At 42.2% G+C, this 122,086-nt stretch overlaps 1 long non-coding RNA gene across 1 annotated transcript; it reads right to left on the bottom strand.

Moving 5' to 3' along the window:
• Positions 1-2,545: 2,545 nt before the first annotated feature.
• LOC122816882 lies at positions 2,546-113,894 on the bottom strand. The gene is made up of 4 exons (XR_006367115.1): positions 113,824-113,894; positions 86,559-86,774; positions 10,820-10,949; positions 2,546-4,932 (listed from the first exon to the last, which is right to left on the bottom strand). It is a non-coding gene; the product is annotated as an uncharacterized LOC122816882 (long non-coding RNA).
• Positions 113,895-122,086: the final 8,192 nt, after the last annotated feature.

Genomic DNA, 122,086 nt, shown 5'->3' with positions numbered 1-122,086 from the left:
TAACTCACGAAGAAACAAAAGTCCCAGAAAAACCTCTCTCCTCTGCTGAATGTGCAAGTGAGTATGCCCAGAAACTTATTAGTATGCATGCAAGCCAACAGTCACTAAAACTGTGCAAGCATAATCCAGCCCAAAGCCAGCAGATGTCCCAGGTAAGCCTGGTCAGCCCTGCTATGAGAGCAGTGTTAGACCAACAGAAGAACAACCTCTAGAGCTCCCTAGAAACAGAAATCAAGGACTGCCACTACCACAGCTTAAAAACATACAAGATGTCACAAAGTATCTTCTCAGCAAAGAAATGATTAACTCAGATTTCATCAAGTTTGATGACTGTCCAGAAAACTAAAGGGCACGGAAGTCCTCCTTTCTGAGTGCAACCTTAAATTTATCAGCTGCACTAATGCTGGATGTAATGATAAAATGGCTGCATAAGGAGTCAGCAGAGCAAGCAGAAAACATGCAAAGAGTACACTTTTTTAACCCTTTGGCAGGACTCAATATGGCATGGCAGAGACTGGAAGAAAGGTACAGCTCACCTGAGGCATTTGAAGGTGCTCTACTGAAAAAGCTTGAAGTCTTCCCCAAGTTGAGCAATAAAGATAATATAAAACTACAACAACTGGGCGATCTTCTAGAAATAGAGTGTGCTAAAGAGGAAGGTTATTGCCAGGACTTTCATATTTAGACACTGCACATAGTACTAATCCAATAGTGGAGAAACTACCATACACCTTGCAACAAAAGTGGACATCTGTCGGAGCTAAATACAAAGAGGCAAACAGAGTAGCTTTCCCCCTTTCTGTGTGTTTTCTACGTTTGTTCAGCAGCAAGCAAAGATCAGGAGTGACCCCAGCTTTGCCTTTATCAGCAACAGTAATCAGAGTTCCAGACCTCACAGTAAGACCAGTCTCTTCACAAATAAAACAACTGTACCTTCAAAGGCCACAAACTGTCAAGACAGCAGTGACGTGAACACCACATAAAGTCCTGACAGACGATGCCCAATTTACCGAAAGCCTCATCTTCTGAAAAAGTGCAAAGGGTTTAGAGGTAAGCCTACTGAAGACAGAATGTCTTTTCTTAAACAAAATAGCATCTGATTCAAGTGTTGCAAATCTACTAAGCATACAGCTAAAGACTGTAAAATATCAGTTGATTGCTCTGAATGTGGCAGTGAGAAACACACAGTGGCGTTACACCCTGAGCCCACCTCCACAACCAACAGAGACTGTAGAAGGCAGGAAAGGTCACAGCAGGGAGCAACAAGATGACTCACCTTCTTCAGTAAGGTTTACATGCATTGAAATCTGTGGTCAAGGTAAAAATCCATGGTCATGTTCTAAAATCTGCTTAGTGACTCTGTATCCCACTGGGAAAAAGAGACAAAGCAGTAAAGAGGTATGCAGTTCTTGATCAGTACAGCAACAGATCACTTGCTAAAGTTTATATGAGGCCAGTCTCGGACATTACAGTTCTTGTTTCTGAAAATGATTTAAAAAATGTTATTCTGCATAGCAGTATTAAGTGTAGTGGCATACCGTAATATATCAGGCAGGGAGTATTCTGCCCTTCATAGGATATTCGGGCAGTTTATATTATAGTTGTGTAGTTTCAGCATTTATTGATCTGTTGCTGTCACCTAGTGGCCTCTTATTTTATAACAGTTAGAATAACTTGTTTAGAGCATTATAGCAACTCTCAGGAAGTGATGTAACTCAGTCAGGAAGCAGCTTCTTTTTACTTCTAGCCCTTATGGAGTGCAGATCTGACCGTCTTTCCTCAGGAGAAGGGGCCCTTCTGCAGAACTGGTGCTGGACACCCAACCCTACTTTGGGGGGGAGGGGGGGCATAGGCACAGGGATCTTAGACTAATATCTGTACTTCTGAAATGTTTAGTCATAACTATAAATGTATAAAACATTTCACAGAAAAAAATATTCTACTGCTAACAAGAAATTCATACTTGTCAAAGGTCTACTGAATAGCCCTGAAGTTGGATCTATCCCATGGAGCTGGATTACACTACTCTGATTAAAAGATGCTATCTCCATTACACCTAGCAACTCTACTGATATTACTTAGGAAGAAACATGGGGTGACTGGCTAGGTTTAAAATGACCCACAAGAGCAGTTAGCCTAGTACTAATCTATGAATCTATAAGGATGATAGTGAGCATAAGTCACATAATGCATTGTCTTCTAATAAACTCAAGCTAAGTAGTGAATTTATAAAACAGACCACGTCAGCCATGAAACTTGAGTTCTTCCATGGAATTAGTTATTTTATGAAATTATGTCCCAGGAATCAACCTGTACTTTTTAATACATTGCTATCTAAAAGAAAGCCTCAGAGTTCTGTCCCATGATCTAGATGGGTAACCTTAGTGGGCAAACGGGGAGGCCAACACCTCTGCAAGGTGTGAGGTGGTGGGACTGACATATGTTAGTGCTAACACAGTATATGCAGTCATGGCTGTAGAGATTTGTGTGTGGTATTTTAACTCTGGCAAGATGCTTGACATTTGTAGCAGGTTGTCAGTTTTTGAGCAGTAGTAGCAGTTTTTTTTTTTTTTTTGTCCTCAGCTTTGAGAAGACAGGAAGGGATTTTTTTTCCCTCTTAACTTTTCCTTACTGTTCAATTTAGAGTTCAGTGGGCAGTTAGACAGGGGAACTGAATGAAGGTACCGGATAATCTATTATAGTTCTGCTACGATTTACATTTCTCTTTTGAGATGTAGCCTAAAAGGTAACCATTGATAACATGGGAAACTGTACCCTATGATTCAGATCCTTCTCTGACTGTAATAAAATGCATCACTGCAAGTTTTAGCAGTGGAACTCTAAACTCAAATTTACAAAGTTCTGCCCAGGGAACGGACCTTTGCTTTCAATGGAATATAGCTAAAACACAACCAACACAGTGGGATTTCTGCCCGAGATTCAAAAGATATTCTGTGCAGTACAGCCCAAAGCTATCAATCATACCATAAACCACCGTCATTTCAGCTTATGAAACTCTGCTCAGTGACTTTGCTTTCAACAAAATGGAGTCTAAACGCAGCTATCAAATGTGGGAATTTCTGCCTAGGGATTTTAAAGCTACTGTCTGCAGTACAGCCCAAAGTTATCAATTAAACTTGTCACTTCAGCAGAGTCTAAAGCTAAAAATCAAGTATATGCATTCACTGCTGGCAACCAAACTGCATTCTCACTCTACTGCAAGTGGATGCAAACCAGCAAACATACTATAATGGGACATGAACCTTCCTCTTACAGCAGTACAACCTAACGACAGACACTAAACAAGAGCTGTCTAGAACCTTCCTCTTACAGCAGCACAACCTAATGACAGTCGCTAAACAAGAGCTGTCTGTATGAACTACCACATTCACACTCACAGGCATGCAATCCAAATCAAACTACCAAAAATTTCTGTATTAGGATTCAGTCCTTACTCTCCATATTGCAGTAAACAAGGTAAGCCAAATGCAGTCATGTACCACAGCTTAAAAGCCATTGTCCCCACTGTGATATGAAATTAGTTACTTAACACAGTGACACAGTCAAATTCAAAATGCCAAGTGTAATCATTAAGTCAGTATTACCAAACTAGGCTTTAATTCCTAATCTCTCAATGCAGAGCTCTTGGGGGTCACAGCCCTGTAGCTTTCAGAGCAGTGCATGTACATCCAACACAGAATCCATTATAGCTACTGTAACTCATCAAGCACTTCATATGAAACTCGTTTAATGAATTCTCATTAAAGTACTCAGAATGCAGCCCTCTCCCAGGGACTTAAGACATCATATTGACACTACAATCCTTCACTATCAGTGCATTAGTGTGTGCGCCTCTCTGATTTAAATTACTGAATTCATGTGCCGCTGCATTACAGAAGGCAAACCATCACTTAAGCTGAATCTTTGGACTGCAGCTTAGGCATTGCTTGCAACATACAGTACAGCTGTTAGCTTCAAGACATTACCCCAGTCTTGCTTTTCTAACGCATCAAGGTCAGTGTGCGCAATAAGAGATGGCAATAACAGCTGAGTGAGTAAACAATGGTAACTAACACACAGAGTACCGCCAACATCAACTCTTCCCTGCTTTCACTTAACTGCATTTAACCCTCCCATAAATTCAGTAAGACTATGAGCAAAAAGTAACATAACTAAAGTGCAAATGTCAAGTACTCCAAAACACAATAACAACTGCAATTAAACACCAAGTCCCTTTGGTTATGCTTCAATTAGCAGCAGAAATACCAGTCTCACTGCACCCCACTCAAAAAAAAAAAAAAAAAGCAGCTCCCACCCCCACACAAAAAAAAAAAAAAAAAGAAAGCTCCCACCCCCAACAGCTAACAAAAACAAACAGATAAATGAAACAAAATATACCAAAGCACTTAAAAGGGAATGAAGAATTCTTATGAATAACAGGAACTGAACAAGTCAAAGCAATTATGGACAACCAGCAGAGCTGACAGCCGCTGTAGTTTGAAGAATGTAACCAATCTGTCAAAGTGCTTAAACCCACGTCTTCATTTCTGCAGCTGGATTCCAAAAGACCGGTCATCTCTTCCTCAGCAGACAATTCAGAAGAAAAACTCTACAGCAAAAACACTTTCAAAAAAGGTTGAACTGATCGTCTCTGTCCATCTCACTTCTGTTCAGACAATCAGTGAAGGTTTCAGCAGTCTTGTTAAGGAAATGGTGGGGGAGGCAAGTGGCTCTAGGCAGGATGTGTCAGTAGTGAAGGGTCAATGGGAAACAGGAAACAGATGCTGTGGAAGGCCCAGGCCAAACAAAGCTGCATGGCATTCTGTACAGTTACAGTAAAGTGTCACACATCGTAGTTTGGCAGGAAGGTGTAAGTTATGCCACTGCCAGATGGTGGACCATTGCAGGGAAACAGCCAGCAAATTATAGTTCCTAGTGAAGAAGAAAAAAAAAGATTATCTGCTATAGTCTTCTCAGTGGATACTATCAAACAGCATCGATCTGTAAAACAGGTCACACAAAATAAATCAAATTCACCACCAATGAAATTTAAAGTAAGTATCTACACAAAGTAGTTATGCTAGTGTAAAACCAGTTGCTGCAGAAAGTACAGAGCTACTAAAAGCACTACATAAACAGGGAAATCAATGGAGATGACAGAACAGTGAAAACTGAAGGAAAATTCTTAATTTCCTTGTCTTGCCACCTCATAAAACACAGGAAATTACAGGTATTAAACATAAGCCTCCACTGTGGAGCCAAGGGGCATCATCTTGCAAAAACTAATTCAGATTACATTATAATGACTACTGGAATCTCAAAGCTGCTCAAAATGAAGACATTCACAGTAGGAGTCACTGCAGGCAATGCTACAACAAAAAAGATGACAGAACCCACAGCTATTTGCAATCTCAAGAATCTCTGTATGTAATGCTGCAGACTAACTGAAGAGAGTGTAGTTCCAGATTGCCTCCTATCAGCAGTTTAGTAGGATAGCATAATGGTGTATGAGCATCAATCATGACAGCTCTCACTCCAGTTCTGACTTCACAAAGCCTAAATCACTGCAACCAGGCTTTCAACAGCACATCCATAAAGAGATGTTAACCACTTACACAATCCTTGCAAAAAAACACTGCAAGGTGGTTTGTAAATGCACCAATTATTGCAGTCCCACCTGGGGTAAAGATATCCCCCAAAACTGTAGAAGATGTGGCCTCCCTGCTTAAAATGCAGCCATGCATGGCTCTGCTTTACCTTTCTGAAACCAATACTGTTGACCTATTCAGACAGCCACAAATGTTACTTCTACTAAAGAAACCATCACTGTCAAACTGTGCTTGTTGGACTATTTCGGTTTAGGGACACAACCTTATTTTAAAACCTGTCCTGTGCTGTGCTGTTGGGATACCCTCAGCTTTCTCTACTCCCCCCTCTAACCTGTGTAAGCTTCTGTTTTAGTGCTGGAGTTTGCCCCAGTGTGTACTTTCTCATTCAGCACTCCATCCCCATTCTCTCTCTCTCTCTCTCTAGTTTTTTCCTGCATTCTGATTTTACTCTCATCTTAATCTGACGATCATTGACAGGAATCTATTCTGTGTGCGTGAGAAATGCATGACTACCAGTTGTTTGGGAGGCAGTACGCTGCGGTCACAGCCACCCCCCACTACTACTGCCTTAATACCCTCTTCTCCCATTCCATTTCATTCTCCTCTAACTTTGTTGAAGGAGCAGCGCACACCATTACCACAAAAACCTATCATTATGACAAATACTGCCACACTAAAGATCTCCCTTCCTCTGTAAGAGCAACCAAAACCTTCCACCCAAACCTTAGTAGCCCGGCAATTTGATCAGCTTTCTATCACAAGTCACATCTAAAGTAGAACCACCCAGTCCTACACTACCAAATACTTCTTACAGTCACTTCTTGCCTACAAGACTGACAGATTCTTTATTCACTCAAAACATCATGACAAAATACAGCATAACCCTGTCTCTGTAATTGCTATATTAACTGTACCACCCATCACACCAAGCCCCTCAACCTGTCAACATCCTATCCAGATACCCATAAATCCATCACTTACATCTGTAACTGTCCAGTGCAAACACCCTCCACCACTGTTCCTCAAGCCCACTACATCCTCATCAGCCACACTCTGCCAGCACAACTATCCTACTATAACTCCCAATAAAAAAGTCCACTAACACCCTCTTATTTCACAGCTTCCTCAAAGTCTCCATCTGCCCCTCTCCTACTATAAACACCTTCCTTCACCGAGTCAACAATGAACTCAATCCAAGCCCCACTCAGCCCTTGTAAACCTAGCCAATGTCTAAAATCTCAAAAACACTCCACATATCAAAAATTGGTTCTCTAAATGCAGACATGCTCAGCAAAATAAGAACATATACAAGCCTTCTGTGTTATACAAGCCACAGATATCCTCTCAACTTTAGACTCTTGGGTTAAACATGATACCTCTAACCACAAAACAGACTTTCTCCTAGTTACACATGCTTTTCAATGTTATCCCTGAACAAGGATGACGAGTGTGGGGATGCTTCCTCGAAGATCTTAACATTTACTCATATTCCCAAAATCCTCAAAGGACAATCATGATCCCAGATGTCCTTCCATGAACACTAGCAACAAACAGCCCTAACAGCTGCCTGCTCCCTTCCCGCCTTAATATCTTCTCTAACCTTCACCACAACATAGTGAACTACCCCACAAACCAGACCAACCTTCTCATTCAGAAAGATTTTAATAGTAACCTCCTGAACCCACAAACTCAGATATATGGGATATCACTTCCAAAAAAGGCCTCACACAACTAGCCAAAGAACACAGCAGACCTAATTGTAGCACTAGCAACCAATCACTCCTTGACATAGTCCTAACAAACAACTACTAGTCTCAAATCTAACCATTCACCTGCCCACCATCAGTGGTCACTACAGAACCTCCTCTGTATCTTACACTACAATGCTTAACTACTCATCCCCATCCATCCAAAATCTCAAACATTAACAACCTCAGAAATGAGCTCTCACAAACCATCTGGCCCCCATACCTAACTGAATACGACTCCTGCCTTGGCAGCTCCCTCACCAATCATTTACTAGCTCTCCAGAATATATACTTTCTGAAAATCTTCAGACATACTCCATCTAAATCAATGACTTTCCTAAGAAATGAAGGTTATATATAGACTCAGAGACAAAATGAAAACTCTGTAAAGCAGCTCCAACTCCAGAATCAGGATACATTTCATGCAGCTTCGAGATCTCAAAAAAAAAAAAAAAAAAAAAAAGTCACCAAGAGGCACAAAGCCAAATTCTTCAGAGACTCGCAATCTACTCTCCTACTAAAGAAATATTACTGGAGTATGGTTACCAATGTAGTGGGATATGGCCCAGCTAATAACTCCCTGCTTAATGGAATCATTTCCATTGCCTCCACATGTTCATAGGTTCACAGAAGGTTACTATGCTAACAGCCCTAGAGCCCTAACAAGGCCAGCCACATTTATCCTGAATTGCCCCAACTGTCAGTGGTTAGGTGAGTGAAGTTTGCAAAGATAAGGGTCTATGGTAAATACCAACTACCGCTGTCCATGAGGGACATGGGCACCACCTCAGGAGTGAATTTGCAGTTACCCATTTATTGATCTAGGTTGCCTCTACAGAGGATTAGGGAGGGATTGTGTTTCATGTGAATTGTAAGCTTGTTCCAGACAAGTGGCAGTCTCTGAGAGATGTATCTATCTCTCCAGCATGACCTGTTCATGTTAGAGGCTAGGTTAAGATCCCTGGAGCAAGTGACACTTCTACAGTTTAATTTATGAATAGGTAGCATTTCCATCAGGGCTGGGTCACAGACTACCCTGTAAGCCAGGCACAGGTCACCCCTTAGCAACCTGTAGGAGACAGAATACAGTAACAGGGCTTTCAGTCTTTCTGTGTAAGACTTGTTTCGTGTACCCTGCAATTTCTTGGTGAGAAACCTCTGTGGTCGTTCCAGTTGCTGCAGGTGTCTGGTGAGGTACATGCAAAAGGGAGCATTGTACTCAATTACTGGTCTGATGAAGACACAATATAATGGAATTATAAAATCCTTAGATCTACATGCAATGCATTTACTTATGAGATGTTTCACATAAAATGATTTGCTTACTACTACTATGGATATGTGATAGTCACTTCCCCCTAAAACTTTCTAAAAGAACTCATCACTCCCCACTATCACAACCATCAATTCCAGCACACATAACATAGCTCCCTCCCTGAAACTACAGATCCTACAATTTTAATTCAAAAGAATTTAGTGCAAAGATGCAGTCACCATGTTAAATGGAATTCCACCCGATGCCCAAATGGGCGGGGTGCCAGTGGTCTTCATCCTTAGCTCATCTCCCTATGCCAAGAGTACCTCATCCACCCTCTCACCCCCTGTTTAATATTTGCCTAACCGACTGTATCATGACACCCCAGTGGAGAACAAATTGTCAAGCCTATTCTAAAATCATCCAAATCACCTCAGGCAAATGACTTCTGCCCAATCTCCATTCTTCTCAACCTTGGCAAAATATCTGAAAAGCTGATCTGCATCCATCTCAGAGTAACTTCATAAAGACACACTCCTTTTTCTTTAAAAAGAACTAATCTGTCAGAAGTACTATGACTACTCTGCACACCTTTAGAGATGACAGACTTACTAACATGAAAAAAGGTAAACTTAACAGAAGCCCTCTTTGTAGGCCTAACTAAAATGTTTGACACAATGGAATGGCAGCTACTGTAAAATATCTCTACAGGAATTGTCTCTACAGCATTGAAATGGGTTGAATCATTCCTTTAGCAAAGGCAATTTAAAGTTCTCACATAGACCCTCAGCCTCCCCATTGACCACTATCCTAAGAGTACCACAAGAGTCAGTTCTCTCACTTATACTCTTCTCATGATCTATCAATAAACTTCCCTCAGACCTGAAGATGATATGGTCATATACAGATCCAATTCTGTTCACTCAATGAAGAAAATTGAGCTGGAAACAGACCAATACACCCTGACTGGCTACTTACCCAGAGAACAATTCAATATAAAAAGAAATCCAAAGCCCTGCTCTTTTGCTACCCAATAAAGGCTGGCAAAGGTGCCCAGCAAGTGGACCATTATCCACGCCAATCAAGAGACAACAGAAACTATTCAGCATTATATACACTTATGCCAGACACCAATCTAAACCTACAAAAGCACGTATGATAAACTAAGGCCAACATAAATACACTGCTCTTCTGGTCAAATAAAATATCTTACTTCTTTTCTCCTGAAGGAAGAGCTGCCATTCATAAAAGGGTCCTTTACCCTAACTGGAATATGGTCTACCCAGCAAAGCCACTGCATCAAAAGAGAATCTCTAGAAACCACATACATCATCTTCTGCAGATTTACTACCCCGGGCCTAGAAAAGGACCACCACTGCTTCATGCTTTATTAGCCAAATGGTCACCTTTGGAAATGAGAACCATTTTACATGCAGCAGGCCTGGTCTCAAACTCACTAACCTTACTGCAGAATAGAATACATGGCAAAATCACCCACTACCACCTTAGATCCTTTCCAGCACATACTTTCTCCCTTCAGACCCCTCACTCAATACAACAATCTACCCAGCACGCCTTCTTCATTCTTCTCTATAAAATCTGAGCTAACATAATTTCATATATAAAATCTATTACATTGTTTCCTAAACTGTACTCAAAACTAAAATCCTTTTTATTTAATCAAGCAAAACACAGGTGTTTCTTTAATAGTGGGGAGACATACAGCCAAACAGACATCCCCCTCCACAGTATACATTCTGTTTTTATGTATTATACTGTAACTATAACAGTTTAAAAACTACATTCTGTCAGTATTACATATACTAGGACTACTGTGTGTAAGTGTAATTGTTTAAAATGTGTGTTCTGACAATGACATCATTATACTGTGGCTGCTGTGTATAATTGATCTGACTGGAAACTAAGTATCCCCAGACCGAGCTAAAAAATGGTACAGTAGGATTAGTGCTCTAAGCCAGTCAAGAAAAACAAAATAAAAAAAATTTCCAACCAGCAGAAAATTCATATATGCAACTAAACTGTTCAGAACCAACATATTCTAATCTAAATTCTTCCACCGCACATACCAGTGTAGATAATGTACAGTCAGACACTAAAGGGATAACACCTACTACAATCAAAGTCAATGTGCACAACTGTATGTGAACAGCAGCAGGCTATGGTCTCCCCCAGCAGGGATGCAATACCTCTTCCAAAGATTTCTCTCAGTAATGCCATCTTTGGTTTACGAGTGCGAGACACCTCACGCTGATAGTCCTTCAGCAATTTACTTCTCTTCTGCTCAATCGGCGTCTCATCTGTGATAATTGAGACAATCTGGTATATAAAAAAACAGGACAGAAGATTACATTTACAGCCCATTCAGCTTACAGATACTACGCATGCTCCACAAATAAAATGCCGTTTACTATGAAAAGGAATGCAAGAACAAGGCACCCAGCAATTATCTGCAGGACACACTGTACACAAGCTCTGGATGGCTGGTGCAGAAGCTAGTAATTTTTGATACATAGCAGTTTCACAAAAACATGACTAAATAGTAAACACCCCTTCTGGACACTAGTACCATACAGACACTACTCAAGACCAAGGTTTTTCCAATAAAAGATCAATGAACAGCAAGCATCTGTACAAACTGCAAAGAAACATTCTAGTCCTAGTAAGAGAGTGGCTGTTGACACCCAATAACACAAAGCCATTATTCAAGACTTAACTTTCTCACAATGACATCACTAAACAGCTACTGCCAGCACCTGTGCAAACTGTGAGGAAATATGTAATGGAGTGATTATTGATAAGCACTGACCATAAGGCACCCTGCAATTATTTAGCTCTACATATTCTGGGTCAAGCATCACTGCATACTAGGGCTATTAGTATGGCAAAGGTTGTAACCCTACCCCTCCTTGTTAGGAGTTGCTATTGATCCTTCCAATCCTGCACATTATCAATATGTCGATGTCGTCAATGGTCAGGTGAACGAACCAGAACATTCTGATTAAAGTATACTCCCTTAGGTTATTACCACCTAGGTAAACTACCATACATGCTTTGTAGTCTTCAAAGCGGCTACACATATGACCATTCTTTTAACTATGTGAAGCAAGACGGTTATCCTGTCTATCACATTTTCTACACAAACTACTGCAGATTGTCAAACAAAGATGAGTTTGCATCTGCATTCTTTGCAGTGCCATCTGCAGACACTGAAGAAGGCTGGACTTAGGGCTAAAACGTACAGTTGTGTAAGGAAACGTACCATAACAGCAGATGTTTGCATGACTGCTGCTGCAGCAGTCTAAGCTATATGGGTTATACTATGCAAGGGTATAACAGCTAGACAGCTTCCAAAGCTTCAGGGCACATTTTATGCACTCAAACTGTTAGCTTGAGCTGCGCTGACTAAAAAGACATGTTTGGGTGCCAGGCCACTCAGAGCTTTCATCCCAACAGAGACAGGGAGGCTGAGCCCTGAAAGGGCAATGCCAGGAACTACAAAAAAAATAAACAATGCTAGGAACAACAAAAAATAAAAGTCCACACCCTGGCAAAAAACACATCAAGAAACAATGAGGATGGAGGTGCTGCAGCAGTGATTATACGAACATCTACTGTTACGGTAAGTTTGCTTACACAACTATACTATGTTCTTCATATTGATCACTGCTGCAGTAACCTAAGTTGTATGTGTAGATTACCACTGCTTACAAACTTTGGGAGGTCGATGGCAAACAGTCCAACAGTCCCTGGAGAATGATCTTTTGGGCAAATACTGATGTAGACCTAGAGAAGCAATCAAGCTAATGTTTTGTAGAAATATGTATAAAGGATGAAGTTACTGCTTCTAGTATACTTCTAGAATCAGACTCTTTCCAAAAAGAAACAGAAGAAGCCAAAGCCCTGGTTGAGTGGGCCTTGACCCTGCCTGGAATGATTTTGCTTTGAGTATAACAAAAGGTAATAGCCTTACACAACCACTTGGAAATAGCCTGCACTGACACAGGCTGCTCCTTCTTGCCATCACATGAAATTAATTGAGCCAAAAATTTGATAGTTCTCTCAAGACAGCACTAGAGTTGTCTGTGGACATCCAAAGCATAGAGTATCCTTTCTCCCTTATTTATAGGTTTAAGAAAGAAAACAGGGAAATTAATAGCTTGGCTTAAAGTAAACCCGGATACCACTTTAGGCATAAAAAGAGGATTAGTTCTCAAAGAAACCTTGTCTCTGTGGAAAATAAGGTAGTTTACTCACCATAAGATCTTGCAACTCAGATACCCTTCTTGCAGAAGACAGAGCAATCAGTAAAGCTGTTTTCCATGTTAAGAACCCAAAGTCAGCCAGGTTAGCTGGATCAACTGGAGCAACTATTAGCTTCTCTCCAAAGACAGGCCACTGATTTTCTAGGAGGCTTCTTATGCAAAACCCATTTCAAAAACATTTTAACATAAGAATGCATTAAAACAGGAGGATCCATGGGTACAATTGCTAAAATGGCTGATAAATGAAAATTGATGGAGGAGTAAGAGAGGCCCATAGGATAGTAACTCATACAAATATTGTAAAACCAGAGAACAACTAGCCCTTAATGGGTGTCTGTAACACCAACTATAAAGCCTTTTCCATTTGCTAATATATGATTTTCTCGTAGCAGGATGTTTTGTCTCCAGTAGTACCTGCTACATATCTTCAGTAAACAGGTGCCTAAGGGGAATTAAGACCCTATCATTCAGGCAGTCAACTGAAATTGTTTGTGGTCGGGGTGTATCAAACACCCCTGATCTTGTGTGAGGAGATCCAGTCTGTGAGGAAGCTTTCCATAACTGCCCCTGGCCATTTTCAAAACAAGGAAGACCCAACTATTGTCAGGGCCAGAAAGAAGTCACCAGAATGATCTTGGGGGATTCCTTTGGAATCTTCAGAAATAGCCTGGATATCAGTGGAAAAGCATACAGGAAAATTCCTGTACAAAGAAAAGAAATGGCATCTGTCTTCCAGGTCTTCTTGCATGGAGTCTTGGAGCAGAATGTTGTCAGCTGATTGTTCAGAGAGGAGGCAGACAAGTCTACCTGAGGAACTATCCAAAGATGGATCAAATCTTGAAGACCCCATGATCTAGTTTCAATCTGTGCGAGTCTAATTCTGTCCTGCTCAGCTTGTATGCCACACAATTTTGATGCCTGTAGGGTGAGGTTGTGCATGGAAGTTACATCTCAAGCTAACATGGCTAGCCTGTAAAGCAGGTATTGCCCTGGCTCCCCCTTGCTTGTTGTTGAACCACATGACTGTGTGGTACTGTCAATAACAATCTGAAGCAGTCCCAGGGACCAACGATGATTCAGAGAGTTGAATGCCTTGATCAGGGCAAGCATCTCTTTTATATTTATGTGCCTGCATATGTCCTTGGTGACACACACAACTTGCACTTTTATCCCTCCTGAAACTGATCCCCAAGCAAAGACTGAGGTGCCTTTGGAGGATGACTGCTTTGGAACAGAGAGGGAGAGATAAGGGGAGACTGGGAATTAAGGACACTTGCTGTCTAAACCAAACAATTTCCTTTGTGATGAACCTGAGTACTAGGATTTTAGAAGACAAGGGATGCTTGTGCTGAAACCAAAAAGACTTCAGATAGCATTGTATCCTTCTCATGTGGAGTCTTGCCAGGGGTATCATGAGAATCACAGATGCCATAAGACCCAAAACCTTGCGGTATCCCCTTATAGTGGACTGATGTCTGAGTGGAAAACCTTAGAAATAAATCTAGATATAGAGCTATTTTTTCCTGTGGAAGAAAAACTCTTTGAACTGAAATGTCTAGCTGACACCCCAGGGACACAATGCTGCATGAAGGAGTCAAAAAAAGCCTTGAATTTGCTCTTGAAATCCCAGCTTGTCTAAGAGCTCTCTCACCTAAGTGACATTGCCACGGTGGTAGGGAGGTTCCTTAGAAAGTCGTTCTGACTTGTTGGACTGTCCTTGGTTTTGGTGGGTTCCTGAATTATTTTTGGAACCCCCTTGTCATTTCTTCTTGAAAGTCTGTTTGCCTGCATTTTGTTGAGACTTTTTTTTTTTTTTTTGCCAAAATTGGATGAGGGGGTTAGGGAATCCCTTAGAAAATTTGGAAAAGGAGGTCTGAAAATTCTTAGAGACTCCCTGTATCAACTTACCCCTCTCATCATACTGTTTGGTCATCTTTGCAGCAGTGGAGCCAAAAACTAAATCAATCTTCAAAGGAAATGTTAAGATCTAATTTTTATCATTGGGATACCAAAGCTTTACTTTCCTGAAGTCATACATCCAATGCATGACATCATCTCATATGCATAGGGGTATGTAGATGGACGTAATAGCATGGGTCCTTAAACCATCTCCAAGCCAGCTGCCTGACGACTACTAAAAGAGGGTGACTGGTCAGCAAGGAGTGGTATAGCTTGAACAGATAAGCAAGCTCACCCATTTCCATGTAGCAGAGTAGTAGTAGAAGAAAAAGAAGCCTGAAGTAAGCCAGAGAAGAGGGGGGAGAGAGGACGTGAAGGAATACTGCAAAAATGATCAGTGAGATATAGTACAGTTGTGTACACATCATAAATGTAGATGTTGAAGTGTACTCACTCTTGCAGTCCTGACTTGTGGATTTTCTGCCGTGTAAGCCCATGGCATGTCCGGCTACCAAAGTAAAAATCTCCCTCCCCTCCTTAGGCTGGTGGACGTCCTATCCAATGTCAGTACGCATGGGTATATAGAGAGCCAGCCGACACCATATCAGTTTTTTCTTGCCCCCTAGAAGGTGGGAGCCCCAGGATGAACAATAAGCAAGGATCCATGACAGAAACTAGGCCAAGTAGGGGGAATACCGGGGGGGGGGGGGGTCCACTGTCTTGGGAAGAAGATCGAAGCAGACTGCTATTGTATGCAAAGGGGGAAGGAGGGAGGGAAAGAAGACTGCAACAGTGAATACTCTAGAACATCTGCATTTATGGTAAGTGTATAAAACTGCACTACTTTCTTCATGTTTCACTGTTGCAGTCCTGACTTGTGAGATGATTCCCAAATCCGAGATGGAGTGGAAGGAGGATTATGTAGAGCAGAGGTTGCCCTGCAGGACGACAGTGGTGAATCCTGCTCTAGACCTGGAAAAGGCTGATAAGTGGTAGTGTTTGGTAAATGTATGCACAGATGACCAGGTAGCAGCTCCAAAATTTCTTTGGTAGGGACTCCCTTTAGGAAGGCAGCACAGATAGCAGTGGCCCTAGTAGATTGAGTCCTGACAGCTTCAGGTGGCTTTTTAACTTGATAGCTGTAGCAAAATGAAATGCACTGGGAGATCCACTTGGCAGTAGTCAGTTTGGAAACTGGCTTCCCATTCAGAGGCAGTGGCAAAGGACATAAAGAGTTGCTCTGATTTTCTGAAAGATTTAGTTCTGTCAAGATAGTAGTGGAACTGTCTATACACATTCTCTCCCCCCTGGTTCTGAGGATTGGGAAAGAAGGTGGGCAGGTGTATGGCTTGATTCAAGGATGTCTGTGACCACCTTGGGCATAAAAGATGGGTTAGTCCTGAGGGATACTCTGTCTGGGTGTAATATGAGAAAGGTTCCACTGCCATGAGAGCTTGCAACTCACAGATCCTCCTAGCTGAAGTTATAACCAATAAATGGGCAGTCTTCCAAGTTAAAAATTTTAGGTCAGCAGAAGCTGCAGGTTCAAAGGGGGATAGGGTCATTTTTTCCAGAACAAACTGAGGTCCCATGGAGGTGTAGGTTACCTCCTGTGAGGTCTGATGTGGATCACTCCCCTAAGAAATTGTTTCAGCAGGAGGAATGAAAAGATAGGCGGAAGAACAGAGATGTGAGCTGAAATGGCAGAGGTGTGAATTCTTATGTAAGCAAAGATAGGCATATGTCAACCAAGGTAGACAGGTAATCTAAAATGGCAGAGATATTTATGAGATGTTCAGAGATTTTACGATCTGCCTAGACACGGTTTCCTATTCTTTGCGATTCTTTACTCTTCCCTGGACATTTACCTCTGTAGCTACTTACTGTATCATTTCTTGTATCCACTCTGTGTTCTGATAATCCTTCCATCCCTCTCCGACTAATATCCTCTACTCTTTCCCAGTTTGTCTCCATTTCTCCTAAAACTGGACTATTCACTTTCTGCTCACACACTTTTTTTTAATCTTTTTTTGCAGTTTGCTCGGGCCATCCACAACCCCCGGTTCTGAAGCAAAGTTTCTGCAAAAGCTCAAATCAGCCCTTGGAAATCTCAGCTTACTTTTATATACAAGCCTTCCTTTACAATTAATCATTAGGTGAATGTCACTGAATTGTTTCAACAATTTTCTCCTACTTATCATTGTTGAGGTGAGCACAGCTGCATGGCATCAAGTCGGCCACTAGGTGGCAACATACTCTAATTGTAAAAGATTCCTATTCCCTCTGTATGCAAAGAGGTTAGCTCCAGAATCTAAGATCAAAACTATTCCAAATCAAAACTTTAGTTCAGTCCCAAATCCCTTAGCTCTACTCATCCTTAAAGAGCTTGCTAGCAACATTTGCTTTCTGCAAGATTAAAAGCTCTGACATAGTGCATTGTCTTACTTACATTTCCTGGCTCCTGGTTGTTTTTTTAGGACTCCCTCCTACTGGGGCTTGTTCTGCCTGCTCCGTTCACCCTTCGGGCTCACTCCGCTCCCCTATTCTGCCCCCATATCCCACCCGACCCCAGTGCTTCTACTCTCATTCACTAGGCTGATACTCCCTCACTCTAGCCATCCAATTAGACGGACTTCCTGTAATCCTGGTTACACCTCCTAGACCTACAACATGCTCATGGCTTCGCCTATCTCTTCTTACTACACTCATATTACTGTCTCACCTCACTCCTTATCACCACAACAAATTCCAGACACCCACATTTCACCATACCACTAACCCACCTTACCATACTACTCCGTGTACATATCCTCACCATCTCTCCTACACTTGTCAATATTACTAGCCTCCAAGATTTTCCATGTAATATAATACTTACTAAAGATGGTCACTACAACCCTCAGTTATTCAAAAATGAGCCTATCAAACAACTGAAATTACTTAACAACATTGCCACTAGGCTACTGCTTAGTGGTGACATCCACCCAAACCCTGGACCACTTACAGATAACACCAGCTCTCCTAGTCACTGTAGTCTCAACCCCCATACACATCCAATTCTAAACAGAAAAAAATAAGATCTATTGCTAATGAACATTATTACAAGTATAGCCAACAAATTAGACATCCTCCATGCCACTTTAGCCACATACTCCCCAGACATAGTCAACCACTGAAACATGGCTAAAACCAGGTACAAAAGATGATGAAATACTACCCCCAGGTTACTCCATACTACGGGTGGATAGACTCAACAAAAGAGTAGGTGGAGTTGCTATCCTCTTTAAAGACCAGCTCACTAACTTTCTTTGACTGAAAAACCTCACAACTCGACAGTGCAGAAATCATCTATACCACACTAACTATAAATTCAAGAAAAACACAATATAATTGGCTAGTATATCCCACCTGGAAATAATGCCTCAACTATAGAACATTTATTGCACTAGGCAAGTAGTAGCTTTAGTCAGAAAACATTCATACTGGGTGATTTTAATTTAGACTGGCTTGCATGTGATACAAATCACTCCATCTATCACATAAACTTGCATGGTTTTACACAAACAAGTCAAAAACCTAGCCGAATAGATGAGGCTAGATATTACAAAATAACTCTTCTCACTCATTCCAATCAGGTTGCCTTCCTGATGGTCTGAGCAACCACCTACCCACATTTCTTATATGACAACACATATTACCACCAAAACCTACTATGTTTAAACAACTTAGAAATGCACATAACTTTAATCTTGACAACTTTCTAGCTGACCTATAAAGGTGTAGTTGGACTCTACTCAAATACCTTGACCTAGATGACACAGTGAACCAATTTAATAAATCCTTTTTAGATATACTAAATGCACATGCCCCTGTTAGAACCATTAGAGTAAAATCACCTATGCCCCCTAGCTAAGCAGAGATACTGGGGCCCTTCTAAAATCCAGAGATAAAGCCCAGAGATAAAGCCTGGGAACTATGGTGCAAGACTTAACACAGTAAACAGTATCAGGAACTTAGAAATAAGGCAAAAAAAAAAAAAACAGGATAAAATAAATTTCTATCATAACATTAAAACACATACCACAAAAACTCCAGCCTGCAATAAACTCCATCCTTCACCCAGGAAGATCTACTACACTAACCGCAAACATCTACAATTCTGACAGCATAGCTACAATTTTTAAAGAACATTTTACTGAATCTATAATTGCCCTTTCCAAGTAGCAAACCTCTGCTCCTGATACCAAACCAGCCAAGTCGACAACTAGCAATGCATCCTTCTTTTTCTCCCCAGTTGCTACAGCCACTATTAAAACAACTACTCCAGAAACTAAATCCTACTACACTTGCCATATAGAACTTATCCAGGGAATACCTCAAAATTGCAGCTGAATCTATAAGCCTTCCCAGTATCAATCCTTATAAATACATCCATTCTCGAAAACAAGGAAGGCGGACCTTCCACAGAACTGAAACTATCGTCCAATTTGCTATTCTTTCACCTCTTTCTAAACTACTCAAAAGGTGTATTCATCTCCAGGTCATGAAATTCTTACCAATAACTAACCTTCTCTCAAACACTCAGCATGGGTTTCGCCCATCACATAGTAACACTACTACTCTTTTATCCTACACTAATACTGTAAACTATCACAGGAACAATTTGTATCTGCCATCTTTCTAGACCTATCAAAAGCTTTTGATATGGTCTCCAATTCCAAACTAATAGATGTACTAACTGAACTATCCTTCTGCCACTGCTTGGTTTAATAACTATTTATCTGGCTGCCAACAATCGGTTCTATAGCAAGGTGACCCTATCTCCACACCTTCATTTATCCATTGGTGCCCCCAAGGATCTATCTTGGGCCCTCTCCCTCTTTACTAATAATCTACACACAGCTATTCCACATGACTCTATAATACAATATGCAGATGATTCAATACTTATCTGTGTTGCCACTTCTCTATCAGCTCTTCATTCTCAAACACAGGAATCTTTCACTTCTGTTGAAACATGGTTATCCAATGCCCATTTAATCCTGAGCCCAAACAAAACTATATTATTACTCTTCCAATCCAACAAGACATCTATCTCCTGCCCGCCATTTAACATAATAGCCAAAGACAATACTGTCATCTCCCGGAAAACCCATACAAAGCTTCTTGGAATGGAAATAGACAATAACCTAAAATTTGACTTAAATGTCTCCCTAACAATAAAAAAGTACATAAGAAACGTGGACGTCTATATAGACACAAAAGGTTCCGGATCACAATGGCCAAAATTACATTAGCACAACCATCTGCTCTGCACGCTACTATATGATGCTCCAATTTTAACTAATCTAAGCTAGAAGCGTGTTATAATAAAACTGCTAAGTTTGCATCAGTCTGCTCATATAGAACACATCATTGTACAGCTTTAAGGATACTAGACTGGCTTGAAATTCCCAACATTATTCTTTACAACCAACTCTCTCTCTAACTCACAAAATCGCAACACAACCAATCAGAATCCCTGCACTACAAAATCTCATCCTTCCTTACAGTTCCAGCAGACCACTTCTCTCTAACAATAAGAACTTACTCAGTGTCTCCAAAGCCAACAACACTCCAGCTAGGGTTGCCACCTTTTGTTGTGGCTAAAACCGGAGTAAAGCCACACCCCTCGCATCATCAGTAACCCTACCCACCTCACCTCCCTCTCCCAACCATAACCCGGCCATTGTGTGACATCACAATGACATCACATGGTGGGGAACACCCTCTTTTTCCATTCCTGCTGCCTGCTTTCGGCTTATTTACTATGCTTTTCTGTAAAAAAGCATAGTAAATCAGCTGATTTACAAACTCAGATGTCCAGATAGTCCAGAAAAAAAACAGAGGAGTGGCAACCCTAACTGCAGCAGAATCCATTTTCCAGCAATATAGCTCATATATGGAACTCACTTCCTAATTCCATTCTCTCAATCTCATCCACTAACCACTTTAAGCCATCACTTAAAGCTCATCTAAAAAATAACTGGCTATGTTCCTGTACTAACCCCTCGTGAATGCTCTGCTACATTACAGTATACCCTAACCATATCCAACTTCTTCTCCCTTGTTTAATCTTTTATTCCTACCAGTCTGATCTTTTATTCCTACCAGTCTGTCTTAACCTTATATCTTGACACAAGTCACACTTTACAAATAGTACTAGCCAAGTTCAAAGCCTAAGTTTTGTTGTCATGATGTAACAAATTTGTATTTTCTTATTTATACTTCATTTTTACTTTATACTTTGATTATTGTAATTTGTGCATTAAAATTTACTGTTACTCATGGAGCTTTTCTCCCCAGACCTCTGCTGAAAAAGGACCTGTGTCCAGTTGGACTTTCCTAGTAAACAAATGTTAAATAAAATAATAAATAAATAAAATAATGTTGGCTGAATTAGAATTGAGGCCTTTCTGCTGCCACCATATACAGAATTGCTTCCACTTGTCTGAGTAAGATTTCCTAGTACTAGTACTCCTGGCCTCTGAGAATGTCTTGAACTTGTTTGCTTAGGGCATGCTCAGAGGTGGATGCTGGGGGATTATCCAGACAGAGTCAGAGAGTCTGCAAATTGGGAAGCACAAACCTCCACTTGTCCTGAGTCAGAAGGTAGACTCTCTGAGGTAACTGCCACAGACTTTCATTGGTTAAACTTAGTAGCCGAGAATACAAATGCTGCCTAGGCCAGTCTGGGGCTATCAGAATGACTTTTGGGCCCTCTTCACTGATTTTTAGGAGGATCCAAGGAAAGAACAGATGGGGGAAGGAATAAAGGTAAAGGTGGGTCCAAAGGAAGGAGAAATTATCTTTCTTCCAGGTTGTGAGCAGTTTGCTCTTGGAACAGAATCTTTTTAGTTGAGCATTTTCTTTGGTGGCAAAGAGCTATCTGTGGGGTTCCCCATTTCTGGACTGTGCTGAGAAACGTTTCCCGATGCAGATGCCATTTATGGGGATCCAGCAAGTTCCTGTTAAGGTGATCTGCTACTGTGTTTTGAACCCCTCGAAGGTACTGTGCCATGAGGTGCAACCCTAGAGTGTGAGCTGTCTCCCAGATCTGCATAGCTAGTAGACAGAGGCTAAGAGTGAGTGCCTCCTTGTCTGTGGTGTTTTGACTAGCAGGATCCCTGGTTTCTATTTTTTTAAAGCTACTAGGCCCTTTTGAACTGCCATCAGTTCTTGCCAGCTCATGTGTTTGTCTTTGACCTGAATTTCCCATTTGCCTTGGGACTGAAAGTGTTGGAAATGAGCCCCCCAGACTGTCTCTGAAGCATATGTGGTTAAAGTTTGATCCTGAGGGGTGAACTGAAGGAAGTCTCAGGTTTTGGGCACAAGCCTGTGCCCACCAAGCAAATTCCTCCTTGAGACAAGGGATTAGCTGAAATTCAGTTGCCAGGGATGGTGAGTGCTGGCACTACAGATTCTGGAGGTACCACTGGAGTTTCCTCATGTGTAGCCTGGCCAGAGGAACCATGAGGATACAAGATGCCATGTACCTAATGCTCTGATAAATTCCATGGCTGACAGGCATTGTCTCTGTATAATGTTTTGGAAGTACTGAGTCAAAGTAGACCTTTTCTGGAAGAAGAAAGGCCTTTTGAAGGGAAGAATCCAGAACAGCCACCAGGAAAACTATTCTGGTGGCTGGGTCTGTGTTGGATTTGTACAGATTTATGGTGAACCCCAAGGAGGTGAGGAGGTTCTGAGTAAAGGCCAGATCCCTAAGGGGCTTTGACAGACTTGTGGCTTGAATAAGGCAGTCATCTAGATAAGGATAAATTTGGACCCCTCTTGTTTTGCAGAAGGAGATCACATGGACTAAGCACTTTGTGAAAACCCTGGGAGCAGTAGACAAGCCAAAAGCAGTGTAGAGAATTGAAAGTAACTAGTACCTCCTCTGAAACATGGAAAGCTTTTGTACGATTCCTCGATAGGAATGTGGAAGTCAGCATTTTAGATCCAGGGTGACCATTAAATTCTGAGGAGCTATCACGGGTAGAAACTTTTGAAGAGTCAAGATTTTGAATTTTGGTACCAGCAGGGACAGATTGAGGGTGGACAGGTCTAAAATAGGGCACCAAGAGCCTTCCTTTCTGGGAACCAAAAATAGCCTGGAGTAAAATCCCTTTCCTTTTTGGAGTTCTGGGACTGGTTCCACTGAGCCATGTGAACACAGATTGACAATTTGAGAGAGGGGCTTTTCTTTGATCATGTGGAATATCTGGGAAACCTAAATATCTTAATGGTTCTTTGAAAGTCAGCCTGTAATGATTTATGATAATATTCAGAACACACTTGCCTGAAGTGATGAGGCACCAATTGTCTTTGAACAGGGAAAACCTTCCTACTATCTTTTTGGGAGAAGCAAAATCCTGTAGACGTCACCACAGCAGAGAATGAGCAAGTTCCACTTGATTAAGAAGAAAATGAGCTTTTATTGATAAAACAAATAAAATATGATGAGCGCTTTCAGCATAAACTGCCTTCTTCAGATCTGAAGGCATCTGTCCTCCAGGCTGTGGGACAAGGGACCCTGGTGCAGAATTGGGGTAGCTGATGGTTAGTGATGCAGAGAGGTCTATACGAGCAGTACCCCACAGATGGGTGACTGCCTGGAAAACCTGCCTGATTACTGTCCATTCATGGGAGTTCTCCAAGGAGCAGCTTAAGCAGTCTACCAGCACACTGTCCTGTGAAGGAATGTATGTGGCTGTTAGGGTGACGTCCACTTGGGTGTCTAAGTTCCATGCCTGCTGTGCTAACCTGCACAAGTAAGACCTGGTGTCTTCCTGTTTATGTACCACATAACTGTGGTGGTGTCAGTGTATACTAGGAGTGGTCCAGGTTTCCAAAGGTGGGAGAAAGCCTGGACTGCTTGCAAAACAGGGACTGAGGTTGCCACCTGCCCTGCACCTGGTGTGATCATAATCATGCCCCCCCCCCCATCACATTGGCATCTATGCGAACTTCAAGAGGTGGTAGTATAAAAGGAAGTCTTGGGTTGAAACTGATCTGTTCCTTCCACCAAAGTAGCCCTTTTTTGAGACAAAGGGGAGGGGAATCAAGGTATCCAACGGGTGAGTGTGGGGACCACAGGGACTTCTTATGAGAAAAATCCAGTGGTATCTGAAGTCTGGGACAGGAGACGCAAAGGAATGGTTGCTGCCATGAAATCTAGTTCTTCACATCTCTCTTGCTAAGCAATGTGTTGCAGAGGTGAGAGCTACGAACAATTTGGACAAACAATGTTCTCCTGGGGAGGAAGGCATGTCCAGTCTGTCACCCAAGTAAACCAGCTCTTGTGTAGGAATCATGTGACATTTGTCACAGTTTATAGTGAAACTCAGACCTGACTAGATTTGGACAGTGAAGTGCAGATACTGAAGGAGGACTCTTGGAGAGCGAGCTTGGATCAGGAGGTCATCCAAATAGGGGGAAATCTAAATTCCCTAAGTGTGGCACAATGCCACACTTTGTGAACACCCTTAGTACCGTGGAAAGACCAAATGGGAGAGAAGTAAATTAAAAATGCAAGCATCCAGAGAAAGACCAGAGGAATTTCCTGCAAGAGGGATGAATGGGTATGTGCAAGTGGGCATCCATCAGATCTAGGGACACTAGAAAAGCCTGGGGAAGTATGAAAGATGGGAAGAGAGTGTATTTTGAAAGTTGGTACTTTCAAGAAAGTGTTTATAAGAGAAAGGTCTATGATGGGTCTCCACTGTCTTTCTTTCCTTCACAGCAGAAAAATTCTGGAGTAGAATCCTTTTCCTATGAAGTTCTTTGGGACTTATTTGATGGTGCCCTGATTCACGAGGTCCTGAGTGATGGGGGCAAGAAAAGACGGTTGTGAGGAGGATGTGGTATGCTTTTCAGAGAGAATATTTTCCCAGGACATAGCATAACCCTCCCTGATGATGGAGGATACCCATCTGTGTGTGGGAATAGCTTCCCACTAGGCTTGGGAGAGTGACAGTGTTTTGGAAAGAAGAGTTATGTCTCTAGGAAAGGGAAGAGGGTGCTGCAAAGGTAGTCACAGATTTCTATTTCCAAAGGAAGGCCTCCCAGATGGGGAAAAAAACTTCTCCAAAGCTGATTACAACTTCCTGAGGGAAGGTATAAACAGCTTCACAGCCCCCTCCCCCTCCACAGGAGCTGGCACATATGTCTAAACCTAGAACAAAGTACTATACGAGCAGTTATATAGCTGCATGGAATCAGGAAAATCCTCCTCCTTCTGGTGGATGTCTGCAATAAACAAACTTTAGCAAAAAGAAACAAAATGCTGTTCAGGCCCAAGAAGGAGCAGGTGTCTAACTGGAAGCAATCTCTCCTTAGCCTGAACAAGCAAATAAGAGCATTAGTGAAAGCCTCCAAAACAAAAGACCAAACTGGTCATATCTACTAAAGACAATCATAAGGCCTTCTTCACACGTCCGCAATCTCAAAGGAAGCATTCGGATCTGCTCAGAACTGGTGGTCAAGGACACCACATACACAAACGCCTAGATAAAGCCAACCTGCTGGCAGATGAGTTCAGTGAAAACTTCATCCCTCTGTCCCCACCATCAGTAAATCAGGACATCCCCAACACCTGTCCCCCTCTCCTTATCTCTAGGGAGCAAGTCCTCACTGCCCTCTCAAAGGTACAAAATACAGCTTCCATGGTACCCGATAACATCCCAGGCTGCATCCTACATAAACTCAGGCAGGAATTTGCAACACCATCAGGCACCCTATTCAACCAAAGCCTGAGTACCAGCTTCGTCCTAGCCAAGTGGAGGACAGCTACTGTCGTCCCTTTGCACAAAGGTGGAGCGTCCAGTGATCCAGGAAATTACACACCCATCAGCCTAACTAGCCAGATCTGCAAGACCATGGAACAAATTATCATGGACCTCATTAACAAGGACATTGGCAACCTCCAAACACTCGATCCCACACAGTTTGGTTTCATCAAGGGGAGGTCATGCATGTTAAATATGGTCGATGTCTTTGAGACAGTCACCAAAGCCATGGACAAGGAGAAGACTGCACACCGTTTACCTTGACCTGGCCAAAGCCTTCAATAATATTTCCCACTCTGGTATAACAGATAAACTCTCTCAACTACGCATCAATCCATATGTTACCAGATGGGTAGCAAACTGGCTCACTGGTAGAACCCACATAGTCAAAATAGGGGAAGCCACCTCAAGCAGGAGACCCTTAACAAGCGGTGTACCCCAATGATCGGCTTTGGGGCCTCTGTTGTTTGGGATATACTTCTCTGAGGTGCAGGCCAAAACCAGTTGGCTATGGCTGACCAAGTTATCAGACGACTGCAAGCTGGGCGCTGTCATCAATCCCCTAGTGATGTGGACATCCTCCAAGAGGGTCTCACCCAAATAAATGACTAGTGCCAGAAACATGGCCTCAAACTGAATGCCAAAAAAATGCATCATCATCCCCTTTATGGAGAGTGACATCCCCACAAATTATCACATTAATAACAAGGTCCTAAGCATGCAATCAGTCGTGAGGGACTTGGGCACCCAGGATGATAGCAAACTGACTTTTGTCCACCATATTCCCTCCGTTGCACGGAAAGCTTTCTACATGGCCCACCTCATTAGTAAGGATATTTCATCCAGGGACAAGGAGGTCATAACATCCCTGTATTCTTCATTTGTAAGACCCATTATAGAGTACAACGCCCCTTTCGGCATATACCTCATAAAAGCACATGCAGCAGCTGGAGAAACCACAGAGGTTCCTCACCAGGACACTCCAGGGCCTCAAACATCTACCCTACACAGAAAAGATAAAAGCCCTGTCCCTCTACTCAGTCTCATACAGACTCCTCAGAGGTGACCTCTGTCTGGCATACAAAGCAATTTCAAACCCTGCCTTGATGGGACTGCTGCATATCCACAAGTCAAGCTCCACTCCTCGTGTAACCCACATGCGCGACCTCAACCTGGTCTGTGACATCAACACGACTTGGCAAGACAGATGTGTGTCCCAGAGGCTCCCCCTTCTGTGGAATAGACTACCTTTCCATGTCAAGCAGAGTACCTCATTAAACCTTTTTAAGCGCAACCTGGATAACTGGATGGGGAACAGAAAATACATCCCTGGAATTCCACCTGTGTCCCTGCTAGACAGGGGCATTGGGTGCTAACTTGTCGGAACATGAGCTAAATTCTTGGTTAGGCTCGTAAGGGCCTCAGGGCCAATAGCCTAGTAGCTTCCTATGATCCTAGGAGAATAAGAAATTGAGCTTTCATCTTGAGTCTGAATAAGAAATCTGATGAAATAACCCTGCATCTGTCCCTTCATCTTCCTATTCAGATTTAGAATCTTAATCTCTTCAGGAAAAGAGGTGTCCTCCTTTCTTTTATCAGAAACTGTTTTATATGATGGATCAACAGTCTGAATTAAACCTTGAGCCAGACCCAGTAAATTGTTCCTGTCCAGGGAAATTTGAAGTGTACATAACATTTAGTTTTGTTTCTTTCCGACAAGAAAAATGGGGCCTACAGTGTTATTGGCTGCAGCAGGTTCCCCAGGGAAGGGCAAAACATTCACAAAAACAGTGGGTCTCCCTTGCCCACTGAGGGACCCCAAAAGCCACAGAGGACAAAGTTAACCCCCATTCTTTAGTGGCCCTAAGTGCTACACAAGAAGGAGCAGGGATAAAATATGAGTGGTCTGAGATGCAACTAATGGCCGCAGCACAATCACCCACCTGTGGCTAAGGCAAACTGCTACCCAGCTGTGGTGGCAAAGGCTGTTTACCGATTTTTTTTCTTTCTTTGGCTGGAAGAAGCTACAACTGTAGGACTGACAGTCTGTTCCAAAAATTAGGCTGAAAACGGTGCCTTTTTCCTTCAGAAAGCAAGCAGGAAAAGTTGGTAAAAATTTAAAGTCTTTAAAAATTGATTATTTAAGCATAAAAAGGGAAACTAGCTAGGCTTAAAACAGCCTGTAAGAGGTGACCTAGCCTAGTACTTATCTATGAACCTATAAGAAGTCACAGCTTAACTGGAATGTGCTTTCTCCTGGCCAGGAAGGGGTTTCCCATTAGGGGAATAAAAGTAAACAGCTAAATAAAACTTGATAGAGCTCTCAGAATGCATGTGAGGCAGCTGGGAACCTAGCTTTGAGCAATGTTCTACAATTACCATGAATGATGCCACAACATGAACAAAGGATAACGAACTTCAACAACTAGCATCATTCAAACGAGGTATGACATATATTAGCGTGAAAAGAGCTGGTAGACCATTCTAACTACTTTGGCAGGAATAACATACACCTTTCCATTCCAAGGCTTCTATATATTGGCCAAAGTGTTGCGCACACACACACTTTTCCCTGGAAAACACTGACATATGCATCATCATAGAGACCTAGTTCAACACCAGTGAAAGAACTCCATCAGTGCAGCTATCACACCAGCCATGCTGTAGGTATATCACTTCAGTTTCTCTTTCCTGACATGCCTCCAGTGTGTGCTTCCTTAATCTAACACAAAAGTTTTCCAACAAACATTGTACGGCTGATGTGAACAGCAATCTGGGTAAAATAATACACTACTAATAAAATAAATACAATAAAATAACACTGATTCACTCAAACATATGCAGCTCAACTGCTGGTGACCAAATGGACATCAAAACTATTCATTTCAAATACAATGCCGGTCTTTTACTTACCATGAAGTAGTGCACGTTCTATATATTTTCCTACCAAGGACACTGCCTCTCCTCAACTGTTCCACATTGCTGCCACCAAATGCTTCAGATCTGGACACACAATACATCTGCCAACATACTCATTATTGAAAGTGAATATATATGCTTTAAACATACAAAGTTGACATAACTGTGACTTTGTGCATCTTGCTTCAACACCCCTGTTAACTGTATGTGGTAATTTCACCACAGTTATGCTTACTTCTGGACTTGTAGTGAAAGTTCCACTGAGGTAGCAGACATGAAAACATCAATCCCTTTTTCTACACAGCTACTGCAAATACACTGTTCTACATTTAGTTGTGGAGGGGATTATAAAGACATTAAGTAGTGCGTACCAAGGTGAGCAAATCATCAATACTTCCATCTTGACCATCCACTTTAGCTCTATGCATGGCAATACAATGGGTATAAACTATGCAGTCTGCATTGGTGCTGGCCAAATCGGACTTTCACAGGTTATAAGCAACCACAGGTAATACAGATCAGATTTATCATTCTGGCCATGCCATAATTTCTATGGTTCCATTGTAACTGCTCTTGTGCAATCTGCACTCTTATTCTATGCAAACTGTTCGTGAATTATTTTTCTTACTGTGGCCATGCATACTTCACGTCTGGGTTGTGTGTGCACATGGTCTACTATAGTTTTTTTTTTTTTTAATCATGCAGCAGGTACTATCCATGGACTTCCTTGTTGCGTTCCATGCAACCTTCTCTTCCACCCCCCAAGTACATACAATTTCTCATGTTCACCCAGCATTAAACATCTTCAGCATCTGCACCACTACTACATTATTTGCTTAATACCACTGCATGAAAACAATTCAGTATTCATTAGCAAATTCCTTGTGACATGCATCCCGACTTGGAATGAAGCCAATTTTCAGTGGAGGCCCAGGGAGAAATGCTCCAGTTGCATGTCTTTGCAACGTGCAAGGAAACCGGAGTACCCGGAGAAAGCCCACACAAACGCAGGAGGACATGCAGACTGAAGGTACTCTAGCCAAGAATCGAACTGGAGAACCGCTTGCTGTAATGCGACAACATTACTGCTGCACCACTGCGCCGTCCAACTTGCTGAAATCAGCTATCCTCACTGTTTGACATAATAAACCAATTTACTTTTTTTGGGAAAAAAAAAACCAGCCATACAAATATGCTTGACTGCAGTTCACATTTGCCACATGTGAACCACTTCTGGAGGATACAGCAGTTCATTCTCAATGACCACTAATGTTTGTGCAATATCATTTTTATTGTACAGCTCAAAACACAAGAAAAACTAACTACACAAGAAAGATTTGCTACACAATATACAATTAAAAAAATACATTTGTCAAATGACATGACACTAGCACTACTCAGCAGTCCTTTGATGTAGAAATCCTGTATATTGCTCTACTGCATCAAGGTAATTGTCACGAATATGCCAAAGACGGCAACCAGCAACACCTCTCTGTACTCTGTTCCAAGTAGCCCACAATGAAAGACAGTTCACTGCAAATAGGCTGAATCGTGACAGCAACGATTTTTGTCAGTGTCCTCTGGAATTCCAAAAATTGCTCACCTGTATGCATCTGTAACATGCAATAGAGACTGATGCAGCTCTACTACAAATCTCCTGTTAAAAAAAAATAATAAAACATTAACATTTCTTTGAAGCTCAGCCAGTAAAAATTCCCAACTTGAAGCTGCTGATCCTACAAACTGTATGCCATACACAATTATTTAATACACCTCACAGTAAAGGAAATACATACTGTGACACAGATCACAGTACAGGGAACAGATACCTTGCTGTCTCCATAAAATTTCCTTACGTAGCTTTCTACACATTTTCTAAATTCAGAACCAACATCAACAGTTTTCCTACTGCTGTAAACTAGCCATTTCCAAACTGCAAACAATGCTAGGCTTTCTGTTATATTGTCACTTGTTGGGTACCATTCCTCACCCCAACAAGAGCATCCCCCCCCCCCATTTAGCTGTCTATGGAATATGCATTTACAACACTTCGAATACAAAGCAATGCATTTTGGCTTCTTCCATTAGGGGCCGCCACAGCAGATCACCAGCCTTTAGATTGAATGGCAGTGGAGATTTTACTGTGTTGAGTTGCCAGCCCAGCTCCCAAGCTTCACAAAAGGCACAGAGACACACACACACACACTCGAAACCTACCTGCATATCTTTAAACCACACTCGACCACAGGGAGGACCATTCAGACTCCGCAGAGAAGGTGCTCCAGCCAAGAATCGAACTGGAAAACCTCTTGCTGTGAGGCGACAATGTTAACAGCTGCACCATCGTAGCAACACTTTAAATACCACCAAGGATAAATATGTAAAGTACTTTGCTATGCAGGGCCAACCCTATAATTTGTCAATTTTATCTGTAGGTCAACACACAGCACCTCAACCAATACATGCATACACTAATACAACACTATGCGCATTGTTAAAATTATCTGTTTCATAGCACCAAACCACTGCCTTTTTATAATCACATATTTACAGTTGCACATGTCATCCCTGCTACACAGTGGAGTTGACGTTTACGGCTACTGCAACACTGTGATCCCATGATGACAGAAGTTTCATAGCACAATAACCTCTTTATCAGTAGCCACAGGACTTACTGAGGACCGTCTACTACAGTAGATGGCAATAGTCAATTTTATCCCAAACATTTACCCCCCTAAAACCTCAAAAAACTGGATGCTACATACAAAAAACAAGCTTTTTTTTTTGTTGTACCACACCCCATGTGCCAAGTCACCACCATCAAAGAAAATCAGTGATGATGAAAGGTGAACTTCCACAAAGCAGCACAAAATAGTCTAATCACTTGTTCTTAATTCAATCACTGCTGCATTAGCCACTATATGGGACATATCCTGACAAGTGGATTAGACATCTGGCCAGTCTATAAAGCTGTGGGCTATTTCAGTCACTGTGCCACTGCCCTTAGTATATGAGGCATGCCCACAAGCACAATTTCTTAGGCTTATATAGATTTCTTGTCAGCTCAGTGGCGAGAGCCATCAGTGGTCAGCCATACAACTGGACAGGTAATTACCATCAAAGAACCTTACTTTTTGTTTGAAACGCATATTAAAAATGTCAAAGGATAAAGGCTCTTGTGGCCAACAGATTCTGTACAGGGATTACAACACTTAACTTTGTGCTGTTCACAAAGACGAAAAACATATGTCCAGTCAGATTTGCATTTCCTACTCCAAAAACTATAAGAAGGTTGAACTCATTAAAATATTTTCTTGAAAACAAGTACATCATGAACTTAGTGCTGTGGCAATGCTGCAAATTTCCCGAGGATGTCAAGGTTCAGTTATTAAATACTCCAATTGACAGGGTAGTAGTTGTGCAAGTAAAACTTAACAGATGTTCAAATGATCATTGCTGCAGTAACCTTAGTTATATGGGTTATATCCTGCCAAGGATATAATGGCTGGCCAGCTTCCAAATGCTTCATGAGACCTTCCACACATTCAAATTGTCAAGGCAGCTTGAGCTATGCTGACTAAAAGACAAGTTTAGGTATAGAGTCCTTCAAAGTTTCCTGTTTGCAGAGAGAGGGAGGCTGAGCCCTGAAAGAACAATGCTAGGAACAAAAAAATGGAGACACCCTGGCATAAAAAAACACACCAAAAAATGAGGATGGAAGAAGGGAGCAGCTACTGCACCAGTGATCATTCGAACATCTACACTTATGGTAAGTTTTATTTACAAATCTGTAATATGCTCATCATACTGATCACTGCTGCGGTAGCCTTGACTATATGGGTAGATTACCATAGCTAACTACATTTGGGAGGTGGTAGGAGAAGAGTCAAGCAGCACCCTGGAGAATGGGCCTAGCAAAGCATGATCTAGACCTAGAGAAGGAATCCAGCTTATAGTGCTTTGCAAAGTATGTACAGAGAGAACCAAGTAGCAGCTTCTAGAATCCAGCCCTTTCCAAAAAGCCATAAATAAAGAAAAGGCCCTGACAGAGAATGCCTGGACCCTGCTTGAATAGTTTTATTATTATTTTTAATATTTTATTAAGGTGAGGCTAACAAAAGGTAATAGCCTTAGGCAATCATTTAAAATAGTCTGTCTTGATATAGTTTGTCCCTTCTTCCCTTCACAAGAAATGAACAATTGATCGGAAGACCTGAAAGATTTAGCTCTGTCAAGACAGTACCAGTTGTCTGTGGACAATCAAAATATGAAGTATCCTTTCTCACTCATTTTTAGGTGCAGGAAAGAAAATGGTGAGAGAGAGTTTGGCTTAAACTAAACTTGGATACCCCTTACGCATAATGGAAGGATAACTTCTCAAAGAAACACTATCCCAATGGAAAGTGAGGTAGGGTTGACTTACCACAAGAGCTTACAACTCAGATACCCTTTTTGCAGAGGTCAGAGCATGCAGTAAAACTGTTTTCCATGTTAAGAAAATCAAGTCAGCTACGTTAGCTGGTTCAAATGGAGCAAGTGTTAGCTTCTCTAACACAAAATTAAGATCCCAAGGACAGGCCACTTGTTTCTTGGAGGCCTCTTATACAAAACCCCTTTCAAAAACATTCAGACATGAAACTGCATTGAAAGAGGAGGATCCATGGGGCAGACAAGATGAAAGGGCTTATAAATGCAGCTTGACAGATGAATAAGAAAAGTCATAGGATAGAAACTCGCATAAATATTGTAGAACCAAAGAACAAGCCCTGAATGGGTGCTGGTTATGCTGTTGGCACCAATGAGAAAACCTTTTCTATTTCCTAATGTACAATTTTCTAGAAGCAGGCATACTTGCCTCCTTAAGTACCTGCTGCAAGTCCTCAGTAAACAGAAGAACAAAAGGAAATAAGACCCTATCATCAGTGAAGATGACTGATGTTGGGGGTGTATCAAACACTCTTGTTTTGTGCGAGTACATCCAGTCCATGAGGAAACTTGTGGTAATAGCCCTTGGCCACTTCCAAAAGAAGGCAGAAAGTACAATTGTGTACACTTACCATAAATGTAGATGTTCGAGTGTGTTCACTGCTGTAGTCCAAACCATTGGGTTATCCATGCTGTGGTAGCCCTCAGTTGGTCCGAATACCAGAGTCAAGGTTTTGTGCGTCATCTGCTGTCACTTGCTGGGTGACGTCAGGTCATCCGAGCTATAAAGGAGAGCAGGTAACACCATTACCTCAGTTTTTCTTGCCTTATACAACCAAAGAAGTCCAACTGTAATAATTATTAGTTGTCCTGGGGTCAGAGACCCCCATAGAAATATGTGTCTCTAAGGAAAGCAGATATCAGGGGAAGGAGGGAGGGAAAGAATGACTGCAGCAGTGAACACACTAACATCTACATTTACGGTAAGTGTACACAACTGTTCTATGTTCTCCGTGTTTCACTGCTGCAGTCCTAACCATTGGGAAGATCCCTAAAGCTGAGGAGAAGGGTGGAAGGCTAATAGTAACTTAAGATTGGGTGAGCATGCCCTGCAGAACTGCAGAGGCAAACCCAGCCCTAGCTTTTGAGAATATGTTCAGATGGTAATGTTTGGTGAAGGTGTGGACTGAAGTCCATGTGGCAGCTTCCAGGATGTTTTTGGTGGGTACCCCTCTAAGGAATGCTGTGGAAGTAGAGGTTGCCCTAGTGGAATGGGTTCTGATGGTCCTAGGGAGTGGTTTTCCATGCAAGGAGCAGCAAAACTGGATGCATTGTGCTATCCATTTGGAAATGGTTTGTTTGGATATTGGTTTCCCCTGTGCCCCTGTTTTAAAGCTGATCAAGAGCTGGTCAGTTTTCCTGAATGTCTTTGTACGATCCAGATAAAATCTGAGTTGCCTGTGCACATCCAAATAATGCAGTATCCTTTCCCCCTTGTTCTGAGGGTTAGGGAAGAAGGTGGGCAGGTGGATGGCCTGGTTGAGGGTACCATCCAAAACCACCTTTGGCATGAAGGAGGGATTGGTTCTCAGGGAGACTCTGTCTGCATGGAAGATGATAATTGGCTCAATGGCCATGAAGGCTTGAAGCTCTGACACTCTCCTAGCTAAAATAATAGCCAGGAGAAAGGCAGTCTTCCAAGAGAGGTACTTTAGCTCTGAGGATGCTGCAGGCTCGAAGGGAGGCACAGCAAGCTTTTCTAAAACATAGTTCAGGTCCCAGGCTGGGGTGGGCTGTCTTTTGGGAGGCCTGATATTAGAGGCTCCTCAATTGTTTGATAGGAGGGTGGGAGAACAATGGCTGTTCTCTATCAAAGTGTGCCGAGATGGCAGAAGCATGGATCTTTATGGCGGTGAAGGAGAGACCCTTATTAAGAAGCTCAGCAAGATAATCTAGAATAAGAGGAGTGGAGGGCAGATGTATGTCTGCCCCCTTGGACTGGTTCCAGGAGCAGAATCTTTTTCATTTTCCAGTGTAAGATTTTCTGGTGCTGGGCCTTCTGGCTTCTGTGATGATGTCAAGGACTTGCTTGCTTGGCATAGATTCCTTGCTGGTTTTGGTAGAATAAGCCATGCTGAGAGCTTGAGTGTCTGAAGGTCTGGGTGCAGAATTGTTCTCCCCGGGATAGCAGGTGAGGTATCAGAGGTAGCTACCAGGGGGGCTAGTGAGATAGGCTGCGCAGCAGTGGGTACCAATGCTGTCTGGGCAAATCTGGGGCAATGAGTATTGCTCTTGGTTTTTCCTCCCTTATCTTGATTAGTACTTTTGGAATGAGAGGTAGAGGTGGGAATGCAAACACGCAGTGGGTATACCAAAGGAAGGTCAGGGCATCAACCTTCCAGGCCAGGTTATGGTACTTCCGGGTGCAGAATTTCTGTACTTGGTGATTTAAATGAGAGGCAAAGAGGTTCACATGGGGGGTCCTCCATGTGTGGGTAATTTGCAGAAAAATGTCTGTGGATTTGCCATTCATGTGGGTCCAGCAGGTTTCTGCTTAAGTGGTTTGCCAGGGTGTTGTTGATGCCCAGTATGAATGGAAGCCCTTGTTCAGAGCACAGGCCTGGGCCCACCAGAGGAACCCGGATCTTGTGCAAGGGATCACAGGCAGGGAGGTGTCCAGAGGTTGTGAGTGTTGACACCACAGATTCTTTAGTTACCACTGAATTTTCCTCATGTGTAGTCTGGCCAGAGGTACCAGGAGGATGCACAAGGTCATGTACCCTAGAGCTTGAGGAACATTCTGGCAAAAAGCTGGGTTTGAGAGGCCAGAGTAGTTAAGTATTTTGGTAGGAAACCGTGTTTTTCTGGGAACAGAAATGCCATTTGCTGTTCTGTGTCCAGTAAGGCTCCCAGAAATGTGATTTTCCTGGTAGGTGTCTGTTTTGATTTCCTTTTGTTGATAGTGAACCCCAGACAGGGGAGTAGGGCTTTTACAAATGAGACGTGCTGCAGGAGCAGTTCCTTGTAGTCTGCCTGGATGAGACAGTTGTCCAGGTAACGGTAAATCTGTACATTGTTTTGCCTGCAAAAGGTAATGGCAGGAGCTAGACATTTGGTAAATACCATGGGAGCAGTAGATAAGCCAAAGGGCAAAGCAGAGAATTGAAAGTGTAGTGATCCTGCTCTGAAGCGCAGGAATATTCTGCAGGATTTCCTTATTGGGTAAGCATCCTTTAGGTCTAAAGGTGATCATCCAAGCTTTGTTTGGCAGCATTGGTAGAAGCTGTTGTAAGGTAAGCATTTTGAATTTTGGGATTACCAAGAAGGTATTGAGAAAGGATAGGTCCAGGATGGGACGCCAAGTCCCCTCTTTCCTGGGGGAACAAGGAATAGTCTGGAATAGAATCCATCTGCAACTTGTTCTGGAGGTACAGGTTCTACTGCCCCTAGGGATATTAGGTTTTGCACTTGTTTTAGTGCTTCTGCCCACTGGTTTGTAGGTAGGTCTGGGTACCCTCTTGGAGGTGGTAGTTCTTGGAAATTGAATTTGTACCCCTGAGCAATGATTTTTAAGACCCGTTGATCTTTTGTTTAAAGTTCAATGTTTTCGGCGTACAGATAGCCTTCCTCCTAGCTTTTGGTGTGGTGGTGGCAGGCAGAGATGAGAAAGGTAGTCATTGAGAGTTTTTTTTTTCCATACAAGGTTGCTTTGGAACTCCCTGCTCTAGTGTCTGAGGGGGGCCACTGTTTTGTTCTTTGCTGGCCCTAAGTTTTAGTCCTGGTGGGTCTGTCCCTACGGGTTTTGCCTTGTGCCTGCCTGTTTGGTGCAGGAAAGGACCAGTGTTTAGAAGGAAAGTTTCTGCTGAACCTAGGAGGTTGTACTTGAAGAAACTCTTTAACAGTCTATCGATTTTGATTTGTCTTCCATCTTTTTAAGTACCTCTTCAGTTTTCTGTCCGAACAAGCAGTCTTTGTTAAGAGGTGCATTCATGATTTTAGCTTTGATGTGATCAGGGAGAGGTTGTTCCTTCAGCCATGCATGTCTTCTGATAACAGATCCTGTCACTGCTGCCCTGCTAGAAGCTTCTACGGCATCAAATCCACAGTGCAAGGAGTGCTTTGCCACCTGAGATGAAGAGGTCTGTAATTCTGCTATTTCTTTATTGTTGGCAAAATCTGGAAAAGCAGAAGTTTTCGGTTTCAAAAGTTCCAAAGTGTGCTGTTGGTATTTTAACATATGGAACTGACGGTTGAGAGCCCTTATAGTTAAAGCTGCAGAGGGCCCTGGATTCTTTGCAGAGGTAGCCTTAACTCCCTTACGTCGCTGAGTTATCACCTCTGGATCTGTTATAAAATTTCTGTAGAGGAACTTAGGTGAGTCAGATACCCTGTAGTAGGAGTCAGGTTTTCTGGGGGCAGGGGGAAGGGTGTCAGGGGTAAGGCTGGATTCTTGGTAAACATAATCTACCACCTCCAAGAAGGGTGGGATGGCCAGAGTCCTGTGCTGGGGTAGGTCCAGAAACTCTTAGTGTCTTTTCTTGGATTGAGGGGAAATCCGTTGATTCCCACTGAAAGGGGGATATGATGGAGAGATGAAACATCAACAAGCAAAGGAGCATAGTAGTGCTGAAATTAAATTCATCCTCAAGTCTTGGTGAGTACCTTCGTGAGGTGGACCCTGTTTTTCACAAAATCTCACCAAGGCAATACTGATATATGGACTGTATTTATATAGCATATATCATGGACAGACATAAATCAAAAATAAAAAAAGATAGTTGGGTGCACAAGACCCAGGATAAAAAAGTGCCCAGTCCTGGTAGGCGCACTGGTGCCAGGACCGGAAAAAATGACAGTGTAGAATCCTCAAAATGGGGAAATATTCCTACAATGGGGCCAGGCCAGGTTCAGGAGGATGATGGCCACCCTGTTGTAGAAGGAAGCAGCAGTACACAAAAAGGACAAAAATTGATTGGCCAAAAAAGAGCTATAAAGATGATACAGTGGACTACTGAGGATAAGAAAGAAATTATGTATTATTATTATGCAAGAAGCCCAGAATTTCCGGATACAAGATATATAAGACGATTAAGCGAGAAATTAGAGGAAAGAAAATTACTTTTGCAGGAAAAACTGTCAGAAGCTTCAGATAAAAATTTGCGTTCATTAATACATCAGATTTTTGAAAAAAGTATATAGATCAATAAACTTTGATCTCTTTGGAAAAAGAAGCCTTTGAGGAAGTGGAAAAATAAACAAAAAACTTAAGAGATATTTGAAAAAGCTAAAAAAGAGATATGGACATGGGAAAGAAAGAGAGATTTGATATGGTGTAATATTTATGCAAAGGAGAAAGCTAAGTTAACTAATATAGAGAAGGCAGTCTCAAAATATTCGAAGAGAAATACAGGCAAAGGCATCCAGATATGGAAAATTTCACAATAAAAAGATTAATAACACAAAGGGTGGCCTAATGGTTAATGTGTTTGCCTTACAAACGCAAGGTGCAGGGTTTGAGTCTCACAAGGGATAATTGGCTAGGCTTAAAATGGCTCACAAGAGCAGTTAGCTTAGCACCAACCTATGAACATAATGTAGAAAAGATGATTAGTAAAGTAAAGGTTAAAAAAATAGAAGCTGAAGTTATGGAGTGCCTGCAAAGTGAAGGATTTAATGTAGAAGGTCTAAGACAGACTACATCACAGTATGCTGGAGTGAGTCCCCAGAATAAGGAAAAGCAAGAAGACCAGGAGATGTGAAGAAATATGGACAGGGGAAAGGAAAAGAGATTTAATATGGTGTAATATTTATGCAAAGGAGAAAGCAAAACTAACCAATACAAAAAGAGCAGCACCAAAGATATTTGAAGAAAAATATAAGCAAAGGAATCTGGATATGGAAAACTTTACAAAACAAAAAATAAGAAGACTAAGAGGAAAAGCAGAAAGAGAGATAAGTAATGGAGAAGTCAAAGAAATAGAAACTGAAGTAATGGAACAGCTGCAAAGAGAAGGATTCAGTGTAGAAAATCAAACGCAGAAAGCACCACAACAGGATAGAGCAATGAATATCCAAATTAAGGGGAAACCAGTGGAACAGGAAGTAACTGGTCAGGTGCCATATCAAGATATTTTGGAGCCTTCCACAAGAAACCAGCATAAACATTCATTTGAAGCTAGACAGCAAGGAAAGAAACAGGAAACTGGAAACTCTGATGCAGTCAATGTTGAGGAGTAATAGACCAGCGAGTTCCCACATGACAGAACAGAAGACACAGGATGAAATTGAAGAGAATGTGGCACAGGAAGATGCTATAAAACTTTCTATAGAATGCCCACAGAAAATGGAGAAGAATGGATGTACCCTCAGTATGGAAGAAAAGGAGTTAAGAGAAGAGTTGCTTGATTTAATAGACAAAGATAGATATCTCAAGATCAATGAGAGAAATAAACTGCAGAAGGTTAATAAAACCCCAAAAGTCAGAAGCTTGATAAAACAAATGAACACAGTAATTACCACTGTCCATAGAGACCCATGCAATATAACAGAAGTAAACAGAATATATTACTGTGCTGCTAAATTAATAACTGATAAAGTTCTACCACAGGAACATAGGGTAGCGAGGGAAAAGAGGGGGCAACAGCGAATACCATAATGAAAATATCGAATAGAGAAAACTATAAAGCAGCTAAGACAAGAGGTATCATTGTTAGAAGTTACAGAAGAGAGAACAGATCAATGAAAATAATAAGAAAGATAGATGTGATGAAAGCAATGCGTGGTATTTGAACAGACCAGGATCTATTATGCACTATTGGAGATGAACTAAAAATTACAAAACAAGCGGAAAGACTTAGAAGATATGAAGATAAATATAAGGGAAAAACACAAAATAAACAAATTATTGATGACCCAAAAAAGTTTTATAGAGAACTGGGAAATAAGGTAAAAGGAATAGCTAGAACGTCAAAAAAAAGAGGAAGTATAAATTTTGGAGAAGTATCTATGAAGATCCTGTGGAACATAACAAAGACGCTAAATGGATAGAAGAAGTAAAAGATAAGTTTAAAGGTACAGGATATGAAATGGGATGAAATAACAACTAGAGAGAGTGAAATAAAGTTGAGAAAAGCCTCTAACTGGAAAACCCTAGTCCCAGATGCAGTATCTAATACATGGCTTAAAGTATTAACTTCTTTGCACAATGATTTAGCCACGAGTAAGAAAAAGAAGTTATGTTTTACCATAACGTTCAATCTGTGTTGTTTTACCTTCATTTATTCATTACATATGGGATCCGGTTCTGACCTCGGAACCGAGCCGGCCTTTTTTCAAGCTCGCGTCAGCCACAAACCTCTCGAGCTAAGATTTTACCCATCACACCCTTCTCTCTGTTACCTCAGACCTAGTTTGCAAGTTGGAAAACTGATGCCGAGGCTACCTCTGGACAGATATGACCTAACAACTGGAAAGAAGGACAAATGAGATCCACCAGAAACCTTCGGAGGGGGAAGGTGGGTGGGCCGTAATGAATAAACGAAGATAAAACAACACAGATGGAACGTTATGGTAAAATATAACTTCTTTATCTGATGTTGTTAATCTTCATTTATTCCTTACATATGGGACAGAGTCCCCAGCTACCTCGTTCCCTGGGTGGCATTATGGAAGGACATTCCGGAGCACCATAGATTCAAAGGAAGCTCTGCCTCTGGAGGCCCAAGTTCAATTTGTAATGAGCAATGAAAGTATGTGGCCTAGCCCAGGTTGCGGCTGCACAAATGTCATTCAAAGATGTTCTGGCATGGAAGGCTGCCGAAGTTGACACTGATCTTGTGAAGTGGACCTTTACTCTGCCCGGTAAAGGGATACCATTCTTGCCATAAATGAAGGTAATAAAATTTCTCAACCAAGTGGCTAAAGTAAATTTATAAACTGGGCAATCCAATCTGGAATCAGAAAATGCTAAAAACAGCTGGTCAGATTTTCTATTAGATTTAGTCCTGTCTAGGTAAAAAGAAATTTGTCTATGTACATCCAAGGTATGCAGGCAATATTACCCTCTGTTAGAATAATTAGGGAAGAACACTAGCAAATCAATAGTCTGATTGATAGATAATTCAGAAACGACCTTAGGCAAGTTTGGTCCTTAATGAAACTCTGTCCTTGTGAAAGATGAGGTAGGGCGGCTTGATAGACGAGGCTTGTAATAAAGAAATAAGTCTGCCAGAGGTAATAGCAACCAAGAATAACGTTTTCCATGATAAACACTTTAGGTCACAGGTAAATGCAGGCTCAAAAGGAGAATTTGTCAACTCTTGAAGGACTAAGGCCAGGTCCCAAGGTTGAACAGGTACTCTGAATGGAGGTTTTAGTTGAGCTACGCTCTTCAGGAAGGTCTTACAAAGTCTGTCTGACATTAAGGAAGAGCCCTGGAAGCCATTATGAAAATTAGAAATTGCAGTCAAATGAACACGACCTGTGGAGGCTGCTACCCCCAGATTTAAAAAGGTCTGAAAGATATTCTAATACAATAGGAACAGGGGCTGAAAAAGGGTCCATTTGTTTATCTTGTAGCCAGAGAGAAAACCTCTTCCATTTGCTGCGGTAGAGTAGTCCGGTGGATGATCTATGAGAGGCAATTAGAATGTTACGCAGAGGGCAAGATAGATCATGCTGCCGGACAACCACTGGAAGTGGAGAAACCAAGCTGTAAGTTTCAGTCTGGATAGGTTTGGATGAACCAGGTTCTGTGGGTGAGAGATCAACTCTGGAGCTGGATTGAGAATCCATGGTTGATCTAACAAATGAGGCCACAGGAATGGAAACCAAACTTGTCGAGGCCAATATGGGGCAATGAGGATCACTTTGCTCTTCAACTGATGTGCTTTCTTGAGGAACAGGGGAATGAGGGGTATTGGAGGATAGGCATATAGTAGACCTGAGGGCCAATTGTGGACTAGAGCATCTCTCGGTAAGTGTCCCCGAGGGGGGATCAGGGCAAAATAGTTGCTGCACTTCTGATTGGACAGGGATGCAAATAGATCGCAGCAAGGCTGGCCCCAGCGGTCAAAAATCTTTGCTGCCACAAGAGGATTGAGAGATCACTTGTGAGGCTGTAGAATGCATCTGCTCAATTTGTCCACTATCACGTTGGAGTTCCCGGGAATGTGCATCGCTATCAGAAAACAGGTGGAGGCTATTGCCCATTGCCAAATTCTCATGGCCTCTCGACAGAGTGGGTATGATCTGGTTCCCCCTTGTTTGTTGATATACCAGACTACTGCCATGTTGTCTGAGTGAACTGCAATAGTCCCTGATGGAAGGAACGACTGGAATGCTAGTAGCACCGCTCTCAGTTCTAGGACAATGATATGCAGATGGGTCTCTGTCTGTGACCAAGTGCCTTGGACTGTCCTTCCCTGAAACAGCCTCCCACCCCCACCCCATCAGGGAGGCATCCATGGTCACTGGTGAGGGTTGTTTGACATCCATCAGAGCAAGTCCTGTTTGCAAATGTTGGTTATTCGAATCGGAAAAGATAAGGGATGCTGGGATGGGTACCACTGAATAAGAAGCAGCCTCATGTGTAGCCTTGCTAGGGGAACTGTGGTGATGGAGGCTGCCATCGATCACAGCAGTTGAAGAACGGATCGAGCTGAGGCTAGATTTTGACAGTATTGCCTGAACCTGCTGCTTGATCCTCTGAATTCTGTGATCTGGTAGGGAGGCTGTACAAGTCATTGTGTCCAGAATCACTCTAATGACTGACTTGGAGTAACGTGTGACTTCTTCCAGTTTACCGTTATTCCGAGCTGCTGAGCAGTACCAAGAGGATAAGTCAAAGCCTGATCCAGTAGATGTCTTGTTGGGGCAGTAATGAGCCAGTCATCTAGGTAAGGAAACACCTAGAACCCTTGAAGCCGCAGATGAGCCGTGACTACTGCCATACACTTTTAGAACACACTGGGGGCTGTAAAGAGTCCAAAGGGCAGTACTCGGAACTGATAAGGACTGGCTCCCACCCGGAAGCGAAGATATCTTCTTGAGTGCCTTTCCACCTTTATGTGGTAGTACGCGTCTTGAAGATCTATAGAGCACATCCAATCGTCTTTTTCCAAAAGTGGAAGAACAGACTGAACCGCGACCATCCTGAATTTTTCTGTCTTTACGAATTTGTTTAGGGAGCTGAGATCCAGAATTGGTCTCCAGTCCCCGTTTTTTTTGGCACCAAAAAGAATCTTGAGTAGAAGCCGGATCCTGTCTGGTCTGGGGGGACCGTTTGGATGACTTTTTTTTTAGCAGCTTTGAAATCTCTATAGCTGCAACCTCCCTTTGACTGGGTGGCACGTTGGGTAAGCTTTTGGGTAAGGTGGGAGTGGATAATAATGGAATATGGTATCCTCTGGTGATGATCCTTTGTACCCAAGCATCTGTGGGTATGGTTTGCCAGGCGGAAGGGTACAAGGGAAAATGACTCCCGACAGCTTCCAGAGGAAAGCCCCAGTTTTACGAACCTTCCCTGCCCTGAAAGGGGCGTGTTCTGTTAGAGTTCCCCCCTCTGCCTCTGGGGGAAAACTCGGCCTGAGTGTCACGGAAAGGACCCTGGGACTTTTTGTGCCACATTTTCCCATTCTTCTGATTCCTACAATAGAACCGCTGAGAAGATAAATGGACACCCACGGCAGATAGGGCCTTACCGTCTTGTTCACATCTGGTCAATGTATCTTTTACCTTGGACGCAAAGTAGTGGTCTCAATAGGGGTGTTAAGGAAGGAAGCCTTGAAGGGGTCCGCAAAATCACAAATGCACATCCAGGCATGGTGTCTCATGACTATGCCTGCACCCGCAGCTCTTGCCACTCCCTCAGTAGCATGGGATATCAAACGCATTGAGGAACTGGAAACAGATTCTAGGGTCGCTGAGAGGCCACTTTGTCACGGACCTCATCAGAAACTGCTCCTGCCAGGGTCTCAGAGAGTTCGAACACCAAGTCTCTCTGTAGCCTTGTGAAATATGCCAGGTAGTTCAAAGGCCTAACAGCAAAGGTCAATAACGCAAAGACTCATTTCCCTAATCTATCTACCGCCTGAGATTCCTTATTTGGCGGGTGAACAGTCTGGCTCTCCTCTGCCAGTTTGTTTTTTGTAGCGGCTGCCACTACCACGGCATCTACAGGGAGACCTTTCGACCAATGGGGGCACTCTTCTGGGGGAGAAAGGATTTTGTACGGCCTATGAGGAATGGCTTCCACAGAGTCCGGAGCCCTCCACGCATGCAGCACGATGAACTTGACAAGCTCATCGGCAGGTGGGATAACCCAGGAGGTCGGGCGCGAAAAGCCTGCAGGAACACAGACTCCTCTGAGATTAGAGAATTTCCATTCACCTCTCTGTTTTAAAATTTCGAGGATGTCACCAAAGGAAACCTCGTCAGAAGGTGAATGTGGGGACCCCTCCATCGTAGTCTGTCTCTTCGGTCAATGACTCCTCCGTGGAGTCCTTGTGTTTCCTTTTACACATAGTCTTGCGGTGAGCTTCCTCAGTGGGAGACTCTGGGGAAGACTGTAAACACGAAGTTTCCCGGGGGGATGCCAGAGAATCTTGCGCATGATGTGCGGGGGCTGTGATTTGAAACAGCTGTGGCTTAGAGGAAGTAGTAGTCCTCGACAGAGGCGGCCTAGGACCAACGGCCAATGTCCTTCCCAAGGACTGTAGGGCCAAGTCCATCTGAGGAGGGATGCTTCAGCATCTCCACAGAGGTCAAAGGAGAATAGGTAGGAGTCTGTGAAGAAGGGTGATCAACTCCAGAAGAGAGAGGCGCTTTTGGAGGGGCAGGTATTCCTCTGGCCAAAAGCAGCTGGTCTATAAGACGTACCACATCATGCTCAGAAAGGCTTCTGATAGACCTCATTGAAAACCCTGAAGGCAATTCGGGCCTGTCCAAAAAAGGGCTAGTGCGATCACTGTCAAGGGATGTCAAAAAGGGGGTTGCCTGCACCAAACCCATCGGTGCCGAAAAAGCTTGCACCGAAGTAATTGTCAGTGCCAAAGGGGTCTGTGCTGAGAAAAATGTCGGTGCCGAGGGGGTCTGCGCCGGGAAAACTGTCGGTGCCAAGGTAGTCTGCACCGAGAAAACTGTCGGTGCCAAAGATGTCTGCGCAGAGAAAACTGTTGGTCGCCAAAGGAGTCTGCGCCGAGAAAATTGTCGGCGCCAAAGGTGTCTGCGCCGAGAAAACTGTAGGCGCCAAAGGCATCTGCGCAGAGAAAACTGTAGGTGCCAAAGGCGTATGCGCAGAGAAAACTGTAGGCGCCAAAGCCGTCTACGCCAAGAAAACTGTAGGCGCCAAAGGCGTCTGCGCCGAGAAAACTGTAGGAGCCAAAGGCGTATGTGCCAAGACTTCTGTCAGTGCCAAAGATGACTGCGCCGATATAGCCATCGTTGCCATGGAAGTCTGCACCGAACTAGTCGGTACCAAGAAGGATGATGTCTGCACCGAAAGCAATGGTGCAGAAGGACCAGCAGACATAATTGGAGACAGAGTCAAGTGAGACGGAGCCTAAGCAACAAGCACCGACGACTCTGACAATTTAGCCTTTTTATGTCTCACTTCCTTAGGGTCTCCAGAGGGAGACGATGGAAGGGACTTAGACCTTTTAAGTTGATTGGAAGTAGGAGAAAAATCCTGTGACCCAGAAATAGCTTTGCAGAAAGTGGTCTTAAGGAGACCCTTTAGTACTAGTTTATTTTTACGTTTATTCAAGGTCCTGGCAGAAAACCCTTTACAAATCTGACAGGGTGGCGTCAGTGTGAGATGAGGCACACCCAAACAGTAAACACACAAGTCATGTGTGAGAGTGAGGCAGTTTGTGTCCACACTCAGAACACCTCTTAAAACCTGTAGTCCCTTTCCTCTCAGACATTATATCTACACAAAAAAATAAAATTAAAAGTAGATACTTTAGCCACCTATACACTAGTAGTAAGAAAAAACTACCAACATTGGTAGTAGAGATACCACAAAGGTGCAAAAGGTAGAGAGTAAGAAAATAACTACTTACTAAAGTAAAAGAATTGACAAATCTTTAAGAAAATACTGAAAAATCATCTAAAAAATACACTTAGCTGTAAAGGAATGACTGGGCACGGCTGACGTGAGCTTGAAAAAAGGCTGGCTCGGTTCTAAGGTCGGAACCGGATGCCATATGTAAGGAATAAGCGAAGATTAACAACATCAGATCTATTTATGTCTGCACCCCGAACACACACCGCACTGGTTAACAACAGGAAAAACAATGCTCTTACTTAAGACTGAACTTGCAAGCTACCCTAAAAATTATAGACCAATAACTTGTCTTCTGACAACATACAAACTGTACATGGGAACTGACAATGACAGAGTTTATAGTCATTTAGAAGAAAACTCAATTATGGCAGTAGAACAAAAGGGCAACAAAATAAAGTCATATGGAACAAAGGACCATTTGTTGTTAAACAAAGTTATAGTGGAGAATTGTAAGAAGGGGAAGAACCTAAGTATGGCATGGATTGACTACAAAAAAGCATTTGATAGTATCCCACATTCATGGATAAAAGAGTGCTTAAAAATGTATAAGATACACCCTACACTGATTGATTACATTACAGTAACCATGAAACAGTGGCAGATCACTTTGCAATTAAGCCATGATGAAGGACAGATTATTATCCCAAGGATAAAAATTCAAAGGGGGATATTCCAGGATGACTCTCTTGTCACCCTTGTTATTCTGCCTTGCCATCAACCCATTAAGCTGCTTACTTAACAGCCTAGGCCATGGCTACAATTTGGCTTCTAGAAAACAACAAAGTCTAATGACTTATCTTCTCTTTGTTGATGATTTTAAATTGTATAGCTCATCAGATGAACTGAAAGCACAGATGCAGGTTGTCAAAACTTTTTCAGATGATATCGGAATGTCATTTGGTCTTGATAAATGTGCAAAAGCAACCTTTAAAAAAGGAACATTGCAGCACCAGGAAAACATCAGTTTGGGACAAGAATGTGATATAAAAGAACTTGAGCAAGAGGGGGTGTATAAATACTTGGGAATTGATAAAGGATCAGCAATAAAACATGAACAAATGTGAATAAGGCTTAGTAAGGAGTACTTTAGAAGACAAATTAATCCTGAAAACAGCACTGACACCTAGGAACAAGATCCAAGCTATAAATCAATTTGCTCTTCCTGTCCTAACTTATAGTTTTGGAGTGATTGACTGGCCCCAAAAAGTGTTGGATAGACTGGATATCAAAGCAAGAAGGATGCTTCATGCTCACCAAATGATTTATAAAAATCAGGGTATACCAAGATTATATATCCCCCGTTCTAAAGGAGGGATGGGACCCACTGAAATTGATTACATGTATAGATCTGCAATAGTGGGACTCCACACATATCTATTGACCTCACAAGATCCAAAAGTTTTGAAACATGAGGAGAATAAATCTAAGATGGCATCTCTGCTTAATTTAGCAGAAGCATATCAACGTCAAGCAGGAATGGAAATCAAACCAGAAGTGGATAAAAACCAGGCAGCAACTGAATGTGCTAAAAAAGAAAAGAATATAAGGTGAAGGATCAGATGAGAAGGCAAGAAATGTAGAAAAAACATAAATATAGTTGCAAGTATAAAAAACGTCTGGAAGAGCCTCATGTTGATCAAAAAAGAATGCAGGAATGGTTAAGGAGAGGTGAATTTAAATCAATAAATGAAAGGTTAATATTGGCAGCCCAAGATAGTGGGCTGCATACACACTGGTTTACTAAGTCCATTGAACATGTGGGGGAACAAACATGTAGGTTTTGTGGAACAGAGTTGGAAACTGTTACACACCTTACTGCTGGTTGCAATGCTCTAATGGCAGAGGGACTGTATACTGAAAGGCATAATAATGTGGCGAGATTGTTACACTGGAGATTGTGCAAACATTATGGTACTGAAGTGGCTGAAAAACACTGGAAACATGAACCACACAGAATCATAGAAAATTATGAAGTTTACATCACATGGGATCACCCAATACCAACAGTCCAAAAGACAGATGCTAGAAAACCAGACAGTGATCCAAGAAAAGAAGACAAAAATAGCATTGATCATTGAAATTGCCTCACCTAGTGACTATAGTGTCTTGCGTACAGAGACACACACAGTCATAAAATACCTTGATCAGCAGGCAGAAACGAGAGCCATGTGGAAGAAAGATACCCAGACAGTTCCAAAAGTAGTAGGAGCAACTGGTCTTATAAAAAAGAATTTACAATCATGTTTAGATATGTTACCAATTCATATAACACCTTATGAATTGCAGGAGGAGTCATTGCTGGGCACATTGCGGGTACTGTAAAGAGCACTTTTGGCTAACATCAAAGAGTGAAATAATACTAATTTCATGAACTTCAATCGTACTCTGACTTAGGAATGGGGTCCATTCCCGTCATGGTATTAGAAACCCAAAAGACTTGAAGAAATCAAAGAAGGGTTCCCTGAGGGTGTGGAGGGTTTCCCCAAAGGAAGAGTCCTCTGGAGGTGATGCAGAAAGAATATATTCTTCTGCATCTGAGTCTTCATAGACAGTAAGAGGATTTTCCTCTTCAAAACAGAGGAGTCAGATCCCTCTGAGTCTAAATCCGATTGGATGTCTGGAGAAGGTTCCCTTCTCCTTTTGGCTGGTGTGACCGGATTACCCCGGATGAAAGTAATGAGATCCTCCGCCATTTTAAGCATTCTAGTTTGAGATGGGGGGGGAGTAGTGGAATGGAGACTTTTTGCTGTTTTCTTTGGAGCAGCTCTAAGTCTGGCCTGAAGAGTATCCCTCGGTGCTATCGGTGTGTTAGTCAGAAGAGAGGGCGAACACCTTGAAGTGAATTCCGAAGTGCAAGCGGTATCCTTGGAAGCCGGTGTCTGTGTAGCGGCTCTGGACCCAACTGAGGTAGGGACAGCCGAAGGCTCGTTAGACGATGCAGTTTTCTGCGGCATACAGGACCCCGAAAGGGTCTCAGTAGAGGCCTGTGAAGTAATCAAGTCAGGCATCAGGGGCTGCGAAAGCTCCTCACTGAATTCCGAAGAACTGATGACCCTTTTAGTGGTGGTGTCGTCGGAAGGCTTGGCCTTATGTGGTCTGTCTCTATCCTTATCTTTACATTTTTTCGGAAGATCTGCGGTTTGGTGACTGATGGACAGCATATCGGTAATCGGAGATGGAAGACGAAAATATCTAGGTACAAACAGAGCTGTACGACAAATAGTTCTAGCATTAAAGAGGGCACAGAACTGACAGTGGGGTACGTCGTGATCTGGGCCTAAGCAAGTGACAAAGTAAGAATGGAAGTCTTGGTGTGGTATTAGCTTTCCACAGGTGAGACAGTTATTGACTTTTTCGGGCATTGGTTAGTGCAAGAAAAAGGAAGGATCCCCAATGGGGTACTTAGCTTTAAACGTTTTCAGCTGAAGTTCGAAATCTGGAAACAGCCAACTGGCACTGTTGCGAATTGATTCTGCTACAGGCTCCACAGCAAGAAAGACAGAGGTAATGGCATTGCCTGGTCTCCTTTACAGCTCGGATGACCAGACGTCACCCAGCAAGCGACAGCAGCTGATGCACAAAACCTTGACTCTAGTATTCCGACCGACTGAGGGCTACCACAGCATGGATAACCCAATGGTTAGGACCGCAGCAGTGAAACACGAAGAACATCCATGGTTGCCTGGATCAGAAGAGAGTCACAACAGTGATCTTGGGGGATTCCTTCTGAAGTTATCCCTCTTTTATAACTAAAGGAGTATCAGAGTTCAGTTTAAGTCAAACTATCTATCTCACCATTTTCTTTCCTGAATATTAGTGGAAAGGGTGGAAAAGCATACATAAACATTCCTGTCCACGGAAAACAAAAAAAGACATCTGTCTTCTAGGTCTTATTGCATGGAGTCCTGGAGCATAATCTTGCCAGCTGATTATTCAGACAGGAGGCAAACAGATCTACTTGAGGAACTCCCCACAAACCTTGGAAGACCCCTAATCTAGTTTCCATTCATGAGGGGGCTGTCCTGGTCTTGCTGCCACACAATTTTGCTCTAACAGAATGCAGGATGCCTGCACAGTAATATTGTGATGTGAAGCTATATCCCAAGGTAACATGGCTAGCCTGCAAAGGGGGTATGACTTTGTTCCCTCTTGCTTGTTGAAGTACCACATTACTGCAGTATTTGTAACCATTTGGAGAGGTCCAGGGGACCAAAGATGGTTGAGAGAGTTGATTGCCCCCTAAACATTTATCCCTGCCAAAACTGCTGCCTAAAAAACTGAAGCATCTGTGGTGACTGGCTGATTTGGAGTGGGAAGGGAGAAGGGGAGACTTGGATTTAAGGACATCTGCTTCTTTATCAAAATATTTATCTTCTGACAAATACCAGCACTGGAATTTGAAAAGATAAAGTGCATTGATGCTGGGATAAATGAGATTCCAGATACCACTGTAGCTCTCTCATGTGGAGACTTGTCCTGGGGTATCACAAGAATCACAGATGCCATGAAACATAAATCCTGAGGTATTCCCTTGCAGTGACTGGGTCAGAGTGGAAAACTTCAGGAACAGATCTAGATGAAGACCCATTTCTTCCTGTGGAAGAAAACCTCTTTAGACTGGTGTATCTAAATGACATCCCAGGAACACAATCCTGTGTGAAGGGGTCAAGAAATAAATCTGAATGTTCTCTTGGAATCCCTTCTTATCTAAAAGATGTCTTACCCAAGACAGAGATTCTTGACACTTTGAAAAAGACACTGCAAAGACAAAAGTAATCTAAATACAGAAAACTGTGGATACCCTGTAGCCTGTAATAAGATACAATTGGAGCTAGACTGTAAACACTTTTGGTGTAATGGATAGTCCAAAGGGTAACGCAGAGAACTGATAATGTGATCCAGACATGCACAGCCTTAAGAAAAGTCTGGGTATGATAAGCATCTTTTAAGTCTAGCGTTGCCAGCAAACTTGAAAGAGGAAGATGATGCAACGGGTTGTGCAGGGACATCAATAGGCTTTGGCACCATCACAAACAGGTTTAGTAAAGAAAGATCCAGAACTGGTCTCCAAGAATTGTTTTCTTTGGCACTAGTAACATCCTTAAATAAGAACTCTTCCTTGCCTGGGAAGGAAAAGTGCAGTTGTGTAAAATCTTACCATAAAAGTAGATGTCCTCCTTTGCACAAATGTTCCCATCAGGAGGGTTAAACATCATTATCTGAATATGTACAGTTATATATTTGTATTAAGTTAATAGGTTTTGGGGTTGTGTTGTTTTTTTGTTTGAGGTTTTTTATTAAAAAGTATTGTAATATGTGGTATAGTTTCCAATGCTGATAAGAAAAAAAAACTATGTAAAAGATTAACCTGTTAAACATTAATGGGTGCATGTATCACAAAAGCTGGGATTAGACATTTAAAAAGCTGTCATATATAATAGTTGGTAATAATGACTTCTTACCATAATAGTTACACTTTCTATATTACCTTGGAATATGAATGGTCTCAAAGATGTAGAAAAAGGGAAAGAATACTTAAATTAAGAAATGCACAGTGCAAACAGCAGTGCAATAGGAAAGCATTTTAAAAGAACTGAGCATGTGAATTTGATAAAGGATTTCAGGATGAATATTTTGCAAAATATCACAGGCAAAGAAAAATAGGAAAACTTATACTTATATTAATTGCTAGATGAGCTCCATAAATAGAAGAGGGAGAAAAAAAAATGGCAGATTTGTAGCAGTAATGGGGTACTGGCAAGGGAGAAGGATTACACTGGCACTTGTATGTTTTATATATAGATATTATATACGCATTCATATGACAGATAGATATGGATACACACACACACACACACACACACACACACACACACACACACACACACACACACACAAGACTCAACTTCATATAGGCCCATTTCAATTTTAAACCATGGTTATACAGTGTTATGTCTAGAACAGCTAAAAGAATGGCAAAGTTGATGCCAAAATTGACAGATACGGATGAATGTGGTTTTGCGGAGGGGAGGCAAACATCTGACAACATTAACAGAACAAGGATGATCTGGAAGTACAATGCAAGAAAATACCACTATTACTGGTGGGTCTTGATGAAGAGAAAGCACTTGACAGAGTAAGCTGGTATTTTATGAGCAGGGCAATGGAAGAACATGTATTTTCTGATACAATAATAAGGTTACTCAGAAATATATATGAGGGACTGGAAACAAAAATGTAAGTGGGAAGGCTCCACCCAAAGTTGTGGCTGAACAGAGGAACCAGGCAGGGGTCGTACTCTTTCAGCTTTGTTACTTGCACTATATTTAGAACCACTGGCAAAGAAAATAAGGGATTCAAATTCAAGGATATAATTGGTTCAAAGATGGTTACTAAGGTAGCAGCTCTAGAGCCCATACTAGCCTAGCCATGTTAATCTTAAGTTGCCCCAACTGTCCTTATTATGCAAATGTAATTCATAGAGTGAGTCAGTCAGGAGCTCTGCTTCACGTGAACTGGAAGTTTATTCCAGAGGGGTGGCAGTCTCTGGAGATGCATCTGTCTTTCCAGCATGGTCTCAATATCACAGACTAGATTTAGATTCCTAGAACAAGTGACTCTTGTGCCATTAGATTTGCGGATGTACAGCACTTCCATTAGAGCAGAATCAGAGACTGCCCTATAGGCCAGGCACAAGTCACCTGTCAGCAGCCTATACGATACAGAGTACAGTGACAGGACTTTTAGTCTGTCCACGTATGTCATGGCTTGGAGGCCCTGTATTTTCTTGGTGAGAAACATCTGTGGACTCTCCATCTGCTGCAGGTATCTGGTGAGGTACATGCAAAAGGAAGCATTGCACTCTTATTAGTGGTTTGATGAGGGTCGAGTACAGTGGGGTTATAATGTCCTTAGACCTGGATGAGATGCTGTCACTTATGAGGTGTACAACACAGAAGGCTTTCCTTATCACTGTGGAAACTTTGTGGCTGAAGTTCAGATTGCTACCAGCTGAGTTTATGCTTTGGGGGGAGGGTCTGCCAATACTGTAATTAGTGGGGAATTCCACTTTGCCAAAGGAATAATGCACTTTTTATGCTTAGCTTTAGACTATGGCTTTGGTACCAATCATTTGCCTGTGTTAGCCCTTCCAGTAATATGTTATCATTGTGAGACACAATTTGTGCACCCAATTTGCAATCATCAGCAAACTTGGTAAGCCAAAGGTGGCCTAGTTTAGCCTGAATGTCTGAGAACTAGACTCCAAACAGTAAAAGGCCCAGCACAGATTCTTGTGGTACGCCACTGGTGACGGGTCTACTGGTAGAGGTTGTCTCTCCAAAGTACATGTTCTGTCAGTCAGACAGTTGGCTACCCATCTAATGATGTAAGGGTTAATCCAAAACTGGGAGAGTCTCTCAAAAACATATGCATGGGGGATTGTGCCAAAAAAGTAAACAAAATAGTGGTCTCAGTGCCAAGCCGAAAGTAACTAGTAAACCAAAAATAAGGCACAGCGAACCCAGCTAAAGGACAAAACTCACTTTAATCCAAAATGTAACAAACGAAAATAATACTGTATAACCAGTTCCTTGTACGTTTTCTTCAAAAACAACTTCATCAGATAAAATTGACCTCACTAAACACTTAAATATATAACCTAACCCGTTTGAATGAACCAATGAAAAGCAACTTGCAATTAAATGGAAGTGAAACAATCAATCCTGAAAGATATAAGATAAAATGAACACAGTTTAAAATGCATACAAAATACATGAATAATATAAAAATTGTACACATATATAAACATTTGTTGTATAGGTACCTATATAATAAAACATTTATATAAAATAATAAAATTCCTTAATATACACTAAATAAAGTGCAAAGAACAAAGGGTAGTATCACCATCTGGAGGAAAAATTACACATTACATATAAAATGAATAAATGTTCTGAAAAAAATATATACATGACCCCCAAAACATCATTATACATATTAAATATAAATGAATAAAAGTATATAAAGATTTAAAATGTGTAAAATGAACAATAAATAAATATTATAATTTGCAGACCTTAATTTCAGAACAGGTTTTATAGATAACATTTCATTAAAACCAGAGGGGTACTGGCATCTAGAACAATTTGCCAGTATAACTCCCTGTATTCCGGGAGGGTCCCATGGGCCTCCCCTGGGGTCTAAGGGGACAACTTCAATTACAAAAAACTGAAATTCAGCTTTATCACAGTTTTCCAGATGTTTATACAAAGCATTGTTATCCTTTCTTTTTCTAATGTCATAACCATGCTCATATATTCTCTACCTCAATCTCCTTTCAGTTTTGCCAACATAGAAAGAATCCCACATCCCACATAGGGCAATGTATACCACACCCCAGTGGTGTTGCAATTAGCAAAGCCTTTTGTAACAAGGTGTTTACCCCTGCATTTCAAGAAAATAGTGTCACCTTCTTTTAAGTTAAAACACTGTGGACAATTACAACATTTACATGTTCCTTTTTTGTTACTAAAGAACAATCCACTGTTTGCCCCTTCCAAAATGTTCTTAATATTTCGTCCCTTTCTATATACACATTTAAAAGGTTTTTCAAATATGTAATTCAAGTCGGACAAACTGGCAAATTTATTCCATTATTTGGTAACAATCCTCCTTACCAAGTTACTTTCACCATCCAAGGTGGTAACCAAAGCAGAATGGTATCCTCATTGTTAATCAATTCGGGGATGGAGGAAATTTTTCCTAAAATCAGGGCAGATCTAGAAATTCTACCATCCATTACCTCAGTGGTCACAGATGTTTACAAATCACTGGGATAACCTCTTGCTTTGAACATGTCATTAATAAAGTCACATTCACTTCCAAAATCGTCATCTTCAGAGGTCATCCTACTAGCTCGCACCAACTGACCTTTAATGATTGCCCTTTTTTGATAATTAGGGTGAGAGCTAGTATAATGTAAATAAGCATTTGAAAATGTCTCCTTTCTAAAAATGTTGGATTTAAAACCATTGCCATGTCTCTGAATGTTAACATCTAAAAAACGTAAGTCAGTCTCATCAATTTTGTAAGTGAACCTTAAAAAGTTCAATGTGTTAGAAATATAATCATAAAATTCAACAAATTCTTCCACAGAACTGTTCCAAAAAAGGCACATATCATCCAAGAAATGAAAAATTCCAAAAATGTTTAAAATCAGAACTGAAAACAAATCTTTCTTCCCAGTACAATAAAATAATATTAGCATATGTGGGTGCACAATGTGCACCCATAGCCACACCTTTTGTTTGTCTAAAATACTCCCCCTGGAAAAAAATAAAATTATTGTTTAAAATTAAGTCCATTAAAATCAAACATGTACGAAACACTTTAAAGGAAATATTGAACCTGTTCTCTAAAAATTCTTCAAACCATGCCAGACCTATGTCATGTGGAATACATGTAAATAAATCCACTATGTCCAGTGTAATAAAACGTGCGTTTCCCTGGTTTGAATGGTGAATATGTCTTAAAATCCCATGAATCCTTTAACAAATTAGGATGATCCATCACTAACTTTTTAAGATGGACATCTACATATTTAGCCAAAGGGGCCGTAATGGAACCTTGAGCAGAGACAAGAGGCCTAAGTGGAGGGTCCACAATATTTTTGTGGACCTTGGGTATACCAAAAATTGAAGGTACTTTTGTTTTTTCAACATGTAAGTACCTATAAGTTTCTAAATCAATAAGCCCCTCTATTAATACATCATTTAAGCATAGGGCTATTTTTTTATGAGCAATATGAATTTCATTCAGAGAGACTCTCTCATAAGTAAATTAGTCATTTAACAGTTCAAACATCTTTGCTTCATAATTAATCTGATCCATAAATACAACCCCACCCCCCTTGTCAGGCTTCATAAATCTAAGGTTTTTATCATCCTTGTGATTATCATTTTAAATCTTCATATACTTTTATTCTTTTATATTTAATATGTATAATGATTTTTTGGGGGTTATGTATATATTTTTTTCAGAACATTTATTCATTTTACATGTAATGTGTAATTTTTCCTCCAGATGGTGCTACTACCCTTTGTTATTTGCACTTTAGTATATATTAAGGAATTTTAGTATTTTATATAAATGTTTTATTATATAGGTACATATACAACAAATGTTTATATATGTGTACAATTTTTATATTATTCATGTATTTTGTATGCATTTTAAACTGTGTTAATTTTATCTTATGTCTTTCAGGATTGATTGTTTCACTTCCATTTAATTGCAAGTTGCTTTTCATTGGTTCATTCAAATGGGTTAGGTTATATATTTAAGTGTTTAGTGAGGTCAATTTTAACTGATGAAGTTGTTTTTGATGAAAACGTATGAGGAACTGGTTATACAGCGTTATTTTCGTTTGTTACATTTTGGATTAAAGTGAGTTTTGTTCTTTAGCTGGATTCGCTGTGCCTTATTTTTGGTTTACTAGATTGTGCCAAAAGCTTTGGTCATGTTAAGATAGGTGGTATGCACCATCTTACCTTCATCCAGGGTTTTGGTGATTTTCTCGAAGAAGTCTACTATGTTTAATAAACATGATCTGCCATTAAAAGCCAAGTTGGGTTGGGTCTAGAGTTTGAAGGTCGCCTGTGTCATTATTGATAAGGTTTATGAGGATTCTTTCCATGGCATTGCAGGAGACTGGTTAGGGCTCTATAGTTTTCAGGGTCGGCTGATGGCCCTCCTTTGTGCAAGGGGATTACTGTTGCTGTTTTCCACTCCCTGGAACAAAGACAGTTCTTGGGCTATAGTTAAAGAAAATGCTAAGTGGGTCCCACTAGGTCCTGTTTTAGACTGCTTAATAAGCAACCTGGGTGTTATCTGGTCCCACTGAGGCCATGTTTTTCGCCTTGGAAAGCACAGCTATGATCTGATCTCTAGAGATACTAGACAGAGGACTGCTGTCAGGTATGCTTTGGGGTATGGCCGATGGTGCCAGGCAGGGTAATGTTTGCACCAAATCTATTAGCAGGTTGACATTTTCCTCTGGTGCAGTAAGAGTGGTACCATCTACTTCCAATTCAGCACATAGCTGGGCATTCCCTTTCAGATTTCGGATGCAGTTAAAGAATGCTTAATGATTATCCTCAGCTAGGAACACTATTTTAGCTTCATAATTAGCTTTAGAGGATTTTACAAGATTTCTGATTTGCATGTTCAAGCTGAGAAGGGAATTCTTCCTTTGCTGAGTCACTTCCCTCTTATTCTTGGATATCAGTTTCTTTCTCTTGTTGTATAACCTGCTTATACTTTAGGTCCACCAGGGTGGCTTGTTTTTTTGTGAGGACATGGTTTTGATCTGGTCAGGTACAACTGAGTCTATGCAGTTGCTTAAGTATTTATACAGGGTATCTGAGTACACCTCTGCATAGGAGTTACTGTTGTCTCTGAATGCGGAGGAGAGGGGAATAAAACTTTTTATACCATCGATTAGTAGTCTGCAGTTTGCTTTGGAAAATATTTTAATTTTTCAGCACCTGTGGGGGGTGTCAGGTTCAACAGTTACTTCAAACAAGACAGTTTTATGGTCCAATCTTACCAAGAAAGGCATCACATGGGAGCATGTTGGTAACTACTATGTCTAGGACATTTCAGCCCCTTGTGGGGGTGAAGACTATCTGTTCCGGAGCATCTTAATTAAAGTCCAGAAACCTCTAGGTGAGCATGTTTGTTCTCATGTATATCATCCAGTTGATGAAGGGATAGTTGAAATCACCCATGACTAAGGTGTTCGGCCCTATGGGGAGTGATTCCACTAAGTCTAGGTAGGCGACGTGCTTTTCTTGGTTCATGGTGGGGGACCTATAACTGGCAATGATGCAAGTGGTAGGGTATATTTGCCTATAGTTAGCTGGCCATGGAGTAGTTTGAGAAAGTAATACTGTTTGACCAGTCTCAGGGTGCACTTGACTTTAATGAAGATTGATACAACTCTACCTTTGGTTCTTTCACATTAATTTTGAGGTCTGAATGTGTGGAAGGCATTGTTGTCTTGCACAGCCGGGGGGTGCTCTATGTGGCCTTGAACCATGTCTCCGTGACCGCACAGATGTCAGCATCTTCCAAGGTGAGGAGTGCTTACAGGGAGTGTAGCTTCATGTTTATACTCCTAGCATTAAGCAGGAGAACCTTGAGCTTGCCTTGAGTGGATTTTATGTCAGAAATTGTGTTGTTTTGACATTGCCTAAAAAAACAAAACAAAACAAAAAAAACACTATGGGGGAGGCAAGCACCTTTGCCAGTATCCAAAAGCCTAGAAGGGACAGGTGCAGACCATCTCTAGCAAAGCAGCGTGGCCTGTCCGCCATATCTTCCCAGGCTGACAGATACTGGATCCTCTTGAAATGACATCAGAAGCCAACTCAACTGTTGAAGTATATAATTTTTTGTTTATACTGTAGCATCATCCTTAGTGAAGGTAGAATGCTGCTTAGGGATACGGTCATACCTGCCTAGAATATGATCTGAGAGTTCAATCATGTCTCTCTTCATAGAGTTCAGAGAGGTATGTCAAGTCATTCACCCCAGTATGAACTATGACAGACTCATAATGGTGCTTGTTGTTGAGTGACTTGAGTGCATGCATGATTTGATGAATCCTGGCACCTGACAGGCAGCCGACTGTGACCTTATCCAGCTTGATGAGGAGAACAGCTGTGTGTCTCACTATGGAATTGCCTGTGATCAGAACATTAGGTTTAGGGGTGTTTTGCATTAAGGACTTGTTTACTGAGACACAGTTGCATGTGTGTTATGTGTAGGAGTTTCTATTTGCATAACAGTGTGTGCACATTGTATACTTTTGGGAGGTCTCTGATCTTTTGGTAGACTTCTAGTGAGTATCTCCATGTATTTGGGCCTGTGTGTCATGTCTGATTTTTTGAGAGAGGTGAAGAATGTGTACTGACAACCTGTTTGGCATCTGGTTTGTTATGTGAGAAGTGATTCCAATTTCATAGTGTACTTACATCTCTCATATACGGTATTTGTTTGTTGTAGGAGTAAGTGCTTGTCAGTGTACATGAAGCAATTACTACATTGCCTCAGTTTTTCCATGTCAATCAAGCTGGTTGGAGAAATGACAGGAAACTGCCTATCCATTATAGCAGGTATTTACCAAATATGCTTATAGGGAAGGGAGTGGGTGAGCTAGTATGACCCGTTTTTGCACTAGGCTACAAGGTTGTTCAACTGAAGACTGTGGCCGATAGGTGTGGCAATGCTGCTCTGTGCGCAAGTGTGTTGCCCGTAGTGCAACAGGGAAGTTTGGGAGGGTCTCAATGACAGATGTCTAGGGGAAAATTGGGATTCAAAGCGTTTGCATCTATACAGGGCACCTCTAACCCCTGTTGTGCAATAAGCAGCAACTCGCAAATGCAAGGCTTAAATACAGGAGAAACTGCACATTTTTAAGCTAAACTACCAATAGGAAAGCACACAGTGAACCTTCCTCCAGCAATCCCCAGCTCAGACAAGCCTGGATCTACACTCTTCTACCACAATGGTGCAGGGAGCCCCTCTTAATGTATGATGGCTGGTTTAGTGCTCAAGTGCAACAAAAACAGGTTAGATTCAGCAGATCTGAATCTAGACTATGCTATCTATGGTGATGATACAGCTGAAAACAAATGCAGAAAATAATGCAGTCACAACAGTAAAAAGGCAGACATAATGCAGTAATCAAGCACAATACAGTTTAAAAAGTGTATTAGAAACACATTTTCTTGATTTTTATCTTGGATGCCTTGGACTGAAGACCTCTGGCAAAAGATGCCAAAAGCCGAGCAGCTCCGGCTAATTGAGTGATTAATAATAGATTTCATACAAAATACTAAACAAGATACCATACAAGCAGCAACACTGAGTTACCTCAGTATTACATTATTACAGTGAAATATAATCTACAAAATAACATGTACAAAACATCAACACCACCTAAATTAGACCAATAGCAAAAATCTGTTAACAGACACTAGTTTATGTAAATGCTGCTTTTCATGCAGGTCAATCAAGGACAAGTCCCCCCTCCCCTCCATGCAAGGGCGCAGAGCCCGTCCCTCCACCTGTGACAAAGGTTTGGCTCACGGTTTGACTTTCAATACATCACAGCTTTTTGCTGCTCTGCTACATACAAAACCCTGACCCAGAAGATTTAGCATCTGCGAATGATTTAGCATCTGGTTTCCTACAAATGTGTGGTGACTGCTGGAGAGGTGGTATTAGTTTACGGGTGTGCATACTTATGCAACCAGCTTATTGTACATTTTTTTTTATATTTTTCCCCCAACCAATTTGTTTGTTTTTAAATTGAATTGTACAGGTTTATAGGACACATTAAATGTAGGAAAAGTTTTGAAATGATTTATTATGGTCTCTTTCTTATATCACAAAAACCTGGCATTTTAACAGGGGTGTGTACACTTTTTATTTCCACTGTAGCTATAATCTATGTACCCACACTTGATCCAGCAATACCCACATTTATTAGGACATGATAAAAATGAAGCATTTAGGTGTATGGATTAAAAAAGGATATCATTATGGCAGCTAAGGGTATATGTGGGAAGAGACTAAATAAAAGAAAATTTGAAACTCTTGCCTATGGATAATGATAGCAAGATGCATGCAGTAAAAAGGTTTTTAGTCTCTTTAGTTTTATACACAGGTCAGGCATATTTTAAATCAACCAAAGATATTGTGAACAGTAATTAATAAAGAGGCGAAGGATTTTATTTAGAAAGGAAAGAGGGCAAGAGTCAAGCGGGATAAGTTGATCCTTCCAACAGAACAAGGAGGTTTAGGATTACTTGACATGAAGGGATATTTTAGACCTACACAGTTAAGGCACTTTCACATAACACAAGCAAAAAGCTACAATTCAAAGTGGAAAGGGATGATAATGAAACAGGAGGGTAATTCAAGAAATAAGGAAAGAGTGTGATTTTGGACAGTTTAGAACAGTCATACAGAATATTATATTCAAAGTAGCAGACTAAGAAGTAAGCCAACATTGGAATAGATAATGGAGATTCTGCCGACAAGGGATGACTGCAGTTAGGGGTGCAGACCAGATGGGGCTGGAATTTACTGGAGAAAGCCAGCAAAGGAACCAAGGTATTGGGAACAAATAATTAGGGAAGAAAGTGTAACAGAACGTGAAGAGGCAAAGAAGATATCTGGACTGCAGGCTAGTGATTGCCTTATCTTGCAAAGATTAATATCAGAGTATATGCAACAGAAATGGTTAGGAGAATCCCAAATGAAAGATCTGCATTGATTGAGTTTTTAACTGAATCTAGAACAGATGCTGCTGTTAGAAAATGAGGTACTTAGTAGGACATATAAAATGTTGCACAATAACTATAGGAATGAATCAGAAGAGTTCATTAAAGACTGAAGAGAGAGATTAAATATGCAATTCAAAAAGAAACAATGGGAGAATACAAGTATGGCTCCCAAATATACAACAATGTCTAGCTTTAGGATTTTTGTCTGGAAATGTTTGCATAGACATTTTTACACCCCAAGCAGTCTCCAAAGATTTTTTATTCAGGTACATGGCACATGCTGTAGGTGTGTGATGGGGAAGAAAGAGGTAACTGGGAACATATCGTTTGGGAGTGTAATGAGTTGGACAGACTTTAAAAATTCTCTACAGAGTACTTTGTCAGGAATACTGGGCTAGCAAATGAGTCGTAAATAAGGAAATTAGTTGGGATGCAGGATTTGACTTAACAAGACCATTACTAATTCTAGGCAAGCTTATTTTCTCATGGCTGCCGAAAAAGCAATTGCTAGAAAATAGAAATTAAAATCTAAAACAACTGTTCTTGAAAAAGTGAATATTGTAAGAAATAAAACAAGAGTAGGTGGAATGTTTAGAAAGGGGTATGAGTAAATTACATACAAAAATGGAAATTATGGGAATACATGAAGAAGAAAATGTTTTGGTGGAGAAATGAGATCAAAGAGAAGGCAGGAAGTGAATAATGTAGGTCATGTTGCCTAGATTATAGAACAGATAACAATGTATAATGTTTGTAAATGTGAACTTAATACGGTTTGATTAGTTTTATATAAACGTAAGTCTGTATATGTAATAAGTGCTAAATCAACAAAAATTAAAAAAAATACTTTAGCACTAGTAGTACACAATCCCTGATGGGACCCTGGTTATTGGCTGGGCACTAACTAGAAAATCTTTTCCACTTGCCAATATGAGGTTTCCTAGTAGTAGTAGTTTTAGTACCTACAGCACATCCTCACTTAAAAAGTGCCTAAAAAGTATTAAAATCAAACTACTCAGGAAGATGAAGTTGTTTGAGATTTGGGTGCATCAAACTCCCCCCAACTTGTGCGAGTAGGTCCTGTGAGTGAGCTTGTGCAACTGTCCTTGGCCAGTCCCATAAGAAGGGAGAATCAATATTGCCTGGGCCAAAGATAGTCACCATGACTACTTCGAGTCTCTTTCTGGGTTTTCAGAATTATCTTAGATAACAGTGGAAAGGGTGGAAAAGCATAAAGGAACATTCCTGACCACAAAAATGCAAATGCATATGTTTAAAAGGCTTGCTTGAAAGCAGGCCTGGAGCAGAATGTGTTCACTTGTCTGTCTGAAAAGGAGGCAAACAATTCTATCTGAGGTGTTCCCCACAACTGGATCAATTCTTGAAGACCCCTCATTCAATTTCCATTCATTAGGGACTATCCTGGTCTTTCTCAGCTTGTATGCAACAATGTTTGCTCTGATGTGATGTAAGAAGCTTGAATAAGCTTGGAGGATTAAGAAATGCTGTAGAGCTACCTCCCAACTCATCATGGCCAGCCTGCACAGAAGAAAAGACCTGGTGCCCCCTGTTTTTTTATGCATCATAACAGTGGTGGTGTTTGTAATCATCCAAAGAGGTCCTGGGGACCATAGGTAATGAAAAGAATTCAAAACATGGATTACAGCAAACATCTCTCACATTCATATGCTTTGTTCCACCTGAAGAATTCCACAAGTCCTGCACCTTTACCCCTGTAGAAACCATTTCCCAAGCAAATCCTGAGTTGGTGGTTACAGATTGGCTTGTGGTGACAGGAGAAAAGGGGAGACCTGGATTTGTTTTGTATTTGTTGTCTCCACCAGTGCAGTTCTTTTTTGACAAAACCCAAAATTGGAATCTGAAATTCCAGAGAATGCAAATGCAGAGTCCACGTGTTTGCTAGAAACCAATGAATTTTTCACATACGTAATATGGTGACGGCAATCATGAGAATCACAGAAGTAATAAACCCTAGGATCCTGAGAAATTCTCATGCAGAACTCCAAGACTAATTGGAGAAGCCCAGAAACGTTTCCAGATAAAAACTCACATTCTCCTGTGTCAGAAAACCCTTTTACTAATAGGGCTCTAGAAGGGAACCCAAAAACGCAATCCTGTGTGGCAGAGTCAAGGAGGATTTTTGAACATTTACTTGGAACATCAACTTGGGGAGAAGAGGCTTAACCCAAGTTAATGACTCGACATCTGGGTAAAGACGCTGCAAAGATAAGCAAGTCATCTAAATAAAAAATATGCAAATGCTATGCAGTCTACAAAGAGCCATCACTGGAGCTAGACACTTTGGGTTACCTATGGCTCCAAGGTGTTTTCACAGGGTAATGCAGAGAACTGTTAATGTGGCTCAAACATTTCCTGAAGCCTGGTGCTATGGGCATGTGACAGTGAGCATCTTTTAGATAGTACAGTTGTGTACATTTACCATAAATATAGATGTTAAGAGTGTATGCACTGTTGCAGTCCTGACTTGTGGGATTTCCTGCCATGAAAGGCCTTGGCCAGCCCAACTACCAGAGAAAATTCTTCTCTCTTCCCAAGGCTGGCGGATGCCCTAACTGACGTCAGTATGTTTGGGTGTATACGGAGCCAGCCTATGTCATGAAATCATTTTTTTCTTGTCCCCAACAGGAAGGATCCCTAAGTGAGCAGTAGGAAACTAAGGAAGAGAACCCCTACAGGAAGGGGAGGGGTCCTTTGGTCAGAGAGGCTGTAATTCAAGTATCTAGTAGGTTAAGGAGGGAGGGAGGGATAGAAGACTGCAACAATGAATATACTCTAACATCTATATTTATGTTAGTGCACACAATTGTACTATGTTCTCTGTTGCAGTCCTGACTTGTGGGAAGTCTCCGAAAACTAAAGAGAGGGAGGAGGGAGATTAGAGAGAGGACAAGGATACCCTGCAGGATGGCAGTGGCGAATCCTGCTCTGGATCTGGAAAAGGCTGTTTGGTGAAGGTACGCACAGATGACTAGGTAAGCAGGCTCCAGGATGTCCTTCGTACGGACACCTTTCAAGAAGGCAGCAGAGGTTGTAGTAGCCCTAGTGGAGTATGACCTGACAGCCTCATAGGTATGTACTAGGCTAATGGCCCTGAAGCCTTTACAAACCTAACCCATAGGATTAACCTGGCATCATGCCACCCGACCTTAGTTCCCAGGGCCTCTGTCGAGTAGAGCCACTGGAGTGAACCCCGGGGTGAATTTTCTATTTCCCATCCATTCATCAAGATTTCTCTTGAAGACGGCCAGTGAGGTGCTCTGTCTGACATGTATGGTAAGTCTATTCCATAGCACGGGCAGTCTCTAGGTTATGAACCTGTCCCTCCAGCATGTTCTGTTGACTGTGGTAATGAGGTAGAGGCCTCTGGAGCGTGTGGTGTGCAGGGATTGGGATGTCTTTAGATGTAGCATATCTAACAGAGCTGGGTCAGACATGGCCTTTGTAAGTCAAGCAGAGATTGCCTCTAAGTTGGCGATATGAGACAGAGAATAGTTGGAGTTTTTTTGAGTCTGTCCATTATTTAAGGCCTAGATCCTCTTTGTGAGGTACTTTTGCGGCCTCTCCAGTTGTTGCAGGTGTCCAGTGAGGTACATGCAAAATGGGGCATTGTATTCGATGACTGACCTAATGAAGGAAGAGTAGAGGGAGACAATGACCTCTTTCTTCCTGGATGCAAAACCCTTAGTAATGAGATGTGCCACAAAGGACTTTCTGACCACAGTGGCAATGTAGTGGTCAAAAGAGAGGTTGCTGTCAACCTGTGTTCCCAGATTTCTTATAACGCCTTCTGTGTTCAGTGGACTACCATCGATGTGGTAATTCATGGGAGTCGGGTTTTTCCCAAAGGAGATGACAACATATTTTTTGGCACTGAGCTTAAGGCCATTTTGTCTCAGTAAGGCCTTTTTGTAGGATGTCAACATCACTTGGGAAGTTAATAATAGCTCCCAACTTGCAATAGTCTGTGAACTTTGGCAGCCAGGGTTCCTTCGTGTTGGCCTGGACTTCACAGAAGTAGACAGCAAACAGAAAAGGACCCAGGACTGAACCCTGTGGGACTTCACTTGTGACTGGTCAGCAGTCTGACTTGGAGTCAGCTACTTTCACGCTGTGGGTTCTATCTGTGAGCCAGTTTGCAACCCACCTAGTGATATACAGGTTGATGCCTAGCTTAGTGAGTTTTTCTATGATTCCTGAGTGGGGAATGGTATCAAAGGCCTTGGCCAAATCAAGGTAGGCTGTATGAACCACCTTGCCTTCATCCACAGCTCTGGTGACTCACTCAAAGAAGTTGACCAGGTTGAGCAGGCGTGATCTACCCTTCACAAAACCAAACTGTGTGGAATCCAGAGTTTGGAGATTTCCTATATCCTTGTTTATTAGGTCCATGATGATGCGTTCCATAGCTTTGCATATCAGACTTGTCAGGCTAATGGGGCGATAGTTCCCAGGGTCTGTAATCGCTCTGTGAAGAGGGATGACTGTAGCAGTACGGCATTGGGTAAGAACAAAGCCTAAGGTGAGGGTGTGTCTCAACAGGGCACACAGGTGAGGTGCCAGTTTACTCTATCGTTCACGGAGAACAGAGCCAGGGATATTGTCAGGTCCCATAGAAACTGTATACTTGACCTTGGACAGTGCTGTTTTAACCTGTGCAGCAGTAATACTGGATGCCTGGCAATCTACTGGTATTGTGATTGGTCCTTTGGGGGGAGGTAAAGTTGGCACTGAATCTGTCGGCCAGTATATTGGTAATATCTATTGGCTCTGTATAGGAGGTACCATTGTGCAGTAGCCCAGAGCAAATCTGGGTATTGCCGTGGAGATTCTTTACATAACTATAGAAGGCCTTGTGCTTCTCTTTACTATCTGCTGCAATCCTGTTTTCATAGCTAGCTTTAAAGGATTTGATGAGGGATCTCAACTTTTTGTTGAGGCTGATAAGGGAAATTTTTGCCATGAAGGCTATAACAAAAAGATACAGTGGGAGATCCATTTTGAGATAGTCTGTTTAAAAGATGGCATTCCTTCACAGCCAGGGGCAAGGGTCACCAAAAGTTGGTCAGACTTATTTAAGGCTCTTCCTTCCATCAAGACAGTAGTGGAGCTGCCTATGCACATCCAAAGAATGGAGTATTATTTCCACTTTGTTCTAGCGGTTGGGAAAGAATGTAGGTATGTGAATGTCTTGATTTACATAAGTGCCAGTGACCACCTTGGGCATGAAAGAATGGTTAGTTCTGAGGGAAACCCTGTTCGGGTGGAAAATGAGGAATGGTTCCACTGCCATGAGAGCCTGCAGTTCAGAGACTCTCCTGGAGATAGTCGGCAGCAGGGTAGTTTTCCAAGTTAAAAACTTCAGTTGGGCAAAGACTGCAGGTTTGAAAAGAGCAGGTTTGAAAAGAGGCAATGTCAATTCTTCCAGAATAAAGTTAAGGTCCCATGGAAGGGTAGGTTGCCTTCTGGGTGGTCTGATGTAAATGATTCTCCAAAGAAATTGTCTTAACAGGGGATGGGAAAAGACAAGAGAAGAGCAGGAATATGGGATGAAATGGCAGAAGCATGAATTTTAATGGAGGCATAGGAGAGGTCTTTATCAAGCAGACTAGCCAGATAATCTAGAACAGTAGCAATCTGGGCTGAATCAGGATTGTCGTGTTTCTGCTGGCACCAGATGGAAAACCTTTTCCACTAAGCCGAGTACGATTTCCTAATGCTAGGCCTTCTGGATTACTTGAGAATGTCCTGACCTTATTAGCTTAGGGTAAGCTTGTTCCCGGATGCTGTGGAATTATCCAAACTGAAAGGCTGAGCTTCTGCAGGTTCGGGTGTTGTCTGTTTTGGCTAACAGGACCACTGGTTTCCATTTTTCCTTGAAAGCTATCAGGCCTTTTTGCACTGCCATAAGCTCTTCCCAGTTAATGTGTCTGTCCTTGAACTGAACCTCCCACTTCCTTTGGGTCTGGAAGTGTTGAAAGTGACCCCCCCCCCCCAGGCTGAATCTGAGGCATCTGTGGTGAGAGTTTGGTGCTAAGGAGTGAATCTGAATGGAAGGCCTTGATTTTGGGCAAAAGTCTGTACCAACCAAGCAAACTACTCAGTCAAGGGATCAGCTGTATCTCAGTCATCAGGGACAGAGTGCTGGTACCATACATTTTTGTGGTACCACTGGAGTTTCCTCATGTGCCAGGGGGACCATGGAGGATAAAAGATCCCATACATCCCAGTGCTCACAGATACTCCCTGGCTGAGATGCACTGTTTCTGCTGGATTTTTGAAAGTAGTAGGTCAAAAAGGAGACCTTGTCCAGGGGAAGGAAGGCTTTTCAAAGTGAACAGTCCAGGAGTGCCCCCAGAAAAAAAAATATCCTGTTGGTTGGAACAGTGTTGGATTTTTGCAGATTTATCGTGAATCCCAGGGAAAACAGGAGGTCTTGGGTAAACTTCAGATCCTTGTGAAGTTTTGACAGATTTGTAGCCTGTACCAGGCAATCGTCAAGTAGGGGTATATCTGGACCCCTCTGGTCCTGTGAAGGCAGTTGCAGGGGCTAAGTACTTGGTGAAAACCCTTGGAGCAGTAGACAAGCCAAACGGCAGTGATGAAAATTGAGTGACTAAAACCTGCTCTGAAGTGAAGAAAGCTTCTGTGTGATTCCTGATTTGGGATGTGCAGATAGGCATCTTTTACATCCAGAGAAACCAAAAATGCTCATAAGGGTATCATGGGCCAGAGTTTGAGTCAACATTTTGAATTATGGGACCAAGAGAAACTGATTGAAGTTGGACAGGTCCAAGATAGGGCACCAAGAGCCTTCTTTTCTGGGAACCAGGAATAGCCTGGAGTACAACCCTTTGCCTTTTTGATGTTATGGAACTAGTTCCAATGATCCATGAGAACACAAAATCTGGATTTGAGAAAGGGCATCTGTTTTTTTACTTCTGAGGAATATCTGGATACCCTGAGTATTTTTAAAGGCTCTTTGAAAATGAGTTTGTAACCATCTGAAATAATGTCTAGACTCACTTGTCTGAAGTGATGAGAGCTCAGTTTTGTTTGAAAAGGGACAGCCTTCCTCCTACTCTTGTTGAGGTGAAGCGGGGAGGGTGAGTCATTGTTGCTATCTGGCAGAAGCCAGGGGTCCAGAACTCCCTTGTCTGGGTCTCTGCAGCTGTTGTCCCTCTCTACAAGTCCTTTCCTGCTGGCTTTTCCTCTGTCTGCCTCTAGGTTGGGAGGGAAAGGATCAGTGTTTAGCGGAGAAGTTCCTACTAAAACTAGGAGAATGAACTAGGAGCAAGTCTTTCACAGTGTGCACAAACTGGGCTTTGTCCTCCATCTTGTTCCCTAAGCCATGCATGCCTTCTAATAATCAAGCCAGTTGCAGCTGCACAGCTAAAAACCTCCACAGCATCATAGCCACAGTGTAAGGAATGCACAGCTACCTGAGAAATGGAACGGCAAAGATCCAAAAGCTCCTTAGAAAAGTTTTTATCCTCTAGTGAAGAGGACATTTGTTTGAACTGATCCAGAACAGTTTGCTGATATTTAAGCATGTGAAATTGTCATTCCAGAGCTCTCAAAGTAAGGGTGGCTGATGTATAAAACCTTTTTCTCAAATCTATCAAGAGCCCTGCCTTTTATTTGTAGATAAAGGGTTTATAGAGGAACTGGCTCTAACCCCTCTGGGTCCTGGGGTGACCACCTCTGGCTCAGCAGATGGATTTTTGAAAAGGTAGTCCTGTACCCTATTAAACATATCTGGTTTACGAGGGGCGGGGGGAAGACAGTCAGGATTCAAGGAAGAATCCTGGAAGACATCCTCAACCACCTCTAAAATGGGTGGAATAAAAGAGATTTCTGTTCTGGCAGATCCAGGAAAGCACAGTTGTGTACACTTATCATAAATGTACAGGTTCGACTGTATTCACTATTGCAGTCATCACATTTGGGTTATCTGCTTGCAGTAGCCCTCAGTCGGCCTGATTAACAAAGTGTTGGGTCCTGCGTCAGTTGCTGTCTCATCTTCCGTGACATCAGGTAGTCAAGGGTATAAAGCATGCAGCCGACACTATTACATCAGTTTTTCTTGCCCCAGATGTCAGGTGCCCCCCCAATGGGAAGCAATTATATATATATATATAATTGCTTCCCATTAGGGGATAAAATACACCAAAAAGCTTTTAAGCATAGTAAAGGAGAGTAGAGGTATACCCAAGAGAAGTCAGGGGGCTGGAGGGAGGGTAACCAGGACTGCAACAGTGAATACACTCGAACATCTACATTTATGGTAAGTGTACACAACTGTACTATGTTCTTCATGTTTCACTGTTGCAGTCCTCATATTTGGGTAGATTCCCAAAGCTAAGGATGGGAGGAGGAATTTAGATAGCATTAGGACCAGCTATAACGCCCTGCAACACTGCAGTGGCAAAGCCAGCTTTGGATTTAGAGAAAATTGGCAAATGGTAATGCTTGGTAAAAGTATGTACAGAACTCCAGGTAGCAGCTTCTAGGATGTCCGTGGTAGGGACACCTCTGAGAAAGGCTGTAGAGGTAGATGCAGCCCTGGTTGAATGGGGTCAAATCCCCTGTGGGATAGGTTTTCCATGGTGCTTATAGCAGAAATGAATGCAATGGCCTAGCCATTTAGAAATGGTTTGTTTTGAAATAGCCTTCCCATCAGGCCCTGCAGCAAATGCACCAGCAGTTGTTCAGATTTCCTTTGAGGTTTAGTCCTGTCCAAGTAAAATCTAAGTTGTCTGTGCACATCTAAAGAATGCAGTATCCATTCCCCTTTATTCTGTGGATTAGAAAAGAAGGTTGGCAAATGAATGGACTGATTAAGAGCCACACTGGATACCATCTTGGGCATGAAGGAGGGATTGGTCCTGAAGGACACCCTGTCCGCATGAAAGATGATGAAAGGCTCCACAGCCATAAGGGCCTGTGATTCAGATACCCTTCTTGCTGAAGTGATTGTTAAAAGGAAGGCTGTTTTCCAAGAAAGGAATTTTAAATCTGCACTTGCAGCTGGCTCAAAAGGAGGGTGAGTGAGATTTTCCAAAGTTAAGGTCCCAGGCTGGAGCAGGGGCTCTCCTGGGTGGTCTTAGGTTTTTGGCCCCTCTGAGGAACTGCTTGAGCAGTGGATGAGAGAAGAGGAGTGGGTTCTGTGTTATAATAAGCTGAAAAGGCTGAGGTGTGAATTTTGATAGAGGAAAAAGAAAGGCCCTTGTGAAGCATCTCAGTTAAGTATTGAAAAATCTGAGGTAAATTGGGCACTGCTGTACCCATCCCTTGAGTTTGGTTCCAGGCGTAGAATCTTTTCCATTTTTCAGCATACGATTTTCTAGTACTAGGTCTCCTTGCCTCCAAATGACATCCAACACCTGTTTACTGAGGGATGGTAACGGAGAGATTAGGTAATTAGCCAGGCTGCCAAGGTTTAGGGTTTGAAGCTGAGAGTGCAGAATCTGGTTCTCCTGCTGTGACAACAGGGTAGGGGTCTGAGGCAGGTGCCATGGAGCCAGCAGTGACACACTGCGCAAGAGGGGGTACCAGTGTGGGCATGGCCAGTCTGGTGCAATCAATATCATCCTTGGTTTGTCCTGTCTGATCTTTAGTAGTACTTGGCAGAGGAGGAAAGGCATAAACTCTTAGATTTTTCAAGCTGAAGGACAGAGCATCCACTTTCCACGCTTGTTTGTGGGGAGTCCTTGTGCAGAATTTGTCCAATTGGTAGTTTTGGAGGGAAGCAAACAGGTCTATATCTGGGCTCCCCCATTTGTTTATCAACATGTTGAAAGTCTTTGGCTCCAGTATCCACTCGTGGGTCCATGAGATTTCTGCTTAGTTTGTCTGCCAGTGTATTTAGTTTTCCTGGTAGGAATTGAGCCTGTAGATGCACTTGGTAGCTCAAGGCTGTGTTACACAGAGCCATGGCTAGTCTGCAGAGGGGGTAAGGATAGGTACCCCCCCCTGCTTGTTTATGTACCACATAACAGTGGTGTTGTCCATCTTTACCATTAATTGCCCTGGAAGAATGTGGTCCTTGAAGGCTGTCAGAGCATTCTGTACAGCTAACATTTCTTTTTGACTGACATGCAGGTGCATTTGACTTGGGTTCCATTTGCCCTGAATGCACTTCCCTGCCAGGTGAGCCCCCCATGCATAGTCTGATGAGTCTGTTGTTAGGGTTTTGGTGGCAGGGGGTAGAGTGAATGGTAGTCCCTTGTTGTGGTGGCAGGCCTCTGCCCACTAACGGAACTGTAACCATAGGCAAGTTATGATAGGAATCATTGCTTCCAGATCCTGAGAATGTTGACACCATAGGCTTTTTAGATACCATTGTAGTTTCCACATATGCAGTCTTGTATATGGAATTAGTAGAATGCAGGAGGCCGTGAACACCAAGGCTTGCAGTATTTGCCTTGCAGTTAGCAGGATTTTTGTGGCCATTAGTTTGAAGTAAGTTGTCAAATGAATTTGTTTCTCTGGCGTGAGGAAAGCCATCTGTGAAGTTGTGTTAAAGCTTGCTCCCAGGAATATAATTTGTTGACAGGGTACCAAATGTGATTTATTTTCGTTTATGGTGTACCCCAGACAAATTAGCACCTTTTGTACAAATGCCAGATGATTCAAAAGTATGTCCTGGCTTTCTGCCTGAATTAGACAATCGTCCAGGTATGGGTATATTTGAATATTTCTTTGCCTGCAAAATGCAATGACTGGAGCTAGGTACTTTGAGAATACTCTGGGCACAATAGATAAGCCAAAGGGCAGTGCAGAGAACTGATAGTGCATGTAGCCTGCTTTGAAGTGTAGTTATCTTCTGCAAGATTCCCTGATTGGGATGTGCAGGTAGGTTTCCTTTAAATTGAGTGTTGCCAACCAGGCATCTCTGCCTAGCATAGGAAGCAACTGGTGAAGAGTTAGCATCTTGAATTTTGGAATCACCAAAAAGGTGTTTAAGATAGACAGGTCCAGGATTGGACGCCATGAATTGTCTTTTCTGGGTACCAGGAAAAGTCTCGAGTAGAAACCTTGTCCCTTTTCCTCTTCTGGTACAGTATGAATAGCCTTTATGCTTAAGAGAGAGAGCACTTGCTGTTCAGCCTCTGCCCACTGATTTGGGGATAGATCTGGGCAGCCGTTTGGGGTTGGTAATGTGTGGAAGTGAAATCTGTATCCTTGGGAAACTACATTTAAAACCCATTTGGCCTGGGTAATGTTCCCAGTTTTTTGCCTGCAGAGCAATCTTTCCCCCTAAAAGAGCAGTCAGTTGAGAAGGGCTTGGAAGTTTTAAAATTAAGTCATTGAGACAGTTAACCATAGGGGGAGTCTTACTACTCCCTGATTTGGAAGTGGGAGCCCCCCCCAATGCTTAGTCCTGTGCGTACCTTGGGACTGAAGCCTGGGTTTGGACTGAGAAGGCCTGGAAGAGGCAGGAAAGGACCAATTCTTAGAGGGCCAATGCCTACTAAATCTTGGAGGCTGTACTTGTAGGAAATCTTTAACAGTTTGCATAGATTTAGCTTTTTCCTCCATCTTTTTAAGAACTTCTGCTTTGTTGCCAAACAGGCAGTTCTGATTTAAGGAAGCATCCAGTAATTTAGCTTTAACATGATCTGGCAAGGATTGCTCCTTAAGCCAAGCATGCCTTCTAAGTACAGACCCAGTGACAGCAGCCCTGCAAGATGCCTCTAGTGAATCAAAACCACATCGCAAAGTATGTTTTCCAACCTGTTAAGTGGAATGCATTAAATCCTGTAAATCCTTATTTTCAGCAGAGTCTGGAATCAACATAATTTTCTGTTTAAGCAATCCAATAACATGCTGCTGATACTTTAACATATGAAACTGGCAGTTTAAGGCCCTAATGGCCAAGGTTGCAGAAGTATATACCTTCTTACCCCATCTATCCAGCACTCTGGAGTCTCTATCAGAGGGAGTAGGATTTTTGGCAGTAGTAGCCTTAATGCCCTTGGGTCCCTGTGAAATGGTCTCAGTATCCGCAGTAGGATTTTTAAAAAGGAAATTGTGAGAATTAGGAACCCTGTAATATCTATCAGGTTTTCTGGGAGCAGGAGGTGAAGAGTCAGGGGTCAAGCTAGATTCCGAAAAGGAATCATCAACAATGTCTAGTACAGGAGGGATAGCTAAAGGCCTGTGCTGGGGCAGCAGTAAGAAATCACTAAGCCTCTTTTTAGAATCAGAATAATCCTGGCTTTCCCAACGAAAATGCCCCCTAAGAGTATGCAAGGTTTCACCAAAAGAGAAATCCTCAGGGGGGGGGGGGGGCAGAGGGAATAGAGTCCTCTGATTCAGAGTCCTCATAGGTACATAAGGGTAAATCCTGGTCATCAGAGGAAACAGAAATTTTAGAATCCTGGTCAGAAGTATCATAAGCAAATTCAGTCCTAGGTCTCTTACAGGGGGAAGGTTGGCTTCCCCTGATTAAAGTAATAAGGTCTTCAGCCATTCTTATCATTTGTTTTTTAGGCATAGAGGCCTGACCATGCAGTCTGGGCGTCGTTTTTTTAGGCATAGTTCGAGTTTTAGGCCTTGAAGAAGAAGATGGCGTCAGTTTAATATGCAAGACAGTAGGCCTGAATGCACCCTCAGAAGCCGGTGCCTGCACAGCAGCTCCGGATCCATCCAAGTTAGAGACATCCGCAGGTTCCACAGTTGAAGCATCTCCCAGCATACCAGATTCCAAATGGGTCTCAGTAGAGGCCTGCGAATCTAAAGTAGCGGGTATCAGGGGCTGCAAAAGCGCCTCACTTGAGTACTGGTGAACTGGCAACTAGCTTAGGAGAAGCGTCGTCGGCAGCTTTGGACCTAGGCGGCCTGTCTCTGTCTTTATCTTTGCGTTTTTTTGGAATATCGGTAGTCGGATGGCTTACCGAAGACATATCTGGATAATTGAACAGAGTACCAAAATATTTAGAAGCGTAAATATACAGATGCCTAATAATTTATTGCTTAAATAAGGCAGAAAACAGACAGCGAGGTATGTTGTGGTCAGGGCCTAGGCAAGGAATACATTACGAATAGAAATCTTTATGAGGTATTTGCTTTCCACAAGAAATATAATTATTGACTTTTACTGACATCAGTTTAGAGCAAGAAAAAGTTTCCCCAACAGGGTACTTAGCTTTAGTTGAAGACTTCGGTTCTGAAACTCTAAAACGAAAATTTCAGGTGTCGGCCGACCGGCTCTTGCGAACTGCTTCTGCTTCGGGCATCACTTGGCAAGAAAGACTGATGTAACGGTGTAGGCTGAATGCTTTATACTCCTGACGTCTCGGAAGATGAGATAGCAACTGACGCAGGACCCAAGACTTTGATAATCAGGCCGACTGAGGGCTACCTGCAAGCAGATAACCCAAATGTGATGACTGCAACAGTGAAACACGAAGAACATTAGACTCTGAGTGGAAGCATTCTGAATCTTGATACTTTCAGAAACACAGAATGGACAGATCTAGCACTGGTCTCCATAAAACCTTTCTAGGATCAAAACGGTGAAACAGAAAACAGTTTAACAAAATTACCGACTTGTTAATTCAGTATTACCAGTTGGATAATCAAAAATGTCAGACATGGTAACCATGGCAATTGACATTCAAACACTGGAAGTTCCAACGTTAAAAGTCCATGTTACCATTAACGTTTCTGCAGGGGGGGCAACCCCCCCCCCCGCATATTATATATACATTCCCAGAGAACGCACTACAGTGAGGAAAGGGGAACATTTCCCGATCCACACTGTATCACAATCTCAAGTCTAAACGTCTGCATCATATTAGCAAATGTGTACTCACTTTTGCTAATATGAAGTCATTTTCAGTTCGACATTACAGGCATTAGTAGAACACACGTTCAACCAACCCGTTTTCGAACTGCATTTCCACATTTTGTTTGTAAACTGAAATATTCTGGAATAAAACATACTGGTTCTATGACTACTACCAAGCGTTAAGTGCCGACAAACAAAGAAGAAATTCAGTTTTGTTTGGAAGGTGGGGAGCAATACCCCTGAAAGGAGGTACTTGTATCCAGTGCCAAATGTAACCTTCCTGCACCATCTTAAACATCCATTTCCAAACAGGGATGTAGAGAGCCAGTTCTGAGACAGACTTGGAGAAGTAGGGGCAGAAAGGGAGGTGGACAGAATGATGGCATAGTCTTTTATGACCTATTGCCCCTTTTTGCAAAGGGTCTGAGTTTTGTCATTCCCCTCCTGCCATCTCTTTTTTGTTACATTTGCCATGACAAGGCAGGGACTGCTTAGTGGTACGGTCTATGTCAGTTCTTCGGACGCTTAAAATTTCGAACGTTACATGGTCGAGACCAAATGTTCGAAATTTCAAGTCTTTGAAGATTGACTTCCAATGGCATCATATGGTGCAGATAGGGAGAATTTCCCTTTTCTGCACTGAAGTGCGGTCTCGGAGTTGATATATTTAAGTAGGGGGGTGGGGGTGGGGGTGTTTTTCTTGTTTCTTTCTTTTTTTTTTTATTTAATATTCGAACAATGTCGAATATTTGCTCTCGACCATGTAGCGTTCGACATTTTGGATGTTCGAATATTTAACATAGACCCTAGTGGTACATGAACTGCGTACTTAGGTTGAGAGCAACTTGAACTTTGTTCACCACGTATCCACAGTAATAAGGAAATCCATCTATGTGACACATCTTAGAAGTAAAGACATCGCATATAGATCTAAGGATGTTATAATTCCATTATACTCTGCTCTCATCAGACCAGTAATTGAATACAGTGCTCTCTTTTCCATGTACCTCACCAGACACTTGCAACCATAGGACCGACCACAAAAGTTTCTCACCAAGAAATTATAGGGTACACAAAACGAGTCTTACACGGAAAGAAAGCCTTGTCACTGTATTCTGTCTCCAACAGGTTGCTAAAGGGTGACCTGTGCCTTGCCTACAGGGCAGTCTCTCAGCTGGCCTTGATGGAAATGCTACACATATGTAAATCAAACCTAGCCTCTGACATGAACAGGTCATGCTGGAGAAAGAGATACATCTCCTAGAGACTGCCACTTCTCTGGAACAAGCTTCCCATTCACATGAAACAGAGCACCTCCCTGACCCTCTTCAAACACAACCTAGATCAATGGATGGGCGACTACAAATTCACTCCTGGAGTGGCACCAATGTCCCTCCTGGACAGAGGAAGTCACAGACCTTTACCTGTTCGAACTTCACTCACTTAACCATCGACAATTAGGGCAACTCGAGATAAATATGGATAGGGCTCTAGGGCCTTTAGCCTAGTAACCTTTTATGAACCTATGAACCTATAAAAGGAAAATCGGATACGACAGCTTTATAGAAGGGGCTTTTAAAATCCAAAGAAACTCCCTGAATAAATTTTCTTCTCTCATCAAATTATTTGAGGACCATAGTAGACAGCAAACTTTTGGTTATGTACCTATGCATATCTCCTCAAACTGCAGCAGTAGCGGTTTTGGCAATTACCCCATATGTTTATGGATACTGTAATACTGATATAAATGAAGAATCTAGCAACATTTTTAATCATTCTCGCAATACTGACATCCCCCCCCACACTATTCCTCTTTTTTCTTGCATTTCACTGGCCATGGCACGGTATGCTGCTTAAGTTTGCTCTTCTGACATGACAATTCTTTGCTTTACTTGATTTGCCACTATTTCATTAAAGCTTTAAGCTTAGAACTCAGTTTTGCACCGCAAACCTAAGATTTTTGGAAAACTTGTATATCCCTCATACAAGCATATAATCCCTTGCTATGGGCAGTCATATGGTACACAAGGAAGGAGATTAAAGCTTTGCATACTTGCTGTACTGTCAGATATCTATGGCAAGATACGTCACATATTGTTACGGCCACTGCAACAGTGGTCTTTTTGAACATCTAGACTTCTACGTTAACCTGTACAACTGTACTTTTTGTAATGTGCAAGCACATAATTTCAGACTTCAAAAATAAAGATGAGATGGTGAAGCCTACTTGTGGGAAAAATTTGTATTAGCCAGTGTTGTGGAGGACATGTACTGTAATCATTTACATCTGTCATAGGACAAGATGTGTGTACTTCAAAACATTAACTAAACAAAATATCAAATGTCAAAACATTAATCCCAGAGGACAAACTTTTTGCAAGGGGACAAGACACCCACAGTTCCTGCTGATTATATACACCATCTCAAGAGACTACGCAACAGCGGGGAAAGGTGAAATTCCTACTTCTTACTTTACCATGAAGTAATGTCAGCATTCTATCATATTATCTGATGGTTTACGCCAGCATTATAAAACTTTGCTATTACGAGCATTCAACTATATGGAGTCCTCCCAAATATATCTACATCTATCATACACATTTTATCACACGTGTGTGTGTGTGTGTTTATGCATGTGTATGTAAATATATATGCACACACACACATTTAATATATATATATATATATATACATATACATATATATATATATATATACACACACATATACACACACACATACATACACACAATCGCAACAGCTATGGCCTATTGTCATTTTGCCATCATGGCTTTCACAAACCCTGCAACACCACAACTACAGTAATTTCACCCACTAATACTGAGTGAAACATGCATGATTAACTGCTTACAGCAGGAATTTCCATTGACACGACTCATGCTTTTGAGATTGCTGTGCTATAATATAATATTGCAAACACTCAAAATGCATATCTTTGGAGACAACACTATCACATGGTTTCAAAATTACTTTACAGAAAGATCTCTTCAAATTTATGCAGGAAATCAAAACTGTGAAAGTGGACCTTTCAATACAAGTGTGTTAAAAGCACTGGGTCTAGACCCTCTGTCTCAATTCATTTTCATCTATGACATAACCGAAGATCTACCAATATTTGATCTCCAGCTATATGCAGAAGACACATTACTCTTACAAGACAACAAATCAGTCTATCACAACTACAAACCTTTCCGTAAACTATGTCAATAGTCAGCTATGAACAAACTTCTGTTCTTTCCAATAAAGCAAATTAAATGCTATCTGCCTCACCACAAAAAGCATCCAACATACCTAACATTTTACTTAACACAGAAATCAAATACTCAGAAGTGACACTTGAGCCACCTTTCATTTTCTCAACCCACAAGGACAATATTTCTACTATGCTACTATCTCAAATCAAGCTTTCTTACAAAATCTTCTATCTACTAATGCCAGGGCCAGATAAGCCACTGCTAAAAACGTACTCCAACCTAAACTTGAATATGGATTACCCTTACTATCTCTATAACCATCCTATAGTACTCAAAGGACTCCAATTGCTGAAAATAAAATTTCCGATCCATATTATTAACCCTCCCAAAAAAACACACATTCACGCACACTCACTCTCGCACACTCACACTCTCGCACGCACACACTCACACTCTCGCACGCACACACTCTCGCACGCACACACTCTCGCACGCACACACACTCTCGCACGCACACACTCTCGCACGCACACACTCACACTCTCGCACGCACACACTCACACTCTCGCACGCACACACTCACACTCTCGCACACACACACACACACACACACACACACACACACACACACACACACACACACACACACACACACACTGTCACACTCTCACACTCCACTGGCTAACTGTTGCTGATAGGGCTTCTTTGATGTTCAGCCACTTGCTATTCAAAATATGAAAAGAGGCCATAGCGTAATTTTAAAAGTTAAACAGCTATTCAGGGAACCAACCCAGTCTTCAAGAAATAACCAGGATGGTAGCAGTATATCTATCCCATTACAAATAAAACAGGGAAAAAGCTTTTTCATGGCTAGGACTTGCCACACAGACCCAACCTCTACAGAATACACAGACGCGCACACACACACACAGACACCTAGCCATGCATCCTAAATCACTGACGAGCTCGGATACCCTTGTTAAGTGTAAGCATGGGCCTGGGAAATGAACCATTTACAGGTTACCGGTCTGCATCAGAGACATAGGTGCCAAAAAAGGGATGAATTTCCAGTTTCCCATCCAACTGTCCAAGTTGCACTTGAATTGGATTAGGGAGGAACTCTGCTTCACATGGATGGGGAGCCTGTTCCATTGATGGTGTAGTCTCTGGGATACATACCTATCTCTCCAGCAGGTCCTATTTATATCGCAGGCACGGTTTGTCTTTAGAACTGGTCATTCTGGTACTGTTTGTTTTGTGGATATGCAAGAGGTCCGTCAGCGTGGGTTCTGACAATGCCCTGTATGCCAGGCATAGATCTCCCCTCAAAAGCCTGTAGGAGACAGAATACAGGGTAGGGCCTTGAGGCGGTGTGCATAGGACATATTACTTATGCCCTGTATTATTTTAGTGAGGAACCTCTGTGGACAATCCAGTTGTTGGATATGCCTGGTTAGGTACATACCAAAAGGGGCACTGTACTCAATGATAAGTCTGATGAATGCCAAATACAGTGGAACAATGATTTCCTTGGACTTAGATGCCATAACTTTGTTTACAAGTTGCACAACATAGCATGATTTCCTCACCACTGCAGACATGTGATGATCAAAGGCTAGATTACTATCTGTGAGTGTCCCGAAGTCCCAACAGGTCAACTCTAAGGGGTGTGTCGTCAATATGACAGTATCCTTTGGGAAGTCATCCATCCCTGGTAACTATTCTGCATTTCTTGGCATTTAGTTTGAGTCCATGACTCTGGCACCAGTTGATTGTCTGTGTCAGCCCCTCCTGGAGAACATTTGTGTCAGTGTGAGATTCAATGACAGCTCCTAATTTGCAATCATCTGCAAATTTAGTCATAGAGTAATAGACCACCAACATTGGCCTTGACTTCTGAGAAGTAAATGCCAAAAAGGAGCAGTCCAAGGACTGATCCCTGAGGGACTCCACTTGTGACTGGCCTCTTTGTAGAGGTGGACTCCCAATTCTAACTTCCTAGGTCCTGTCTGTGAGCCAGTTGGCTATCCACAGGGTGACATACGGGTTTGTACCTAACCTCTAGGTACTATGTCAAATGCCTCGGCTAGGTCAAGGTAGGCAGTGTGAACAATTTTGACCTCATCCATTGCTTTGGTGACCTTCTCAAGGAAGTCCACCAGGTTGAGTAGGCATGATCTGCCCTTTATGAAACACAAATGGGTTGGGTCCTGTGTCTGGAGATTTACTACATCTCTGCTGATCATCTCCATGATTATTCTTTCCATGGCTTTACATATAAGACTAGTGAGACTTATGGGTCTTTAGTTTCCAGGGTCTGTAGATGGTCCATCTTTGTGCAGAGGAATGACTGTTGCCTTTCTTCATTCATGAGGCACGAAGCCTGTTTGGAGGCTACAGTTGAACAGTAATTCCAAAGGCCCTGATAAGTCAAGTTTCATGCTATTTAAAAGGCATCCTGGGATATTGTCTGGACCCACTAATGCAGTGTTCTTGGTCTTAGAGAGAGCATTAAGAACCTGCTCCCTAGTGATAGTAGGGAGAGTTATATTTGATGATATTTCCTGAGTGAAGGTAGAGGGGGAGAGAGGAGTAAAGTTAGGGCTGAATTTATCAGCCAGGAGGTTTGCTATATCTTCTGGCTCAGTATAGGTGGCTTCATTTACAATGAGCTCTACACACAATTGTGTATTGCCTTTGAGACTGTGGACATAGATAAAGACTGCTTTGTGGTTGCCATTGGACTGGGAGGCCAAACTTTTACCTCAAATTTGGCTTTGGTAAACTTTATTTGTCCTCTGAGTTGTTTGTTCAGTTTAATGAGAGTGCTTTTATCCTGCTGGGTGCTGCATCCCCTAATTTTTGCCATGATTTTCTTCTTCCTGTTACACATCAACTGATTTCGTGATTCCACCAGGGTGGTTTGTTTTTTGAGTTAGTTCTCTACTTCTTCTTGGTGGGTTCAGTTGCATCTATCCAGCTATTAATGTGCTTGGACAGGGTTTCTGTGAACAGTTCTGCATAGGCAGAAGTGTTCTCAGGGTTTATAGGGACTTGAAATTTTGCCAGGTTCTCACTTAATAGCAGAAGGTTAGCCTTAGAATAGTTCTTGAATATTCCCAGTTTAGCTGGGGGTCCAGGTTTTATTTTTACTTCAAAGGAGACCACTGTGTGGTCTAACCTTACCAGGGAAGGCATTATAGTAGGATGCGTGCAGCACTCTCCCATATCGGTGAGGACCAGATCCAGTATGGCTGCAACCCTGGTTGGTGTGCTGACCATCTGGTACAGGGAGCTTGTGTTTACAAAATCCAGGAAATCTCTGTGCGTGTATGTTTGATGTCATATAGGATTCACAGTTAATAGTGGGGTAATTAAAGTCACCCATAAATATGGTATTGGGTTGGATAGTTAGTGTTTCTAATGAGTTTAAATACATGGTATGGGTTTCCTAGGTCATAGAGGGGGACCTATAGCTTGCAAGGAAGTGGTATTGGATTTTACCTATGGTGATTTGAACATGGAGCCTTGAAGTATATTTTTGATGTAAACAGACACCTCGTATACAAATGCATGTGTGTATATACATACATGGCTTCACTTTCGAAGCTCGAAATACTGAAATGCTGCATTTCAGTATCTTGAGACGAAAAAAATTGAAATGAAAATTATGAACCAAGGAAACCCCAGGACAAGTTAACACTTGCCCATCGTGGGGATATATGCCCTTTTCCCCACTGTAGTGCAATCCTGGAGTTGGCATATACAGTTGGGGGGTGTTGGGGGTGCAGCCTCCCCCACTAGGTGGGTTTACAATGGTACAGTATGTAGTTTTAGGCAAGTGTTTACTTGCTCTGGGACAATTTCAGTGGTTTGTGATGCTCACTTCTGATATTTTCATCTTGAGATACGGAACTTTGACATTGCAGTATTCCGAGCTTTGAAAGTGAATCCATATTTTACACACACACATATATTACACACACACACACACACACACGGTTTACTATCAAGTGTTTGAAAGTCAGAACGTAAAGCTATCATATCATCGATTTTATTGAAATTCAAAGAATAAAAAGTGTTCAAAAAGTCGAAATTCATAATTTGTTCTACTTTTTCAAAGTTTTTTTCCACATTTTCCACCGTATGCAAAACCAAGTGCGAATATCCCTCACACAATCCGGTTAGCAAGAAGTCATGTCTGTGAAATAATAACGATCCACAGTTCAACGTAAAGGATAATAAAACTTAAATGATGAAGACATCAAACTTCCATGTATACCGTGAATTTTTAATTCCGACGGAGCTATCCTGTCATGTCATATCCACATTTCACATATATATATAGAAATCACCAGTGTGTAACCAACACGAAAGATAATGAGTGCACGTCATAGTCTACGTTATGTGCAATGTACATATCTCAAGATTACCCTTGCATCACAGATAACTGTAAAAAAATTCATATCTTGTAACCATGCACAGTGTACGCATCTATGTTTTAGAATGAACAGTGCATAGCCACTAGTTTAGCTAGTCCATGAGAAGTAAACATCTCTACGCTGTAAAAGTCTCAGGAAGTTATTCTCCTTGTCAGTTAATCTTATCCTTTTAGGTGAGGATGGAACATATGAAAGTAAGCGAGTTTTGATATCTTCTAAATGATACTGCTCCTCTTCTAAATGATACTGCTCCAAGCGTATGGTGTGTAGAACATACATTACAAATAACTGTTTGCGCCCTACTAGGCTACTTAAGCGATGGTGCCATCCCTCCACCGTATTACTACGAGGATAGCCACGTAAGCATGTATCCCAATGGTTCCAGAATGAGATGTCAAACAATGGAGGCAGTCTCTCACAAGTAACATTCCTGATACCATACCTCCTTGGTCTTCCTAGAATATAGTTATTTCTAAAGAAGTCACATAACTGTTCCCCAGTGTCAGGCATTTCAGCTGATATTTCATCCAGAGTAGATGCAGCTGTGTCAGGGGATATAAATGCTAATGCAGGTATCTGCTTACAAAGTAATGCAAATTGTGTATCAGTGCCAAAAAATTATGCTAACCTAAGTGTCTGGATTTGTCGTCAGACAAGCTGACAAAGGTGGAACCAGCAACCCTTAGCATACTTTCAGGGGAAATTTCTAGAGATGCAATTAACAGCACCCTTTTCAAAATCATGGTTGGTTTAAACATCAGTTGAAAATCACTGCATAAATGTATGACTGCTTTCCAGAACTGCTCATAACACTCTTCATTCTTTGATGGCAGTATGCCATATACAACAGGAACAACCTTTCCTGGTGATGTGCCTGTGAGGCTGCAATGGACTGAATACACTTGTCTGCACTCTCTAGTACTTATCGGAAAAGTGCCGTCTACTAAAATGAATTCAGATATACAAAGCATCCTCAAATTACACTCTGTAGTTAGTATGACAGTATTACTTGAATTGCTACTAATGTTTGTATGATGAACGATAAAATTCTCATTTTTTTATTGGTAGCATTTCAGAAGTCAACTCTGTTAGGGATTCCAGTGTACACATACTTTCCATCCTATTTCTGCATCTTACCCTACGAACAGTCTGCTTTAGTGCATCTGTGTTAAGTAAAGTTGTAACTACATTAGTAGATGTACTTGCCATCACCTCACTAACTATTTTACACGGATTTTCCAAAGTCTGCTCTGCTCAACGTTTAATAGCCTGGCATACCTTCCTCTCCTCATGTTTTATGTTATCAGGTCCATGAAAATGAGCCATACTCCTCTCAAGCTTTTCTCCCTCAACTGACTCTTCTGTGACACAATGCCCCTTACATTTGTCACTACTCTTTTTAGTGCAACACCAGTAGTTCCTACTATCAGTAGATTTCTCTTAAGTTATATTGGTAGCAATCCACACACATTTTCCGGCCTTTCTGAGACTGAGACAATACAGTACTGTATACTGTGCCAATTGTACCTGGAGAGTCTATTCCATTACATCGAGTAGACATCATGTCTATACACACCTAGAATAAATAGTAATAATTAACAGAAAATGATACAAGTATGCCTACCTGGAGAATATCATTATGTTATAATATTATTTATTGTTATACTTGCTATTATTAACATTATTCCTATGAAATTTGTATAACATGTTATAAATATGGACACAATTTAGACAGCAATTGCTTTACAACGTCCTTATTCCTGCTACCTATGTCTGTTTTATTTGCATATAGCACCATTACATTAACTTATACTGGTAATATAAAGTAGTATTAAGATTAACCACAAACATTTTGAACAAGACATCAGATATACTAATAAATCTATGGATAGACAAAGACTGATATGTCATTCTAATGGTTAAATAAAAGTAGGTGAATACAGCGTTTATACAAACTTTGCGATTGCAAGCACTGAAGGAAACCACTCAGCGTTTTTGTTGTTTGGATGACACTGAAAGCTAACAATATTCTACTCAAAATAACGGCATAATGACGTAGTAAAACAACATTAAGGAATAAATTAAATAATATTGTTCAGTATATCATTCCGGTTTAGCAACATTACTCAAATTAAGCATGATTCAGTTGAACTAGTACTAATCTAATCCTACATAATATGTACTACTTACAATTTTAAGTGAGCAGTAGTAAAAATGCCTGCATGTAACATACTACTTTTTAAAATGACATTGCCACACACTCAGATGCCTTAACATAACAATCTGCAAATATCTTACACCCTTTGCTTAGCATTCACACAACGTCAGTCAATGTTGTGTTCAACCATAGCTTTCATCCGATCGACTTACTACAGTCAGCAGAGTTAACAATGTAACATTATGAGAATTCCAACTCGGAAACATTAAATGTTACCATATACACTACATGTTATTTAATAATGGCATAAAACACCCACCTGCACAGGGTTTTAATGACAAAACATACTTTTCTACTTATTTCCTGGTCAGGAGTTATGACAAAATGGTGAAATGGCATTTAAACATCTTTTCCTTTATTATTACTTACAGTATATTCACCCTGCTGTGTTAATCTATCAGTATAGTAACGTACTGTCATTCAAATGCATATGCCTTTAATAAATGGCGTAAACCGCACTGCCGACGTCATAAATACGAGCCAATGTATCCTACTTTATGGACGACAAGGAAATAGTAGAGTATGTTTCTTCGAAGTGTATTGCAGTTTCGGATTGTTGATTTAGCACTCATGACAGTCGGAAACAGAATTTTTGATGAAATGTTATTCAGGTATGTCATTTTCATACATTTCATGTTTGACGATGCAATAGTAAACCTACACACACACACACACACACACACACACACACACACACACACACACCATTTTACTACTGCATTCTCTAACTATTCTCCATGTATTTCTGACCCCGTATTGTACTAAAGGCTTTCAAAACAATACAACCCAACTTAAGTCAACTGATTATACTGACTGTTCATCACAAAGATGGTATCACTGACTAATCCTGTTCTTCTCTGGTGTTGTGAATAATTGTTTGCATGGCGCACACTTTATAGGATCACATAAAACCATATAAGCACACACACGTGTGCACACATATACACAGTGTTATGGTTATTTCAGCATACTTTAAAGAATAAAGGACACTGACATCCTAGAATAGCCAGGACACTCGCACATCATCTGCTGGCCATCATGTAGTAATGACAACAACTTGGCATGCTAATGGCAGTTTTGGATATCACTGTAAGTGGACGACAGGTTTTCATGCCCATACTTTGTTTGCATTCAACACATTCTGACAACTGCTGTGTAAATGTATGTCAACCTCGACCCAGGACAATTCAATTATTACATCATAACTCGTGTACATTTCTTTATTCATTAATTATTCTAACCATTGTTTACAGGAATGTCCAAGTGGCAAGTTCCACATACCGTGACAGCCTCTACTGATGCTTCACATGCAGAATGATAAAAATGCAAAGAGCTCACATTGGTATTCAATGTTACATACATGACTTACATGTATCTACATGATGAAGCATGTTCTGTGCTCTAATAATCAGCACCAAGTTCTGCACATGCAAGGTCAGGCAGTTGCATCTGTTCCTTACCTGTAAATCCTGACAAGACTCTTGTCCCTTGGGTCATGCCATTAATTGGTCCCTACGTCTCTGCCTCCTCACTCTACTACTTTCCTGGTACTGATGCTTCTGCCTTCTAGAACTTGTGGGAAGCTCCTGTCCCACAGGAGTATCACAAGTACCTGGAGTCTGTGCCAATACCTTTCCACTGTTGTTCTCGTTTTCCATGTTGTCAACCTATGCAAACTGAAAGCACAATACAAACACAATTAGCAAAAATTGAAGTTGCACATTATAAATCAACATGATTTTACTACAATTGTTTTACTTGTTAAAAGCAAGATTTCATCTGCATTTTGTTTCATCTCTGCCATACAGCACTCATTTTCCAATGTTAATATCAAACTCAGCCAAAGATACATAATCTAGCCTACTCCATTAAATTCTGATTTTGCAAAATGGTAAGCTATTGAAAAAAATGTAAAATAGTGCTGTTGATGTTTTTCAGCAGTCAGTTCCGACACTATCCCTTCAGCTATCAGGAGCTCTGATTCTTATTATCAGCACCAGCAACATTTATCATATGCTTTTATACTCCAGTGCTTGCTAACTATTTAATTCATAAGGAGGTAAAACTGTATCACAATCACTTTTTATGCACCGTCTACCTTGCATTTTGCTTTTGGAATGTGAAACACAACTGGCTAAGTTGCACAGCCATCTTATTCACAGATAAACTAATTCTCAAAATGTTCATCGATGGAGTCTCCATGTAGTGTTTGGGTACTGTTCACCATGAGTAATGTTACCTTAGAATACATCTCCTGCTATCTTAGAATACATTTCCTTCTCACCAAATCCTCTCCCTAATGTACCTCTAACACAACTCTGAAGTTTGATGTTTGATCATTTACTGAAATAAAACAAATGTCTTCCAAATGTTCAAGTCAAGCTTCATTTTGGCTTACTGCATTTTCAGTGATTTGAGATACCTGTTTTTCCACTTTAAATATTCTCATAAAACTCATCCCAAACCAAAACAGTTTTAGTCACTTCTATTGCCCACTCATCCTGTGTAGTTCCAAGGTGTATCACCATCTGCTCAATCTCTACATTTACATGTTGCTGTGATGAGAGTAACTGCACTTGCTTTTTACTAAGCACGTGTTCAGTATCTCTCCTGGATTCAAGTATCTACACCTTATAATTCAGATGACTCACCCCTCATCCATTCTAATTTTGTATTTAACTTCAGTCTCCAAAAGCTCCACCATCACAACACAAGAACGTGTTACAGACATTGCTCCTCTATAAACAAGGCTATTGAAAATTACATTTTCTAGACCCCTTCTGACAGCAAGTGGACAATCTGTAAATCTTTAATTCATATTGCTTGCAGCAATAAGTTTATTCTGCCATAACACCCACAATGGCAATCTAGAGGTAGGACTGCACTGTGCTTATTGTGGGACAGGCATTTACTTAGCAACTACACCAAAATTTGTATAAAATAACCTATAAGCCCCTCATTCATTTATCTTCATTACTGACAGATGAAGTGTACTATGGACCCTGAGCGTTTTTTAAACCATGAATTATGCACACACACAAAATTAACATTTTTCATTTTCTTGCTTTACTAAAATGACCACTACTCAAGCAAAGCCGGACTAATAATGATGGTTTACCTTGATCATGACTGATGGACAGGCAGACCATTTTCATTCACTGACAGCCCCATTCTCAGCAGATACACCCTCAGTGTTAACTGTGCACACCTTAGACAATGACTGCAATTACTAAATATATTTCAAGCTTGTTTCACACAACCACAGTCAGACTTATAAGGCACAAACACACACACATTTGGCAAAGTTAGATGGCTTAAAACTGAGCACGAGTTTAAGTTACTTTCATCCACAGACAAACCCCACTCCTACCCACTAGTTATAGTCAGTCAGCTGTGTGCACCTAGTCTGACTGAATGAAAAACAAACTATACCAAAATGCCTCTGAGCAGTGTAATAAATGTAAAGTAAAATGAAACACTACTCGAACAAAACAAAAAAGGGTAGACACCGCCAAATGTCAAACAATTTAATATAAAGGTACAAAGATTAAGCGCTGTCAAGCATAACACACAGGCCTTCAGAATAATGACATTTCATTCCTTACATAACCAATCACACGTTTTCAATGATCTCAACAAGCAATAATAACGGTGCAACTAAAAAAAAAACAATAACAGTTGTAGTACACTTAAAACAGTATAAAACTTAAAAAGTCTTACTTACACTTGTTTTATTCGTGTAGTGATACAAATACTAACACACAACCTCATAGTACAATATGCATGTACAAAGCAAGAATATAATGATGGACCCAGACCCAGCATCAGAGGCACATATCTTGCATATACTTAAAAACTTGGCAGGAAAAACAGCTTTTGTATTAACATACATTTTCTGAAGGATCAAAAGTATCAAACTCCAATGTCCATCTTTACTTCATCAATGACATATGCTGTGATTTGCAGCGACTTCCCAAACCATCAATCTGATGAAGAACAGATCAAAAATAGGATATAAATCAGTGCCATTTTGTGAAATATGGACACGAGAGCTATACAATTTCAGCTTTATTCCCCATGAGTAATAGCCACAAGTACTTGACTTATTTCACACACATCCATATTATCCTGCAAAGAGAAGCCACAGTGGTGCAGCGGTAGCATTGTAGCCTCACAGCAAGAGGTTCTCCCGTTCGATTCTCGGCTGGATCGCCCTCTGTGTGGAGTCTGCATGTCCTTCCCGCGGTCGAGTGGCATTCGAAAGACATGCGTAGAATGGGAGTGCCTTCGTTGAATGTTGAGTGTCGAGCTGGCACCTCGGCACCGTAAAAATCTACTGCCAATCATTAGCGGACCGGAGTTCCACTGTGGCGACCCCTAACCGGGAGAAGCCGAAATAAGAACAACAACATATTATCCTGCAAAGCCAGATGATTAATGGATCAAACCATCAGTGGCTACTCTACTCTCATCAACAATTACCCACGGTCCCTACTCTGTAGTTATAGCCACTCTGTTGTGGGCCCCTCATCTGGTTGTGATACAAAAATACACTCTCAAAACGTATAACAAAAGAATCTGGCATAAAGCACCCCATCTACATCACAAACACATATTTAAATAGTGCTCTTTTGTATTTAAGAGTTAAATCTGTCATTCATTTTTACAAGTACAATAACTTTCTTGGGTGGCGTAAGCTATGGTACCTTGCTGGCTAGGCTTACATAGGCCCTTGGGCCGATAGCCTAGTACCTACCTATGAACCTATAAGTGTATAAACTGTTCAAAGACAAATACCTGCCATCATGTAAGCGAGTGCAATCCTCAATATTTTGCAAGAAAACCACAAATTTGATGCCAAACTTAATAAAAATGTGTAAAGTCAGGCATGTCCATTGTATTCAGGTTCAGCTTAAAGTATCTACATTCACTGAACCCAAAGAATGAATATTCCAATTTGATATAAAGTTCTTTAAGTCACGCTATCTACCCAGTAGTGAGACGGTAGGTTGCTTTCCGCCACAGCCAGTCCCCCACCCTTTATTTACGCACTGCAATCCTCAATGATTTTCTAGAAAAGATGTACGAGGCAAAAAAATATATATATATATACATATATATACAAGGCAAAGTCAAGGACATTCTGTGAGATTTAGGGACAGTCTGAATTTTGTTTCACACAAAAGCTAGCAGAGAATATATATTTCATACAAAAAACAACTAATCCAGAAAAGCCAGACTTAAAACAAATGTGAAGTTGCTTTTCATCCACAGTCACCCCCCATTTACTGACAGCAATCTTCAATGACTTATTATAGGATCAGAGATTTTATGAGGTACAGATTGGAGTCCAAGTCCAGACAGTAAACAGTCTAAACCTATTTCACACAAATAAAGTCAGACTTTACACAGAGCTAATGATATATTTTTCCTCTTCATCTACAGTCAGCACACACCACCCCTTATTTAGTGGTCACAATTATTTTTAGTTAATCCACAACCACCAGAGTCTCCACCATATTTACTGGCTGCGCACCTCAATTCAATACTTTGAATCTAGTTGCCTGCCAGGATAATAATAAAAGGTCCACTTTCTTCATAATGCAAATAAAGAGAGAGTTATGTACTTACCATAACTTAGCATCTGTGTTATCCTATGTCTTCATTCATAACCACAGGATCTTGGATCCGACATTGGATCAGAGTCAGCAGTATTCAACAGATGAATCCAAGGCTCTGGCTCCTCCCTCTCCCATAATGCCCTGCTGCCCTCTATTCCCCAGATCGAGTTTGCTACCATAATCCTGAGCTACCCATACCAAGGTAGAGAGAAATACCTTCCAACTTCCTCCATGACCAAACCAGGTGGGGTATGGCGAGTGGAAAATGTGGTGAATGAAGACATAGGATAACACAGATGCCAAGTTAGGGTAAGTACATAACTATCTGATGTTATCAATGTCTTCATTCATCACCACAGGGTCAGAGTCCCCAGCTAGCATACATCCTGGGAGGCTTCAGAAAGGACATGCCAGAGCACTGTGGAGCCAAAAAAAGTCCAACTCCTAGAAATTAAATCCACCTTATAATGGGATACAAAGGTGTGAGGATTAGACCAACAGGCAGCAGTACAGTTATCAACAGAAAGGTTTGCTACAAAAGCTGAAGAAGTCACCACAGATCTAGTAGAATGGGCCCTAACAAGACCTGGAACTTCCAGGTGGTTCAGATTGTAGACCATAGAGATACAGCTAGATATAGATTTAGAAATAGTGACCTTAGAGACTGAAAGGCCACATCTGTTATCAGAAAAGGCCACAAAAAGCTGCTCTAACTTATGAAAATCTTCAGTCCTATGTAAGTAGAACCAAAGCTGTTGGTAAACATTCAAGGTATGAAGAATATACTCCCCTCTGTTGGAATAGCAGGGGAGGAATACTGGAAGCTGAATGCCTTGACTGATGGTCGACTCGGAAGCAACCTTGGGTAAGAAGGAGGGATTCGTTCTCGGAGGGAGACTGTCCTTGTGAAAGGTTACATAAGCAGAAGTAATGGAAAGAACTTGGAATTCTGAAACCCTACTAGCTAAAGTGATAGTGACCAGAAGGGCCGTCTTCCAAGACAGAAACTTGAGATCACAGGAACTGTCAGGTTCAAAGAGACTCCTAGTCAGAGACTGTAGAACCAATGTGAGGTCCAAGGGGGCGAAGGGTCCTTAATTGGAGGACAGAGCAAAAACACCCCTTTCATAAATGCCTTACAAAGCCTAGATGAAAAGGTAAATTCGGAGCTCTCGTGAAAATTAGAAATCACTGCCAACTGAAGCTTAATAGTAGAAAAAACTTGCTCCCTCTTGGAAAAGTGAGGGCAACAAAAAAAAGTATATCTGAAACCGAAGCAGAAAAGGGATCCAGATTCCTGCTCCTACCCCAGATCGAAAACCTTTTTCACTTGCTGCTGTACACTTTTCTGGTAGAAGGTTTTGGGAGGCTGAAATGATGGATTTAATGGGGGACATAGCCTGGGCTGCTTAAATTATCACTGGAACTGGACAAACCATGCAGTTTGGCATAGTGTCCAAAGGTTTAGGAGAAGAAGCCCCAACCGGTGGGAAATCAGATCCTGACAGGGATCTAGTATCTATGGTGCATACATCAGATGAGACCTGCTGAAGGAGAACCACTGCTGACTAGGCCAGAAAGAGGAAATAAGAATAAGGAACATCCTCAGGCATTGTACTTTCTGCAGAACCTTTGGTATTAAGCGAGTAGGAGGCTATGCATAAAGGAGACCCAGAGGCCAATCATGGACTACAGCATCTCTTGGAGACTCCCACAGAGGGGGGATCATCAGGGTGAAATATCTGCTGCATTTCTGGTTGATGGAGGCAAAAAGGTCACATCATGGTTGACCCCAACTGTAAAAAATCTGCTTTGCCACTGAAGGATTGAGGGACCAATCACGAAGACTCTAGATAGATCTGCTCAGCCTATCGGCCAACATGTTGGAATCCCCAGGTATGCCCATTGCAATAAGGAAGCAGAAGCAGCTGGAGGACATAGCCCATTCCCACACTCTCATAGCCTCTTTGCACAATGGGTAAGAACACGTTCCCCCTTGTTTGTTGACATACCAGACGACTGCCATGCTGCCTGGAATGCAACTGTCCCTAGTAGGTGGAAGTCTTGGAAGGCTTGCAACGAAAGAACTGCCCTCATTTCTAGAACGTGTATATGCAACTTGGTCTCTACTGGGGACCTCATGCCTTGGACAGTCTTCCCCCGAAAATGACCCCCCTTCTCCAAGAGGGAGGTGTCCGTGGTCATTGTGGCCATGGGCAAAGGGAGAAAGAAGGGCCTGCCTACACAGATCCTGAGACTGAAGCCACCACATAGGATGAAGAAAGCAGACCATTGGACAGCTAAAGTCCACTTTAACACACGCATGTGGTACCTGGCCAGAGGAACAAGAATGGCGGAGGCCATGCAACAGAGACCCCAGAAGAACCAAATGAACCAGGGTGTGACAGGTCCAAAATTGTGTAACCTGTTCCCATATCAACTGAATTCTGCACAGAGGCAATGTTGCAATCTCCAAAATGGAATCCAACTGAATTCCTATGAACTCCAATCGTTACGTGGGGATCAGGTTGAATTTTGCCAGGTTGACAGTTATCCCCAGATGACAGAAGAGGGAAAGAACATACTGAATCACCTGAATAAGTTGATGGCTCCTCATGGCACCTTTGAAGCAATCATCAAGGTACGGAAAAGACCTGGAACCACTACCACTGTCATGCATTTTGTTAACACCCGGGGGGGGGGTGTCAGACCGAATAGTAGGGGCTCTGAACTGGTAATGACTGGCCCCTAGCCAGAAGTGAAGATGCCTCCTGGAATGCTTGTCTATCTTGATGTGATAGTAGGTGTCCTGGAGATCCACAGAGCACATCTAATCATCCTTGTGTAAGTGGCAGAATGGACAGAGCAGTGACCATCCAGAACTTTGACTTTACTGAAAGATTAAGCTCGCTGAGGTCCAGAATAAGACATAGGTCCCCCGTCTTTTCTGGTACTAAACAGAAGTGAGAATAACTGCTGGATCCTCTTTGTCCTGCAGGGACCTCTTGGATTGCTCTTTTTAGAAGTTATTGAATATCTTTTGATGTCCAACCCCCTTTCACTGCATGAAATGCCTGGGAGGCAATGCCTTACCAGGGGGGGATTCCAAAAAGGGAATGAAATAGCCCCTGGAAATGATATTTAACACCCACTGATCGGAAGTGATGTTTGTCCAGGCTAGTGGTTGTAGAGAAATTCAACCCGCCCTGATTGCCTCCAGGGCACAGCGGCTGGGCAACACTTCAGGAGCACTGATAGGACTGCTCAGAGAAGGGTTCCCTGGGGCCCTAATTTTGCAGACCCCCCCCCCCACCTCAAGGGCATTGTCATCCATTGTAACCTCTCGCCCTGCATCTGGAAGAGGATTCGTCAGAAGTGTCCTGAAAGGGAGACTGCACCTTATGATACCACTTCTTTCTGGTTCCCCATTGGGTCGTTGAGAAGGACCTCTGGGGGGCCAAAAGTTTGATCCCTACTGCAGACAGAGAGTCTTCCCTTCCTGCTCAGTGTGGTCAAAGGGTCTTTTACGGAGGGTCCAAAGAGTGGAACCATTGAAGGGGGCATTAGTAAAGAATGCCTTGAAGGGCTCCACAAACCCACACAAGCATAGCCAGGCATGACACCGCAAGGCAATGCCTGTCCCAGCAGCTCGAGAGGCAGCCTCCGCAGTATTGGGACAGTAGCTTCATTAAGGAATTTGTGAGAGAAGTCAGAATGGAAAGTTTGTGAGACACTTGCTTGAGGCTGTCCGCTGGTAATAACCTCTGCAAGGGAAGGTGGACAGCTCTTGGATGAAAATCCCTTTGGAGGTGGATAAAATGTGCCAAACAGTCTCTGTCCAAAGGTAGCCAAGGCGAACACACACTTCCCAAAATGATCTATTGCCTGGGACTCCTTGTTCGGGGGATGGACCGTGGAGCTCTGTTAGCTCCTTCTTCGTGGTGGCAGACACCATGATGGCATCAACTGGTACTTTTTTGCTCCAGAACAAACGGTTCGCAAGAGAACTAAGGAATTTGTCGGCCCTCTTTTGGAACAGGCTCACTGTGTCCTGTTCCTTCCAGGCCCTACTGACTATCAGATCCAGTAACTCCTCGGCAGGGGGAACACCCAGGAGGTAGACAGGCCCATCCCAAAGGCCCTCCGAAAATACAGACTCCTGCGAAGATAGGGGTTTGAGAGACCATCTGCCCTTTTGTTTCGGGATGTCTCCCAGGAAGACATTGGGCAGAGATCTGGGGGACCCGCCTCCTTCCTCGAGGTCCGTATACTCTGTGAGAGAGACTGGAAAATTCCAAGTGCCACCTCTTGCAATTTCTCTTACAATGAACCTCCTCCACTTGGGTGTCCAGGGAGGACTCGGAAGAAACAGGGACTCGCAGAGGGGAGGAAACCCCCTGAAGGCTCAATCGGGAGGGCTGACCTAGGACAGGATGTGAGGCCGCACCAGCTGAGGTAGAGACGGGTCTCTCTCTCTCTACCACCCTGAAAGCTGAGGGTTTGGAATCAGATCCATCCCCCATGTCCGAGGGAGAAGTCTCCCCAGAGAGGTGGAACATGCCAGGAAACACCCCCCCCCAACTCCCGGATGATACTGGCCCTGAGCTACAGAAAGGTGAAGTGCCGAGAGGAAGGGATTGGTCGAAAAAGATGGTACCAGATCACCCCATGGAGCTGGCATTGACCACTCCAGTACAGGGCTCACCCCGTTCCGAGGATGGAGGAACAGAATAAGCCAAGGAACCTGGCAGGGATGAGAAAGGGGGAGTATTCGACCTTGCCGGAATCTGGCTGCAAACTTCCTGGTCTCTAAAATCCAAACCCAGCGGGGTTGGATGAAGAGAAAAGAAGCTGGGGGGTGGAGTTCCCCTGGCTGGATGGGCAGGAGAAGCTAGGAGACCCAGCTCTATATGGGCATTGGAAAAACTCCTCATCAGCCTGTCCATGTCTGAGGGTAGAAGACTCCTGGAAGATCTAGAGGAAGAAGAGAAGTGGGTGGACTTGGAGGGAGACCTGCCTGACCTACTGCCAGGCTTCGGGGAACAGAACCAATGTCTCGGAGCAGACAAATCTCTGTTTTCAGGTCTAAGAGATGGCAGGCTCCTCCATGATTACAATCGGATCTGAAGGTTTAATAGGCTCAGCAGACAGACCTGACGAACCGGTTAGATCAGAGGCTGACCCCATCTTGGTCGGATCCGTGGGCCTCTGATCTGGAGAGGACCTGGAAATGACAGATTGCTCCGCAGCTCTCAGATCTGAGGTGGACCGGGCTGGGATCGGATCCGGAGACTTGGGATCAAACAGCTGCGGTTTCTTGGCAGGAACTGGTTGAAGAGAAGGGGTCCCCCTTGAACCAGACCTTTTAGGAGTAATTTGCTGCGGCACTCCACTAAGGCCCTGGTGTTAAATGTGGCACAAAGGTCACACACAACCTCCAGGTGCACAGTGCTCAAGCAATAAACACACTCCTCCCAGAATAAGGCATTTTCCGACCGCACTAGGAGTGCTTTTTAAACCCAGCAGGCCTATCAGACATTCTAAAAATCTACAGCTACAACTAATGCAGAAAATGACAACTATCCAAAAGATAAGCCCAAACGGCTGAAAGCACAAAAAGGTGCCAAAGCTCACACACACACACACACACACACACACACACACACACACACACACACACACACACACACACACAAAACTATACTAACTAATCTAATTGGAAGCGTGGAACTACAAAAATAATAACCTAAAAGTACAGTTGTGTACACTTAACATAAATGTAGATGTTCAATTGTATTCACTGTTGCAGTCATCACCTGTGGGTTATCCCTGCTGTGGTAGCCCTTTGCCGGCCCGAATACCAGAGTCGATGGTTTTCTGCGTCGGCTGCTGTCGCATGCTGTCTGACGTCAGGTCGTCAGTGCTATAAAGGAGAACAGCCAACGCCATTACATCAGTTTTTCTTGCCCTAACCCATCAAGAGGCCCAAGTAAATATGGTAAAGTGGTCCTGGTGGCTAAAAGTCACCTTCTGAAACTTATGACTCCCTAAAAAAAGAAGATATAAGGGGGAAGGAGGGTGGGAAACCAGACTGCAACAGTGAATACACTCTAACATCTACATTTATGGTAAGTGTACACAACTGTACTATGTTCTTCATGTTTCACTGTTGCAGTCATCACCTGTGGGAGGATTCCCAAAGCGGAGGATAGGGGTAGGAGGCTTAGTAAGATACCTAGGAATGGATCAGCATGGCCTGCTGAACTGCAGAGGCAAACTCTGCCCTAGCCTTAGAAAATAGAGGTAGGTGGTAATGCTTGGTAAAGGTATGGACAGAAGTCCAGGTGGCAGCTTCCAGGATGTCCCTGGTGGGAACTCCTCTAAGGAATGCTGTGGAAGTGGAGGCTGTCCTAGTAGAATGGGTTACAATAGACTTAGGCGGGTTTCCATGCAATCTGTAACAGAAATGGATACAGTGTGATATCCATTTGGAAATGGTTTGTTTGGAAATGGGCTTCCCCTCTGCTCCTGGGGCAAAGCTGACAAGTAGTTGGTCCATTTTCCTGAAGGGTTAGGTATGGTCCAGATAGTATTCTGAGCATGTCTAGTGAGTGCAGAATTCTCTCCCCTTTTGTTCTGAGGGTTAGGAAAGCAGGTGGGTAGACATATGGCCTGACAGAGTTACATTAGATACCATCTTGGGTGTAAAGGAGATTAGTCTTCAGGGAGATCCTGTCTGCATGGAAGATGATGAAGGGCTCAATGGCCACCAGTGCTTGAAGTTCTGAAACTATTCTGGCTGAGGTGATAGCTAGGAGAAAAGCAGTCTTCCAGGAGAGGAATCTTAGTTCTGCTGAAACAGCAGGTTCTAAGGGTGGTAAAGTAAGTTTTCCAAAACCTAATTCAGGTCCCAGGCTGGAGTAGGTGGCCTTCTGGGAGGTCTGATATTAGAAGCCCCTCTGAGGAATTGCTTAATCAAGGGATGGGAGAACAGGGGCTGTTCTGCATCAAAATGAGATGGCTGAGGCATGGATTTTAATAGAGGAAAAGGAGAGGCCACTATTAAGTAGCTCTGATAGGTAGTCCAGGAAAAGAGGGATGGAAGGTTGTGAGGTATTGCCCCCCTCTGGAATGGCTCGAGGACCAAAATCTTTTCCATTTTCCTGCATAAGATTTTCTGGTGCTGGGCCTTCTGGCCTCTGTGATAATGTCTAGGACCTGTTTGATTAACAGGGGCCCCTTTATTTGCCTTTAGAGTATTAGCCATGCTGGCAGTTTGAGAGTCTGCAAGTCTGGGTGCAACATTGCCTGCCGCCCCACCTGAGTTAAGAGGTCTGAGATCAGGGGAAGCTGCCTGAGAGGCTGTAAGTTCAGGCTGCACAGTAAGGGGTACCAATGTTGTCTGGGCCAATCTGGGGCAATGAATCTCCTCCCTTATTTTGACTAGTACCTTTAGAATAAGAGGCAGTCAGGCAAAGGAGGGAATGCGTACACAAACAGGGTATTCCAGGGGAAGGTCAATGCATCCACTTTCCACACTAGGTGGTGATACTCCCTGGTACACAATTTTTTTCAGCTGATGGTTGAGGTGTGAAGGAAAGAGATCCACCTCCGGAGTCCCCCACTCCTGAGTGGTTTGTAAAAAGATTTTTCTGTGGAGCTGCCATTCATGGAGTTCCAGTAAGTTTCTGCTTAAGTGGTCTTGCCAGGGTGTTGTTGAGCCCTGGTAGGTATTGGGCTAGCAGGTGTAGTCCCATGAACAGGCTGTCAGCCATAGGTTCATAGCTAGCCTGCACAGAGGGTAAGATTGGGTACCTCCCTGTTTGTTGATGTACCACATTACTGTGGTGTTGTCTGTTTTAATAAGGAGAACCCTGGGCTTGAGATGGGGTTTGAAGGAGGTCAGAGCCTTTTGTACTGCTATCATTTCCTTCAGGTTGATGTGTAGGGGAAGGTGCTGTGCATCCCAAAGACCTTGGGTGCACCTGCCTTCTAGGTGAGCGCTCCAAGCTGTGTCTGCAGTGTTGGTGGTAGTGGTCTGCCCGGTTGGGGGAAAGGTGAAGGAAAGACCTTGTTCTGAGCACAGGCCCTTGCCCACCAGAGAAACTCAGTCCTTATTACAGGGGATCAGAGGGAGAGAGGTCTCCAGAGGCTGAGAGTGCTGACACCAAAGTTTCTTTAGGTACCACTGAAGTTTTCTCATGTGAAGCCTGGCAAGAGGAATTAGACAGGTGCAAGATCCCATGTACCCAAAGGCTAGGAGGAACTTCCTGGCAGTGAGGTGAGTTCTGAAAGCCACCTGGGTGAAACAGAGAGGGAAGAAGCTCTTCTTTTCTGAGGATAGGAAGGCCATTTGGGATGCAGTGTCCAGCAGTGCTCCCAGGAAAATGATCTTCCTGGAGGGTGTTTGCTTTGATTTCTTCTCGTTGATGGTGTACCTTAAGGAGGTTAGGAGGATTTTGACAAAGAGAAGGTCCTTGAGTAGCTTTTCGTTGCACTCTGCCTTAATGAGGCAGGTGTCCACATAAGGGTAAATCTGTATATTTTTCTGTCTGTAGAAGGCTATGGCCGGGGCTAAGCATTTGGTGAATACCCTGGGAGCAGTGGATAAGCCAAAGGGTACCACAGAGAACTGAAAGTATTGTGGGCCTGCTCTGAAGCGAAGGAACTTCCTGCAGGATTCCGTTATGGTGATGTGAAGGTAGACATCTTTTACATCTAGGGTTACTAATCAGGCATTCTTTGTCAGCATAGGCAGCAGCTGCTGTAAAGATAGCATTTTGAATTTGGGAACCACCAGGAAGGTGTTCAGAATGGCTAGATCCAGGATGGGGCACCAAGTGCCTTCTTTTCTGGGAACCAGGAATAGTCTGGAATAAAAGTCTTTGCCCGTTTGATCTGCGGGGACAGGTTCTACTGCCCCTTGGGATATGAGGGTTTGGACTTGTTTCAATGCCTCTACCCACTGATTTTGAGGTAAGTCTAGGTACCCTCTTAGAATTGGGAGTTCGTTGAAGGAGAATTTGTATCCCTGAAAAATTATCTTTAAGACCCATTTGTCCTTTGTTACAGAGAGACAATTTTCTTTGCAGAGGGAGGACCTTCCTCCTAGTTTTGGGTGAGAGAAAAAGAGGACACGGGGGGGGGGGGGAGTCATTGAGAATTTTTGCCATAGAGGGATGGCTTAGAACTCCTTGCCTTTGGAGTGGGAGTGGTCCACTGTTTTGTTCTCTGCTGTCACTGGGGTGGGAGTCTGGGTGGTCTGTCCCTGCGGGGCTTACCCTGCCCCTGTCTGCTAGGTGCAGGAAAGGACAAGTGTTTTGAGGGGAAAATTCCTGCTGAACCTAGGAGGTAGTACCTGAAGGAAATCTTTGACTGTTTGCATAGATTTTGCTTTGTCTTGCATCTTTTTAAGCACCTCTTCTGCTTTTTCTCCAAACAAGCAGTTCTTATCCAAGGGTGCATCAAGTAATTTAGATTTGACATGATCAGGGAGAGGTTGTTCCTTCAACCATGCAGGTCTCCTAATGACAGATCCTGACACTGCTGCCCTGCTAGAGGCTTCTAGGGCGTCATACCCACAGTGTAACGAGTGTTTAGCCACTTGACAAGTAGAGTGCAGTAAATCTGCTAACTCTTTCTAACCGACACAGTCAGGAAAGGTATAAATTTTTTAACAGTTCCAAAGTGTGTTGTTGATATTTTAACATGTGGAACTGACACTTGAGAGCTCTAATAGCCAAGGTGGAAGAGGTGTATACTTTTTTACCCCATCTGTCCAGAGCTCTGGAGTCCTTGTCAGAAGGAGTAGGATTCTTTGTAGAACTAGCCTTAGCTCCTTTTGGTCCCTGTGTAATGACCTCCAGGTCTGCAGCAGGATTTCTGTACAGGTATTTGTGAGACTCTGGTACTCTGTAATACCAGTCAGGTTTTCTGGGAGCAGGTGGGAGGGCATCAGGAGTTAAACTGGATTCCTGGAAGACACAGTCAACCACCTCTAAGATAGAGGGATGGCCAAGTGTCTGTCCTGGGGCAGGTCTAGAAATTTTTAGTCTTTTCTTAGACTGAAGGAAGTCCTGGGATTCCCAGTGGAAATGTTCCCTGAGGGTGTAAAGGGTTTCCCCAAAGGAAAGATCTTCTGGTGGGGAGGCAGAGGGAATGGATTCCTCTGCATCTGAATTCTCATAAGCAGTCAGAGGTTGTTGTTCCTCTTCAAATTCTGAATCAGATTCCTCAGAATCTTGTTCTGTGAGTATATCAGGATAAAGGTTCTCTTTTCCTTTTAGAAGTTGTGGCCTGACTACCCCTGATAAGGGAGAGAAGATCCTCTGCCATTTTAAGCATTTGAGTTTGGGGAGGAGGAGCAAGAGTAACATGTTGGCTAGAGGTAGTTCTCCTGGGAATGGCCTTGCCTCTAGGCCTAAGTGAATCCATCTGACAGGAACAGTAGTCGGAAGAGAAGACATCGTTTTTCGTCTTGAATCGGTAGTGCAAAAGGCCTCCTCGAAAGCTAGTGCCTGCGTCGCGGCTCTGGACCCAACCGAGGCAGAGACAACCAAAGGCTCAGAAGACAAAGAAGAATTCTGTGGCATACCGGACTCCGAAAGGGTCTCTGTGGAGGCCTGTGAAGGTATCGAATCGGGCATCAGGGGCTGCGAAAGCGTCTCAATGAATTTCGGAGAACTGACGACCTGCTTAGTGGTAGCATTGTCGGAAGGCTTGGCCTTGTGTGGTCTGTCTCTTTCTCCTTACGTTTCTTCAGAATGTCTATGGAAGGTTGGCTGACTGATGACATTTTGTAATGTGAAGACGGAAGACGAAAATCCCTGGCTACAATAAGAGCTCTACGATGAAGGATTCTCGCATTAAAGAGGACACAGAACTGGCAATGGGGGACGATGTGATCTTTGGCCTAAACAAGTGACACAGTATGAGTGGAAGTCTCTGTGTGGTATTTGCTTTCCACAGGTGAGACAATTGTTAACTTTTTCAGACATTGATTAGTGCAAGAAAAAAAGGATCCCCAATGGGGTACATAGCTTTAGACATTTTCAGTTGTAAATCAAAACTCTGGTAGCAACCGACCGGCACACTTGCGAACTGCTTCTGCTATGGGCTCTACGGCAAGAAAGACTGATGTAATGGTGTTGGCTGCTCTCTTTTATAGCAGTGACGACCAGATGTCAGACAGCATGCGACAGCCGAAGCAGAAAAACGTTGACTCTGGTATTCGGGCCGGCCGAGGGCTACCACAGCAGGGATAACCCACAGGTGATGACTGGAACAGTGAAACACGAAGAACATCTAGAAAACCACAACACAAAGCCAAGCAAAGAAAAAAAGTAGAAACTCTGTACATATCCAGCCAGAGCCAGGCTCTGATGGACACGTGTCTGCACAGGAAACATGGCAAACAAGATCTGGGGATTAGAGGGCAGCAGGGCTTTATGGGAGAGGGAGGAGCCACAGTCTTGGATCAGTATGTTGAATATTGCCGGCTCGGATCCAATGTTGGATCCAAGACCCTGTGGTGATGAATGAAGAAATGGATAACATCAGATCATGCTTCTTTTATCCACAGTCAGTCTGCAAGACACTTGTTTAATATTGTAACTACAATAGTATCCAAAAGTCTCCCAACAAGGCAAAACAAGACAGTCTGTAGATAAAATATCAAAGAACCCAAGAGCAACATTAGTCTGATGAACCAGTTTTGTTCAACCGTGAAAGCGCTTACCATTGTACAATAAAGGATTGTTGTATTTGGATGTTGTGCCTTCTTATAGTGTTACTCTGCTCCTCTTGGGTTCTTTGATATTGTAACTACAATGATTACTTATTATGGCATTATATCCAAAGCTATCAACTTCCTTGCTCTCAGGGACAACTGCAAAAAAATAATGGTGGACAAAGGCTCAAAGTCTGGTAGAATTTTGAAAATATTTCTCTAATTTACTTAATACATCAGGAAAACAAGGTGTATAATCAACAAGCATTTTCTGAACAAGAACTATGAAACTCTAATGGCTGTCATTACTGGTTAACCGCAATTCTCAATTTACTAGAAAATCAAACATCTTACAAGTAATGAGTAAAACCACAAGTACAAACAGGGAATTACAGCAAAACTCAGGACAGTTTAGAGCTATAATTATATCCAGTTTATGGCAAGGAGCAAAAATAAAAATATTCAAAAAAAAAATCCCTTGCATTACTGTGACCTGCTGCTACACTTCCATGCCAAGCGCCACAAAGTCCACAACTCCCTACTGTGCTGCGTAATATGTAATAGTTGTGGACCTTCTTGTTACCTTCCCATAAATCATAGCAAGGCAACAAATAGAAAGCTGTGGCACATAGCAGCACTGGTCAAGGACAGAGTTTATTGCATGATGCTTATTTATTTACTTTGAAGTAAGGAAATAGTTTGCACTTTGCAAAAATATTAAAATGCCCTGACGAGAACTCAACACCGACCCATGCTGTTCATGTGCAAATGGTAGGCACTAAGAGTTAATCTGTACACTCAATCTAAAAATGGATATGTGCCCTGACACTTATGTTCAGCACATAAGTTAACACTTAAGTTAAACATAACTAATTACATTTTTTGGCCTGTCCATGGGACCCCCATTACAATCCGTCACTTCTCATCAATGACAATGAAGTCTTTCCTTTTGAATACTACTGCTTTTCTTTAATGAAACAGGAATTATTTTATAGGATTAGTTATTGCTGTTTGCCTGCATTTCTTTTTATTTGCTTTGTTTACATGTCTTTACTTTGGTACATGGATTTCAACAGCTATTTATACATTACCACACATTCCACCTGCTAAGAACTTTCAAAGGCAGGTGGCTGTCATCTTTACTATCTGGATTCTTTAACAAGCAATTGTACTCAACTGCAATCAGTGTACAATATGACAAGTCACATGCATGTCATGCCCAGGGCGCCAGTGTTAGCACTTTAGGGGCCCCCAACAAATGTCAAGTTGGGGGACCCCTGGGCACTTCCAGTCTAAGTATTAACCTGTCACAGCTACCTCTCTTAAGTAAACCTTTAGGAGTAGTACGCATAGATTGTAGCTGCTATGCTTACTATGTTGGCCCATTTCACAATGGGACATTTAAAGTTAATAGCATTTAGTTGCAACAATGATACAACTCTATGTACAGGTCTGGACTTACTTGAAGCTTTTTCAAGAAATTATAACTTTCTATATGGTCTGAAGTTAATTTTAAATGTTTTCTCTTTTTCATGGCCTTTTCATCCAATAACGGCTTAAACAAAAAATAAAATACCACTCCATCACATCTGTGAGTAGAACAAAATGAAAACTCTTCTGAGTCAACTCATACTGCATCACATAAATGTGTAACACAACTGACTCAGTGCATTTCCATAACACAAAATCTTCCAGTGTTAAGAGTGCCGAATGCAGTAGCAGAAGTGATTAACTATTGGATTATTTCACTGTCAGAATTTTGCAACCACACTTATCTAGCCTGTTAAATAATACAGACATTTAACAAGTTAAATCCCTTATTTAACCATGTACTTCCAAGATCTGTGTACACATGTCGTGAGACTTCTGTTCCCCTGACTTTTGCCAGGATTATGTGGTTTATAACACAATACAGTGGATTTGTTTGAAAATGTTTAGCTGGATGAGAATGCTTTAGCTTAGAAGGTTTCTGCATGGTGGTATGCTCATCTAATTCAGAGACTGTTCTAACAACTAGACTTCTGTTTCCTAACCTAAGAGCTAACCATCAACAAACAGCATAAATGTATCCAAGACAGCAATCACATTCTTTGCTACACAACACAAACGGACTCCCAGCACTTCTTATGACTCCAAACAAGAAACAGATTTCCACTGCAGAGAAATACAAGCATCTTAGCTGAAATTTGTCAACTGAAGGTTACCTACTCCAGATCTAATCACCTTACAAAAGGATCCAGACACACCCTCATTGTTGCAACTAAATGACAGATTTATCTCCCAGCAACTGCTACGTCTTTGGAGCAGGCTACCAACTCATGTGAAACAGAGCACCTCTATGACTGTTCAAGAGGAATCTGGATGAGTGGATGGGACACTGTAAATAGTTACCAGGGACAGAGCCCACAACCCTCCCGGGCAAGGGCAGTCACCATTAATGCAATCTTGGATACTGACTAGTATTACTTTGGGATGAAAACATGACCTCCAGGTTGAGAGCCTATTAATCCTATTGATACCAAGGCCCTGTGTCTTCAAACCAAGACTTTATTATGTTCTTGTCCTCTCCCTCTACTCATTCAAATTGACCAATGAAATACAACCCACCATAAATGTCATGTGTAGATTTATTAACCCTGAATCACAGCTACAGCATCACTGTATATCATTGAAAGGGCCAAATGCTTTCCTGTCAAATGACTATCCATCATTCTGCCATCATTTAAAAGTCATTAATCATGGGAAGAAGCCTCTGCACATCTATTAATAGTAAACTGCAAATCTACGTCTTCTCCCCTCTCTTAGAAATAGCTCATTAATGCTTATCTAATCGTTTAGGCTCATCTGTGGAGAAAAGAGCTTAGGCAGAATTATCCCAGGCAACTGAACTACCTGTCTCTTGAATTTAAACAGATAAATATTCTCTTTTCAGAAAAGACATCATAGACTACCGCAAAAAAAAAAAAAAAAAAGAAAAGAAAATGCACCCATTTTGCAGACTATGCCCAATTACTGCTTTGGTGTTGCATTTGCTGGCACTTGCTCTAAACCTATTAGGCATCTATGGACAGATATACCTGTAGCAGCCAATACTTGGCTAAAACAAGAAATAAAAGCAGATGTGACAAACCAAAAGACTGATTCCTATACTATATAAAATACTCTAGAACTTTGTTTCCCCTCATACCATCTTAAACACTGAATCAGTTCATCAATCAATAGCCATACCCCTTTTGCTATTTTATATAAAGAGCAAGGATACATTTTATATATATATATATATATATATATTTATATATATTTATATATATATACATATATATATATATATATATATATATATATATATATATACACACACACACAAATATATATATATATATATATATATATATATATATATATATATACACACACACACACACACACATATATATATATATACATATATATATATATATATATATATATATATATATATATATATATATATATATAAAACTAATGTAACTAATGTAATGCAACCAATTTAACTACTGTCTGTTTGTTTTAACTGTGGAGCTTTTCTCCCCGGGCCTCCTCTGAAAATGGACCTACATCCAGTCAGACACTCCCGGTCAACAAATATAAACAAAAATAAATTTTATATATATATATATATATATATATATATATATATATATATATATATTTATATACACACACACACACACACCTATATATTTATTACACATACACAAATTAGGGAATATTTTCACACTTGTATAGTGTCACCCAAAAAGTATTACAAATAGGTCCAACAAAACTGCAGCTAGGCAATGTAAACTACACTGGATTCTAACTTCCCTTGAAAAGTAATTACCATCGTATGGCACCATGACCAACACCCTGACTGATTCCATCCCCAAAGCATGTTACTACAAATAGGTGAGAAAACTCTACCCCTCCAGATAGAAACTTAACGGCAAATTAAAAAAATTCAAATAATTATATACTAAAAGTTTTTTCCACGAGACGCCATTGTCTTTGAATTAGCATCTTTTTAACATCTTCAATGCATGTGCTCCTCTGAGTCAAAGGAATTAAAGCCAACCCTGACCTGTGGCTATCTAGAAATACAAAAAAATTCATGAAGCAGAGGAACAAAGCCCTGCAGGTTTGGTTAAAGAAGACCCAGAAAAACTCTACAATATGCTGGCAGCAATGCAAAGTGTTCTATCAAATCTGACATAAAATGTTACTAAACAACGCTTACAAACATGCACCAATATAACCCTAAACTCTTCTGGGTTTGTGTAAACAATCTTACACAGTCGGCATGAAACCTACCCCATCCACACCAAATCACAGCATTGCCTGTTAATCTGACCCCCATTTCATACCAACAGTAGCATCTGTAATTAGCAACAAAAGGCAGCACTAACTGGCAAGTTCCATTTCAAATATATAAGCATGCAGTATTAAAGGTGACTACTCTCATCTGCTCAGCCAAAAGCAATTCCAAGCTTCAAGAACTTAATAATCTTTTTTTCCACCACTGAAATGTGGTGACAACTCCTTCACAACTGAAAGAAAACTAAAGTATGTACATCTGAAAGTTGGTGCAGAGGGTTAAGGATCTTTGTTGAAGTTCCTGTGGTACAGGGTTTGATTCCCTTAGCCCTCATTTGCCTACTGTGCGATCTTGAGCAAGTCACTTAACCAGATATCGCTCCCAGGCTGCCCTTGAAAATGGGCTGCATGTTCAATGGGCTTGCCTAGTTAAATTATTACATATTCCTAAGTAACTCTCTGCTCAAAAACTCTCTTTTCAATAATCATAAGCAATAATGTCAACCTACTGTATAAATCACAGATGACCATGTGAAGTTTGACAGTCACATACTGCAAAGCAAGCACCCCCTCCCCAAAAAAGGCTTCCTATGTAGGGCAAGACCTTACCTCACTGATAATGGCAATGATGAACACAGTTCACAACTTTCTCACTTCTGTCACTCCTATATACCTTTCCAGTACTTGCCAATCTGCAAACGTCTTAGAAATTTGTTACAAAACAAATGTTCTCAAAGTTGCTACATTTACAGGAAAAAAGAAGTTATGTACTCACCATAATAACATTCCATCTGAATTGTTGCTCTTCATTTGTCTTCAACCTGTGGAACTTGTGGGTACTCTGATCCAACTCGGCCGCCTTTCCAGCATCTGATCAGAGCTCCAAGCTTCCTCCCCTACCCATAATGCTCCCATCTTCTTACTCCCTTCAGATCAAGTTTGCTGCCCACCATAGTATCCCAGTCTGATCCAAAATCTTTTCCCATAACAAGGATCTACTTGAGCAAGCAGAGGAGAACAAAGGCATACCCATATGGTGACCATTCCTCTTCTGGGCAGACCACCACACAGCCCACACAAAGCAGGGGGAAGGAGGGGAGGGATGGTTGAAGACAAATGAAAAGCAACAACTCAGCTGGAACGTTATGGTGAGTACGTAACTTCTTTATCTGAAGTTGTTGTCTTCAACCTGTGGGACAGAGTCCCCAGCAACTAAACACCTGGGAGGCCCTCATGGAATTATATTCCAGAGCACGGTGGAGCCAAAGGATGACCTGTTCTTGGATAGAATGTCCAACTTGTAATGTGAGATGTAAGTATGTGAAGAAGCCCAAGTAGCCGCAGAACAAATGTCATCCAGAGAAATTCTAGACCAGAAGGCAGATGAAGTAGCCATACATCTAGTGAAATGCGCCTTAATATGACCTGGCAGGGTTAAACCTCTAGCTGAATATACCAGGGAAATGCACTGGAAAATCCAACGGGCAATGGTGACCTTCAACACTGGTTTCCCTAAAAAGGGCTTAGAATAGGAAATAAAAAGTTGGTCAGACTTACGAAATAATTTAGTCCTATGCAGGTAAAAACATAGCTGTCTATGTACATCCAAACAAATGGAGTTTGTACTCTCCCTTATTTTGAAAATTTGGAACGAAAACTGGGAGATTAATCACTTGATTAACATTGGCTTCCGAAGCTACTTTAGGAAGAAAGGATGGATTAGTACACAAGGACACCCTGTCTTTATGAAATCCCAAATAGGAAGGCTTGACCAAAGATGCCTGACGCTCCGAAACCCTTTTGACAGATGTAACAGCAACCAAAAAAGCCATCTTCCAAGACAGAAGCTAAGTCCACTGAGGCTGCAGGCTCAAAGGGGGGCGAGACCAAATCTCGACACAGAAATACTAAGCCTCTGGTATTCAGGTCAGCCGAGGGCTACCCTGGCAAGGATAACCCAAATGTGATGACTGCAACAGTGAAACATGAAAAACATCTAGTGTGAGATTCCAGGGAGGCATTGGGTACTCAACTGTTGGCCAAAGTAAAAAGATACCTTTCAAAAAGGCTTTACAAAGCTTAGAAGAAGCTAAAGAAGCCATATTCTCACCTACATGAAAATTAGGTATAGCTGCCAGTTAGACCTTGACTGTAGAACAAATGGCACCTTGCTGAAAAATATTTGCTAAAAATTCTAAAACTGCCTGAACCGGAGAAGTGAAGGGGTCTAGGTCACGCTGAGAAGCCCAAATAGAAAAACATTTCCACTTACTGGAATAAACCTTCCTATTAGAAGATTTATGAGCCACAACCAAAATTCTTTTGACCAGTGAAGATAACCCAGGAGTCCTGACTATCATGGGAACTGGAGCAGCCAAGCAGTGAGCTTCAGTCTGACCAGGTCTGGATGGGGAATCCCTGAGGGATGAGAGATGAGATCTGGAATCTGATCCAATTTCCAGGACAGACACACAACATGAGACCAGAGAGAGGAACCATACTTGGCAAGGCCAGAATGGGGCAATGAGGATGAAACTCCCCAGCCTGCAAGCTTTCTGAAGAAATTTCGGTATTAGAGGCAGAGGAGGATATGCATACAGACACTGGAGGGCCAAGCAAGCATCAGAGCATCTCTAGGGGTGTCCACCTGAGAGGGTTTCAGAGCAAAAAAACTCTCTGCACTTTACGTTGGAAGGAGAGGTGAAGAGATGACAGCATGGCTGACCCCACTTGAGAAAGATGTTTCACTACAGAAGGATTCAGACACCACTTGTAAGGCATCAGTATAGTCCATTCTGAGCCTGTCTGCTAGAATGTTGGACCTCCCAGGAATGTGTGTTGACACCAGAAAATGGCCAGTGGAGATCACCCACTCCCACACTCTCATGGCCTCTCGACACAGGGGTTAAAACCTGGCTCCCCCGTTTGCTGATGTACCACACCACCGACATATTGTCTGTCTGGATAGCAATCGTCCCCTAGAGTAAGATGAGTATGGAGAGCTTGCAATGCTAGGAGCACCGCCCTCATCTCCAGGATGTTGAAATGCAATTGAGTCTTGAAGGGGGACCACGTACCTTGGACTGTCTTTCCCACGTTGTGCCCATCCCTTAGCAAAAGGCATCCATGGTCACCATGGCCAAGGGGGGAGGCAGAAGAAAGGGACAACCCCGGAAAAGATCCAGGGAAGGAGTCCACCACAGAAGAGTCCCTGCATACCCGAGATACCCAAATAGGGTGATATAACGGAAGATCCCAAGGGTCCATTGAAGTACCCGCATGTGCAACCAAGCCAAAGGTAAGAGAGTGATCCTGGCCACCATGGACCCTAATGCCCATAATACCATTTCCGCCGTCAGTGATTGAGCTTGAAGAATACAATGGACATGTAGTTTCAGAGACTGGATTCAGTCTGAGGTTAGGAAGGCCTTGTTTTGAATAGTGTCCATCCGAGCTCTGATGAAATCTAGCACTTGAATCGGGGTCAGTAAAGATTTGTTGAGATTAATGGTTATGCCCTACTGGTTGGCTAAGTGAAGCAAGGAATCCCTCACTTGGCAGACTTGATGCCTGGAAGGGGCACAGCAAGGAGCCAGTCGTCCAGGTAGAGGAAGAACTGGAATCCCTGGAGTCTCAGGTAAGCTGCTACCACTGCCATTCACTTTGTTGTACACCCTGGGGGCTGTGGTGAGACCACAGAGGAATGCTCTGAACTGGTAATGACTGGTTCTCAGCCAGAAGCTGGGGAACCTTTGAGGGCGCTTGTCCATTTTGATGTGGTAGTACATATTATGAAGGTTGACTGAGCACATCCAATCACTCTCCTTCAGAAAGGGCAGGACAGATTGAAGAGTGACCATCTGGAATTTTGTCTTGGCAACTGACAGACTTAAGATGGAATGATCCAGAATGGGTCTTAAGTCCCCCGTCTTCTTTGGCACCAAAAAGAATCTAGAATAAATGCCCAATCCGGTCTGGGGGGACGGGTTGGATGACTCGCTTTTCTAGCGGCTTTGCAATTTCCAGTGCTGCTTCCTCCCTTTGTGTGGGTAAAACGTCCAGAAGGTTTTAGGGCAGGTGAGGTAATCGGTTGAAAGGGATAGCATAGCCTTTGGATATATGCATCACCCAGTGATCATTCATTATACACTCTCCCAGGCTGTTGGATGTAGTGACAGCCGTCCTCCGACTGCCTCCAGAGCTGAGCAGTCGGGCAACCTTTCAGAGCTGCTGCATGGGTCTGTCCAATAAAGGCTCTCAAGACCATGGATTCCTCTGACCCTCTCTGCCTTGGGAGCGGCGTCTATCAAATCCCAATCTGCCTCTAGGAGAAAGGCAAGTCCTGAGTGTCCTGGGAGTAGCTCTGAGACTTTAGGAACCACATCTTCTTTGCCCCCCTGCTGATTCCTCAAAAAGGTTCACTGGCGGGTGGAGAAGTGGATCCCGACGGCAGGCAGTCTTTCTGTCCTTCTCACTCTGGACAACAGTGTCATGTACTGACTTTCCAAAGAGGATAGAACAGTCATACAGGGCATTAGTAATGGACGCCTTAAAGGGTCCCGAGAAAGCACAGTGTCAGAGCCAGGCACTGCGCCTGATGGCAACGCCTGTCCCGGCAGCTCTAGCAGCACCCTCAGTAGCATGAGAGAGAAGCCACATAGAGGTGCTAGCAATAGATGAGAGGGTGGCCATGCGAGAAGAGAAAACCTTCTGATCCTCTGCCGTCATGGACACTGAGGCAGACCCAGTGATCTCCTTGACAAGGTCTCACTGGAGTCTAATCACGTGTGCCATATAATTCAGCGCACGTGCCAGAAATGTGGCTGAAGCATACACCCACTTCCCAAACTAATCCATCATCTTGGACTCTCTGTCTGGCGGACGGACTGTGCAGCTCTCCTGCACGACCTCCTTCTTAGTGGCCGCTGCCATTACCATGGCATCTACTGAGTATCCCTTGTTCCAGTGGGTCCTATCTGAGACAGCACTCAAGACCTTGTCGGAGCATTTGGGGATCAGCTTCACTGTGTCCAGGGCCTTCCATGCCAGACATGTAATTAGATCCACGGGAGGGTACACCCAGGATGTAGATGGTCCTGCACCAAACGCCTCCAGGAACACCGATTCGTCAGAGTTGGGTTTCTGGGCAGACCACTCCCCTCACTGACGAAGGATCTCCATGATGTCTCCAAAGGAGACATCCTCGAGGGGTGACCAGGGGAACCCCCCCCTTCCTCCAAATCAGTGTCCTCCATGAAGGACTCTGGGGGGGAGTCAATGTGCCTCATTTTGCACATATGTTTTCGATGAACCTCCTCAGGGGTAGTTTCTGGGCAGGACTCGAAAACATCTGGCTGCTCCCGCGTGGGAGCTCCCTGGGGCGGAGAGGCAGCAGGCTGTCCCTGAGGTAGCAGGATGGCAGAATCCATACCAGAAACAGAGAGAGCCAGGGCGGACTCCGAAGAAGAGATAGTCAAGGGTCTTCTATGGTATTGAGAAAACCCTCTCCACCACGTAGAAGGCAGATGGAGAGCAAACCATCTGAGAAGGGATTACAGACGGGTTTGCCACCCTCTGGATCAAGAGGGGAGTCAGATCTGAACCTCTAGGTGCAGAGACTCCTATTGGAAGGCTCTGCTCCGAAAGGCTTCGAGCAGTCACCATCCCCTCAGTTCCGGCTCCGAGAGCCAGACGGATCAGAGCTCAGATCAGACTTACTCAAGCTAATGGCTGGTGTCAAGGTACAAGGTACAGTCAGTGCCGACCCCGATGAGTCCTCAGATCCGAAGGCACCGAAACAGGAGGTCAGATCAGAGAAGGAGTAATTGGTAGGAACTCTGACTGCATGCCCCTGTTCTAGAAAGAGAGGGGGCAGGCAAGACCCCCAACCGTATCTGAGTGCAGATAAATTTCCCCATCATCCTGACCACCTCTGCTTCGGAAAGGCTGTAGGTGGATCAGGACGAAGAGGCCATCAATACCATCCTGGAGGGTCAAGGGAGGTAAAGCAGAGACCAGTGAATGGATCCAAAGGTCCTCTGTCTCCGGGGAGAAACAAGGGGAATGAAACCAGGAAGACTCTGGTCTCAGGGTGCAGTGGACCTAGGCTGGGGGACCAGCAGAGTCCAAGTGATCAGGAGATGGCTTCCTAGCCCTGTCCCTGTGTTTATGCTGGTCCCCGTCCCCAGACCTCTTTGGTGGGAGGTGGAGTCCCAGAGGCCAGGGCAGAAACAGAAGAAGCAGAAGTAGTCAGGGTTGAGGAGGCCTGGGCCTCGGTGGTAGGATGGGGAAGAAGGCCTTTTGAAATTAGCTTGTTCCTCCTGTCCATCAGGGCACGGGGGATGAAGCCATGCAGATGGAACAGGAGGACTCAGAATGGGAAACCCCTAAGCATATTATGCATAGAGTGTGGCCATCAGCTGGGGAAAGCTTGTGGCCACACTTTGTATTTTCTAAAGCTTGATTTGGGGGTCTGAGACATAGTCGTAGCAGAAAGGCTCAACCAGAACACACTCACGCATGTTTCTGAAAGAAGACAGAAAGGATAGAAAAGAGAGAAATCTAAGTAAAAGGAAGGTAGAAAACTCGCAAAAATATAGTCACTTACCCAAATAGAAGATCAGAGCAGCAGATCACAATGCTTATGCTAGCACAGCAAATTAGATCTGAAGGGAGGAGGGAGACAGGGACATTGTGGGTAGGAAAGGAGCCGGGAGCTCGGATCAGATGCTGGAAAGGCAGCCCAAAGGCTCCACAGGGTGAAGACCAAATGAAGACAATGACTTCAGATCCATAATTACAAAAACTCATTACTACCTGACAAATAGCTTAACTGGACTGAACTGCCATGTTATCCAACATATGACCTCCACGGACAATCATGAATAAATATGTCATGCACATGTCAATACAATGTACTCTTTTGTGGAGAAATACCTGGATTACATAAATATAAGGTAAGACCTTATAATATTCATGTACTTCAAGTTTTTTTGATAAATTAAAAAAATATAACATGAACGACACTTCTGTAACTACTAGTACCTTGATAATTTGTTTTCCAGGATTTTTGGCTCCATGCCAAATATCAAAGGAATGTTTGATTGATGTAGATCTAGTCCCTGTAATGAAAATAAAAGTTTTTCAATACTGTGCTTTTATTGCAAGTGAAAATACTAAGGAGCATGATGACAGTATTCTTACCTATGACTGGTGATCTCTGGATGTGCATCAATCACCCCTTCGATATGATGTCCCTGCAGACTGCCCGCATGCCTTTCAAGGGAAACTTTCTCCATTCTTTGTTAACTCAACTGTCGTTTGTTAACCATGTGAACAAGCAGAATCTCTGTTTTTTTCCACTCATGCATGTGTTAAGTGCAGTATTTTGCAGAGTGGCTAGGACTGTCCATATGATCATTGCCCACACACACACAAAACTGTTGCAAGTCTCCAACTACAATCGAAAGCACTACTGCATTGCATATAATAGACAAAAAAATGCCTTACTCACCCATTACTGTGTCACTTTCATTTGCTAGCAAGCAGACATTATCCGGCTAACCATATATCATTCCAATACTCCTGCACAACTAGTATTGAATGCATTTGCTGCAACCAGTAATAACTGGCTTCATGGACGAATGGTAACAAGGCACTTTACTAGCAGTAATAACAATGCATTGTTGGTATCACTCAAAAAGATAGCTGCTGCCGGCATGAGATAGGTTGCAATTAAACTGTTCCTTACTTTCTGCTGACTTGACCACTGGTAAGCTACATGTCCACTGGTAAGCTACATGTCCACTGCTGTACACTTGGGCAGTAACATCAGTAACTTAGTACATTAAGTATTATTTTGCCTGTGTATGGCATGGACAGTACAAACTCATAACAGTGTGATACGTGATCCTTTGGTTTTACAAGACAGATACACCTTCTCCACAGATATCACTCAGCTGTATCCTGCACTTCTCTGCATATTGTAGGAGGTTATTCCTTTACACAAGTATGACGGATTCCTTTCACAAGGATTGTGAAAGATGTTCAACATCAATTAATGATTGTGGCATGTTTGTGGATGCCTCAGTTGAGTCTCTTGCTCAAATGTCCAACAGACACTCACCATCACAGTCTTGCATGTTGTATTCATGATCACAGCACTCCCCTGTAGAGATGAATACAAGTGATATCAAAAGGCAATGCATAAAAATACCACAGCACAGAGAGGGAGAAAAAAGGTAGCTTCAAAACCTGACTGTCATGTCTGTTAATGTTCCAGAATTTGTAAAGTTAATACCCTTCCTCAGCTTTGTCAATGAAGCATATGCTCAGGAAGGCAGCATAGCTCTTTGATGTACAATGAAATACAGTGCTCTGAAATTAGAAATTACAAAGGAGTACAAAGGAGTTCAGTTCACATACAGCTGTGTATTAGTGCTACTTTCATGCTGCCAATCACATGACATGGTATTCACGTACCCGGGTATTGGCATGCATGCCACTGGTCAAGTGCTATTATGGATGTCATGCAGATTAGACAGAGATTACTCTCTATCAGTCTGTGCACTGTTTCCAGTGTCCTCCAATGGCATTACATCTCATACGTCCTTCGACTATTTGACTGAAAAGAAAAGCGTGAATAACATTCAGCATGGCATTTCACAATGCAGCAGGCTTTGTTTAGTACACAGTGTGCAGTTTGGATGAAATATTGTTAATTATGTGAGGATCTGTCATACAAGTTCATCTGCGCCTGTTACAAAGTATACTTGCATCGGTCGTAAAGTTGATCTTGGCACAGACTGAAGAGAGTTGGCCATGATGATTACACTGGATTCATGGATGACATGGCACTGTATCAGATATACCTACAATCAAGTACGTATGCTTGCACTAATACAAATTTTATCATTGCATACTACTTAATTTCATATATCAATGATACCACTGTCACTTTCTGATTACATATGACTGACTGATAACACAGTGTTGAGTGCCATAGATCAGCTCACCAAGTTCTATGTGCCTAGCATGACATCTGTGTGTGTTACCTATTGTTGTGTCACAGATCAGCTCACCAAGTCCTATGTGCCTTGCATGACCTCTGCTTGTGTTACCCATTGTTGAGTGTCACAGATCATCTCACCAAGTCCTATGTGCCTTGCATGACATCTGTGTGTGTTACCCATTTAACATCTGCAGTCAACCCCAGCTTCAAAAAGAGCTGCATTCACATCTTATTAAAATGTTATCTGAGCTAGTTTTTTGGCACATTCTCTAACCTTTCTGGTACCTATTCACTCACCTAATACTGTCCACATTCCTTCTACTCTGCCTTTTACATTACACTTAATTTCGTCATGTATTTATGTGCACAGTGTTAATCAGGCTTACATACCTTCATTTTGCATAACATTGAATGTACTCAGCATATGCTAGCTGCGGTCATAAATGCACATGCTTCCTTTGGCTATTACGAAAAAGAAAATCTACCAGAAGTCAAACAAAGTACAGGTACCCAGGTCAGACCTTTGCTGTCAGCGTCTGGAAAACATATGGCTCACAACCATTACATCCAGACTGAAGAGCAATCTCATCAAAAGCCACAGTTAGGACAGTACTACATCTGTTCATTTAGTTGCACTGCCCTCATCAGTGCATCACCCATACAGCACATCTTGTTTGCTCATGACACAAACACTGATGCTGAAGTGGAAGATGACATATGTGTGGTTGTGTTGCTACAGGCTCTCTTATGTGGCAGAAAGATGACAGCTGAGGTTTAATACTGATAAAGAATAGTTGTGTAAGAACTTGCCATAACCTTAGATGTCCTTCTCTTCCATGTTGCAGTAATCATAACTGTAGGGAGGTTGCTGCCTGCAGCACCAGACATCCGGCCAGTATACCAAAGTCTTAGGAGCAGGGGTACATACTGCATTGATCATCAGGGCCATAAACTGACATTGGCTATAAAAGTGACATCTGCATGTACTCACTTCAGAAATGACTGCCGCATACAGTAGTATCCCTGGTGAGCAAGGAAAGGAAGCTTTTCAGACCCACATATGCCACCAGGCCAAAGGAACCCAATAAATGTATGTGCCTGTTACAATGCCCTGTTGGGATGGAGAGAAGGTAGGGGAAGTCACTCCAGATTTACAAAACAGAGCAAGAGGGGGTGGGTGGGGGGGGGGGGTGAATACTGCAACATGGAAGAGAAGGACATCTAAGGTTATAGTTAAGGTCTTACACAACTACTCTGTCCTATTCTCATGCTGCAGTATTCATAACTGTAGGGAGGGCACCCAAGCTTTAGGTATGAACCTGGGAGGTAGGTTGAGGGGCCTGGTCTACAAGACCGTGTAAAATTGACCTAGCAAACCCAGTTCTAGCTCTAAAGACCAAGTCTAGCTTGTAGTGTGTGGTAAAGGTACGGACTGAGGACCAGGTGACCGCTTCTAGTATGGAAGCATAGTCCACCCCCCCTTGAAAAAGGCTGCTGAAGAGGCAGCTGCCCTAGTAGAATGTGCTCTCGTATTGGTAGTTAAACTTTCATTGCTATGTGAAGACGTCACTTTTATAGCAGAATTCTGTTTATGGCCCTGACAAGCAACATAGCATGTACCCCTGCTCCTAAGACCATTATACTTGCCAGATGTCCGGTGCTGCAGGCAGCAACCTCCCTACAGTTATGAATACTGCAACATGACAATAGAATGACATCTTTATGGTACTATAGATGCACAATGATATCCCCGAACAGCTCAGGGCTGGCAAACACACAGTGAATTGTCGTGACTACATACCAATCATAACTGTAACAGAAGAAGAAATGTTACTTGCTATCATAATAGAGATTGATTGACTATGTAGTCAAGTTCAAGTCCAACACACCACAGTAGGTCATCACTGGAACTTGTACATGTCTCACTTTCCTTGAGACACTGCATTTCATGTAATCTGTTTGAACAAGTAACAGCATGCCTACATTAGTGAGTTTAGATTTTACCAGAAATATTAAGTATCCCACAGAAAAAAGCACTGCACACCTTTAGGAATCAAACTGTTTGCTCTAAGACGTAATAGTATGTGTAATTCACTACCCAGTATGAGAATAATTGAACAGCTGACTATGTCTACATAAACTATTGAAACCACGACCCCTCTCAAACTGAAGTTTCTTTTAACAGCATGACTTTGTACCATCTTTAAAATCACAGTGTATGGACCATCTTTAGAACCACACAACATTGCAGCAGGCAAGATTAACAGTAATATAACACTAGTTTTTCAATTAATTATGTATGTTAAGTGAGACTGCTTTAATGTCAGTTGTGATGAAATGCTAAGATACTCAAAACAAATACCTTACAGATGCTGACCCATACGGAAAGTCGCATGTAAAGCAGGAAATGACCAACTTCCACATGCGACGTAACATGCAGATGTGGCTTAACAGCCATCCATTGTTCAAAGTCACTGACAACGGCAATCTGTGTTCTTCAATGTCTAGCATCTAATGAATTCTTCAGTCATTTATGAACAGAGTAGAGTGATTAATTTTCTCTTCAAAGTCACCACTGCCTTTTCTGTAGTCACTGCCATGGCAGCACTGGTAATACATGCTTGGCCTGACATCCCTAGAAATTTTCAGTACTTTGGAATAATTAATATTATGCGACATTAATAAATAAATGTTAGCACCTTCCATGACAGACATTTTATTGCATCACACATTCTCTGCAGTTATCCTACGGCACATCATTTATTTGAAGTAATGATGTGCATACTAATGTCACATTAAATACATTGTGAATGACAACATGCAACTTTCATTTGCATGCTGCCTTGGTGTTCTTGTTTTATACTGGATTAAGCACTAGTCTATATTATTGTTTAATACAGAAGCACATAGCTTCATATTTAGTTAGTATGCCTGTAGTCCAAGAGACCACTGAATATGCTTGCCCAACTTTGAAAAACACCAGAGCAATATCACGAAAAGTGACTTGATCAGGCACACACAACAGATCATATCAAGATGTAATGAAACCATGGACTACAGACAGTATTTCATTTAACAGCTAATCACTGTAACACTAAGCACTATTGATCGAAGAGATGAAGAGAAAATGATTTAACAGTCACAATAAATGAAGCCTTGATACTGACTGCTGTACATACATCAGTCAGGACTGATGTAAACTTGACACTGACTCAGGCAGAAACAGCCACTCTGTAGAATACAGAATTAAGTGACTGCAATTGCCAAATAAGAATCGCACATTTTGACACAAAACTGTTGCCAGTCTGCTATCTTTGAAAGTATATCAGGAACTGACAATAGTGCATCACATACAGTATACCTCATTAAAAAAAATGTAGCCGTGGGCAAAAGTAACTATTGAATTAACACTGATACAACTACATTACAAACACATGAAGAGTTCCATGCTATGATGAATATCTCATAGCACAACGTTCTTTCACTTGGGTATTTGGCAACTATAACAGCTTCACACACCAAGTCTATTTACAGCCTCCCAGCCAGAGAAATACCATGACACAGAGATGCACGTCTGCGTTTTTCCTCCAACAGCCCATACAGACATTCCTGCAAATGTGGCACTATTACCGTCTAAAGTAAACAAGATGGCAGTGGGTGTAGCAGGTAGCTCTAATCTCCCATACCTACCTTACTATAAAGTTAGAAAGTGCTGTATCTCAGAGTAAAGGAAGAACTACAACATGTCGCAATGACAAATCATGCTTGCAATAATGTTGCAGCTTACAATTCGTTATGAATTATGAGATCTTGTTGTATTTTCACCACTGTGCAACAATGTGTAGATTAATATAGCCATAAAGGAATGGTCCAACATTTTAAGACCATATATTACACTTCTGACTACACATACCAGGTAGCAATTACCTTTGACTGTGCCCCCCTGGTGCCTTACATGAGCCAAATATCAAAGTCCAGGATGGCAGTGATACACGCTCCAAGACATTATGCTTGGCCATTACTAATGGTCATGCACGTAGATGAAAAACGCACCAATACTTCACAATACTTTACAACTGAGCTCTGACAAACAGAGCTGGGGAGACTGCAATCTGGATTGCATTAAATATGAAACTAGGCTAGAGTGCTGGCACAGTCGACTGTCAGTTTAACTCCATAGAAAACTATGGGCCACTAACACCCTACCCATACACCTTAGTATGTTGCATTTGCTATTACAAGTAAGCCCTCAGAAATGAGAGTTACACAGCTACTGACGATTCACTTTCTCATTGTAGTAATCAACCTTTTCAATGGTACTGCAACTAAACTAAACTGGTAAAAAGAAGCACAGAAAAAATTCATCATGTATACTTACTAACATCACAGCTCTGAGTCCTCGCATATTGGTAAGAATGATATACTGAGAGTACTATGCATTAAGGGAATCAAGGTATTCAGAGAACCCAGTAGTGTTTGGGCTCAAACTAACATCATGTACAAACATGGCCATGAGAAATTCACTACCAGAAATCCTAATGCTATGGATGTTTATAACTGGTGAAAGGCTAGCACACAAACAGTTTACCAAGGGCATCATCTTTTCCTCAGAAAAGAAGTTATAAGCAACATTGTGTTTCCAGGTATGCTGTCAAACTTTTATCTTCACAGTTACGGACAGATTTTTTTTTTTTTTTTTTTTTTTTAAAGTGAAAAGGTCCGAAATTATGGACACCTCATTAAACAAACTGTGGAAGAGCCACTCAAACTATTTAACTAGAACTTAGCCACATGCTTTGTCCTAAGGGTTTTGTGCACAGCAGCAGTAGTGACAACACTCATTAAGGGTAGCCTCCACTACTGAACCCAGGAATTATAGGCCCATCATTCTGACAACCATCATTTGCAAAGCCATGGAATACAATTATAACTCATAAAACAATATCATCAAAAATACCATCAGGCTATGCATACAGCAATTTGGCTTGGTCAACTGTAGATCCTCTGTAATGAGTTTGGTTTACTCGGTCAAAAGAATAACGCAGGATGTTGGCAGCTGTCATGCGGCCCACACGGCATCATGTGTAAACTAACAAAATAAAAGCAGCTCATCTGTTCAACATAAAATTCTTTAGTAGTTGCTTACCTTGGGCATCTTTGTCATTTAAATTTACATTCTCACTTTTCTTTTTAAGATCTCTTTAAAAGAATGCTCTCAGCCAAAAAATGCACCTCCCTTGCTGATTACTGTGCAGGAAGTTCTGCTTCCTTGCTGATGTACTGATATCAGATCAGGGTCAGCACAGTGCATTACCTAGTCAGCAACAGGGAGAACGGTGTACAGGCAGTGGATTTTCAAACTGGAACAGTTTTACTTGTATTTTTTTGTTTACTTATTTTCAATTTTAAGTTTAGTTACACTATGTTGATTAATCTAGTCGTCAAGCCCTCGTGTTCTGCATTCCTTTTATGTGAAAAAAGATTTGAAGGCTGCGTCTGTTTCAGTCACATGAGCACACCACAAGTGGCACAAAGTTCATAACTCTTTTCTCTGATTTTGCCTAATATCACTGAATCTTACCCTAATTTTGCCTCACAATTTTCATCCTATCTCTCATAAAACTTTTGATTTTCTAGTAAATCACTGAAGATTAGTGTTAGACACTAATACTGGATATTAGGATTTCATACTTTATAGTTCATTTTGCCCAGAAAGTGCATGCTAATGCAAAACGTGTTCCATTAATAAACAGACATACTGTTCTCAGCATGTGCACAGCATTAACATATTCACTTCCACAATCAACACAGAGGAAAGAGACCCAGCAGGAAGTGCAAAAAAGATCCAACTTTGCATCAACGTGACAAGTGTGATGAACACAAAGGCAGGAAACACTGCCCTTGTAAGTCCCTGGACAGCCAAAGTTTGCAAGCAGAAAATACTAAAATAAAACAGAATATCCAATAAACTGGATTTCTAGAGCAGCAAGCCACACTATTATCCCAGAAGAAAAATACTGCAAGTATAAGAAAAATGGCTGCATATGATCTTTAATCTGGCCAAGGCATGTCACACCATTACCCAATGCAAGTATAGTTAATCTGGATAATGCTTTACAAATAGATACCAATGGGGTAAGATGAATAGCAAATTGGCTTAGAGAGAGAACCCACATGGTGCAAAAGGCAGGTGCTACATTACAGAGTATGAAAGAGACCAGCGGTGATACACAGGGTTCACTGCTTAGACCTCCTTTGCTTGGCCTTTACTTTTCTGATCTCCAAACCTTGAACCAA

Source organism: Protopterus annectens, chromosome 12.part0, assembly GCF_019279795.1.
Source record: "Protopterus annectens isolate FY-2018-M chromosome 12.part0, PAN1.0, whole genome shotgun sequence".
Lineage (NCBI taxonomy): Eukaryota > Metazoa > Chordata > Ceratodontiformes > Protopteridae > Protopterus > Protopterus annectens.
This window is presented reverse-complemented; position numbering and strand designations above follow the sequence as displayed.